Below are 121,896 nucleotides of genomic sequence, written 5' to 3'. Positions count from 1 at the left end.
TCTGCTTCTCCCTCTCACCTTCCCCTGCTCATGCTATCTCGCATGCTCTCTCTCAAATAAAAAAATTTTTTTTTAAAGATTTTATTTATGTATTTGACAGAAAGAGATCACAAGCAGGCAGAGAGGCAGGCAGAGTGAGAGGAGGAAGCAGGCTCCCCGCTGAGCAGAGAGCCTGACTCAGGGCTCGATCCCAGGACCCTGGGATCATGACCCAAGCTGAAGGCAGAGGCTTTAACCCACTGAGCCACCCAGGTGCCCCTGAAATAAAATCTTAAAAAAAAAAAATTATTGGCAATTGCACAGGGTTAGAAGTAGTTACATGTTCCTAACTGTCTATTCTTGGCAACAATACATGGAACACTAGGTAGAATCCTCAGCAAGGTAGAGATAAAGTCTTCTAAGATTAAAGATTGCTTTGCACCTAACAGACCTTTAATGTAAATCTTGAAAGGAGCCAATTGATTCCAAGTAAGGAATAGACAAAACAATCCCCAAAGGTTGAACAGGGCTTAGAAAAATTCCTGACCCCACCAGCCAGATCAGAAAATGAGCAGGAAATCAACATTCAACATTATTTAAAATAATTTTTTAAAAAATTTCAGCAACCCGAAACTATAATGTACAGTGTTTAGCACAAAATCAAAATCACCAGGCATATATAAAAATAGAAACACATCATCCATAAAGGAGAAAGTTTAATAAAATAATAAAAACTGACCCAATAGTGCTAACATCCAGATAAAAAATCTTCAAGATGGTAGAGGGAAATGTAAGCATAATGAAGAGAGATATGAAAGACATAAAAAAAAAAATTAAAGCTAGAATTTCTGAGATAAAAAATATATACTGCATGGGATTGAAAGAATAGACACTACAAAGAAAAGATTAGTGAATATAAAGACAAAGCAAAAGAAACTATCCAGAATGAAGCACAAAGATTAAACAGAAAAAAAAAAAATAGAGCAACAATGACCCGTGAGACAATATTAAATGGCCTGACATACATGTAACTGAAGTCCCCAGAAGAAGTGAATAAAAAAACAAGTTGTGGGGCACCTGGGTGGCTCAGTGGGTTAAAGCCTCTGCCTTCAGCTTGGGTCATGATCCCATGCTTCCTCCTATCTCTCTGCCTGCCCCTCCATCTACTTGTGATCTCTGTTTGTCAAATAAATAAAATAAAATCTTTTAAAAAAAAAGTTGAGAAATAATAGGCCCAAATTTTCCAACTTTGATAAAACTGTAAACCCACTGAATTAGGAATCTCAAAGAATCCTAAGTAGAATAATCTTTAAGAAAGTTGTGCAAAGGTGCGCCTGGGTGGTTCAGTGGGTTAAGCTGCTGCCTTCGGCTCAGGTCATGATCTCAGGGTCCTGCGATCGAGTCCCACATCGGGCTCTCTGCTCGGCAGGGAGCCTGCTTCCCTCTCTCTCTCTGCCTGCTTCTCCATCTACTTGTGATTTCTCTCTGTCAAATAAATAAATAAAATCTTTTAAAAAAAAAGAAAGTTGTGCAAAGGCATATCATAAATAAACTGTTGAAAACCAAGAATTAAGAGACTATATTTTTAAAATACAGAGGGGGAGAAAAAAACCCCTTTACATATAGAAGAATAAAGTTGAGAGCAACAGACTTTTTGACAGAAATAATCCAAGTTAGAAGACAGTGAAGAAACTTCTGTAAAGTACTACAGAAAACTGTCAATCAAGAATTCTTAACTGAGCTAAAACATATTTCAAAAAAGAAGTCAAAACTTTTAAATGCAGTGCTATCAGATCTGTGCACCTAGAAATAGTAAAAGGAGCTCTTAAGGAGAAGGGAAATGATACTAGATGGAAATTTGGTTTTAGCTAAAGAATATTACCAGGGACAAAGAGAGACATTTAATGACAATAAAATGGTCAATTTATCATGAGCACAACAATCCTAAATGGAAATGGACCTAATAAGGGCTTCATAATACATAAACAGCCTGAACTAAAAGGAAAAGTAAAAAAATCTACCAGTATAGTGAGGATTCTAACATTCCTCTCAGTAATTGATAGAAAGAATAGGCAGAAAAGCAATATGAATATATAAGATTAAGCAACACAATTGACCTGACCAAACTGACCCTTTTCCTGAAAACTCCAGCTAACAAAAGCCAAGATGCATAATATTTTCAAGTACTCGTGGAACATTCATCAAGGCAGAATATTCTGGGCAACAAAACAGAATTTTAATATAATTAATACACTTAAGAAGGCTAAAATTATAAAAAGAATGTTCTTTCACCAAAACAGAAATAAACTATAATTAATAAAAGAAAAATATCTGAGGGCACCTGGGTGCTTCAGTCAGTTAAGCCTCTGCCTTCAGCTCAGGGCATGATCCCAGGGTCCTGGGATTGAGCCCTGCATAGGGCTCTTTGCTCAGCAGGGAACCTGCTTCTCCCTCTCCCTCTGCCTGCTGCTCCCCCTGCTTATACTCTCTTGCTACTCCTGTCAAATAAATAAATAAAATCTTGAAAAGGAAAAAAAAGAAAAAAAGAAAAATATCTGGAAAATCCCCAAATACTTAACAATTAAACAACATATATATAAATACCACGTGGGTCAAAAAAGAACTTGGAAATTAGGAAATATTTTGAACTAAATTATGATAAAAACACAACATATCAAAATATATGGGAGGCAGTTAAAGCAGTATTTAAAGGAAAATGTACTGCATTAAATGCACAGCTCAGAAAAGATGAAAAATGTCCAATCAATGACCTAAGCTTCCATCTTAAAAAAACTAGAAAAAGAACAGGATCTACACCACTAAAATAATAAAGCAAATAAAACCCAAAAGGATGGATTAGTAAAGATCAGAAATCAATGAAGTAGAACACACTCATGTGCATTCATACAAAGTGGAACCAATCAATGAAATACAATGCTGCTTCTTTGAGAAAAATCACTAAAACTGATAAACCACAAGCTATACTAATGAGAAAAAAGGGGAAGACACAAATTACCAAAATCAGGAATAAAACTGGAGGGTATCCATACAGATCATATAAACATTAAAAGGATAATAAGGGGGACACCTGGGTGGCTCAGTGGGTTAAGCCGCTGCCTTCGGCTCAGGTCATGATCCCAGGGTCCTGGGATCGAGTCCCACATCAGCTCCTTGCTCAGCAGGGAGCCTGCCTCTCTCTCTGCCTCTGCCTGCTTGTGTGCTTTCTCTCTCTCTCTTCCTGACAAATAAATAATATCTTAAAAAAAAAAAAGGATAATAAGGGAAGATTATGAACAAACACCAAAGCTCATTCAAGAAAGAATCATCAACAAAATGAAAAGGGAACCTACGGAATGGAAGAAATTACTTGTAAGTCATATATCCAATAAGAGATTAATATCCAAAACATAAAGAAATCCTACAACTTTTTTTCCCCCAAATTTTATTTGAGAGAGAGAGACAGAGATAGCTAGAGAGCCTAAGTGGGGAGGAGAGGAAGAAGCAGGCTCCCTTCCGCCCCAGCAGGGAGCCCGATGTGGGACTCAATCCCAGGACCCTGAGATCATGACTTGAACTGAAGGCAGATGCTTAACCAACTGAACCACCCAGGCATCCCTTTTCAAAAGATTTTATTTATTTATTTGACACACAGAGAGAGAGAGAGAGCAAGGGAGGGAACACAAGCAAGGGGAGTGTGACAGGGAGAAGCAGGCTTCCCGAGCAGGGAGCCCAATGTGGGGCTCTATCCCAGGACCCTGGGATCATGATCCGAGCCTAAGGCAGACGCTTAGCAGCTGAGTCACCCAGGTGCCCCAAGAAATCTTACAACTTAGTAACAAAACAAAACAAAAAACCACAAATAATCTAATTAAAAAGGGTAGTTCTGAATAGTCATTTTTTCCCAAAGAAGATATATATAGACAGATAGCCAATAAGCACATGAAAAGATGCTCAACATCACTAATCATCAGAGAAATGGCAAATGGAAGCAGGAGACATCGCCTCACACCTGATAAAATAGCTACTAACAAGACAAGAAGTAACAAGTGATGGCAAGGATGTGGAGAAAAGGGAACCTTTATACACTGCTTGTGGGAATGTAAGTTGGTGCAGCCACTATGGAATTTTTTGGTGCCTCAAAATTTGAGGTGCCTCAAAAAACTAAAAACAGAACTACCATATGACCCAGCAATTACACTTCTGGGTATTTATCTGAAGAAAATAAAAGCATTAACACAAAAAAAGTATAAGCATTCCTATATTCATTGCAGCATTTAGAATAACCAAGATGTGGAAACAACCTGTGTCCATTGATGGATGAATGGATACATAAAATGTGTGTATATATACATTTTATGTTATTCTCTCAAAGGAATGAAAGACATTTTTCCAGTCAAGACAACATGGATGGGCCTTTGTAAGTGAAATAAGTCAGGCAAAGAGAAATACTATGTGATCTTACTTATAGGTGGAACCAAAAAAGCAAATAAATAAACCAAGTTCAGATACAGAGAACAGACAGGTGGTTGCCAGAGGTGGGGGATAGAAATGGGTGAGGAAAGTCGAAAAGATACAAACTTCCAGTTATAAAATAAGTCATCAGGATGTAATGTTCAGCTTGGCAACAAAAGTTAATACTACAATGCATATCTGAGAGTTGTTAAGAGAGATCTTCAAAGTTCTGATCAGAAGAAAAAAATACTCTGTAACTACATATGTTGACAGATGTTACTAGACTTACTGTGATTTTACAAAAACATACAAATACTAAATCATTATACTGTACATCTGAAACATGTTGTCTGTTAACTGTACCTCAATTAAAGAATAAGATCTTACAGTAATTTTACACTTGATGCTGTAAGTTGCTGTTACCAATAATGTTACTATTTTGTATAAACTGTCACTTTGATGCAATAATGTAAGTTTGTTATTTTCTACTGATAGTTATTGTTGGGCTGGCAGAAAGGGCTACTTAAGATGGCAAAAGTTCCCGCCACAAGACCTGAGCTCGGACAGGAGAACAAAGGCCCAAGCAGGAATCTGAGACCCTCTGGCCCAGGTTCCCATGGACCAATGGGACCCTGACAAGCAGGAATCTGAGACCCCCGCTCCAGGCTCCAGCGGACCAATGGGACCCTGACCAGCAGACGAAATATACAAATAAGGGAAACTTGCCAAAAGACCCCTGAGCTCCCCTCAAGACCCCTTAAAAGTCCCCTCCTCCCTGCCTTGGGCGCGACTTCCGCCACTCTGCTTTCCAGAGTCGCGGAAGCTCACCAGAGGGTGCCCACCTCCTCCTGGCGCAACTTTCCTGGCTCCCCTTCTCCTGAGCCCTGAAACTTCGACGGAGAGTGTTTTTAATAAATCTTGCCTTGCACCCACTTTGCCTGGTGTTGTGTTTATCTCGCCGGAAAAAAACTTTACAGTTATTAGTAGCATGAGGAATATCAGTCAGAGTCCCAGCTGGAAACAGCACAAATTAAGAAGAATCAAAGATATTTACAACAAAATGGCAGGCAGAATAAGGGAATCACAGGATTAATGCAGTAACAAAATTAGAAGCACCTTACCCCTAAACAGAAAAGATAAGGGATGAGAGCTATTATCACTCCCCCAAAAGAAAAAGAGGTATACTGAAAGGAACCTTTGGTTGAAGGATATAGGCAATCCAACCTCAAAAGGAGGAAATCGGGAAATACTTTGCCCTTGTCGGTTTCGTCCCATTTTCTGCTAGAGCTCCTCTCTGGCTTACCCCAACAGGACTCCAAAATGAAGGAATCCAGTCAGCAGAGTGGATGTGGAGGGGCCAACAGATGAAGCGATATATGAGCAGCTTACTTTAATAAATATTCCTTTCTGTATTGACAATTTAAATGTTAATTAAACAGGACTGTGGTTGCTGGTGACAGAAACACAACTTGATGCCATTTAAACAAACAAACAAAAAAAAAAAACAAAAAAAAAAGGAAAAGGAAAAACTGGAGGAAGGGCTGGAGAAGAGCTGATTTTAGGGAAATAAATGCTACTGGGGCACAATTTTCCTCATGTCTACAAGTTGGTTTCTTTTGTAACAAAGTGGGTCTCCCCACTCTCCAGCAGTGACTGGGGTGACATCTTTAGAGAATAATGAGACGAGATGAAACTCAGCTTTCAAATTCCATAGAGAAAAGTCTTAGAGAAGAACTTTACTAAGAGATGTAAATGAAGATTTGCATAAATGGGCTATGAAGATGGATTTTTTTTTTTAAAGATTTTATTTATTTATTTGACAGAGAGAGAGATCACAAGTAGGCAGAGAGGCAGTCAGAGAAAGAGAGGAGGAAGCAGGCTCCCTGCTGAGCAGAGAGCCCAATGCGGGGCTCGATCCCAGGACCCTGGGATCATGACCTGAGCCGAAGGCAGAGGCTTTAACCCACTGAGCCACCCAGGCGCCCCAAGGAAGATGGATTTTAAAGATATTAATTCTTTCCAAGTTATAAGCATAATGTAAACCTAAACATCACTTGAATTTTGGGGTAATACAAAAAATAAAGTCTCAACTTCATCAAGGATTTGCCTCAAAAAAGGAATACCAAAGACAACTTGTTCAATTATTAAAATGCATTATCAAGTGACTGGCAATTCAAAGTGTTATTTTGATGGAAGAATAGCAAGTTAATTGAACAAAGCTGGTATGTGTAGGTATGTGCATAATAAAAGTAAAGAACCCAAACTAATGGAATGGGAACGGTTTAACCAATAAATGGTGCTGGGAAAATTAACTATATGGGACAAAATTACACTAGACCCTTAAATCACATTTTATACCTAAATAACTTAAAAGATAAAGATAACTTAAAGAGAAATGTAAAAAAGGAAAGCATAAAATATAACAGAGAAGATGATTATTTAATCTTGGGATGTAAAAGGCTTTTTAAGTATAATAAAGGAGATTTTACAACATACAAATGTACAACTTAATTGAGAAATAATTACATGTAAAATTAAAAGGCAAACAGCAAACTAGAAAAGCATTCTTAAACTGAGGAACTATTACTACACTGTATAAAAATACTAAACAAATGTTTACTAAATGATGTTTTTGTTGGTTAAATGTACTGTTCTGAAATCATTAGGGAAAAATAAAGCTGATTATTTTAGATAATGGTAAAAGAAAATGATACGACCTTATTGGAAATAAATGCTTTAGATTGGCCATTCATAATTTAGTATAATTTTATTTTCATTACACCTATAATAGAAGAGTAAAATACACACAGAAGTAAGGCTCACATATTTTTAATTTTTAGAAAATTAAGTCCATTATGGTCAAAAGTGGTCATTTTATTTTATATCCTTCACACATATTCACTGTGAATAGCTTCACTCAAACTACCTAGGTTTTGCTATACAATACATTTAACTGTAGTTGCTGGTATAATTAAAAAAACCCAAAAGACAAAAAACTTATAAAATTGTCACTCACCTGACATGGGATTAAACACACAGAATGAGTTCAATAATGATCTGAATTTAATAAAGAATTGATTCAACTCTGCTCAAGAGTTATAACTGAACACTTTTTTCCTAATGGAAGAACAAATTCAGAATATGCTATAATACCGATTTTTTAAAAAACTGATGAGAAAATATGAATAGTGGCTGGAAAGATAAATGGGTGCATTCAATGAGAATTTTTATTTCAATTATCCACAAAACAATATTATAATACCTTATAAAAATATTACATTTTAGGCTACCATTATTCATTAAAAAAAGTGTTTGTGCTATAAAGGTTGTTTTTGTCAACTTCCTTTTCTGGTGAGGGTTGAATTCCACATTAAGACACTGAAGATGAAAAGCTGCTGGAAAAAAAAATCTTCAAATGTACAAAGTTCTTTATTTCTCTTGGCAATTTAAAAATACAGAACCATTTAAACTGAATACACATTAAGTTAGTGTTTTATTTCCTTACTATACAATTGATATAAGGAACTGCTCCATTTAGTTAAAACCTAATGAATACCATCAACTTTTCCTGACTTATTTTTCTGAACACAATTAGTACATAATTTTGTTATCCTTTTTTAAATGCTTAAAAAATTATAATACCATAGTTCCCATAAAGCCCTTTAAAAATTTGACATCCCAGGTTGTAGATGTTCTGGGTAAATGATGACAGGAGTCCTAGGAAGACTCTTGGAAGAGAGACTGAATACTAAACAGGTTACGTAAACATTAGAAACCTCCAACTTTTAGTACCAGAGCTATGACCAACCTAAATGAAGCTCATTTGTCACGTTTTAAAATTGTCTGAATTTCAATACAGTTACCATGGCACAGAATTTTAAACTTAATGATGAAATCATATAAGTGATGGTAGTTAAAAATCATAATTACAGGGACTGTTGGTTTTCAAGGTTACAGTGGAACTTGGGGTTAGGGGTTGTGAATAGAGCAAGTATACAACAAAGCTCACTGATCTTACTAGATTGATCAGAAAAATAAGAATTACAATTCTAAAATATGGGAACCTGATGTATTGCTTTAAAAGTGTGACTATAAAGGAGAATATTTTAAAACATAAATACTTTTATTTGTCAGATTCAGTTCCTTTGCTACACTTAAGCCAGTAATGATGCTATTTAAATTCCTATTTTGGAATTTCTTTTTGAGTCAGTCATAAAACTTTTGAGTTTCACTTCTACACTTTGGGCAAAAAACCTGTCCCTCCCTTTCCATTGCTTCTATTATTCTCAGTAAGTTTTCCTCCCCAAATCAACTAAATTCTAAAAAGGGAAAAAAATGATCACCATTAAGTATATTTTAAAAGTTAATATAGATTTAAACACAGATTTGAAAACTGGAGTTCTAAAAATGTTTCACATAAAAGCTCTATCACTGGAATTAGTGGGAAGCCTTAACTTAGCTATTTGAGGCTGAACGCTCATTTAGCGTTTACGTTAAGAAAGATTAGTTTCAGACATACCTTGGAACTCTTAAAATCTCAGAACAGGTGAGTGAAGAGCTGTGAGTGCCAGCAAAGCCATTTATCACTCCTTAACATGAACATTAAGCATAACATTCCATCCCTCTACCTATAAAATTTTCACATTTTCTTTTCTCATATTTCTTTTAAATATTTTCTTCTCTGTCAGTCTATATTCAGGAATAGCAAAAGTGCATTCATGTCCCTGATCTAGTGATATTTCATATTTGTGGCACTCATCACCGTAAGTTCATACTAGAAATATCTCACAGTACCAGTCTACTTTTTCAAAAGGACTGTTTAAATATCAGGTCTTATTTTTTCATGTTATCTAAATATTAAAAGATTTTCCCTTGGATTGGACAGTACAACTTCAATTATATAGTGCCTTAAAGAAAATCAATACAACCTTATAAAAGATTAACTCACTTTCTAGTTACCTTCATTATTCTAAACTGAGCTATTCAGAAAATGATTAATCAAAGTGAAAAACTTCTACTTTCCAGTTCCATGAGTATGAGTATTAACATAGTGCATTATACTTTCAAATGTCACTACTGTCGTCTAACATTTAATCAAGTTTTAGATGCTGTTTATATTCCTTTTTGCTTCTAAAAACCTGGTGCATTTCCATGCAAAAGAAGGTAGATATTAATAAGATTGTATACTAACTGTTCAACTTCGAAAAAGCTTGTGAGAACAATGAATGAAAGACATCTTTAAAAACTGGAATGGAATTGTTTGGTCCTATAAAGTTCCTTGACTTTAGATTTTATTATGGTATACCTGTTTTTATCTCCCAAGTTTTGTCTATAATGATACACACTTTCCTCTTAACGACTCTGAGTTTGGGGAATAAAAGAAAGGAAGTGATTTATAAAGAAGCAGCCTTGTTGTTCTTCATGGTCATGCTATCACTCACACGGTCATCAGTATCATTAACTGTACTTTCTTTGGACCCTGAAATAAGTTGGAAAATTCATCATTGGTATTTTAGAGTTTAACACTTGGGAAAAAAAAAGCAGTTTGTGCAACCGTATCTGGAATTCCAGTTTACCATTAAAAACATGCAGAGTGAAGAAAACTTTCTTCTTTTGATTCCTGTATGTAAAGTAAGGAAGTCTACACAAGTTCTTTACATTTTGGCAGATGTGTGCATATAAAAGGCTACTTGGATTATAAATTTTCTCCTGGCTGGTACTGTGGCTCTGTAGCAGTGAAGTAGTCTTCCAAGAAGGACTGAATATATTCAAATGTTGGTCTTTCATCAGGGTCCTTCTTCCAACAAAGGTTCATCAATTCATGTAGGGATTCTGGGCAGCCCTGAGGGCAAGGCATCCTGTATCCTCGTTCCACCTGCTCTAGCACTTCACGGTTTACCATACCTAACATACAAGATTCAAACATTAGAAAAAGTGATCCCTAACACCACTAGCAAGACAGAACAAATCCCCTAGCCACTAACTGACTCAAGGTATAGTAAGTTTATCAAGTGAAAGAATACTTTCAACAACAACAACAAATTCTAAATGTCAAGTATATCAAATGCTTAGAAAATGCTAATCTGTTTCAACATGTCTAATTGTTTTTCATTCCACCTAAAACCTTAATTTTAACCCTATGCCTTCAAAACCCAACCCCATTTGATTAATGAGAATTTAGAGTACTACTCTGAAGTACTGATCCTTTCTGATATTAACAGTTCACAAGGACCAAATTTGGGTTAATGAGTGACAGTGGCAAGATAATGTATGGAAGAACTTCCAAACAACTTCAGAAGAAAGTTCTGGTCCTGGTTTTGCCAAATATATTAACTATGAAACTATATCAACGCACTTCCCTGAAAGTTTCCTTATCTAGTATCACTGTTTGCCTTTCTTCAAGTAATTATATACAATTTCTTTCTTGTATTTCTTTGTAATCCTGTTTCCATTAGTAGCTCACCCTGTGTTATTATAGGTTAAGCAGACCCTCAATTATTGGGGAGGGAAGGAGGTTGCTGGGGAGATGACCCAGGATATTTAAGATATGCTTATTATCTGAGAGAATAGTAGAAATAAAAGGCCCATTTGGAAAATGTCTTGAGAAAGCTGAGGTGAATATGGGTCACACCTCGTGTGTTTGCCCTATCTCAAGAATCATGATTCTCAAAGGCTGCAGTCTATCCAATGCCAAAATAATGAGAGGAAGAAAGGGAGGGAAGGGAAAAAAGAGAACAAATAAAAGTTTTTCTTCCCCTTACAGCTTTTGCTCCTAATAAACTCTAGTGAAGGATCTTGGGATAACAAAGAGCTAAAATGAAATGTCAACTTACCTGGATATGGCACTCTGCCCTTTGTTACCAGCTCTGTCTGTAGAATACCAAATGACCATACATCAGACTTTATTGTAAATCGACCATATAGTGCAGCCTCGGGAGCTGTCCATTTGATTGGAAACTTTGCACCTAAAATAATGACAATCTTGCTTAAGTAAATTGTTCATTAAAATCTATTTTGGGGGCACGTGGGCAGTTCAGTCAGTTAAGTGTTTGTCTTTGGTTCAGGTCATGTCCCAGGGTCCTGGGACTGAATCCCACCTTGGGCTCCCTGCTCCTCCTTCTCTGTCCTCCTCCTCTTTCTGCCTCCCTCGGCTTGTGTTCCCTCTCTTTCCCTCTCTCAAATAAATAAATAAAATCTTTAAAAATATATATATTTTTATAAATACGGCATAAGCAGGATTAATCTTTAGTCAATATCTTTATTGTATGTGTCATCAATGTCAGAGTCTTCAAAAGTACAAGATACATGGGAAAAATTCTTTAAAATTTGAATTCATACTACAATAAATCACATTTCTTTTTCATAAACCAGTGACATAAGAAAAAGAAATGTTGGGGCACCTCGGTGGGTTAAAGCCTCTGCCTTCGGCTCAGGTCATGATCCCAAGGTCCTGGGATTGAGCCCCCGCATCGGGCTCTCTGCTCCGCAGGGAGCCTGCTTCCCTTCCTCTCTCTCTGCCTGCCTTTCTGCCTACTTGTGATCTCTGTCTGTCAAATAAATAAATAAAATATTAAAAAAAAAAAAAAAAAGGAAAGAAAGAAAGAAAGAAAAAGAAATGTTGGTGGGGACAGAAAATTGTTCAAGAAAATAGAGGTAGAGGGGGGCCTGGGTGACTTAGTCAATTAAGCACCTGACTCTTGATCTCAGCTCAGGTCTTGATCTCAGGGTCATCAGTTTAGGCCCCATACCAAGCTCCATGCTGGGCATGAGGTCTACTTAAAAGACAAAAACAAAACAAAAAACAAAAACCCCCACAAAGGCAGAAAGTCTGATAAGCAACTAAAAACATGATTATAGGATCTGTAACTTTAAGGAAGTCTAGCACCTATTGGCTATACTTCACTGTTCGTTGATGATGGCCCATTCTGTTGAATTCTAATTTTAAAAGCCTATATTTACTCAAATATTTAGTGTATGTTTCTTATGCACAAGGCATTTGCTAATCATTATGGGAGACATAAAAACACAGCCTTTGTGAAGCTTAGACATTTAGAGTGGAAATAAGATTACAGGTGTCTTATATACTTATGTATATACACAACAATATAAAATAGTTCTTTAAATAGGGGCGCCTGGGTGACTCAGTGGGTTAAGCCTCTACCTTTGGCTCGGGTCATGGTCTCAGGGTCCTGGGATCAAGCTCTCTGCTCAGCGGGGAGCCTGCTTCCTCCTGCCTCTCTGCCTGCCTCTCTGCCTACTTGTGATCTCTGTCTGTCAAATAAATAAATAAAATCTTAAAAAAAAAAAGTAATCTTACCTTGTCTTGCTGTATATTCATTGTCTTCAATTAACCTTGCTAAACCAAAATCTGCTATTTTGCAAACAAGATTTTCTCCTACAAGAATATTAGCAGCCCGAAGATCTCGGTGAATATAATTCATTCTTTCAATATACGCCATACCATCAGCAATCTTGAAAAGGAAAACAAACAAACACATATGATACAAAGGGAAGGAGGGAGGGGGGAATCAGAAAAGGGAGAACAGGAGAAGAAACAAGAGATGCATATGGCTCACAAAGCCTAAAATATTTATATGGCCCTTCACAAAATGGTTTGCTGAAACTCTACTGTCGTGTTTAAGAGGCTTGAACACAGGACCATGGACTAGGCTTGGCATATGCCAAATCCTCACATGGGCAGTTTCTTGGTATAAAGCTTCTCTAAACTGAGAGTCTGTGGACATCTGAATGCTCACCAAGAAAGCAGTCTTAGAACTGACATGTCGACTAAAGCCAATCAAAGGCTCCTCGAACATCTCCCACATTTCTGAACAGAAACTGTTAATAGTTTTTACTCACATTTAAAAACTAATACTCAGGGGACTAAAAGGCACAGCATAGAGAATACAGTCAATGATGCTGTAATAACATCATATGGTGACAGATGGTAGCAACATTTGCGAACACAGTATAAAGTATAGACTTGTTGGATCACTACACTATATACCTAAAACTAACATAACACTGTGTCAACTATACTTAAATAAAAAATTTTTTAATATATAAAATTGCTCGTACATGGTAATTTAAAATTCAAAAATAACACAAATTCAGAAGAATGAAAAAATCCCATTTTTCAGTGTATATTGCCATCTTCATTCTTGTTTTCAACTATATTAAATGAAAAGTTCAGCACATTCTTTAGATTTCCAAAATTTTCTTTGGAATAGCAATCATTCATTATCTTAAAATTTATCTGCTGAAATAGAAATACATATAGATTTCATATTTGTTAACTCAGGTTTCTAAGCTCACATGATGCATGACAGCACCATACTGGGAATTACATGCTTGGTTCTAATACTAGTACATTACATGAATCTGTTAGATACTGCAGGTCTTCAGACACTATGTTATCTATAACATAAGGAAATCAGACTGAATTATCTCTAATGTTCCTTCCACTCTAAAATTCCATGATTTCACTATATAAACATCAGCTCTATTATGATTACTTTACATGTTTATGTACACTATCAATGCAAATTGATGCATGTGCAGTGCACAAATACCTGAGCAGCCATATCAACCAGTTGTGGGAGCTTCAAATACTTTCCATCTCCCTCCTTCAGGAAATCCAATAAACTCCCTATAAGAGAGAGAAAAATGTTCACAGAAAATAAGCAAATTTTTTTTTAAAGATTTTATTTATTTATTTGACAGAGAAAGAGAGAGATCACAAGTAGGCAGAGAGGCAGGCAGAGAAAGGGGGAGAAACAGGTTCCACGCTGAGCAGAGCCCGACGCGGGGCTCGATCCGAGGACCCTAAGACCATGACCTAGGCCGAAGGCAGAGGCTTAACCCACTGAGCCACCGAGGCACCCCAGAAAATAAGCAAATTTTAAATTAGGATTGAAATGAACATTCCCCCACCTCCAAACAAATCACTGCATCACAATACAAAACTTAAAACTTGTTATTCTTGGGGCGCCTGGGTGGCTCAGTGGTTAAAGCCTCTGACTTCGGCTCAGGTCATGATCCCAGGGTCCTGGGATCGAGCCTCACATCGGGCTCTCTGCTCAGCAGGGAGTCTGCCTCTTCCTCCTCTCTCTTTCTGCCTGCCTCTCTGCCTACTTGTGGTCTGTCAAATAAATAAAAAAGAAACAAAAAAAAAAACTTGTTATTCTTTAATATTTATTGCAGCTTTGGAACTTCTGAATAATTATTCTAGAAGAGGTCTCTCAACTGAAATTTTAAAAACTTCTCTAATAACATAATGGAAAACTGAATAATCTCTCTAGATTGTAGACATTCCTTCTTTGCTTTGATCAAGATCAGCAATCCCAATTTTGATCCAAAAGGCAGTATCAGATACCTGTGTATTTTTAAGTCAATCCGAATCAAGGGTGCAGACAACTGGGAATATCTTGGGGTACTTAAAGTAGACCTAGGTGGCCGAGCTGACATGGGAGTGTTAGTTGAATTAACTCCTCTCAATTTTAGCAGAAGATACCATGAAACAGCAGACCACTATGAATAATAGCTAACAGAAAGGCTAGAAGTCTAGTTGCTATTCTTGTAATACTAGTTAAAAACTTCCCATGTACCTGAAGTTAATCAAGGAAAAAATAGCAGATAAACCAAAATTAAGGTACATTTTCAAAACAAACATAGTGTTCTTGTCAAAAGTAACAATGTCATCAAAGACAAGAAAAGCTAAGAGGGACAGCTCCAGATTAAAGGACACCAAAGAAAACTGACAACTAAAAGAACAGATTAAATCCTGGATGGGGGGAAAAGTGCGGTTAATTAAGGACATCACTGGGACAACCGATGAATGTCAAAAATGGACTGGTATCAGATCATGGAATTATATCCAATTTTGTCTTCAGGAGACAAACACTGAAGTATTTAGCAGTAAAGGGAATATGTTTGCAATGTGCTCCTCGGTTTCAGGGAAAAATCCTTATATTTTTATGTACTGAAAGATACATATATAGTTAGTTTAAAAGTATTTCAAAATAAAACAAAACAAGACGAGACAAAGAGAGCCCTTTCCATGACAGGACTGTGAAGCAAAGGAGAGCTATGATGTAGTCTCTTCCTTTATAGAGATTCAAAGTCAGAGAATATCTGTATTTCTTCTGGACCATCTACTGCAGATGGAACATGGTATTGTGTCTTTGCCTTTATCTGTCCATTTGAATATGTGCTGAGGATCTACTCCATGTAAGGCACTATAAAAGATACAAAATACAAAGATAAATATGTCATGGTCCCTGACCTTGAAAAGACCTTGATATAGTAAGAAAGTATAATACAAAGATCTAGAAAGTATATAAGTAATATACAAAAACAAATACTGTATAGTAGGTGTGATAAAATGTACTGTAAAACCTATAATTTTGCAGACACAATGGATATGGTTAATTCTATGAAGAAGTCAGAAAAGACTTTACGGAGGAAATTGGTTTCTAAGGAAGAATGGGGGCAGACAGGGAATTCTAGGAAGAAAGATTAACAAGTAAAAAGGCAGTACTGCATGTGACATCACAGTTCAGGGAAGTGAAAACAGTCCTTTGTGTGCAAGAACACAGGGGACAAAGATGGGAACTGATGAGGAAGAAGCTACAGAGGGAAAGGGAACACAGAAGGCAAGCATAAATGGACTTTACATGAAGTTTTATACTGAAAAGCAATACAATCAGATTTATGTTTAAAAAGCAATCATTCCAACAGTAATATGGAAAATGAAATTGGGCCAAAACTGCATAAAAAGATTAAGTTTAAAAGTTCCTAGAATAGTCTAGGAAAGACAGACTATTATGTTAAAATCTAGCAATGAAAGTGGGAAAGGAGAAAAGGCGGTATCTTCCAGAGAGATGTGATAAATGGGATCAATGGCATTGAATGGACCGTTATCACACAAGGTGGTGGGGAAGTGAAGACTGGTGGGCCCTCTCACCATGGTTTTCATCTGAGAGTTTCCAGGTGATGTTAATGTTGCTGCCATCCAGTGCACTAGTGCTGCCATTCACTGCAGCACTATCTGTTATAGTGACAAACTAGAGGCAACCTAAATGTTCAGACTGGGAAAGGAATGAGTAACAATGGTATATTCATACAGAATCTCATCCAACAGTTATAAATAGACAAATTATATCTTTATGCATATGAATAAATCTCAAGAACATAATGCTGAATGAAAATAAAGCTAGTAAGATTTACATAAGTTAAAAGCATACAAATACTGTTAAAAGACAAATATATATCAATACAAGTACATCAATACGGAAAACACAGATGGAAAAGGTAAGCATCAACTTCAAAATTAAGGTTACTTCTAGAAGGGAAATGGGCCCAAAGAACCTGAAGGGAAGGCTCTAATGAGAATGGGCTCAAGTAGGGGTTAAAACAAAGATGGAATTAGATCTGTAATGTTTTGCTTTCTTAGGAGAGAGAACTGAAGAAAATATGACAAAGTGTAAACATAAGTTAAATTTGGATGGTAAGGGCATGGTTGTTATTGTATTCTCTGTGTGTCTAAAATATTCCACAATTTAAAAAAAAATATGAAAAGTGTTGACATTAAATAAACTTAAGTAGTTTTCAAAAAGAGTAAATGGCTGGTTAGGAAGTGAAGACAGAGAGTATTCTTTAAAAAATCTTGGCTGTGAACGGAAGCAAAAAAGCAGAACAGTAGGTGAGAGAAGCAGATATTGGGATCTAAGAAAGGTTTTCTTTTTAGATGTAAGAAAGGATTAAAAACACAAGTAAAAAAACTGTCTTTAAACAGAGGAAGAGGCACTTCTTTTCTTTAATTCCTTTCCTGTAAGATAAATTGACATTACATAAATACTCAACACTGCAATGCAGAGTATATAGAAATAAACAGATGATACAGTTCTTTTGTTTTAGGATAAAGAATTTAAATAAGGTGGCATGATCGATACATTAAGTAAAAGAACATTTTTCAGTGTAACAGCTGATAATTGCTAACAGTACAGAACTGCAATGCACAGAAATCTAAGACTTGTCACTGTCATTGTGACAATTCCTTTTCTCTGATCTTTAACCAATGACAACAAATCCTACCCCCCCCCCCACCCATGCGCCTTATACTCTCTTTCCAGGAAACACGTATAAATAAGCAAAAATTTGACACATAATTTCAGGGAAGTTCATGGACCCTTTGAAGCTCATTCATGACCCTGACAGAGGATAGGTACTCAATAAGTAATAGTGAAATCAATTCAGAGGAGTCTTAAATTTCTCACATACCTCTCCAGTCTTATTTCCAACCAGCTGTCTTCTGTACTTTCTACTTCTCATGGTTTTGTTCCCCATTTCCTCATATCTTCTTACCTCTGCAGAAATACCCATGCCTTTCCCTTTATCTGTTCATAGCCTTTATAACCTTAAAGATCAGTTTAAGACTTGACTAATTTTTCTCAATTTATTCCAGCCTATGTGATCTCTTCCTCATCCCCTTTTTTAAAAAAAATATTTATTTATTTATTTATTTGACACAGAGAGAGATCACAAGTAGGCAGAGAAGCAGGCAGAGAGAGAGAGAAAGGGAAGCAGGCTCCCTGCTGAGCAGAGAGCCCGACGTGGGGCTCGATCCCAGGACCCTGAGATCATGACCTGAGCTGAAGGCAGAGGCTTTAACCCACTGAGCCACCCAGTCGCCCCCCTCATCCCTTTTCTTAATGAATGTGTTAAACACCTGGAAATTCATTATGCTTGGGCCTATAGCTTATTTTTTTATAGTGAGCTATTATTTACTTTGTTATTGAAAATTAACTCATCAGAAGGTTAGGTCTTTTCTCTGCAAATTCAATGTAAGTTTTTTCGGTGCTTTAGTTCTTTGATACCTTATAATAAGTAGGAGAGTGTCCTATAAATTAGAAGTATTCAATACATTTTGGTTGTTAATAATTTATAGAATAGTCTGTTTATAAACATTTCATAGGATATAATGATCATAACAGATATGGATATTAATGAACGGCTTTAAACACTTAAGTATAATATGAAGGAAATATGATTGATGGCCTGGTTAAGAGACAGGGAAATCAAATTCCAGATGAAGGAATCTGAACAGATTCATTGAAACCAGAAGAAGGAAGAAGACCTATATAGCAAGGAAGGTAGGTTTATCTGGGAGCACATGACACAGTGAGTTTGAATAGATTACTGAGGACCAACTGCTAAGTACCTGAAATAAAATGGGAAATTATGGAGTTTTAAAACCAGAAGGGTCATTTATGATCTTGCATTCTTAATCTCCCAACTAGAAATAACCCTAACCCAGCAATCTAACAACATAAGATATCTATTATGCTCCCAATTAAATAATTCTTGAAATCAATATACAAAGCTAAATGGACCATTAGCTATTACCTCCATTATATTCTTATGCTATCAATATCTTGATTTAAACTTCCTCCTTGTCCCTTTCTTCCCCTCCTTATATAGTTCAACCAGCATACTCGGGAAGGGATTATTTGGCAGTTGTTTGCAGTGAAGAGTCCTTCCAAAAAGTGCCATGTACCTTGGGGCTTTAGATATGTTTTGGCCACCAATTAACAGGCTACCTCAATTCTTTTTTTTTTTTTTTTTTTAAGATTTTATTCATTTATTTGACAGAGAGATAGAGAGCACAAGCAGGCAGAGTGGCAGGCAGAGGGAAACAGAGAGGCAGGTTCTCCACTGAGCAGGGGGTCCGATACGGGGTTTGATCCCAGGCCTCCGGAATCATGACCTGAGCTGAAGGCAGCCGCTTAATGACTGAGCCACCCAGGTGCCCAGGCTACCTCAATTCTTATTTTTTGGCCTTTCTATTCCTTTGGGAGGTTTCCTATAGCAAATATGTAGCTTGTAGTTGGTCCTGTCACCACTAGATGGAACTACATTGTTGGCCAAAATGGGACTACTGGAAAGGGATGACATAATCAGTAGCTTTAATTATGGAGTGACTCATTAAGAGTTGGGAGTAGGGGCGCCTGGGTAGCTCAGTTGTTGAGCATCCACCTTTGGCTCAGGTCATGATCCCAGGGTCCTGGGATCGAGCTCCACATAGGGCTCCTTGCTCAGCCTGCTTCTCCCTCTCCCTCTCTCACTCCCACTCCCACTGCTTGTGTTCCCTCTCTCAGTATGTCTCTCTCCGTCAAATAAATTAATAAAATCTTAAAAAAAAAAAAAAAAAACAAGAGTTGGCGGTAGAGGGATGCCTGGGTGGCTCAGTGTTAGGCGTCTACCTTTGGTTCTGGTCATGGTCCCTGCTCTGCGTGGGGCGACCTGCTCTGCAGGGCTCCCTGCTCGAGGGGAAGCCTGCTTCTCCCTCACCCACTCCCCCCGCTTGTGTTCCCTCTCTCACCGTGTCTCTCTCTCTCTGTCAAATAAATAAAATCTTAAGATAAGTAAATGAAAGTAAAAAGAATTGGGTGGGAGAGATAAAATTCAAGAGGGCAAAAGCAGGACTATCAACATACTTAGTGCTTACTGGTTCCTCTTCTATATCACCTGTCCTGGCCCTAACCAATTCTGTTACTAAAGATCTCATTTTAGGGTCTGGAGTTTGAAAGAATGGAGAAATTTTAGTGAAAGATAGTGGAAAAAAGTTTCTAGGAACTCTGACTACGAAGATTGTGTTAAAATAAAATAAGATTTCCTTAACTTGACCTGATTTCTTTGTTTTAGGAATAAAGATGTAAGCTTCTTTCTAATTGAGTTATTTTAATTTGTAGAAATACTTTTTCACTTTCCTAGGTATTTCATTTCCTTTTGTCAAATGGAATAAAAATCCACTTACTTTCAACATAAATTGAGCTGGCCTAATTTTCCTTTTAAACTTTGAACTATCCTCTGGAATAACTGGAACTAATCACTATCGCATTACACAAAATGTCAGATTTTCTCTTCTCAACATCTACATAAAAATCTTAAGTTAGGGAACACTACACAATAAAAAATTTGTATGCATAAAAATAGAAATGAAGACTTAAAAAATTATTAACATGAATACCCTAAAAGAAACTAATATACACATACCTTTTGACATGAACTCAGTGACAATGTAAATTGGCTCTTCAGAAACAACAGCATATAGTGGAACAAGTTTATCATGTCTTAATTTTTTCATTATCTGAGCCTCTTGAAGAAAAGCTTCTGGCATCATTGTACCTGGCTTTAGTGTTTTGATTGCTACTTTCGTGGTTCCATTCCATGTCCCTAGAAAAACAGAGTCCACTATTTTAATCTATAATGTTAAGAGATTTTTTAAGCCAAACCTTAATGAGCAGCAATTACCTTAAATATTTCAATATAAGTTATGGTGTTTTAATCTATGGCTAAAGAAATGACAAAAAAACAGTTCAGGGTTCTTACCCATCCATACTTCACCAAAACATCCTTGTCCTAATTTAACCTCTAGTCGCAAAGATTCTCGAGGAATTTCCCAAGCATCTTTTGCTAGACCTTGAGTCTGGGGTTTCACAGTAGGACACACGGTTGTTAACTTATGGCATAAACCATCAGCATGTTCTAGATAAATAAAAAACTATACTATAAAACAAATTAATTACAATATTAAGGTACATACAGTATATTAATGTTTTTAAAAGTCTAAATTGAAGAAAACAAAAACAAAAACATGATGTCTGTTTTACTCTAAAAGCACAAATACCAAAAAGGGAGCTGTATGCATGTAAGAAGCAAAACATCCAAGAGGTAAAACAATCTTTGTTAAACACATTTTTGAAGTTATAATTTACTGAACACTTATTATGTCTCAGCTATTGTGCTAATTCAGTCCTTTACAAATATCTCATGTAAGTAAGTCTTGAAAAACTTAAGTGACTTTCTTCATGTCACCCAATAAGTGACGGAGATGGGATGCAAACCATAGTTCTGGCTGCCCCCAAAGTTCTCTTTTTGATCACTGGGTTTTATTTCTTCCCAAAGAGAATGCTACCATTAACTGTTATTCCTAATAACCACTAATGTAAGAAGCATATCAAAAATTAAGGAGAAAACTTCTTCATTTAAGAGACTGGTTTTCGGGGCGCCTGGGTGGCTCAGTGGGTTAAAGCCTCTGCCTTCGGCCCAGGTCATGATCCCACGGTCCTGGGATGGAGCCCCACATCCGGCTCTCTGCTCAGTGCAGAGCCTGCTTCTCTCTCTCTCTCTCTCTTTGCCTGCCTCTCTGCCTACTTGTGTTCTCTGTCAAATAAATAAATAAAATCTTTAAAAAAAAAAATAAATAAGAGACTGGTTTTCAAATAAGGGAGACACAAAAACAGGAAATCCCAAATTCACAAAGGCTTGACTTGTGAATCCTGCTTACACTCTTTCTTATTATAAATAAGACATGTTCCCTCCCATGTTCAACAAGTAACCACACAAATCGAATTCTAAAAAGTGCAATTACAACTGATGCCACTGCTTGGTAACATGTCTGATCAAGGTCAAGACTGGTGGTTGACTTGACAGACTGTACCTGTCACTGAAGAAGAGACTGCCATGGCAATCCCCTCCCTTAGTATTAATAATTTAAAAGTTTTTGGGGTGCCTGCGTGGCTCTGGGGGTTAAAGCCTGTGCCTTCAGCTCAGGTCTTGATCCCAGGGTCCTGGGATCGAGCCCCACATTGGGATCTCTGCTAAGCAGGTAGCCTGCTTCCCCCTCTCTCTCTGCCTGCCTCTCTGCCTACTTGTGATCTCTGTCAAATAAATAAATAAAATCTTAAAAAAAAAACACCCCAAAACAAAAAAAAACCCAATGTTTAAAAATAATAATAATAATAATAATTTTAAAACTTTTGGATGCATTCATATATCAAATTGGCAATGCAAAATTTTGAGACAGAAGAATCTAATACTGAATACCTTTCAAAGGTCCTTGAAAAACTAGAAGAATGTCTACAGTTGCAATGGGTTAGTTTTTCAGGAAAAGAACAATGCACCTTTAGATTAAATGTCATTGGATTTATACTCTAGGAAGTTTTATGTGGTCCATTCTATGCAGAAGAAGGTAACCCAAAAGGACATCTGACAGAGCTTTTTACATTAAGTATTTAGTTTTCCCCACTTAATAAATGTCCCTAAAACATACATGCTTTTGCGCTTTTTTATTTATTGTCAAAATCTACCTTGATACTTAGCCACTATGAAACTCCAATGTAAACGCTATGTCAGTAAGATATAAGGAATCAAATAATGGTAGTCAGATTTTAGCATGTCTAAGAACCTAACTCAGGTAAAAAGTACTACCTGCTTCTCATTTTTTTTTAATGTTTTATAATTTTGGGGGGTATTTATTTATTTGACAGACAGAGAACACAAGCAGGCAGAGAGGCAGGCAGAGAGAGAAGAGGAAGCAGGCTCCCCGCTGAGCAGAGAGCCTGACCCAGGGCTCGATCCCAGGACCCCAAGACCATGACCCTAGCCGAAGACAGAGGCTTTAACCCACTGAGCCACCCAGGCGCCTCTACCTGCTCCTCATTTTAAACCTAGAATACAACAGATTCTATCAGGCACACTCTTGTGGGTAAAGTACCACACTAAACCTTAAAGAGACATGAAGACAGAGATTCTGTCCTCATAAAACATACCAAGAAATAATTTTCACCTGTGAAATATTCACATACCTGTGTAGTGTTTTACCAACTTCTGCAGAGTATCAAATTGTGCTCTGGTTGTGATATAGTATCCACCGTTGTCAAGTTTCCTAATTTTATAGTGTTTCACATTGTCACCTCTTACCTCATCCCAATCACGAATAGAGAGAGAATAAGCACCTAGTAGGGGAAATAAATATTTTTTGTATCTTTCTCAAAATACTGTTCAAGAAAATTTTTGTACTTCTATTACTATAATTACCTTTAGTAGTTTCACTCTCTCTTACTAAGAAAATACCTCGTTGATTCCCAGGATTCAAAAGTAATCTTTCGGCGTCTTTTCTGCCCATTTTGCCAAAATACCATCTGGAAAAAATAGTGCTCTGAGTTAGAAATGTGGAAGGTTCAGAAAGGTTATAAATAAGGATCAGTAAGAATGGAGTGGCAGGATGACAACAAAGAGCTACACAGCTTAAAAACACAGCAAAACACAATAAAGGGTCTTTATTAAATAGAATTACTACAAATATTACTGTCAGAATATACTGTGCTAATATTTCCATGTCTCTTCAATTCCACCTGCAAGTTACAGGATCAGTACATGGAGAAGGAAAGGCAGTGGTAACAGAGAAGCTCCCAGTCACTGACAGATGGAGATATTAAGACTGTAGCAGGAAGAACAGAAGTGGGTCTCTGGTAACAGTGTGATCATCTGTATTCGGTAAGGTGCAAGTGAACTATATTCATATTATTAGCAACTCTACATTAGCATGGCTTTGATTTAATACAGATTTGTGAATAAAAATGAGTATCTGCTATGGAGAAGCTCACAGTATAAAACAGGAAGTAGTAAGTGTCAAGCAGAACAGAGTTATGGAGACAAAGTACTTATCATAAAAGCAACAAACATTGATAGAGCATCTACTGTATGCAAGGCACTGTTGAGTGTTGTCATATGAAGACAAATATTTATGAATCCCAGATAGCCTTGGTTTGACCTAAAAAATATATCACTGAAGGTGCATTTTAATTTTTTAGAAGTTGTGAGAATAGCACATAGAACTCTTGCATATCCTCTACACAGATTTCTCAACTGTTAAAATTTTACATCGTTATATTCTTTTCCTATGTGCATATTTTTTTCTGAACTGATTGAAAGTAAGTTGCAAACATTCTGAAATATTACCCCTAAATACTTCAATGTGTTTCCTAAAGACAAGGATCCTCTCCTACATAACCAAAGAGCAAGCACCTAAATCAAGAAATCAACACTGATACAATACTATCAACTGAAGGTAAATTTTTGAAATGAGTCTGCAGAATATAAAAAAGGTTAATGTAATTTTTTAAAGTGAAAATATAAAGGATACAGACCAGGCAAAACAGTATTATTATTGCAGATTCATTTATGATCCTACTGTAAGCAAATACTATGGCATTAATTATTAATTTTCAAGTAACATCTCCTATTAATATGATATATTAGCTGTATTAAGACTGGTATGTAATTGTATGTGTGTAAAATTGTGGCTAAGTAGAATGTGCATTAAAACATTTTAAAAACCAACGTAATTAATAAAATATGAAGTAGTGCCATACTCTTCTGCCTGAATGGAATCTGCAGGGGCTACATAATTGCTAGGGATATAGCCATTCTTTCCTGTAGCAATAGATCTTGCTTCCCACCAGTCTCCTTCCCTGCAATACATAAAACAACAATTACCACAAAGTAGACAACTGCTCAAAACGCAATTTATGGCAGTGTTGCCTTGTATCTATGTAGAAAAGAGGCTTAACTTCCATTTTTTTAATGCATTCATTTGATCAAAAGTCAAACTCAAAAGAGTAATATTTAAAAATAGGTTAGTTGAATTAGGGGATAAGGCTAAGCAAAAGAACAAAAGCACACATATTTCTGCTCCAAACAAACAAACAAAAAGGTTTAGTTTTAGTTACAAGATTGCTCTTTTACATACTTCTCTTCTTCAACCTAAAACAATAAACTATACTAACTAGAACAATTTGGGAGGTAAATCTTTCAAATTACTCAGTTTCAACTGGATGTTTTCTTTTTTAAAAGTTTTACTGACATAATTTGCATATCATAAAATTCCCACTTTAAGATGTACAATTTAATGGGTTTTAATATATTCATACAGTTGTGCAGCCATTACCACAATCAATTTTAGAACATTTCATCATCCCCCAACCAAGAAACCCCGTACCCATTAACAGTCACTCTCCACTACTCCACCCACCTCCCCCTGATATTGCCCAACACTACATCAGCTTTCTGTTTCTATGGATAGGACTATTGTGGGCATTTCATATAAATGGAATCATACAGTAATCTGGTGTGGTCTTTTGGAATGGTTTCTTTCACTCAGCATAATTTTTCATAGTTCACCTATGTTGCAGTATGTTATCAATAGTTCATTTTTTTTTTTTAAAGATTTTATTTATTTATTTGACAGACAGAGATCACAAGTAGGCAGAGAGGCAGGCAGAGAGAGAGGAGGAAGCAGGCTCCCTGCTGAGCAGAGAGCCCGATGTGGGACTCAATCCCAGGACCCTGAGATCATGACCTGAGCCCAAGGCAGCGGCTTAATCCACTGAGTCACCCAGGCGCCCCAATAGTTCATTTTTTTTATTGTCAAATGCTTTTAACCATATTTAAAATGATAATGCTCCTTTTTAGCCATTTCAGGAAAAGTATCAGAATGCCCTAGAACTCCTGTAGCAAAATATTTTCAACAGACAAGAATAAAAAATTTAACTCCTAGAATAAAGTATATTTACAAAAATGTTATCCATAGATATTCAAATAAGACTAAAATCAATTCAGAACATGAACATTATGTATAATTTGCAATACATAAGTCTTGACTTTTCCAAAATTAATGTGAAAGAAGCAAATATCAGTCTCTAATGAGGAAGATAGATATGGGTTCTGCCACTAAAAATTAAATGCATATTTTGCTATGCCAGAGAAAAGTACTGAGTATCTTATCTAAATTGACATTTCAGGTGCACCTGGGTGGCTCAGTGGGTTAAGCCTCTGCCTTCGGCTCAGGTCATGATCTCAGGGTCCTGGGATCGAGCCCCACATCGGGCTCTCTGCTCAGCAGGGAGCCTGCTTCCCTCTCTCTCTCTCTCTCTGCCTACTTGTGATCTCTGTCAAATAAATAAATAAAATCTTTAAAAATAAATAAATAAATAAATTGACATTTCATAAATGATCAAGGGGGATTTGTTCTCTAGAAAATGAGATGAAAAATCTTTTGGCAATTCAAATATTTATACTCATACACTTGGTTTGTAGATTTCTGGTATACATTAAGCACTTTCAGATATACAAACTGAAAACTGCATTTGTGCTAACCATTCATGATTCATTCAAACATTTATTGACAACCCTTTAAGTAACAGACTTTATGAGACAGTGTGCTAGAAATAGAAACAGAGGTAAAAAGACAGTCTGTAACCTCAAGAAACTCAGCATAGAGCAGAATTTTTTAGCCTCACCCTTACTGAATCTTTGGGCTAGATGACTGTTGTTGGGGGCTGTCCTGTGCACTAGAAGAGGTTCAGCAATATCCCTGGCCTCCACCCACCAGAAAGCAGTGGAGGCACCCTGCCTCCAGACATTGCTAAATGTCTCCTGGGCATCTTTCCTTTGGTTGAGAACCACTGGTCTAAAGGAATAACAAGCACACAATAAATTATAATTAGAAGTAGTGATGGCAGCTATGATTGAGGTCTGCACGGGGTGCTACGTCAACATGTAAGACAGACACCTAATCCAGTGGGAGAAGGGGCGTGACTAGGAAGGAGAGGAAGAATGTCAAGAAAGGCCTCCTTGAGAAATAACATAGGAATATACATTTTGAAGGATGAACAGCGTTGGCCAGATTAAAGGGAAAAAAAAAAAAAGCTGAGATAGGAAGTCATGTTCCAGAAAAAAGACACTGTACGTGTCAAGGCATGGGAATTCATAAAATTACAAGCAACTCAGTACGGCTGGGCCGTTAAATGAGGAAGGGGAAGCAGCTGGATGACTGATGTCTACCATTGTTATCGCTTTTCTTTTATCTTGACAGCAACTGGTAGCTACTGAAAAAGGCTTTTAAAGCAGAGAGACATGATCATATTTTATATTCTGGAACAATAATGGATAGCAAATGGGAGCAAGAATGTTAGGAAATATGACTGGAAGTAAAGAGACCATAACATACGGGATCTATTTTCTCTAACAAGTACTGAATTTTCAATTCAAACACTGAATTTGTAGTGGGCCACTAAATGGCTTTTATTACTGAGTGGTCCACTAAAAGTCTAAGAGTCATCTCAAACTAAAAGTCTTAGACAAGGGACGCCTGGGAGGCTCAGTGGGTTGAAGCCTCTTCATGATCTCAGGATCCTGGGATTGAGCCCTGCATCGGGCTCTCTGCTCGCAGGGAGCCTGCTTCCCCCTCTCGATCCCTGCCTGCCTCTCTGCCCACTTCTGGTCTCTGCCTGTCAAATAAATAAATAAAATCTAAAAAAAAAAAAAAAAAAAGTCTTAGACATAGACAAAAACTCTAAGAGACAAAAACTCTAAGAGTCACCTAAGGAAAAAGCAACTTAGTGTGGTCAGGTAGGGACTGCAGGGGCTCCTTACTTGGCCTTTTCCATTTTTTGTTAGGAGAAAGAACGAAGATCCTTAAGTTATCTTATGTTCAAGGAACAAAAAATCTCTTTATAAAGATTTTTTTTAAAGTGATGTACTTACTTGCAAATATTCTCTCAATCTTCACTTTTAAATCTCTACCTTTTATGAAAGAACCACACACTACAGCACAATTTGCAGAAGTCATAACTCTGGCTACAAAAGGAGTTATTATGCCATGTATCTAAGGAAACCAAATGCATCATCCAACCCAGTGGACAGAGACCCATGCTTCACCACACTCATCTTTAATATCAACCAGCTAAATGATTTCAGCATGAAGACTAGGTTTCTTTCAGTATTTCTCCCTCAAAATATTCCCAACACTTACGTGTTGTTAATTATTTGAAACCGTTCACCTTTCTTGAATGAAAGGTCTTCTGTAGTTCTAGCTTCATAATCATATAAGGCCACAAATATAGTAACACCACCTATTGGAGAAAAAAAAAACACAAGGTAAATTATATATATAAACGGAAGAGAAAAAAAATGTAAAGAGCTTAAGCATAATTTTCTTTTTAAAAGATTTTATTTATTTATTTGACACAGAGAGAGATCACAAGTAGGCAGAGAGCAGTCAGAGAGAAAGGGAAGCAGGCTCCCTGCTGAGCAGAGAGCCCTATGCAGGGCTTGATCCCAGGACCCTGAGATCATGACCTGAGCTGAAGGCAGAAGTTTAACCCTCTGAGCCACCCAGGCACCCCTTAAGCATAATTTTCTTTCTAGTCTCCAAAATCTACTTCTGAATGGAGACTTGGGCAGCTGGAGTTTCAGCTAATAAGCAGCTCTCTGAAGACCTTCCATGAAACTGCTGCATGCTACAAATTCTAAGATTCTATATACCCTCAGAAACAAATTTAAGTTTGATTCATAGTAGCAGTATCTCTGACTTAGAATCACAGTTCAAGTTCAATTCAATTCTTTGGCAGAAAAAGTATTAACAAGTACTACAAACTGGCACTAATTATCTCACTTACTTATAAACAATGGGTGAACATTTCCATCCTTAAAACTGATCTGTAGCAGTAACTAGGGATTTAGCTAGATTAGTTATTATAAAAAATACTCAAAAATGGCTTATTTTTCTTAAAAATTAAATGATATGATTGATATGAAAAATAATTATCATACATAGAATTATACACAAATGCTTAACAGATCAGGACACCAAACAACTAAACTATTACCTGCAAACAAAGGAATAGAATGGATTATTTATTATTCTTCCCTGAGTTTCAGTCATGTATTAACTGTCTATTTAACATTGCTACTTGAATGTCTAAGCAAATGGCACTACTATCTACCTAGGTACTCAAGCCAAGTCCCTTTACTAGCACTGTTATTCTACCTCTAAAATACCTCTTTATCTACTTTCTTTTCCATTTCCACGGTTGCCACCCTAATCCAAATCCTTGTTACCCCTGACTGAATCTGCTGAGAAGTAGTCTCCTAACCCACTTCTGTACCTGCTTCCCTATAACCATTCTCCACACAGCTAGTTGCCAGAAAATTGCCAGGCTAGTTGCCAGGAAATTCAATTATGCAAATCCTTTATAAAAACCCTTCAATTGGGGCACCAGGGTGGGTCAGTTGTTAAGCGTCTGCCTTTGACTCAGGTCATGGTCCCAGGATTCTGGGATGGAGCCTCACATCAGGCTCCCTGCTCCACAAGAAACCCACTTCCCCCTCCCCCGCTCCCCATACTTGTGTTCCCTCTCTTGCTGTGTCTCTCTCTGTCAAATAAATAAATGTAATCTTTAAAATGAAAAAACAACAACAACAAAACACTCTTCAATTGCTTCTTCTTGTCTTTGAATAAAACCCAAACTTCTTACCAGAATATATGAAGTCCTGAGTAATCCTGACTCTTTAATCTCATATTATACAATTCTACCCTCTGGTGTCCTCACTAGTCCTCAAAACCGCCAGGTTCATCTGTACCTCCTAAACTCTGCTTTTGTTGTTCTCTCTCCCCAGAAAGATTTCTTCCCAGGTCTGCCCAGATTTAGGTCTGTCTCATCAATCAAACTTCAGCCTTAAATGATTTCTCTTCAAGACAGCTTTCCTTGATCTTCTAAAGGGTTTTCACCAATCACTCTGGTCAGTTCCTTCAGAGCAGTTAAGAACCATTAATCATCCTGTTTAATTGTTTATTCACTAATTATTGTCCAACTTTTGTTATGACGTAAATTCCATTAAGACAAAAACCTTGTTTCTCTTGCTTACAATTCTCTGTAAGCAGCACACAGAGACTCCATATGTATTAACAGACATATACCATGAAGGGACTTTCCACATAAATAAACTGTTTAGGTAAGTAAGTATGCCCTTAAGTATCAAAGTTTACTTGGATCATTTTGGATTACTGTCTTTCCCAAACATATAATCCTGAAAATAACTTAAACTTGGCTGATCACTGAGGACACTATCGTGGTCATCTATTACTGAGATAGTTAGAGTTAAGGGGTTAGAATTAAGACTGTAATCGGCCTTTGATGTCCACAACTCCTGAAATGAACAGTCTCATAGAATTCACTTATGGCATTCCTCTAGCACTATTACTGGTCTGGAGGTGAGCAGACTGAAAGGACAAATTTATAGCCCAAGCCTATAGAACAGATTCCTTTTTTGCCCCCTCTGGTTGATAGGAAGGACATGTGTTGCTCAGTTTGATGCTTGCAGCTGTTTTGCCAAGCCTAAGATTAAAGCTGATAATCTAAAGGCTACCAAAAAGAGATCAAGGACTGGAGTCCTTGATGACATCAAGAAACTACTGCTCTATCAAGGAATCCTAGAGCTCACCCTGCCTTTTTAAAGCCAATTATGCTTTGTTACTTAAGGAAAAAGTATCCTGATCTGGAAACCCCACAAAACAACTCTTTCTGAAGTTTCTAACTACTTTTTTAGAGCATTTCTGGCTCCATGAAAAGTTGTCAGCTGTCACTTCTTGTTCTCTGAAAGGTGATCATAATGTGATAAATGGAGTTCTGGCACAGGACATTAAACCTGGGCTCCCCTGCTTCTTATCTGTGACTCTGAAAAAAAAGCTTAACTCTGAGCTTCAGGACTTTCATTTTTTAAATCAGTGTCTGAGAGAAAAACTGTATTATCATCACAATATTGCCATTTAATTAATATTAAGTAACTACTATGATATTTTAATATTGGATAGTACTTTATAAACCCGAAAACATTGGTAAATTGTAACATTAACATTCTTGAGGGAGGGGTACATGTTTTTAATTTTTATATCCCCACTGCCTGCCACATAGTAACCACTCACTACTTGAAAAAAATCAATTAATGAAATAACCAATGGTATAACCAGTAGATAATCACCAGATTATGACCAAATTTTCAGAACAATATGATGTATAATTTAAGACTGTAATTTTTATGTCAGAAGCTTTAATTTTCACATAAACTTTTAAGTCCCCAAGTAAGTTATTTTTCTCACAGCAGGCAAAAACTGTATGCACTGCCTGCCTGAGGTCATGTTCTCAAGCTGACAACAGAACTGTCCATTTAGATCTCACCTGTTAAACCAGCAGGATATGAACTTGGCACCACTGAGAATGAAGAAGATGCTCCTCCAAAAGGTGTCACCCCTGAGGATCCTCCAAATGGTGTCATGGAAAGACTGCTAAAATTAACAGATGCTCCCTTTGTTGAAGATGATGGTGCCACTGCAGTGTGTTCTGCTCCATAATGGCTGACACTGCTACTGACAGGTTCTGGAGTGTTTTCGGTTCTATATTTAATGGTTGGACTTTTGTTCTCTTTACTTTTAATGCAGCCCATTATCAAATCTACAAGGAGATAGGCAAATATTTTGAGAAGTGGTTAATATAAAGTACATTTCAAAAAAACACAACTGGGTGGCTCAGTTGGTTGAGCAGCTGCCTTCGGCTCAGGTCATGATCCCAGCGTCTTGGGATCAAGTCGCGCACATAGGGCTCCTTGCTCGGCAGGGAGCCTGATTCTCCCTCTGCCTCTGCCTGCCATTCTGTCTGCCTGTGCTCGCTCTCTTCCTCTCTGTCTCTGACAAATAAATAAAATCTTTAAAAAAACAACACACACACAATTAAAAACTTCACTTTAAACAAGGAATTTTTCTCCTACAAAAAAGGAACATTAATAAAATAAAGCAAACAAAAAACTAGACAGCTAAAAATGAAGTTTCTTCTCCTCATTTATCTTTATTATAATTCTGCTGAAGTATCATTCCAATCGTGTCATTCTCCAGCTCAAACACCTTTAATGGTCCAATGACAACATGCCACAGTGTGCTGGGAAAGTCACTGGGTCTGACACCAGAGAGGCCTTCGTTTGAATCCTGGCTTCTTACTCAGTAGTGGAGTGATTTCGGATATTGTTGCTCGACCTCTCTGCACCCCAGTTACTTGAAAAAGAGGGAGAATAATAACACCTACTTCATAAGGTTTTCTATGAGGATTAACTTAAACTTATCACAAGTTCTAGACAATATGTGGTACGTAGTAAGTACCAGCAAATATCAGCTGTATTCTATACTAGCCCTCCGAATAGAAATATAATCTGAGTCACATATGTAATTCTCAGTGTTCTAGCAGATACATTAAAAAAATAAAAATAGATAAAATCGATTTTAATAATATATTTTATTTAACCTAGTACATCTAAAATGCAATTATTTCAACATGTCGCCAATAAAAAAAAATTTAATGAGTTTTCTTGTACTAAGCCTCAGAAATCTGTTGCATATTTTAAACTTACAGTACATCTCAATTTGGACCAGGTACATTTCAAGTGCTCAATATCCATACGTGGCTAGCAGCTACCATATAAAGGAGCGGGTAGCTCTGTAACTTTTCCTTATCTACAGTCACACTCCCACTGCTTATCAAATTTGATCCCAATCTATCTTTCCAACTGTATCTCCTATTATTTCCTCACGCTTATCTACATACACACACTTTCCTGTTTCCCCAATATATATGACCTGTGCTTTCCCAGGTTTGGGAGGATTTTACACCTAAAACTTTCTACCTGCTAAAGTTCTTTTTTTTTTTTTTTTTAATTTTATTTATTTATTTGACAGAGAGAGAGATCACAAGTAGGCGGAGAGTCAGGCAGAGAGAGAGAGAGAGAGAAGCAGGCTCCCGCTGAGCAAAGAGCCCGATGTGGGGCTCGATCCCAGGACACTGAGATCATGACCTGAGCCGAAGGCAGTGGCTTAATCCACTGAGCCACCCAGGCGCCCCTACCTGCTAAAGTTCTATCCAATCACTGAAGATCATTACAAATGCTACTTTTGCATTCAAGCTTTTCCCCATAATTGGCAAAATATTGCTTTCCTTAAAACCTCCAATGTACTTTCGGGGAGATTTTTTTTTTTAAAAGATTATTTATTTATTTATTTATTTGTCAGAGAGAGAGAGAGAGAGAGAGCGAGTGAGAGGGAGCACAGGCAGACAGAATGGCAGGCAGAGTCAGAGGGAGAAGCAGGCTCCCTGCGGAGCAAGGAGCCCGATGTGGGACTCGATCCCAGGACGCTGGGATCATGACCTGAGCCGAAGGCAGCTGCTTAACCAACTGAGCCACCCAGGCGTCCCTTTCGGGGAGATTTTTATATGGGACTCTCTCACCTTATTCTGTTTGGTTATCTTGTTTTTTGCTTACTGGCCTAATTCCTACGCTATCCCCAAATTACTGGCACTATAGTTCTTAAAAATCAGGAGTTACTCATCTCTTACACACTGTCCAACTTACCAGTGTGACACATATAATACCATTATTACAAAATACTCATTTAATACCACTATTACAAAATCTGCATTGTATTCACTTCCTGGGAGAGCATAAATTTTCATTAATTCACTTACTTTTAAAGATCATTCTCATTTTACAGCTTTTCTTTTTTTATGTGGCATTCAAAAGGAAGTAGAGGAGTAATAAGACAACTGCCTCATAAATTCTCAAAGACTGAACATTTACAACCTTGACTATGTAACATTTAAAATGTAGCTATACTGCAGTGATTAGACAAGAAATAAAAGGCATCCAAATTGGTAAGGAAGAAGTGAAACTGTCACTATTTGCAGATGACATGATACAATATATAGAAAGCTCTAAAGACTCCATCAAAAAACTATTAGAACTAATAAATGAATTCAATAAAGCTGCAGGATACAAATTTAATATACAGAAATCTGTTGCATTTCTACATACTAATAATGAAGTAGCATAAAGAAATTAAGAAAACAATCCCATTTACAATTACACTAGAAACAAAAATAACTAGGAATAAATTGGCCCAAAGAGGTAAAAGACCTGTACACTGTAAACTATAAAACACTGATTAAAGGAATTGAAGGCAATGCAAACAAATGGAAAGGTATACCATGTCCACGGATTAGAAGAATTAATATTGATAAAATGTCTATAATACCCAAAGCAATCTACAGATTCAATGCAATCCCTATCAAAATACCAATAGCATTTTTCTGATATTTGTTGGATGGAACCACGAAAGACCTGAATAGCCAAAGCAATCTTGAGAAAGAACAACAAAGCTGAGGTATCATAATTCCAGATTTCAAGATTGGTTACCAAAGAGTTATTACAGTACTCAAAATAATATGTACTGGCACAAAAACAGACACACAGGTCAATGGAGTAGAATAGAGAGCCCCAAAATAAACCCATGCTCATAAGGTCTATTGATCGATGACAAAAGAGGAAAGAATATACAATGGGGAAAGGACAGTCTTTTTAATAAATGGTTTGGGGAAAACTGGACAGCTCCATGTGAAAGAATAAAACTGGTCCACTTATACAAAACATAAAAATAAACTCAAAATGAAAAAAATCCCTCAAAATGGATTAAAAACCTAAATGCAAAACTGAAATCATAAAACTCTTAAAAGAAAAACAACAAAAGTGGCAATTTCTTTGACATTAGCTTTAGCAACATATTTTTGGATAGGTCTCCTGCAAGGGAAACAAAAGCAATATAAACTACTGGGACTACACCAAAATAAAAAGCTTTTTGCACAGCAAAGGAAACCATCAACAAAACAAAAAGGCAACCAAATGAATGAAAGAAGATATTTGCAAGTTATATATCTGGTAAGGGGTTATTAGCCAAAATATATAAGGAACATACATAATTCAACACCAAAGTAACAAATAATGGTGGTTGACAGATGGGCAGAATGGAATAGACATTTTCTCAAAGAAGATATACACATGAAAAGATGTTCAACATCGCTAGTCATCAGGGAAAGGCAAATCAAAACCACAATGAGATATAACCTCCCAGCAGTCAGAATGATTAGTATCAGAAAGAAATAAAAAGTGTTGGTGAAGATGTAGAGAAAAAAAACCTTTATGCACTGTTGGTAGTAATGAAAACTGGTGCAGCCACTGTAGAAAACAGTACGGAGGTCCCTCAAAAACTTAAAAATACAACTACAATGTGATCTACTTTTTCACCATAAGTTATGTATCCAAAGAAAACAAACACTAATTCAGAAAGCTTTATGCACCCTTATGTTTACTGCAACATTTTTTATAATAGCCAAGACATGGAAGCAACCTAAGTGTCCATTAATAGATAAATGAGGGCACCTGGGTGGCTCAGTGGGTTAAGCCTCTGTCTTCGGCTCAGGTCATGATCTCAGGGTCCTGGGATAGAGCCCCGCATTCGGCTCTTTGCTCAGTGGGGAGTCTGCCTTCCTTTCTCTGCCTGCCTCTCTGCCTATTTGTGATCTCTGTCTGTCAAACGAAGAAGTAAAATCTTAAAACAAAATAAAACAAAACAAAAAAGATAAATGGATAGAGGTGCCTGGGTGGCTCAGTTGGTTGAGCATCTAACTCTTGATCTCAGGTCTTGATCTCAAGACCCATGGTGGGCTTCATGCTGGGTGTGGAGCCTACTTAAAAAAAGTCTTTAAATAGATAAATGGATAAAGCTGTGACAAAATACACAATGGAATATTACTCAGACACAAAAAAAGAATGAGATTTTGACATCTGCAACAACATGGATGTACCCAGAAGGTATTACGCTAAGTGAAATAAATTACCAATTCAATATCTATAACATAAACGGCTACTCACATTCTCAATTTTTGTGACACTTTGTAACTTAGTTTTTGAGATTTGTCTAATTATCCAAATTGTTAAGTTTATATTAGCATAAAGTTACTCATAACATTTATTAATGTACTTTAGTACCACAGGCCTTAGGGATTTCTATTAAAAGTTCTCAACGGCCAACAAGGACTTTACCCTCTAGCTATAAAAAAATCAAATGCTTCCCCACCAGCTAAGACCTTAAAAGAGCTATTAGCTCATACTAACCTGATCAACTCTTTGCCTGGATGTATAGTTTCATTCTACACACACATTCCAGAATACAGAGAGAAATAAAAAGTCAGACAGACTCCTATTGAAGCTTTTAGACTTATTTTCCTACATAGTGTCCTTCTTTTGGAATTTTGCCTGCAACTTTCAGTTGCCTCAGCCTCCATGAATTATCTCTGTCTCCTCAACTTGTTGAGACCACTGTCCTTTGCCCAAGATCCCTCTCCCTGCTCTGTTATTCAGACTGTGCCTCTAGGCAGGAAGTTGGGGTGATTAGGTGACCATATGGCTCACTTGTTTGTTTCCTTTATTTCAGGAATCACAGTCCTGCACTGCTGTTATCCAATATCTGAAAACAGCTGTTTCATATATTTTGTTCAGATTTTCAGTTTTTAGGGTTTTTTGGGGGAGGGAGCTGGCAAATCCATCATGGCCACTTAAAATGTTCTTAAAAATTAATTCCTAGAAAAAACATTTCATTCCCTGGTTCTAATATCATTAAAGTGCAGAAAGTATTAATTTCCAAATAAATTTGTACTTCAGTTTATATAACAGATTTATTCTTTAATAATGATCACTTTAAACAAATGAACATTTTAAATATTTTACTATAATTGGTTAAAATGTTCTGTGGGATTTTCTTTTTAATTTTAAGAAAGAAAAATAATTTTTAAAGTATCATTTTCCTTATGTGCCCACATGGTATATCTAAAATTTATACTCAGCTTAGGGCTCAGTAGGCTGTTTTGAACTCAAGAAGGGGTTTTTTCTAAAGATAAAAATGGTAATGGGGAGAAGTTAAAAATCTCATTAAGTCAGAAACTACAGAAAAATCTGATCATACAGATTAATCCCAAAAGGCTGGTGTTGCACTCTGAATGCACATCTTGACAGCAGGTTATCATTACTTTATTGCTAGGAGTTTATTATTTCCCTATCATATGTGGATTCAGCATCGCTATTTCAGTATTCCTAATGCTTTAACCAACTATTTGCTCTGCTTGGGATAGCTATTCCCTACCTCGTATCTTCTACTTAGAATTTTTATTCAATTGTGGTCTATTCCACTTTCCCACAATTTCCCACAGCCACTGCTTGAGGTGCCTATTTCTGAGTGTGCAAAAGCCCTAACTTGAGGACCAGTTATGGTTTGGTCACCAGGTGCCCACCTCATGGTTCTCCTTAAGAGACTGTGAGTCTAGAAGCTACCATCCTGTCTGCTCAGCTTAGCATAAGTTCTTGCTTTTAGCTATACAGATGCCCATTTTAGTAAAATATACTTAAAGTGAAAACCTTTCAAATTGAAATAAATTTCTGTGTTAGAATCATGTTAATACAATTGACTCTTGAAAAAGACAGGTTTGGTTGTGCAAGTCTACTTATACACAGTTTTTTTTTTTTTACAGTTCTGTAACTATTTCTCTTCCTTATGATTTTCCTAACATTTTTTTTTACTGTAAGAATACAATGTTTAATACACATAACATCCAAAATATGTGTTAATTGATTGTTTATGCTATTTTAAAGCTCCTGGTCAACTGTAGACTATTAGTCATTAAGTTTTGGAGGAGTTAAATTTATACATGAATTTTTTACTGGGTTGGGGCTCAGCACCCCCACACCCTAAGTTGTTCAAGAGGCAAATGTATATGCAAAGTTTTACCCTGATTCCTCATCACGCCTCAACTACTTTCTCATCTTCCCTGGATAATTGGGCAAGAAAAAGTGTGAAACTAAAAATACTGAGTTTTTCTGATGAGGGAAATTCTCAGGAGCAGAGAAGTAAAATGGTCCCTTTACTGTTTCTCATATGGCTGTCCTGTCATCCCCCAAAAGAATGTAAATTATTGTATTTGAAAACCGGGGCCATTACATTGGTCTTTTGTCTCAAATTCCTGAAGGAAATAAAGGATTAAAGTAGTGACAACAACAAGAAATGCTACCAGATTTTTCACTCAGGCATTCTCTTTCTTCAAACCACTAGACTTTGATAATCCTATTTCAACTTTCCCACTTCTTTTCTTTCCATATACCCCCCCAAATTATTTTAGCAAAATTTATTCCAACTCCCCTATATTTTGCATACTTGCTTAAAATGTTGATTTCTGACTATGCTTGCTGTTTCCACTACATTAAAACTGTCCATTAAGGTCCCCAATTAACTCCACCTTGCTAATCCGATAGTCAATTTTCAGTCCTCATCTTACTTGAGGTGTCAGCCACACCGGACACAGGGATCATCTCTTTTCCTAAAAATGCTTTTTCTACCTGGTTTTCTAGGACACACACCCCTAGTGCTCCCCCTACTATGTACCCCAGTCACTTCTCTAACCTCATCTCCTTACTGTGGCAGTCCAGGGCTGCCACAGAGACTTCTTCCTATCCTTCAGATGGGCCATCTCAGATCACTGCACTTTCTTTTTCCTGCCTAGAAAGCTCTTCTACCAGATACTTACACAGCTTATCCCTCAGCTTCTTTAAGTCTTTGTGCTACTGTCACCTTCTCCATGACACCATCTCTGACCAACCTATATGAAGCAGCAATACAACACACTCCCCAGAACACTGCCTATTCTCCTTTAACCTGGTTTATTTTTCTTGATGTCATTTATCAACATATAAAACACAAAGGCTAAGCACACAGACTGTTTTATTTGTTTACTGGATGTACAGGACAGTAGTTAAGAGCACAGACTTTAGAGACAGAATATCTGGGTTCAAAGTCTGCCACTTAGCTGGGTAAACTTTGGCAAGTTACTCAACCTTACTATGCCTCAGTTTCCTCAGCTACAAAATGGAGATAATAAAAGTAAGCCTCCAAGAGTTGTTGAGGGTTAAATGAGTTATTTGTAATGCACCTAAAACAGTACCTGCCATATATTAATGTCTGCTATCATCGTGATGATTTTGATGATAATGATGGCTCCCCTCTCCAGAATATAAGAAAAAGAAAACTGAAAAAAAAATATTAAAGTATAACACATGCACAGAAAAATAAACATAACAAATGTACACTTCAATGAATTAGCAGAAACGGAATACCAATGTAACTCAACACTAAGATCAAGAAACGTACTGCCAACAACCAGTCTACTGGAAATACACCTTATAGTAGACTGCTGGGTCAGAGTACACACAGCTGAACACTGCTGAACAGAGTATACACTACTGTTTTCCAAGGTGGCTGTATCAGTTTATACTTCCAAGAGCAGAGTATGAGAGTGACCACTGCTTCACATCTTCACTAGTGCTTGGCATTTTCAATCTATCTGGTGGATGTGACAATTACCAATGAAGCAAGTGCCTTTAAATGTTTATTGGCCATTCTCCTTTGTCAGATGCCTGTTCAAGACATTTGTTCACTTTTCTATAGGGTTATCTTTTTCTTATGATATATAAGCATTTTCTATATTTTCTAAATATCAGAGGAGTAAAATTTTTATCCCCTTCACTCCTCTATCCCCCTAGTACAAAGCTAAGAACATATGAATGAATGCTTATTTCGCCTTCAGATCACCTCCATTTCTACAACTCTGCTTCATAATCTGCAATTTATGGTGATTCTCAACCTCTAATTCTACTGAAATTCTAACACGTTGACTATCTAATAATCTTTACAAAGTAAAGATTTATAAAGACTTTATAAAGATCTATTAAAGTATTTCAGGTTAACCTCCCCAATTTACTTTCCTAACCTGCTTTCCCCATCAATACTAAACTTCTAAAACACAGGCTTAAGGGCTGGGGAAGATAAAAAATAAAATAAAATAAAAATAAATTAAAAGTTAACTACAAAAATCAGATACTGTGTTTTAGGCAGAAATAGCAGGAAAAGCCCACAGACAAGGGAGAATAAAGTGGATTTTGAAACCGTAAGTAGCTCAGTGTTGAAATACAACATAGAAGAATGAGAGGAAAGAGGAGGCCAGAATAAACAGCAACAGGAACAGCCTATGTCCCAAGGATTTTTTTTTTTAAGATTTTATTTATTTGACAGAGAGAGAAATCACAAGTAGGCAGAGAGACAGGCAGAGAGAGGGGGGAAGCAGGCTCCCTGCTGAGCAGAGAGCCCAATGTGAGGCTCCATCCCAGGACTTAGAGATCATGACCTGAGCCAAAGGCAGAAGCTTAACCCACTGAGCCACCCAGACGCCCTACAAGGATCTTTTTTTTAAAGACTTTATTTACTGGGGCGCCTGGGTGGCTCAGTGGGTTAAAACCTCTGCCTTCAGCTCAGGTCATGATCCCAGGATCCTGAAATCGAGCCCCGCATGGGGCTCTCTGCTCAGCGGGGAGCCTGCTTCCTCCTCTCTCTCTCTCTGCCAGCCTCTCTGTTTACTCGTGATCTCTGTCTGTCGAATGAATAAATAGAATCTTAAAAAAAAAAAAAAAAAAAAAGACTTTATTTACTAAGAGAGCTCTAGTGCGCACATGAGTGGGGGGGAGGGGCAGAGGGAGAAAGATGAGGAGAACCTCAAGCAGACTTGTGCTGACATGAAGCCCGACACAGGGCTTGCTCTCACAACCCCAAGATCATAACCTGAGCTAAAATCAAGAGTCAGGCGCTTAAATAACTGAGCCACGCAGGCACCCCATCACAAAAATGTTGAAAATGGTTCTGAATAATTCTGTCCAAAAACCAAACAAATTGTTTTCCCTAAAAAGACCAAGCATAGAAACAGTTCTACAAATACTTGCAGGTTTTCCAACCATTTCCTAACTTATCAATTCCATAAGTCAGATAAAAATGTATTTCATCTTTATAATATATACGGATGGTCATATATCAGAATTACCCTATTGAACTTACTGTGTAACAGTGTGACTAACAGAGCTGGAACATATTTGATACATCTCTTAATGCATCTGGCTCAGTCATTAGCAGGTAGCACAATGCAGCACGTGTTAAGGTATTTCATTTTAATAATATTTTAAACTTTGACAATGCCTTGTTTCCAAAGTACTTTATCACTTAATTTGATCCCATAATAATCCTAATAAGAGTAAGGATAATCTCTACATCATATAAGGAACCTGAAGCCTGGGGAGGCTGACTTGCTCACAGAGATGAGTTCTAGGTTACCTTCTTTCCAATACCCACACAGGGCCTCTAGGGAAGCCTTGTGTATACCATTTTCTGTTCTTTGATAAGTTATTAAATATTAGCCCTTTAGAAAATGTTACAAACATGATGACACTACTGGCATTCAGCTTCACTGCCCCACCTATAATACAAGCTAAATGAAAACGGTACCCCACCCCTCTGCACCATGACCATGTTGTTTTATTAGTAATAGTGATTAATATTTCTCAATTTAACATACTTTTAAACTGTTAAAAAAATTAAATGTACATTTTATCTATACACTAATTCTAGAAAGCTAAGCAATTATTACATCATATGCTGTATCCAGTGATGGGGTGGGGGGAGGAGGATAATAGTTTGGCATTTTGCCCAGATGGCTCCAGTTTACAACTAAGTTTTAAATCTGTAAGAAATCCCAAAGAAATAAATTAGATAATAAGTAATTATAGAATTAATCATAAGATATGAAATGATCAGTTCTCCACAGGTCACAGTGCTCTACAGACCATAAACATGAGGGATGATTTTTCTTTAACTTTCACTTTTAAATCTCCTCCCTTTAGCATAAAGCACAAAAGGCAGGCAGGACTAGGAAAGAATAGAAAACATGGATGGAAAGGAGGAAACAGCAGACTACTAAAGGGCGTGCACTTTGTCTTGTAAAAGCAAACAAAGAACTTAATTTTCCAAGTCAAAGGGAGAACAGAAAATGTGAGCAATGGAAAACTGAGCTTTCAGTGCTCACTGATAGCAATTTTCTACCTTTTGTTTTGCTTTGTTTCATTTTAGATACACTAACAACTGACTTTAAAGAAAAAGTAAGTCTGCTCATTCTAAATTCTTAGTGGTTCCCTATAGTTATTTTAATGAAAAATGGCATAGATCAGCCATAACAAGGATCTGATGTAGAAAATATGTAAAAAATTGTGAAGAAGGGGCGCCTGGGTGGCTCAGTCAGTTAAGCATTTGTCTTTGGTTCAGGTTGATCTCAGGGTCCTGGCATCAAAACCTAAGTTGGGTTCCCTGCAAAGCAGGGAGCCTGCTTCTCCCTCTTACTCTGCCCACCACTCACCCTGCTTGTGAGTCTCTACCAAATAAATAAATAAAACCTTAAAAAAAAAATTGTAAAGAATACTTAAAATGTATTAGGAGCTATAGTAATAAAAATCACTTACAACTTAATGTAAAGTTCAAGATTTTTAAAAAATTACTATATTCAACATGAAACAGATCTGAATTATGAAGATCCCAGGTAAAAGTTAATTACCTTTGGCCACTTTAGGCAATTATTAAAAACCGTTTGTTTGCAGAAAGGCACATGAGCCATCATTCCCTCTATAAATTCAGTCAACTGGGGCGCCTGGGTGGCTCAGTGATTTGGGCTGCTGCCTTCGGCTCGGGTCATGATCTCAGGGTCCTGGGATCGAGCCCCGCATCTGGCTCTCTGCTCCGCAGGAAGCCTGTTTCCTCCTCTCTCTCTCTCTCTGCCTGCCTCTCTGCCTACTTGTGATCTCTGTCTGTCAAATAAATAAATAAAATCTTAAAAAAAAAATAAATTCAGTCAACTTTTGGGGGGAAAAAAAGCTGATTTTATACCTATCATAAAAAGATTTTTTTAAAAGATTTTATTTATTTGAGAGAGAGAGGGAGAGCACAGAGAAGCAGACTCCCTGCTGAGTAGAGACTCACCACCCCCCATCCCCCATGTGGAGCTCGATCCCAGGACTCAGATCATGACCTGAGCTGAGGCAAACGCTTAACCCACTGAGCCACCCAGGCACCCCCTCTCTTAAAAATTTTTATTCTTTTCAGGTTTTCACTTTATCTACTACTGTCGTTTAAATTATAGTAAATAATTTGATATTACTTAAGACTAAAGAGCAGGAGAAATTAGATACATATTTTTAGAAAATGTATAAAATTGACCTGAAAGTCTTTTAATTTTCCCCCACATTTAATTTCTTTCCACCACGCTTTTGCTGTAACAATACCCTGAGTTTCAATGTATGTTTTGGCCAATACATTTAAAACTTAGAAGCTTAATTGGTATATAAACAGCTGTACACGTGTGGGGCACCTGGGTGGCTCAGTGGGTTAAGCCTATGCCTTCAGCTCAGGTCGTGATCTCAGGGTCCTGGGATCAAGCCCCACATCGGGCTCTCTGCTCAGCAGGGAGCCTGCTTCCCCCCCCCCCCGCCTGCCTCTCTGCTACTTGTGATCTCTGTCAAATAAATAAAATCTTAAAAAAAAAAACTGTACACGTGAAATTAATACAGACAATTTGGGGAGAGGAAGCTTTCAGCATTAGAAGTTAACAAGCAAGGAATAATCAGATGTACTTCAAAAACCAAAAGAAGTCACATGAATCACATGAAGGGAAGCATAGCTAGAGATGAGCTGGGAAGTAAGGCAAGAAGTAATCAATTTAATCTGTTATAATTCTCAAAAGCTAGGAACCTTCCTGATCTTTGATACCTTTTGGTACAGGTCTTGTATTCTGTTCAACTACTAATCTTTTCTCAGGAATTAGCAGAAGCTATATATTTGCCTCTCATACTCAAGCTAATATTCCTAGTAATAGGAGTAACAAAGATTTTTTTTTAAAAAGTAAGTTTTGATACCCAACAATTTAATTTGTGCATATTATATATATATCTAAAACCACTTTTTTCCAGTTACAAAAAACTTTGTTTTGAATTTTAGATGTACAGAAGTTATAAACACATTTGTAATGTATGTGCTGCCAAAGAGAACACAAATTTTTTTTTTTTAATTTTATTCATTTGAGAGAGAGAGAAAGAAAGCACGAGCAGGGGTGGGGCAGAAGGAGAAGCAGACTCACCACTGGGCAAGGAGCCAGATGAGGGACTTGATCCCAAGGTCCTGGGATCACAATCTGAGCCAAAGAGAGGTGCTCAACTGAATGAGCCACCCAGGCACTCCAAAACATGTTCTTTTAAAACACTGTCCTTTTTAGCTTATTTTCCTACATAATATCCTTTCTCAAGCAAGAGGATATATTACTCATGTAGTTTATTTTGTTAGAATTTGATACAAATTAAATTTTTCAAAATTTTAATTACCAAATATTAAAAGATTTTTAATTTTTAACCTTCATTAAGAAAATTCTATCCTGGGGCACCTGGGGGCTCAGTGGGTTAAAGCCTCTGCCTTCGGCTCAGGTCATGATCCCAGGGTCCTGGGATTGAGCCCTGCATCGGGCTCTCCGCTCCACGGAGAGCCTGGTTCCTCCTCTCTCTCTGCCTGCCTCTCTGCCTACTTGTGATCTCTGTCAAATAAATAAATAAAATCTTTAAAAAAAAGAAAAAAGAAAATTCTATCCTATCCTCAACAAATAAAAAAGTATGGTTTTGTATATTGTTTAATTTTCTTAGCCTGTCTCTCAAAATCAATGCCAATACAATTGCCTGTAGTTCTACCAGGTAATGTATATATTAAATACCAATTCTGCTTTAAACAGCCCTCTTTTTTCTTCTGCAGTCTACAGAATAATGGTAATTATACAGTAGAATGGCAAAGACAAGCAATGACTTTCTAGCAATTTGTTGCAAGAGAACATGATTTTACTTTTTAAATTAGCAGAAAAAGTCTCCCAGATTTTCTAAAATAAACTTATTACATATGTACCTCATTTCTCTCCCAGAAATGAGGGGTGAAGATGAAAGATTAGTTCTAGTTTTGCCAAAACACCCACTACTCATTATAGGAGGCTCTTTAAGCTGGGCAACCATTGGAACACCTTCCAGGAATCTCAAATTTACCATCTCCAAAATGGGACCTGCCATCTTTCCCATCAAAACCCACCCTTCTTCTCTGTCACCCGTGTTTCAGTGAATGGTAAGTACATACTGCCTTAATCAGACTCCTCAGAGTCATTCTTAACTCATACCTCATATATCCAATGAGTCACCAGGACCTGACCATACGACTCTATAATCTCCAAAATTCTTCCACTTCTCCAACTAATTACTACTTCACTTGGCTACTAATCATTTACTGTCTGTACTATTGCAAAACTTCCTTAACTGACTTCCATACCCCTAGTGTTAATGTTTCTCTAGTCTTTTATGGTTGCAGTGTGAAGATGCATTTTCTACAAAGAAAATGTGATAAGGAGTGTGAAACTGAATGGAGTTGGGAGGCCAGAGGGGGAATTCTCTGCCCTAGGGCTTGAGATTGTGGGTCCCAAGAAGAGACATACCTCACATTCCCAATAGGCAGAAGCTTACTTTATTCCTTCAATAGGAGAAGGAAAGAATTTCTCCTTAGCACAGCAACAAACTCAGACAATAAAAATACCACAACTCAGCCTATGAGAAACCATCACCACTGACTTCTCAATTTCCTATAAAAGACTTTTGTTCAACTTCCAACTTTCTCCTTTTCTCTACAAGGTAAGGTTCTTCTCCTTTGATCTTGACTTGTCCCTGGTGTCCCAAATAGGAATGCTCTGCTATATCCGAATACACCCATTTTCCTGCTCAAAATAACTGACAGTTTTTAAAGATCAACAGGTTCCTTCAATGGCCCTAACCTCCTCTTGCTCCCAAAATAAAGAACAAATAACTAAATATGAAATAGAAGGCCCTGAATAATTTGATTTACCTCTCCAGGCTCATCTTTCCATTCATCTACCACATTCTATGCTCCCTACATACTGAATTTCTTTTAGATCTTCAAATGCACCATGTTCTTTTCACAAATGTTTGGCAAAATCTACCTTCCCTTATGCTTGACTTATGAATACCCAATCTTCAGGCCTTAAACATTCGAGGAATCTTCCCTGACCTCTCAAGTGCTCTTAAGGCACATTTTATTCCCTCCCCCACGTATTCACTACCCTGAGTTGTCACTGCCTGTTTGTCTCTATCTTCCTCTGAACTATAAACTCTGGGACAGCAAATTTTTTTTTATCTCTTTTGTAGGTTGGCCTACTGTCTAGCCCACAGCTGATATCCAGTATTCTTAGAGTGAATGAGTTAAGAACTAACTTTGGAGTTAGACCTACATTTCAATCCTGGTTCTTTCACTTTTGAGCTACTGTGATCCTCTATCAGATTACTTAAATTGCTCCTAAACCCTAAGTTCTTTTTCTTTTTCTTTTTAATGATTAATAATACCTGTCTTGCAAGGTTGTGACAATTAACTGACAAACAGAGAACAGCTAACACATACTCGAACAAAGGCAAGTGTTTGCACTGGTTAAGACTCTTCTGGCTACAAGGACAGAATCTGACTAAAGGTAGCTAAAGCAAAAAGGGGAACTTTTACAAGATATAGATCTGCATTTTAGAGATAGATGAGGGATTCTAAGTATGAACTCCACATTACTAAACTAAAGGATTCTAGCCCAGACTCCTCAAGCCAATGGGATCACCACTGAAACATGGCAGATGGAGAAAGTCTTAGAAAATGAGGGAGTCTAGGCAATCACAGCACTCAGGGCTTACTACTCCATCCATTAAGTAAATGCTATTAATGGTTCACAAGAATTATTTTACTTCAGTGAATTAGCTATGATAGGAATATATTAGTAGTTAGTCACGTTTTAAGTTATACTTCTCTGATTTAAGTTCTATATGAACGGGAAACGTGATATTAACATGAAACATGTAAAAAGGATTATTCTCTTTATTTCTAACTCCCTGAACTTCTGATCTAAACAGCTAATGATATAAGACAGACTAAAGGGACACCAGGTGGCTCAGTCTGTTAAGTGTTTACCTCTTTGTTTCTGCTCAGGTCATGATCTCAGGGTCATGAGATTGAGCCCCACACTGGGCTCCATGCTCACCAGGGGTCTGCTTGAAGATTCTCTCCCTGTGCCCCTTCCCCCACTTGCTCTAGTGCTCTCTCTGAAATAAATAAATCTTAAAAAAAAAATACAGACAGACTATAAAGGCACGTATATTATATATATATACATATATATGTATACATATATACTGTATGTATATATGTAAGAACATATATACATACATATGTATACATACATACATATAGTATACATACTATATGTATACTATGTGTATGTGTGTATATATATACATACATATGTGTGTGTGTATATATATATATGGAAAAATCTAAGGATATTCTAATAAAGTTTCAAATTATATAGTATACTTCTAGCTAGAGATTCAATGAGAGTTGGGAATAGATTTCAAAAAACACCCTTTAAAATGTGAATTAGCACACTCTAAATGCCTTTCTCCTATCTTGTTCCAAATTGAACAGAAAACCTTATATAAAGCACTTTATAAATGGATTTTATAAAAACATTTGGGAAAAATAATCACATAACCTTTTCTAGTTCTCTAGCAATAAGTATAGATCCAAGGTTATAACAAAAGTAAATCTGAGAGCTCAACTTATTCAATTGGGAAAATCAGCATAAAACAGAGTGAGTTAACATATCTACTTCCCTCACTAAACCGATTTTTCTAAGCTTCTTTATGTAGTATCATTTACTGGTTATTTTTTCACCTGATATTAATACTTGTAATATACAGGGACGCCTGGGTGACCCAGTTGGTTAAGCAGCTGCCTTTGGCTCAGGTCATGATCCCAGCGTCCTGGGATTGAGTCCCACATCGGTCTCCTTGCTCAGTGAGGAGCCTGCTTCTCCCTCTACCTCTGCCTGCCATTCTGTCTGCCTGTGCTCGCTCACTCTCTCTCTCTCTCTCTGACAAATAAAATCTTAAAAAAATATACTTGTAATATACAATTAACAAAGTTTTTTAGCTCTTTCTTTTAATAATAAACAAAATAAACAGAAGCTATTTACACTAAAGAAAACAGGAATACTAAATTAACTGAGTCTTCCTAAATTTCTTATTGGCAAAAATGCCTATGTTGAGACACATTTTGTCACAAATACGGCACAAAAACAAAAACTTTTCTTGCAATTTTAAGTGTCTATAGGACATTTATTAAGCACAGTTTCTAATTTCTTCTTGGATTAAGAGCAAGTTTTTAAATTTTGACTCTTCTGCCTTTCTCTTCCACTCTTAAAACCTCTTATTACTAAACTGTACCCACCTGGATATATCCAGGCTGCTCTTCCTACTTTAAAATCAGAAATGAGCCACCTTAATTCCATCTACAACTGTAATTCCCCTCAGCTATGTAACTTAATACATTCACAGGTCCTGGGAGTTAGGATATGGATTTTTCAGGGGAAGCCATAATTCTGCCTATCACAGTGCCTATAATCTATAATAAACAGAATTAGTATTCACTAATTCAGTATAATAAACATGCTACCAAAATCATACTGATTTGTTATGGTTTAGATAGTGAGCATGTTTTGGCTCAAAATGTATATATGTTAATTAGGTATTAAGGAATGTAACTTTTCTAAATTAGGAGCATGGTTTAATTTATTTAGCTCTCAAAGTAAAACAAAGTCAATTGAGTGAACTTCCTCATCTAACCAGGTCTTAGAGGGAGTAAGTCAGTCAGAGATACCATCTCCCTCTTCCCGTATCAAACCTCTGAAGCACTAGCCTTGGAGGGAGAAAGAGAAACAAGTAAAGTTGGCCTTGTTCTAAGTGGCTGAAGGACAGAAGCACTGTAAAAAGCCTGAATCCTGGTAACAGGCCTGTGGTTGGCATAAACCTGTTTGGATGACACTTGACCAACGTTCTTCAAGTGAATCCTAATGAGAATTCAACAGGAAACTGGTCTCAGCAATGACCAAAACTACTAGGGATTTAAAGACAGGAGACTTTAAGTACAAGGATGACTTCCTTCTTTGTTACACTGAACATGGAAGGATTTTCCTTTTTTCCCCTCCCTGGAGAGGAAGGGGTGATTGATATACGAGAACTTAACTTGAGGGAGTTATTTGTGAATTAGCCTACTTTAGTAAGATTTATCTGTAAACCCCTAACTCAATGTTCCTGGTGTTTTTATGGTCATTTGCAGATATGTGCAGAGCTGTGAAAATTTAAGTTGCCAGAACCACATGTCCCCAGCTCAGGTCAAACAAGGCTTTCATACTGTAAACAAGTGTCCCTTCAGCAGTCTATTTAGTGTCACTTTGGGGTGTGTGTGTGTGTGTGTGTGTTATGCTGGTGATGTCACTGTTTAAGCACTGAAGTGCTGTCTAGGGTTCTGAAACCAAAAAGGCTGAGGTGTGCCTGACAGAGAATACGTAATACAAGCTTCACTTGGACATCAGTTACAGTGCTATTTGTGAGTTCAATGTTAATGAATCAACAGGACACATTAAATAAGCTATCACCCATGGAACAGAAGCACACATGGAACAAGATTATGAATTGATCAGTTGACAGAAATGTGGAACTTAACCTTGTAATTCCTCTAGGAGCAATGAGTCAGTATTCACTAATTTGGTGTTCACAGTGACTTTCTAAAACATACTGCAAATAATGAAATTGACTATACATGAATATTTTGATAGAAAAGATATCTAAGAGTCAAGTTATGCTTTTCTAAAGTTGTGATACATACTGCCGAATTTCCTTCTAAAAAATATCCCTCTAATAACAAAAATTAAAACTTTTTAAATCTAAAATACCATACTTTTAAAATGCTTTTAAAAATATAGCTTCTTGGGGCACCTGGGTGGTTCAGTGGGTTGAGCCGCTGCCTTCGGCTCGGGTCATGATCCCAGAGTGCTGGGATCAAGTCCCGCATCGGGCTCTCTGCTCAGCAGGGAGCCTGCTTCCTCCTCTCCTCTTTCTGCCTGCCTCTCTGCCTACTTGTGATCTCTCTCTGTCAAATAAATAAAAAAAAAATCTTTAAAAAAAATAAATAAAAATAAAAAATATCCCTCTAATAACAAAAATTAAAACTTTTTAAATCTAAAATACCATACTTTTAAAATGCTTTTAAAAATATAGCTTCTTGGGGCACCTGGGTGGTTCAGTGGGTTAAAGCCTCTGCCTTCAGCTCAGGTCCTGATCCCAGAGTGCTGGGATCGAGCCCTGCCTGGTGGGGAGCCTGCTTCCACTTCCTCCTCTCTCTCTCTCTCTGCCTGCCTCTCTGCCTACTTGTGATCTCTGTCAAATAAATAAATAAAATATCTAAATAAATAAATAAATAAATAGCTTCTTGGGGTGCCTGGGTGGCTCAGTCAGTGGAGCATCTGCCTTCAGTTCAGGTCATGATTGGCAGGGTCCTAGGATAGAGTCCTGCATTGGGCTCCTTGCTCAGTGGGAAGCCTGCTTCTCCCTTTGCCTACTGCTACCCCTGTCTGAGCATGCTCTGACAAATAAATAAATAAAATCTTTAAAAATAAATAAATAAAGTAAAATAAAAGGCATAGCATCTTGTTTGTTCTATTTTTATTTTTTAAGATTTTGTTTATTTATTTGAGAGAGAGACAGTGAGAGAGAGAGAATGAGAGGGGAGAAGATTAGAGGGAGAAGCAGACTCCCTGTGGAGTTGGAGCCCAATGCAGGACTCGATCCTGGGACTGCAGGACCACGACCTGAGCTGAAGGCAATTGCTTAACCAACTGAGCCACCCAGGCGCCCCATGTTCTACTTTTAAATTACATCTTTAAATGAATTAAAACCTCTAACAATATCCATACTATCTTTGCATTATTAAATAAATTAAAATTCATTCAAATGAGCTGCTACATTATATTGTTTTGCCTCAAATAGAAAAAGTATTGAATTTGCTAAGCATATAACTTATCGCCAATTACTAAAACAAATCAGGGGCATCTGGGTGGCTCAGCTGGTTGAGTGCCCAACTCTTGATTTCGGTTCAGATCATGATCTCAGGGTCCTGAGATGGAGCCCCACATTGCGCTCCAAGCTCGGTGTAGAGTCTGCTTGTCCCTTTCCCTCTGCTCCTCCCCTAACTCACATGCTCTCTCTTCCTCAAATAAATAAAACAAAAATCAATGTGAACAATTAAGAACAAGTAGTTATGACATTCATATTTTATATGTATATTTAATAATGTGGATATTATATTCACTACATTTCAATGGGTTTTGATGAATGAGTAAAGGAAGAAACCAAACACAAGGTAATGCAGCAAGTAGTATGATGAAGCATGTAGGGTAGAATAACTAATGAACTGAATATAATCTATAAAAAATACATTTCTCTTAATTAGATGACAATGATAGCTACAAAACAACAGATGACACTTAGTGAGCAGTTACTGCATTATAGCCCGCTTAGTACTTAAAATGGTTTATCTCATTTAGCCACAAAACATCCTAAAAAACAATTACTGTTACTTTTCTTATTTACAGATACAAAACCTAATATGCAGAGGGTTAAGTAACTTGTCCAAGGTCATACACCAAGTGAGGCAATAAGACTCCAGAGTCCCAGTGGTTTACCAGTGTCAAAATGAACATATTTAAAGCTTCAAGTTGTACAAACGTCCCCACAATAGCTTCAGGTATTTATTAAAAATGAAGATTCTTGGTTCTCAGTCCAGGTTTACTAAATTACAATTTCTAGAGGTAGAATTTAGGAGCCTGCATAACCCAAGTGATGAAAAGCAACAGTGAAGTCTGAAACCCATCACTTTTAGTATATGACTGACTCCTATTCCTATGCTAGAAGCACATATATTTCTGGTGCTAGACGCACCCTATAACCAGAAAGCATCTTGCCTTTGCCATCTCTGTGTCTTTGTTCATGTTATTTGCTCCCTCTGCAATGTCCATTTTATTTATCCGTCAAAACATACTCAAATCCCACCCCACCATGCCTTCCCTGAATGTGTTTCTCTTCTTTTGATTTGCCATTGAACTTTAAACCTCAAATACAAAATTTCTTGGAGGTCTAAGTAGTAGTATACTTAATAAACAGGGAACTAATAAACAGAGTTTCCTTTTTATCTCCTAAAAAGCTTAATTAATTAACATGATGACTTGCCTGAAACAGACATAATTTTTTTTTTCTTTTAAAGTTTGTTAGGACACCTGAGTGGCTCAGTTGGTTAAGCTGCCTTCAGTTCAGGTCATGATCCCGGAGTCCTCGGATCAAGTCCCGCATTGGGCTCCCAGCTCAGCAGGGAGTCTGCTTTTCCCTCTGACTTCTCCTCTCTCGTTCTCTCTCTCTCAAATAAATAAATAAATAAGATATTAAAGTTTGTTGAAATGAGGGTGGGGGGGGCGTAGGTAGTTCAGTCGGTTAGGCATCTGCACTCAGCTAAGGTCCTGGCATGGAGCCCCACCTTGGGCTCCTTGCTCAGTTGGGGAGCCTGATCTCCCTTTCCCTCCGCTTGCAGCTCCCCCGGCTTGTGCTCTCTCTGCTAAATAAAAAAACAAAATCTTTAAAGTAAATAAATAAATAAAGTAAGTTTGTTGAAATAAATCCTTTCCCAATCAATGTTTATGACTGGACTCAAAACGTAAATATTAGCCAACAAACTAATGTTTGAATCTGGCCTCTTTAACTGAAGGGAGTGTAGATTTAAAAAAACAGAGCATGTAGGATAAAAAAATAAATTCAACCTACAATAAATTAACATATATCAGATTAATTCACTAGTTATCTATATCCCATGTAAGCTGTAAAGACTTGATAATGACTTCAAAAACTGCTCTAGCCTCAAAATATCAGTATAAAGTGGGTGATCCGAAAATAAGTTATATTAGAAAGGCAAAATGCATGGTGACCATTTCCAGAAACCTCTGACATCATCTTATCAACAATTCAGGGTGACAACAGTAATTGATAATATTAGTTTTCTGCACTGCTTGTTATATAGCAACAGCTACTATTTCCATGTAGAAATACTATAGATACTTGAATAAATTGAATCTTATGGGGAAAAAAGTATTTGGACATACCAAAATTTTATATAATTGAGTTCCATGGACCGTATCTGTATCATAAAATCAAACAGATCTGCAGGACATATGTTAAGAACTTCATTCCATCTACAATTTGAATCTCCAAAGAATATGAAGTTGCCTGCTTTTACTTTTTGAAGTAAAAAATTAATGTGGAAATAGTGTGAATGGTTTTGTTCCAGTCTGATGAAGTTGTTGCATTAAAAGGAGATCAAGTTTCTAATTAAAAAACAGTTGATAGGGACGCCTGGGTGGCTCAGTTGGTTAAGCAGCTGCTTTCGGCTCAGGTCATGATCCCAGCGTCCTGGGATCGAGTCCCACATCGGGCTCCTTGCTCGGCAGGGAGCCTACTTCTCCCTCTGCCTCTGCCTGCCATTCTGTCTGCCTGTGCTTGCTCTCTCCCCCCACCTCTCTCTGATAAATAAATAAAAATCTAAAAAAAAAAAAAAAACAAAAAAAAAAACAGTTGATATTTTCTTTCCTTCTACCTTCATTTTGTATGATGAGCCTTTTCCCCTGAGCTAAGAATGATCACTTATTCTCAGTCTCGAGATCCTTAGCATGACTTAAGAATTAAAGCCAGAACACTGGTATAATATTTCTAAACTATTCCTTATCTTTGTGCCCTACTATTTCAATCCTGAAATCATTTTTTAAAAACATGTATACGGTAACTATGTGTAAAACATTCTCTAAAATCTTCTTTAAAAAAAAAAAAAAAAACCATGATTTCTAAGGTTTCTCATATACAGGAGTGGAAGTTTCCAACTATGGAAAACTGTTAGAATTCAACAAGAATTTCTTTACTCCCCAATACTATCTTGTGCTATGACCAAAATCTTAACAGAAATATTAGCAGTATTTGCTTGCTCGCGTCAAGTGTGTAAAAAAGTTTGCTGAACTGAATTACATCAACATTTGTCATGTTATTATGGTCTACATTTTATATTTCTGGTTTGGGGAACAGATATTTAAAATTCCATATACATGAATACCTTATATCTGACTGGAATCAATTTTCTGATTTTTTTTTATCATTTATTGAGTACTGACAACAGAATATATGCCATAAGATCTGAGGTAACAGCAACAAAAGAATGTTGTTTGGAGCCCCTGACTGGCTCTGCCCATAGAGTACATGACTCCATCTCTCAGTGTCATGAGTTCCAGCCCTACATCAGGTGTAAAGTTTACTTAAAAAAATTTTTTTTCATGTTTTCCTAAATAAGATAAATACATAAAGTTTTTCCATGATCTAATACTCTTGTGTCAAAGAAGAAACAGACTATATTAAAAATAAAAAGAGTAACAACTTTCTACATCAGTGAGCTGCAGCGAAGGCTGTATTCAGAGCAAAATTCATAGCCTTACACAATTATTACCAAAAAGGAAATAAACAAGGAAAAAATAAAAACAAAAAAACCCCCAAAGAGGATTTTTATTTGTAAATCATACTGAGATTTCTTTTTCTGTTGTTTCTAACTCATTAGCTTTTCTCTTAATTTTGTTCTTTCACTATTTATTAAAAAAAAAAAATCCAATATGGTTTACAAATACAAATCAGTGAAACAAGTTGCTAGATTTAATCTTAATCAAAAAATAAAACAAAAAACAGTATTAGGTACAGAAGAGTGCTAGAGCCACTGAGGGTTTGAAAAGACTATAAAAAAACTCTACATAACACCCTGCTCAAAAAATTTTAACTAGATGAGATACACCTAGGTGGCTCAGTCATTTAAGCATCTGCTTTCCGCTCAGGTCATGATCCCAGGGTCCCACATCAGACTCCCTGCTTAGTAGGGAGCCTGCTTCTCCCTCTGCCTAGCACTCCCCTCTACCTGTGCACATGCATGCTCTCTCTCTTTCTCTGACAAATAAATAAAATCTCTTAAAAAATTAAAAAAAAAGTTTTTTAACTAGATGAAAAGGATGACTATCCAGGCAAACAGAAAGTAATAAAATCAGTTCAGTGAAAGATAGGAGACCTAAGAAATCAATAAGCATGAAAATACTTTAAATCTTTTTCAAAAATACATCCAAAAAAGCACATATTTCATGGGTAAATTAAATTTTCTGATACTTACATGAATAAATTAGTCTTATGCTCTTTAATCTCTTCCAAAGCATTCAGTAAAAAGCTTCCTTCTTATTTTTTTGCTAATAGCCCAATCCTGACAGAGACAGAAAGTTGGGGGAACAAGGGCAAGAGCTAGTGAAGAGGCTCTTCACACCCTCACAAATTTTCTCTTGAATTGCTAGCAAATATAAGCATTACTTAGTCACTAGCTAATCAGTTGTCCTGGAGAAGTAACTGTATTGAAAATCCCTAATATTCTATAACCACCTTTCCTGCCATATTTGATCACTGAATATAATCCTTTTTTTTTTCAGATCTAGAGTCTAGAACAGTCCTGAAAATGCAGTGCAAATATATGTTTTTCTATTTTCTAATCTTAAACATATCTAATTTATCCTTCAATTTTTCTAACCTTTTGATATAAAGATTTAGCCTCAGAGAGAAGTCCAGGCCATTTGTCCTTTAGTGATTGCCAATTTTCATGGTTATAGTATTGCTTCAACAGACATTCTGGGTTATCAAAATACCTGCTTTCCAAACATTCATAACGGAGTAAAAGATGCCAGAAAAATGCCAGAGCCAAGGAGCTCTGGCACAGAATTAAAACCCCTTGGAATTTCCTAAGTGGTAAGAGCAATAAAGGTGAAAGGAACACCTTTTGTTATTCATAATAAGTCTCTTTCAACTACATCTGAGTTTATATTAATGTGGTGATTTTTAGAAAGCCCTAAGAGTAGATGGCTGGTCACCAGGGGACCGACTTATGTTATTAGCTGGTTGGGACTTTCAGCCCCACCACACACTCCCATCTCAGGAAAGGGAAAAGAAGCTGGAGGTTAAACCAAGAACCAACAGTCAATGACTTAAACAGTTATTTCTATGTAAAGGAGCCTCCATAAAAATCCTGAGAAGGTTCAGAGACCTTCCAGGTTGGTGAACACAAGGAGGTGCTAGGAGGGTGGCTTATCTGGAAGTTTATGCCCTTTCCCCCATATTTTGTATTATGCATCTTTTCCACCTGGTAGTTCCTGAGTTGTACTCTTTTATAGTAAACCATCAATCTAGTAAGTGAACTGTTTTCCTGAGTTCTGTTAGCCATTCTAGCAGATTATCAAACTTAAGGGCAGAACTGCAGAAACTCCCAATTTATAACCTTGTTGGACAGAAGCTGTGTGTAACCTGAGAATCCACTATTTGCAACTGGCACCTGAGGTTGGGGGTGAGAGAGCAGTCTTTGAAAAACTGAGCCCTTAATCTGTGAGATCTAAGGCTAACTCCAGGTAAACAGTGTCAGAACTGAACTGAAGAACACTCAGCTGGTGTTGGAAAATTAGCTGGTATGGGAAAACCCTACATGTCTGTTCACCAGAGTATTCTGTGGGTACTGTTCAGAGGAAACAGTTTTCCTTTAGCTTTATTTTTTTTCCCTTTCACTACTATGCTTGACAGTGCTCGTAATCACTGTTGTATGCTTCTCTACTAAAAAAAAAAAATTTGTAGCTTATTCTTAGATCTAAGTATAGTTTTATATTAGGATGTCTACTCATAATATTAATTCAACCTACTAAAAATAAAAATTCAACCTATTTAAAAAAAAAAAAACTCAAGAAAAAAACTAAGTCAGCATCCACCCTTACTTGACAGGATAAAACCCTCCACAACACAGAAATAGAAATCCTTCTATTATGTATCTAGAGCTAAAGCTCAAATGAACTCTGGTATCATGACTTAATGGCAAACCCTAGAAAACAGTCTTACTAAATTTATAATAACATTTTGGTCTGTTCTGAAAGTACTAACCAATGCAATTAGACAAGAGAACCAAATAAGATGCATAAATATTAGAAATGAGTTATGGGGTGCCTGGGTGTCTCAGTGGGTTAAAGCCTCTGCCTTCGGCTCAGGTCATTATCTCAGAGTCCTGGGATCGAGTTCTGCATCAGGCTCTCTACTCAGTGGAGAGCCTGCTTCCTCCTTTCTCTCTCTCTGCCTGTCTCTCAGCCTATTGTGATCTCTGTCTGTCAAATAAATTTTTAAAAATCTTTTAAAAAAAATTAGTTAGGGTTAGAATAATTATTTATGCATAATGATTATTTATACAGAAAACCTAAGAGAAATGAAAAACCATCAGAAACAAGAGATGTGCTGGCGAGGAGGCGGAGAAAGGGGAACCCTCCTACACTGTTGGTGGGAATGCAAACTGGTGCAACCACTCTGGAAAACAGCATGGAGGTTCCTCAAAATGTTGAAAATAGAACTGCCCTATGACCCAGCAATTGCACTACTGGGTATTTACCCTAAAGATACAAACGTAGTGATCCGAAGGGGCACGTGCACCCGGATGTTTATAGCAGCTATGTCCACAATAGCCAAACTATGGAAAGAACCTAGATGTCCATCAACAGATGAATGGATCAAGAAGATGTGGTATATATACACAGTGGAATACTATGCAGCCATCAAAAGAAATGAAATCTTGCCATTTGCAACAACATGGATGAAACTAGAGTGTATTATGCTTAGCGAAATAAGTCAAGCGGAGAAAGACAACTATCATATGATCTCCCTGATATGAGGAAGTGGTGATGTAACATGGGGGCTTAAGTGGGTAGGAGAAGAATCAATGAAACAAGATGGGATTGGGAGGGAGACAAACCATAAGTGACCCTTAATCTCACAAAACAAACTGAGGGTTGCTGGGGGGAGGGGGGTTGGGAGAAGGGGGGTGGGGTTATGGACATTGGGGAGGGTATGTGCTTTGGTGAGTGCTGTGAAGTGTGTAAACCTGGTGATTCACAGACCTGTACCCCTGGGATAAAAATATATGTTTATAAAAAATTAAAAATTAAAAAAAAAAAGAAAGAAAGAAAAGAAACAAGAGATGTGTATAGAGCAATTACAAAATATATACAGAAATAGGTTTCTTTTGTATACAAAAAATAGTCAATTATAAAAATACACTTTAAAAACAAACCATTCAAAACCACACATACCTGCTAAAAGGAATCAATGCTTTTTGATAAGTGGCTAGAGCAAGGTAGCCTGGTACATCTCATACCCCCCCAAAAAAAAGAAAGAAAGAAAGTAGTACTCAGAAAATGATGGGAATATATCAAAAGTACACAGGAGGGTGCTTGGGTGGCTTAGTTGGTTAAGCAACTGCCTTCAGCTCAGGTTATGATCCTGGAGTCCTGGGATCAAGTCCCGTATCGGGCTCCCAGCTCTACGGGGAGTCTGCTTCTCCCTCTGACCTTCTCCCCTCTCATGCTCTGTTTCTCTCAAATAAATAAATAAAATCTAAAAAAAAAAAAAAAAAGTACACAGGAGCCATCTTGAAGATCTTGCTGGCCAACAACAGAACAAATTTGAGCATCAAAATGAATAAGGACGGGGCACCTGAGTGGCTCAGTTGGTTAAGGGTCTGATTTTGGCTCAGGTCATCACCTCAGGGTGATGGGATGAAGCCCTACATCAAGCGCCCCTGATCAGAAGAGTGTCTGCTTCTCCCTCTCCCCTGACTCATGCACGCTCTCTCTCAAATAAACAAGCTATTTAAAAATAATAATAATAAAGATATTAATGGATTATAACCTGTTGGCTAAAAAATGGTCTATGAATCATTCTGATAATAAACGAGGAATATGGAAAGGTTTTCTCTTACAGAATCTCAACTCAAAAATGTAGAAGGAATTATAGAATTAGAAAAGTATCATTTTGTGGGCACCTGGGTCGCTCAGTGGGTTAAGCCACTGCCTTCGGCTCAGGTCATGATCTCAGGGTCCTGGGATCGAGTCCCGCATCGGGCTCTCTGCTCAGCGGGAAGCCTGCTTCCCTCTCTCTGCCTACTTGTGATCTCTCTCTGTCAAATAAATAAATAAAATCTTTAAAAAAAGAAAAGTATCATTTTGCAACCAACGGTACAATAATCAATTCAGCCAATCACTGATAAATGAGCTAAAAGTACTTCCTCACCTACTACTTATTAAAAGAGAAAAATACCAACTTCACAGTGAAGGAAGTCTGACAGGTTTCACCTTACCTGAGTTAATACTGCCAAATGCAACAGACTAACAAGAAGTGCCTTTTCATGGCCTATACTAGGAATGACATGATACCTCTTATATAGCATTGCTGCCCTAAATTCATAATCTGAATCCAATCACAAGAAACACCTAACAAATCCTAGGGAACACTGTACAAAACATGTAGTCTGACTTTTCAAAAACCAGCATCTGATAGAGCTGAACAACTGTTCAAACTAAAGGAAACTAAAAAGATGGGATAACTAAATGCAATGGATTAGATCCTGGATTATTGTTATAAGGAATTATGAGGACAACTGGGAAAATATTGGTTATGGACTACTGCATTAATTCTTAGGGCTGCTGTTAAAATAAAAAAAAAGGCTTAGAACAGAAATTTATGTTTTCAGACTAGAATTTCAAATTCAAAGGTGTTAGCAGGGCCACCTTCCCTTTGAAACTCTGGAAAGAATCGTTTCTTGCCTCCTCTTAGTTTCTGATTGTTGCTGGCAATCCTTGAGGCTCCTTGGCTTGGGCTGGATCACTCCAATCTCTGCCTTTGTTGTCACATGGCACTTTCCTCTTCTTAGAAGGACACTGGTCACATTGGATTAGGGCCCACCAGAATCTAGTTTGAATTCATCTTAACTTGATTGTATCTACAACTAACCTATTTCTAAATAAGGTCACAGTCACAGGTACTACGGGTTAGGATTAAAACGATCTTTTGGGAAAACACATTTCAATCTACAACTATATATCGGATAACTCTATAACAGAGTTGTTAAGATTTCTAAATTTAATAATCGTACTGTGGTTGTATAAGAAAATGTTTCTTTTTTTTTTTTTTAAGATTTTATTTATTTGACAGAGAGAGAAAGATCACAAGTAGGCAGGGAGAGAAGGGGAAGCAGGCTCCCTGCTGAGCAGAGAGCCCAACGTAGGGCTCGATCCCAGGACCCTGAGATCATGACCCGAGCCGAAGGCAGAGGCTTTAACCCACTGAGCCTCCTAGGCACCCCGAAAATGTTTCTTTTTTTAAGGAAATACAGGCTGAAGTACTTAAGGGTATTAAGACGTGATATTTGCAAAGAATCTTCAAATGGTTGGGGGTGGAGGTGGAAAGAGTGGGAATACCCATACACATATAAATAATGCAGGAATAATAAAATCAAATGTAGCAAAATGTTAACAATTGGTAAATCTGGGTAAGGGAGATCCAGAAGTTCTTTGTACTGTTCTTGCAACTCTTCTGTAACTTTGAAATTATTTCTAAGTAACAAGGTTTTTTCAAACCACACATGAAATAATACCTACAAATAAATTTGAGGAAAAATGTTTAGAGTCTGTATTACAAAAATAAAATCATGTGATATAAAGAAGCTCAATAAATGGAAACCTGTAACTTTTTAGATGGTAAGAGCCATTATTAAAAGATGTCCATTCTTCCTAAATAAACCTTAATAAAAACATTATCTAAACCAAAATCATAACAAACCTCTTACGGATAAGTAAATAAATGCATAATAATAGCTGGGAAATTTTTGAAAAAGAAAAATGAGATTTGTCCTACTAGTAATCACAACCTCATAGTTCAGAGAATGGGCTCCGAAGTTAGCAAGTTGGTTGCAGTCCTAGCTCATACATGAATAAATGTAACTTCTTGGGGTGCCTGGGTGGCTCAGTTGGTTAAGTGATTGCCTCTTGATCTCAGCTCAGTCTTGAGCTCAGGGTCATGAGTTCAAGCCCCATACCGGGCTTCATGCTTTTGTGGAACCTACTTAAAAAGAATACTGACTCAGTGCTCACTCTGGCAGCATATATACTAAAACTGTAAAGATAACAAAGATTAGCACAGCCTGTGGACAAGGATGAAACACAAATTTGTGCAGCATTCCATATTTTTTTAAAAGAAAATCCTTTCATGAAATAAAATGGCTAAATTTCAGAATATTTAAGCCAAATTTTCTAAAGAAAAATACTTAACTCACAGAGTTTTGTTAGAAATGAATTAGTTGAAATATTTTAAAGTATTTTTCACCATGATTGGCACATAAGCAGTACTCAATATTAACTGCTCTTCTTGCTATTGTTATCATGGTCCTAATCATTAGGCTATGTGGTATTGGCACAGGAATAAAGAATATCTGGAAAAGAACGAAAGCCCAAAAATAGGCCTGAGAGTAAACAAACCTCATTTAAAATATCATTTTATTAAAATTTTTTTTTTAAACGTCTACCTGTCTCCATTGATTTCTCTATTACCGAGGCCCTGGGAATATGAGAAATGTCTTTCAGAACATTCAAACAGAATTCTTCTGGACCTAGAAGCTTGAAATCAACTGAAGCTAGATGCCCTCTTAACTATCTATTATCTACTTTCTTACTCTCTTTTCTATCTTTTCTAACTTAAAGAACATGTTATAGAAGCCAGGAGATGAAAAGAAGACATGATAGGCATTTCCCACTATCTATTATGTCACCTTCCCTAAGTTGTATATCTGTGGCTTCCTTCTTACTTCCAGCTTCGAATTTATCTCTAGGAATCATCCACATTGTCATTAGTTTTTTTCTTCCAGGGATCCCATTCTAAAAACCCTATTCATCTTCTGACAATATACTAAGAGGTTCTTGACCCTCTCTTCTACCTGGACTTTATTATGAGTTCTTCCTTCTGACTTAAGTTCTATTAATTAAAAAATTAAAATTAAAAATAAAAACAAGAACTAAGCCCCAGAAGGAGTGCCTTAATGGGTGAGAAGTAATGAGGTGAGGAGGAGGGAGTAGGGTAGGGTTTGAACCCCATCATGATTCCCACTTGCTACTATCCCCACCAGTTCTTTGATATGGCTAATTACTATCTTTTCTCAATCACTAAAAGGACTACATAAATGCAGAGATAATCCACAATTCTTCCCTGACCCCCTCCCATATCAGAGTGCTTTCTAAGCTCTTCATACAATAAGTCTGGGGCATTTTTAGACTTTTCATTCCTTTAGGTGGTATTCTGCCCATCAGAATCTGAAATCACAGACCCTTACTGGTTTTCAAATATGTTTCCTAAAGTCTAGAGCATACATCTTCTTAAAGTCCAAAATTACTTTTCCTGTTACTTTTAATATAAACCCAGGAAAACATGGTCCCTATCTCCAAAAGTTCTTTCTCTACTTTGCATATCAGTTTTTTCTACTGACCTTAATTAAGTTCAAAACAGCAAATACCTTTACAGCTTCCTTTACCACCTAAACATGAAGTAATATTTTTCCAGATGCTCTGCTTCTTAAAAAGCAAACTTCCAGAAGGTGCTGGGATGTTTGACGTTTTCCGTCATAATTAGTTTGCCTCTGTACTAATACGTTGTCTTAAATCAAGAAAATACCATCTTGGGGCACCTAGCTGGCTGGTTCAGTCAGTAGAGCATGCAACTCTTGATCTCGGGGTCATGAGGGCATTCAGCATAGGGTTTACTTTAAAAAAAAAAAAAAAAAAAAAAGATATCATCTTTGTCCACAATTTTCAAATACTCTAACTATGTTTCTATAATCAAACAGCATATTTCTATATAGATGTCTTTTTTTTTTTTTAAGATGTCTAACATTTTTAATATAGGTTACTTTCTCTCACCTTCTGGAGCAAAGACAACTCCTCTTTACACCAAAAATTCATTCTCCCGTTCTAAGGTTGTCACTGTAAGGTAGCCTTACCACAGACTATTTTTCTTAATCTGCCTACAACCAGATATATGCATATAATTCATTTATATCAACATAATGTAAGGGGAACTGGTGTGTGCCAGAGTTTTTAAGAAGCACAGCTGCTAGAGATATAAAGAATAACATATAAAGAAAAGAAATTCCCTATTGCACATACTTTTTATTTTACTGGTCTTTAACACAAGTCACTGCAAAGTGAAACCTCAGTTTCTTCATCAGGCTCAAGTACAAAGTTTATTTGAATTCACCCTGAGCACTGATGCCACTAGTTTAGCCCTAGGCCTGATACTCCAAGGAGCCTGGATTGAAAAGCATCTGTGGTTACAGCATAAGCTTCTAATGAGGAGCTAGTTATTTGTTGACATTTCTTTCTCCCATGCCCAGGAGAAGCAAATACTGCCAGTGGACTGTTACACTGTCATTGACTTTACAGCATTTATTAAGTGTCCACATTGTGCTACTGCTCCAGATACTTGAGTTAACTTCTGTAACCAAAACAAAGATTGCCCCCAACCTTCATGGAACTTACATTCTAGCAGCAGCCACTCTCATCATTTAGACTTGGCGTAACAGTTTAAAACCTATCTGCCAACACTTATGTAGACTTAATAAACATGGGCAATGATGGAACTGCTGGAGTGATTTATGAAGGAATTACATTCTATGTGGCATAATAATGCTACCAAATCAACCCAGCATTCCCATTAGAAAACAATGCTCCAGCTTATTAAACAGGACAAAGGGTACATTCTTAGATACAACTGAAGAAATAAAAGGAAGCCAAAGAAGAAAAGGCTTCTAAGGTGGCTAAGAAAATCTTTGTCAACAGAATTTGACAGTGGTAAACGAGCAGCAAACAAAATTTCCGTTTGGAGCTTTAGATGAGACTTTTCATCCAGAGAGTAAGGAATGCATGTAACAGTAGACTCATAGGAACAAGGCAGGATGGAAGAAACCTACTGTTTTCCTCCAGAAGGAAGGAAAGCTTTGAATGGCTGATGAGTCAAGCCAATTCCTACATCATTCCAAGGTGTAGGAAACTGTCATCTTATTGACAAGGCAAAAAGTATGCTCTCTTTCTGCAGCATATCCAAAATGTGATGTAGGACCATTCAGACATGCAGACCTTCCAACTATTTCTATCAACTCATCGAGGGCAAAATGATTTAATTAGTGGAAATAAAGGCAATGTTGCAAAACAGAAGTTTGAGCCAGCTTTTCACTCAGAAGGTTCATATTTGAGCATAAACTCAATTCAGGGGAGGAGGAATGACAGGGAAAGAGCGAGAAGGTGACTATATACACATAGACTCCAAATACACTTTACAAACCCAAACTTACAAATGGACACCACTTGCTACAGTTTAGTTAGTGTAATACCCATCTTTTGTCTGCTTTGTTCTTCTGTTGAATTAAATTTAGATTAAAAAAAGAAGGAGAAACTTGATTGGGAAAACATTCAAACATTGTATCCTTGTAAATCTGGGCTGAACATCTTGTTATTAAAAGATAAAGAATGCTCTGGAATTAGTGTATCAATTTTCCATTACAAAGCCAAACCTACAAAAGGAAAGCATTTGCTAGAGTTTAGTGTAATAACCCATCTTTTAAAGTTCATATATCTGACCTTGATTCCCATTATGAAATACGTACTGCAAAGCTACTTCAATTAAAAAGCAAAGTGTAAGTCGTTGGGAATTCTCAGCCCCAATAAAAATGTACAGTTTAGGGATGCCTGGGTGGCTCAGTTGGTTGGGCCGCTGCCTTCGGCTCAGGTCATGATCCCAGGGTCCTGGGATTGAGTTCCGCATCGGGCTCCTTGCTTGGCAGGGAGCCTGCTTCTCTCACTGCCTCTGCCTGCCTCTCTGCCTGCTTGTATGTACTCTCTCTCTCTCTCTCTGGCAAATAAATAAAATCTTTAAAAAAAAAAGTACAGTTTAAGGGAGAAGGAAAAGAAAAGAAACCCTCCCTTCCATCACTGCTCTCTATCCCTAAGGAAGTTATCTTCTAGGGAACAGGCTTCCTGTCAGAGATAAATTCAGTTCTTCTGGTCATCACTAGACATATGACCTTAGAAAATTACATATACTTTCTGATACTCAGTTTCTTCACATGTAATACCATCATCCACATTTTTTTTATTTTGAAAAGATATTTCAAATATTTAAATGCAATAATGCATATGAACTACACATGTAGCAAGCATACCACCTGCCATAAAATGGGTTTTCTTCCTTCATGCCCAATGCTTATGACAGTAAATGCGTGGGAAACAGGAAAAAAAAAAGGCACGAAGAAGGAAATTATAAACTTCCACATTACCTTCATTCCTCATTTTCCTAAGCCCTTTTCTACTTTACTCATTTTTCTTTCTCATTTCCAATCTTTTGAAGCTTTCCCATTCCTCATACTGTCCTATAGGGATAAAGTAGGAAGTAGGGTTAAGTGTCTGGAACAAGCAGGTAGAGAAGCTAGGGACCCTCCTGTACTTAAATTCAGCTTAACAGCAAGGTGTCACCGGGAGGGTCCTGGCATCCTAATATGAAACTCATAACACAGTGATTTTTAAATGGTGAAGAGTTGGGAAGGTGAGGAGATAGAGTAACTGGCAAGGGAATGAGGTCATTCCCTGTATAATCAGAGCATTTAGCTGATAAAATATTTCATATGTTCTAAGAGCTCAGATTAAAAAAAAAACAAACTTGAAAATCAATCAGAACACATTTACCAATGAAACACTACTATAACTTTGTTAAATTTTTATAAACTAACGATCTGCCTAGAAATCTAACCAAAATGACTAACCTTCCAAAAAAGACTTCTTTTAGGAAAAGATTTTGATTTTCAAAGGCCCAACTGACAAACTTTGGGAACACAAACTGCCTATAATTTTCGTGGCTTTTTCATTTTCTTCTTTTTTTACAAAATCTTGTTTGCAAACCTTAAAAAGCTAACCATTTTCTAATGTCTATGCTTATTTCATTCTAACTAGTATCTAAACGTGTTAAAGAAAAAAATCTGGAATAATTACTCTGTGTTTTTATCAATTAAAAAAAATTAAATGTCTTAATGTTAGTGGTTATTTTCCTGATATAATGTGGCAAAGCTATCATCCAAATAGTCATGAATATCTGTTAACTGACATCACATCTATTTGCTTCAATGAATAAAGCCCTTATATTTTTAATTTTACTGCTAAATAAATCTGACATGTTTTTAAAGGCCTTCTTTTCTTTTCTTTTCTTTTTTAAGATTTTATTTATTTATTTGACAGAGAAAGATCACAAGTAGGCAGAGAGAGAGAGAGAGAGAGGGAAGCAGGCTCCCCGCTGAGTGGAGAGCCCAATGCGGGACTCGATCCCAGGACCCTGAGATCATGACCTGAGCCGAAGGCAGCGGCTTAACCCACTGAGCCACCCAGGTGCCCCTAAAGGCCTTATTTTCAAAAGTGTTTCTTACAGTAAAACTAGGTAAGTGTTATGGAATGTGCATATGTATCACATGTATCTGTAACAAACTGTCTAGAAAATCAAATCAAGCCTTCCTGCCTAGAGAACTGAATCAGTTTGCTTGAGGCTACAAGTATCTAATGCAAAGGGACTCATTAAAGTTTCAGAGGTATCACACACTAATACGATAAAAAACCAGAGAAGTGTTGTACTAGATTATCACACTAAAAAGATCTACCAATCTACAAAGTTTACAACAGTCTCCTAATCCTAGCCAGTGCCACCCAACTGTGAATTCCTAAAAGGCAAACATTTTTTTTTTAAAGATTTTATTTATTTATTTGACAGAGATCACAAGTAGGCAGAGAGGCAGGCAGAGAGAGAGGAGGAAGCAGGCTCCCTGCTGAGCAGAGAGCCCGATGTGGGGCTCGATCCCAGGACCCTGGGATCATGACCCGAGCCGAAAGCAGAGGCTTCAACCCACTGAGCCACCCAGGCGCCCCCAAAATTTTTATAACATCAAAACTAGCACAGTATTTGTTACACAACAGGTTTAATAAATAACCACTTAATGAAATAAGTGGATACTATGTTTGCTGGAGAAAAGCCCAGTGCCAAGTCTATGGGTCAGTTTTTTACTACAACCTTTACTTACCTGTTACTTATTTTATTTCAAATTCTAGATTCTGAAAAGTTTCCTTAAAATGTTATCAATATAAAAACTTCAACTGTAACAGAACCACACATTTATATAAGGCTGAAAGGATATCAACTATGTCCTGTTTCAAATGGTGAAACTGAGGCATAGGGCATTTACTGAACTGACCAATGCTACATAGCTCTTCACTGTCCAAAGTGGCATTAAAATCCAGATGGCCTTCTACCTTTTAGTCCTTTCCTTATTACACCATGTTACCTTCTCTGCTCCTTTTCAAATGCCTGACAGCTATTATTCTAAAAGTGCTCTTATCTGTAAAATGCTAATTGCAAGAGAACGAATGTAAGAAATAAACTTGCTAAAGAACAATTATAAGTATTAAATTATGCAGCAAAAGTCACTAACTTTCTCTACTCCACTCCCATTTCTGTGTAATACTAACAAACTGTAAGTTACGTTTAAAAACTAGAGAAGTAACTAACCTCCACAATTAGTTTAAGAAAATCTAGAGTTTACATACTGCTAGGAACATAGGCTGAAACCAGACAATCTTTACATTTCAGTGGTTAGTCCATTCCTCCCAGTACTTCCTGTCTTCACCCACAACCCCAGTAAGAGCAGACATAGCCTATAAAATCACATTCTTTTACACAAATTACATCAAGAAAATCAGGACTTTCTTTTTGTCCTTGGAAGATATGAATGTAAGCCATGATTGTCACTAGTAACATGATAGGATGACAAATGTATTTTAGAAAACTCCAGGTTTTCTTTTTTTTTTCTTTTCCTGTGGATAGCTTGGGCTTTCTATATTCATTAAAACAGTAAAAAATATTTCTTTAAAATAAATCACATTAAAGACTAGTTTAATTTCTCTACAAAGAGTTTCCAGTTTATTAGAAATACCAAAATGACCTTTCAATTCACATTTGCAAGTGTTTACAAACTGTTTTATAAAATCATTTTCTAAAGCAAAACTTTGAGGTTAAAAATCTAAAGAATTTAACATCAGCTTATGAAAAATCACTAAGTTTTACAGATTTTTTTTTTTTAAGATTGATTTGTTTATTTGACAGAGAGAGACAGAGAGGGAATACAAGCAAGGAGAGTGTGAGAGGGAAAAGCAGGCTTTCTACTGAGCCCCCCTGACGGGGGCTCAATCCCAGGACGCTGGGATCATGACCTGAGCTGAAGGCAGACACTTAACTGCTGAGCCACCCAGCCACCCTGAAAAAGCACTAAATTTTATAGAATTTTAGTAGACATAGAACTTTAAAACATATGTAGCACGAGTCTGTATATTATAGTCATAAAATACACAACCACATCTTTGTATATAATTCAAAATGTATTAAGCATTTAATCTATGAGAGACTGTTCTTAAAGATTCATACAAAACAGTTCCTTGCCACATGTATTACTGTAATGGAAAGAAATAATTATGATTTAAGGAAAATGTGCTTTCTTACCAGAGGAGTTTTGTGGGAGCACAAAGATGGGGGCCAATATACCAGTGTTTTGCGAAGTATGTACCACGACTACAATGTGTACTCGTTAACATTCAGGAGTACAGTCTTCCATACCTCCTCCTTCCTTCCGGTTATACAAGCTGGAGCGCTGATTCTCCCAATGCTCCCCATTACCCATCCCAAATTAGCCAACCCCAAACAAAGTTTCAAAGCCAGAATTAACAAAAGGAATTGTCTCTGTAGATTTTTCTGACAGTCATAGTAAAAGACAGGATGAGATGCTGCTGCTCTTTGCTTAGCAAGTTTATAAAATGAGAAACATTTCAGAAGCCCCAAATTTGCCTGTGGCATCCTCCAGTCTGGGGCTTCTTGCCATATACAGCTGATAATGTGTCTGTGTTTGTTGATGTCCATCTTCTCATACCCCAGAACAACAGAAGAGAATCTAGGGTTCCTACCTGCAAAATTCAGGCAGACATGGGATATACCATATGCAAGTAGCTCTAGAAATTATCCCTCTTGAGGGTCCTCCACTTCCTGGGAAAAAGCAGTATGTCCAAAGAACCTGCATATAAGCTCTCCTGCCACTGCACAAACAGTAATAGGAGCAGCACTTCTAAGTGACCCAGCTTATAGCAGCATGGAGTATATGGTATAAACTTCAGGGAGCCTGCAGTCACATATATACCCTCAAGCAGGAAAAACTGAAGGGCACTGCTATGGTGAGCACTGAGGCTTGTAACTCGGTCCATCAGTATTATCCTGCACTTTGAAATTACATGATTCTCTCTCTTTCCTGGAGTGAGCTTCAAAATTTTAAAGAGTAACATCAGGTAAACTCAATCCAGACCAGGATATGTTGCCATCAAGTCTGCTAGTTCCAAGACAACAGTAGTGCTGCTGCAGCCAACAATTCCTTGGCAGAGAGATATGTTATAATGATATTGGCAGCAGCACTGGCTCTTCTCTTTCACCCTCTGCTGTTACTATAGCTCCTTTTGCTAAATCTGCCTCTGAGTTTAGACAGGAGCTGGATGGTTCATAATCACCCAGCAGCTGCAGCTGAGCAATACTCAGCCTAATTGTGGCACTGGAGCAGCTGAGAGGAAGAAAAGCAATAATACATACCCTACCATAGCCACACACAAACTGCTGTACACTCTACCAATAAGATACCAAGATACTTTAATAGGAACAGATTATTACCTTTAAGGAAAAGCAGTTGTACTTCTCTGAAAGAACTCTGGATTTGTGTTAGACATGTTTAAAATGTGAACTGAAGGTGACCTAAGCCATGTAGAGCACTGAACAATGGAAGATCTTAACTAAAACTTCCTGTAAATATTCACGTAACAAAGCCAGTGCCACAAACATCACCTTTATAACATGACTGAAAGTTCCTGTGATATAAGAGTCTGGCACAGATGTGATCTCTTCTTTAACTCTATACTGCAACAATGCAAAGCAACAAAATCAACAATTCAAACAGCAAGCCATTACATAAAGCAAGTGGCATAATACAATGATTCTCAGCATTTTTGAAACTCCAACACATACTGTCATTTGCTTTCTTGAAACAAAACATACTCTTGTGTTAGGTGCCATATGGCACATCTTCATAAAGCTTAAGTAAATGAAAACTTCTTATGCTGTGAATTTCATGACATCCTTAAGAATATGAAAACTAAGGCCAAAATTACTGATCCAAGGAATTACTGTTACAGAACACAGAGACTGGGGGCACCTGGGTAGCTCAGTCAATTAAGCATCTGCCTTTGGCTCGAGTCATGATCTCAGGGTCCTAGCATCCAAGCCCTGCCTCAAACTCCCTGCTCAGTGGGGAGTCTGCTTCTCCCTCTCCCTCTGCCCTCCTGTGTGTGTGTGTGTGGGGGGGGTGTACACACACATACACTCCTTCGCAAATAAAATCTTCGAAACAGATAAACAAAATGGTTAAGACTTATTACCTTGATGTGACAGTTTTGTCATTTACATAATTTTATGAAAAATAAACTGCATTTTATATTTGATGACAGAATAGCATCCATAAGTTTAATAAACATTTTGACTATCTACTATTTACCATTTACAATATATAAGCTAAGAGGATTTAAAGGTAGTAAAATCTGGTGTTCTCCCTCAAAATATTAACATAATTAACATGTTACTTATATGTCAAATTCGTGACAAACACTAGCTAGAATATGATAACAATGATTTAATAAGTCTAATCCTGTTTGCAAAGGACAGCCCAGGCAGTGTTCTTAAAGGTAGTCACTAAATGTTAAGTTCTTTATCCAAGCACCTTATATAATATATTACACACAGGCTTCTTAAAAAACAAACAAAACAAAACAAAACAAAATATTTTATGTGAGTCATGATCTCAGGGTCACTGTAAGCCTACCTTATATATTACATACAGGCTTCTTAAGAAACAAACAAAACATTTTATGTGAACTAAAACAGATACAGAAAAGCACACAGAACATATGTGTGGCCTGGTGAATATACTAAGGAACACCCTTGCAACCACCACCAGGTTAAAACTCCTGTCACCCCTGCAGAAGCTGGGTCCCAGTCAAAACTTTCTCCTATCTCCCAAATCTTTACTTTTATAGAAATCACTTCCTTGCTGGTTTTTTAAAAATACAGTTTTATTTCCCAAGTTTGCATTCCCAGACACCAGAGCTTAGTATTGCTTTTAAATTTTTTGATATTAGGCACTTCTTTTAATTGAAGTATAAATGACATACAATACCCTGCCTGTTTCTATTATATATCATAGGGACTTGATATTTTTATACATCATGAAACACATCCCCCCATAAGACTAGTTACCATTTATCACCATACAAAGGTATTACAATATTATTAACCATATTCCCTATGTTGTACCTTACATTCCCACGACTTTTTTAATAACTGGGTTTGTACCTTTTTAAAATATAATCCTAATAGGAACTAACAAATGACGTCTATATTAAACACTAGATTGAGAGTTACACATGTTAAGAAAAATTACTCATGTTAACAAATTATTCACTGCCTTAAAAGATGGAAATTTGGACTTCGGACTAATAAATCTTATACCATGTGCTGGTAACACTGGCTTATTGCTATTAGCTTAGAACATTTATTCTTTTAATATCATATATCAGGAAGGAGATTTATTTGCATGCACACAGATTTTTCAACTTGAGATTTTCCTGAATTAAAATAAAAAACAACTTAATCCATGTATTAATATTATACTTCAGCCATTAGACAAATTCCACCTATCCTAGGAAGACTGGTCAAAGCCGTAATTTCACTTTCGGTTGAATAGAAAGGAGTCAATTTTGTGGTTTATGAAGTCAGCAAAAACATACTGCAAAATTAAAAGCTATTATAACATTATGGTGGTTACACCAGAGTATATATTCTAAGAGCCTTTTTATCTTTTATTCTGGAAACATGGATATGAACTATCTTGTATTTAGATTCAGATCAAAGGCAATTGTTTCATTTTGTTTTTTCAAATTTAGGACCCTATGAATTGTCAACCAGCTTTCAAAATCTCCACTGAGATTTAGGTATGTCCCCAAATTTAAAATAATTAAACTTCCTTTTCTGAAATGTCAACAATGACAGGAGTCTCACATATTAGTAAAACATTATGTATGGCTTAGTGAGATACAGCTTTCTTACAGAATATATGATAATCATGTTTGATGCACACAAGATCCTCTTTCTCCTAAAGACACTCCTTCATAACCTGTCCATTCCAAATGTTTTCTGTCCACTGTATGCCACTGCCCTCATTATTAAATTTTCCAGGTACTATGCCTTAAATGCATAGTTACATGTACACATTTAGTAATATTTTCCTTAATGCGTAACTTAACTTTAGAGATTTAACAAGATGGTTTAAATATACTCGGAATTATGGAGATACTTTTGGCACTGTAAGCCTACAGTTACATGGACACAAATGTACTACAATCAAATGCATATGTGTAATCATGTATGTGAAAACACACCATGAAACACATATACGTAATGGCATGAACATAAAGCTGCGGTTTCATTAGATGTCTCACTTCTTTAATAATTTATAAATTGTTAGAACATGTATTATTCCATGCCTGTTTCAATAATTACGCAGAAAACAATTCAACCCAATGAGAACTATGTTGTGTCCCACTCGCTACAAAACAAAAATTAAAGCGATCCCTGCATTGGATTTATTTTCCACTCACCAAACAAAAATTAAAGCAATCCCTACATCGGAGTAGGTTTTCGAAGAGCTCCTTAAAACGACGCTGTCCCATGCCCAATAAAGCAAATACTGGAAGCAATTATCAAGAAGAAAAACACACTTTAAAACAAAATTTTCTGTAATATGTGGACAGAGAACAGAACCAAATGGGGGGCTGAGTGGCATAATACTGTAAAAGTGGATGCGGACTGGCATACTTCCCAACCCCCAACCCAAAACAAAGGAAAACTTTAACATGTTGCGGTTTTCAATCAAACCAAGTAAAGCGAGAGGCTCACCCACTCGCCCCCCCACACACACCCACGTCCGCTCTCCCAGCACAGTTGCCACCCGGCGTCAGTTAACACGGAGACCCTCAAGCTCCGGGACAGAAAAGGGCCGCCGGTCTCGGCCCTCAGTCCCGCCGACCCAGCCAAAATTAACCTCGCCCCCAGGCACCGATGGGAGCTAGCGTACCGCTCCAAGGACCTGAAGTCCGACTGGGGCGGGACCGGGAAGGACTGGACGGGGCGGAGACGAGGCAGGGGGCAGGCAGGTAGCGCCGGGAAGGAGACACGCCCGCCAGGCGAGCCGGGACGGGGGAGGGGAGAAGTTTCTCCCCAACTTCCCGACTCGGAGCCTGCGGGGGCGGGGAGCGCCGGCGCCTTTCCGCGCGGGCGGGCGCCGGGGCCTAGCACTGCCCGGACCGGGGTCGGCCGCCTCCGTCCGCGGGGCCCTGCCGGGTACTTACCTGCCCTCCAGCCGCGCTCTCATGAGTCGCCGCTACCGCGGCTCGGGCCGGCGAGGAGGGGGCGGCGGGCGGAGGCGAGGCCCGCGGGGCCCTCTCCCTCCTCCACCTCCTCGTCCCGAGCGCCCGGCTGCAGCGACGACGGCACAGCCGCCCCGCACTCGTTACTTCAGGAGGAGGGAATTCCCGGGCTCCCCCACCCCTCGGCCTCACTCTCCACCTCCACTGCGCGCGGCGCCCGCCCTCACTCCCGGCTCCGCCCCTCCTCGGCGGGGGCGGGGCGGGGGCGAGGGCGGGGGCTGCGGCTACCTGCGCGCGCGGCCGGCCTGCTCACCGGAACTCGCGCCGCGCCCGCCCGGGCTCGAGCGCCCCCCGCCTTCCGGCGCCGGCGCGCTCCGCGAGCTGCGGGCGGTCCCCGTCGGCTACTGGTCCGAATCACTTATCCGGACCCAACATGGCGGCAGGGTCCGGGGCGGATTCCCGAGGCGGCGCAGGCTGAGGGGGCGTGAGGAGGTGGCGCTTCTGGCACGCGGAGAGCGGACCCACAGCGCCCCCTCCCCTTCCGCGGACCTTGAGGCCGCGGACTTGCCTGCCCCTGGAGATGGAGTGAGGGGCGCCCCTTCCTTCCCCTCTGCCTTTCTCCATTCCCTTTGCCCTGTTCTCTAGTGCCGAGGGCTTTGGGGCTTTGTTTGTTTTTGTGGAGGAGGACAGGGTTGAGTTATTTTGGTTGACTGTTTGCTTTTTAGTACTATGCTTCCGCACCCTTGGTCGCTGATAGTAAAATCTCAGCCCAGCCGCGTGAGCCAGGGGGGCGTTCCTAACGCTCCCATCACCTGCCTGATCGCCGTCTAAAAACGCTCGCGTCTGGCCTCCTTCCGAGCCGGTGATCCTGTCCCAACCCCTGGAGCTTCCTGTTGACTGTTGGTTCAACTAGCCTTGCGGAGGGAGAGACCCGAAGCTGAGTTCCCTTGGCGACTCTCCCAGTAATGGTGGCCTTGGCTTCTCTGGAGACAATGTATTCTTGTAGGGTCCCGGCAAGTTCCCAGGGAGGGACAGGTATTAATAATCCTGTTTGACAGCTGTGGAAACTGAGGCTGTGACCCTGAAAGTGCAGCAGCCACAACTAGAATTCTGCTAATCCCAATCCAAGCACCTTTCCTGCCTACCCCGTAGCCAGTTCCTGAAGGAGAAGGGAGAGGAATCCAGAAGAACAGGGATGAAGATGAGGAGTCGTCAGTGTCGGAACAGGCTGAATATTGAGGCTCTTCTGCTAAAATCACTTCTGCCCTATCAGACTTGTAGATTAACTTCCTCTCTGTATTTCCTCCTTGGTGGGGTTATCAGAACTATTAATGTGGGTCTGTCGGTTTCCTTTGTGGTTTTCAGTGAAATTCAGAATCGTCTCTGACAAATAAGAAATAGTACAATCATATGTCAGTAGGCTGGCATTCTAGGAACTTAGAAAAATGCATATAAGGGTTTGAATAATTTTTTTTTTCAGCTCACTAAATGAACCAGAAGTAGGTATAGCCATTCACCTTAACAAAAAGGTACAATATGGGATGGGGCTTTAATTTGACTTAGCTACTAAAATTTCATTTGCCCTTAGCCGTACAGGGGATTAAACATTTTCACACAGATTTATGTTCAGCTTTTTTTTTTTTTTTTCCAAACTGGAAAATAAAGCTTTAGCTGTTACTTTCCTAAACTGGATAAAATAGAGATATTTTTGTTGTTCTAAACCCGCAGCCTCAAAAAATGAATTCTAAACTCCTAGTATAGGGGTAGTTGGCTGGTTAGATGGATTCAGTCTCTGCCTTTGGCTCAGGTCATGGTCTCAGGGTCCTTGGATGGAGCCCCACATCCGGCTCTCTGCTCAACAGGGAGCCTACTTCTCCCTCTCTCTGCCTGCCTCTCTGTCAAATAAATAAATAAATAAATAAATAAATAAATATCTTTTTAAAAAATAAAATAAAATCCTAGTTTACCCCAGTTTAAGGAATGAGGTGGCTTTGAAAATGTTCTATATGGAGTTTTAAAGGTGGGAAGTGGTGTTGAAATCTACATGTCCTATTAACTTACTGAGTTTTCTACTATTTACCCTCATTTTGATTCTTTTTGTTACCTCATTCCCTGTTTTGTCTTTTGGAATATTCATCTACAGTGTCAAGTTTTACTCTGTAAATAACCTGGAGACTTCAATTTTAGACTCAATGGCTCACTTATTTCCAAGGATATTTAAAACAACAACAAACCAAAACCAACAAAAAATCACCAACCAAAAGCCAACACTAACACCATCAAAAGCAAAAAAAGTGAGATAGAGAATCTCTAAAGTCTTGCTGAGTTTGATATAATACAAATTGCTTTTATTTTTTATTTTTTTTTAAAGATTTTATTTATTTATGTGACAGGCAGAGATCACAAGTAGGCAGAGAAGCAGGCAGAGAGAGAGGAGGAAGCAGGCTGCCTGCTGAGCAGAGAGCCCTATGCAGGGCTCAATCCCAGAACCCTGGGATCATGACCCGAGCCTGAAGCCAAAGGCAGAGGCTTTAACCCACTGAGCCACCCAGATACCTCACAAATTGCTTTTAAATGAATGATCTGTGGGCGCTGGGGTACCTCAGTAGGTTAAGCCTTTGCCTTTGGCTCAGGTCATGATCTCAGGGTCCTGGGATGGAGCCTCACATCTGGCTTTCTGGCCGGCGGGGAGCCTGCTTTCCCCTCTCTCCCTGCCTCTCTGCCTACTTGTGATCTCTCTCTCTCTCTCTCTTTGTGTCAAATAAAATCTTAATAAATAAATAAATAAAAGATCTGTTCCTTCAGAAAGACAAATGAAACGCAACCCTGTATCCCTCCCACACAGCACAGAGGTCTGGTATGTATGTGTTAAGTAATGGTAAGTCTTGGAATCCCTGGGAGAGTCTGCTGGGTGAGGAAGCTAGGGGAATGCGTGAAACAAAACTAATGAAATATAATAAGTCCCCACAGAAGTGAAATGTATCATTTATTCAAGTTTATTAATGCTTGCTGAATGCTTTGACTGAAAGTTTAAAAGATTCAGAGTTTAGCTAGGGCACATTTGATCTCACCCTAGAACATGTGATTTTGCCAGGAAATGTTCGTGTTTCAGATAAAACTACCTGCTGCTGCTGCTTCCATCACTGAGGCTTTGGTGATGATTTTCTTTTCCCGATAACTAGAAAGTCCTACACGGGATGCATGCACTGGTCTCTGCTCTCTAATTATCATCCCATTACAACCATCCTCAAGATGCCTTCCACTAGACTTGTTCTAACTACTCAAAGCCTGGATCTCCTTATGTCCACTCTATGTCAGAAGTTACCGATAGCACATTAACCTTGCCTCCTCTACCTGGCCAAAACTGCTCCCAGGCCCAATTAGGAAGAATATGAAGACCCCTCTAAACAGCTAGCAAATCAGGCAAATGGGAAGTATTCATCCTTGAACGTTAGGCTAATTTTGCCAAGCTTAGGGAGAGGTGCAATAACCCATCAATTTTTGAATGCTCCTGATTCCTTCATTGCCTCAAGGACTGGTGCTAGTGTATTATATTTTACTTCCCCTCAACTGGGCAAGGCCTAAGGGAACCAATTCATTGGTTCCAATTATACATCCTACAATGAATAATGCAATAAATCCCAGTCTTAGATAAGCTTCAGCAAATCCAGCCCATGTTTTTGCTCTGTTTTATTGTTCTCTCCAGCTTCTAAACTTGGTTACCTGGTCTAAAATAGAATTGCACAGTGTGCCCCATGTGCCTCCCCAGTTCTAGGACTACTTTTTGGAAGTCTGGTCTTTGGGTTGAAATCTACTTTGGGTTCATCTCTTAGTTCATTTCTCTAACTCATGTTCTTTCTAGTTCTCCCACAATTTGGTCCCAGGATTATTATATCTAGCAAAATCCCTAGTTTCTGCTCTAGCTTCTCCTGGTACCCACTCTGCCTATTCCTAGGTAGCCTTACGTGTGACTTTAAATTTTCACACTCTCAACTTAGTTCTGTGTCAGCAATTTCTAAGCTGTGATCTGAATACCACTATTCCCAGGCTTCGGCTTGGAATTTTGAATTTTGAAGGAGTGACGTAAAGGTGACTCAGTGATTATTCATGGTGACTGTGGTATTGAGAATCCAGTGGCAGAAGATGAAGTCTAGGGGTAAGGGAGCCCAGTCACTGTAGGCAAGAGTGCAGTGCTGAAGGTGCCTACATCCTAAGCAGACAATCCCTATGGCAGAACCTGAACTCTGTGCTGCTTCCTTGGCTCCTGCCTGAGTGTCCTCAACCAGTCATCCTGTTCCTTCTCTGATCTTCCAAAATAAAATTCTCTTTCTGCTTAAATTAAATATGGACCTCTGTTCTTTGCAAATAAAAAGCACTACTTAGTCTCTGCTACTTGTTTGTACTACTGACAGGAAACTCAAATGCTGTAAGGAAAGCATCTCCTGTCTCATGCACATAGAGAGGGAGGGCCTGAGATGGGGGAACTGGTTTTCAGAGAAGATGACGTAGCTGTACAGTGTAAAACAGGCATAATGTATTGTAGGACCCCAAGGCTAACTCTAATTGCCTTGAGCCATCTGGAACATCCCAAACCTAGAACACAGCTGGCAGATCCTACCTGCCCAGGGCAGTCATTGACATTAGATCACAACATAGTACAAACCTTTTCTCCCAGAGCACGAACTCCCATCCTCAAAATCCTCAACACAATTCAGGCAGCTAACACCTGAAATTGGTGTTAGATGTTGAAACTCATTTGCTATCTCTGTCCTACAGGCTTGTAATTTCCTCCCAAGGTCTATATTTGTAATTCCTATAGCCATTACCAAGCATTTGGCCCTTACTTTTCTGGTACATTAAGCTGGTGTGTGGTCATAATATGTCAGTGTCTCTGACATTGAGTTTAAGCACAACTAAAATTGCTACCAGATTGCTACTTCCTGGAAATCTTTACAAATGGGTTACGAAAAGTAGAACATAACTTTGCTTGAAGGCAAGAAGTTAAAGTTTGAATGTTTACCTACATCAAAGGTTTGGAAAAGAAACTATAAATCAGGTATGCTCTTATCTCTTAAGTTAACTGACATCAGATTATGAAACATACATACAGGGCTAGTAATAGGGATCCTATGGTTAGATATTTTACAAGCTAACACTGTGGTTGGCTTTTTAAAAAAACATGTTGAAAATAAATCTATGCTTTTTGAAAAACTTTAATATCCTTTTTAAACTAAGTCTTCTTTCTGCATATTTGGTGGTATAGATAATTATTTTTCACATTTGTGAATAGTAAATTAAATCTGAGCAAATTAAAATCTGACCAGATTTATAATGTTATGTAAACCATAATGTATTCAATCCTTTAGTAAAGTGTATTTACACTCCTTTTGATTTGTATATAAATAGGGCTTTTGAGTACTTAAAATAGCTACTTAATTTTTCTTCTTTCTAAGGGAATAACATAGGCAACAAATAAGATCTATGCTTTGGTGAAATGTTTTAGGTCATGTGAATGAATCAGTGAGACTGGCAATACAGACACCAGGACTGATAACAAGGACAACAATGGCTATCTTTTATTAAGCCCTCACTGTATGTATGACAAGTGCTTTACCTACATCATTCACTAAATCCTCATAATCACCCTGGAGGTTGATAGTATTATTCCTGATTACAGATTGGATTCCTCCAGCTTGGAGAGGTTAAGCAGCACACTGCTAATAAGAGGAAAGTTTCCAAACCTATTCCACTAAAAGTCTTTGTGATTACAAAAAAGAAAATTATTTTCAAATGTTTTTTCAATGACCGTGAAAACAGCATTTATTTCTCCAAATTCTGGAATACTTAAAATTGGTAAATTGTTTGTATAAATTGGAGTCTATAAATAAGAAATGTGGAATTCTATAGATTTGTAGGAAATCATTTTATCATCTTGTATCTCTAAGAAAAGTTTGGGGGCCAACTGAAAAAGATGTATGAGACTCACCTAAAAAGAATGAGTTCAATTCAGAAAAACAACATGTGTTAAGTATAACTTTCTGGAGATTAGCATTTGGCATCTGTTGTCAATCTTCCAATGACACCTCTCCCAAACCATGGTCTTTGGACAAAGAACCAAATGTCTGAGAAATGACTACATGTACAACATAATCACTTTGCCAATACAAAACATCTAGGCTACGTCAATGTTAAGGTTTACATTTTAATCGGCCACGGCTTGGTAATTGTAGTTAAGCCTTCTCTAGTAAAGATAACTCAGTGATTAGAGTCAGTAAACAATTAATAACCCAACACTAGGAAAGGTTGTTTAATATTTTAAAATCAACTTATTCATTCATTCATAAAGCATCTATACAGTATTTCCTGATGAATTCTGTATATTTTAGTTTATATTGTATTTAAAAGGTCTTAGGACTTGGAGAACTTGAAATTAATGGTAGGATATTTCCTTTGTGTTGAAATTCAAGGGATATAAATATTAATAGATTTTCAAAACTTTTAGTATTTTTTTTTTCAGAAAAGGGAATTAATATCCTACCAAATTTGACATAAAATACATAGTTTTCTTTTGAAAGTTTTCATTAGAGACTAAAGATCAGTTTTTATAGTTTATACCTAATTTGATTAATTTTTAAATTTTGTTTAAAAGAACTAGCTGCTATATTTTTTAAATTATTTTTTGGCTTTATTGTCATTATCATTATTTTCATTTCTTTCTAGTGCACTAATCTACAACCATTTCAAATTTTTTGAACCCTGAGTTCTTTTTTTTTTTTTTTTTGAGCCCTCAGTTCTGAATCATTAATTTGCATGGGTGTATGTCCTTATGAATACTTGAAACTGTATTTACTAAAGAATCATCAACCCTGCACTGAAGAACCAAAAAATATACAATGACTCACACTTTAGAGAATACTATTTAAATAATCCAAATGTGACAGAGGTTTTTCTTTTAGAGATCTGGTAATTTTGGCATAAAATAGAAAATAGGCACTCATGTTCATTTTATGTGAAATTCCAACAAGATAAAATAGAAGCAAAGCCAGAGACCAAGGGATGGATATTTTAAAAACCAGAGTGAATATTTTGGTTAATATTGCCATGAGGCACTTTTAAATTTTATTTGAACTCCTGTTCAAGAAAATATGTAGGTTCTCCTTAGAAAGCTAAAGAGCCTATTGTCTGGTTGTGAGTTTTATTTGAAAACCTTGAAATAGAAAAAAAAAATTCTCCTTTTGTGAAAAGCTCTAAGTCTCACATATTCTCTAGAAGTTGCTAGTCTCATTTCCTTTGAGATGATGAGCTATACATCCAAAAAACAAAACATTTCCTGAGTCTGTTTAGAATACATAGGATCTGTTCCCAAGTGTTTGTCATGTACTGTTAAGGATATGGTAGATATTTTTTAAAAAAGGATATATAAATTTATATAAAATCTTAAGATAGATAATGGCACAGACTCATGTAAAGTCCAAGCATATATTTGATAATTTTGGTCATTTAGACATATTAACCCTTATTAAATTTACTTACCTTAAGATAATTAATTTGTAAATTCATATAAAGCTTTGACAGTGGAAAGATCTTTGGTCTGGGAGTGAATACTAATTTTGGTTCCACTGCTAATGGGTATGGGGTTTCTTTTGGGGTTATGAAAATATTCTGGAATTGGATAGAGGTAACAATTAGACAACTATGTGACTATACCAAAAACCACTGAATTATACATTTTAAAGGGTGAATTTTATGATACGTAAATTATATTTCAAAAGAAATTCTGGTCCCAGAATTTTATGCCTTTATATACTTATGTAATCTTCATCCTCAGCTTTACTGAGATATAATTGACATATAACGCATATAAGTTTAAGGTATAAAACATGATGATCTGATACACATATCTATTATGAAATGATTACCACAATAAGGCCAGGTAGCATATTCATCACCATTTATACTACATAGAATTGATCAAAAGTATAAAGTACATAAATATAAGGAAATAAAACACTACTAATGTAATTTCCAAGAATAGGACACTGGGACATCTGACTGTCCGTCTGAAGAAAGAAAAATTTGCCTAGAGAATTTGTGGACATTTATTGGCCATTCATATTTCTAATTTTACGAATTGTCCTTTACCAACTTTGCAGTTACATGTGACGGTTCTTTCTTTATGGATTTGTAAATATTCTTTGTATTTTGAATGTTTGAATTCCTTATTTTTCATAAACAATGGCAAAATTTCCCCCATGTTTTCATGTACCATTTAAATGTATTTGCAGATTTTCTTTTCAATACAAAAAAAATTGAAAAATATTTTAATCTTTTTATTGATCTCTTTGGTTTCTTTTAAATTGACAGTCTTAAAATTTCCTTTCTAATACTAAATTTATTTATATATTTTTCTAGTATTTTTGTGATTTCCTTTTACATTAAAATATTCAGTGCATTTGAATATGTTTGCTATTGACACAGAATAGGAAGTAGTGACCTAATTTTCCCCTTTTTCCAAATAGACGGCCAGTTGTCCCTGTATCCTATTCTTTCCAGTGGAAATTACACTTATTTATTTTTCTTGCCTAATTGCTCTGACTAGGACTTCCAGTATTATGTTGAATAGGAGTTGTGAGAATGGGCACTTTGTCTCATTCCTGAATTTAGAGAAAAAGCTTTCTGCTCTTCATCATTGAGTGTGATGTTCGCTGTGGGCTTGTCACATAGAGCCTTTATGTTCCTTCTATTCTTGATTTGTTCAAAGCTTTTATCATGAAATGGTGTGCAGTTTTGTCAAATGCTTTTTCTGCATCTATTGAGAGGATTATAAATTTTTATCCTTTATTCCATTAATGTGGTAAAACGTGTTTTCTAGCTATGTAATCTTAAATGACTTTCACAAGTTCTTAAGACTCCAGTTTTCTACACTGTAAAGTGAAGGCATTTTATTAGATTAACTTTTTCACACAGTGTATAATAATTCCTTAGAAAGTAGCAAAACAATTTAGTAGATAGCAACCAACATCTTTTAGAAAATGAAACAAAGAACTATGAGCATGAATCATATATAAAAAGTATTATTTTACCAAACTCTTGTTTCCCTTATAGATGTTTACATTCTGAGTCATGATGTAAAATATTTTTTTCACCATGTGTTACAATTAAGTCTGCAATCCACATTAGCTGATTTTTAATGTCTCTCCTTCTATAAAATTCTGTCAATTTACACTATTTGATTTGGTATTAGCAAAATCTCTACCTGATCTCGTAAAACTTACAGGTAACATTCTTTGAACACTTACAGTATATCAGAAGTTCCAGTCCTATAGGCAAAGAAAATGAAAGAAAAAGAAGGTCTTAACTAAGACAAAAATATATAGCTGGAAGTGGTAGAGCTGGTAATTAAATCCAAATAGTTTAATTTTTGAATCAACAGTTTTAACTGCTATGTCATTCTATTAAAAATTCTGGCAAAAGACTTCAAAGTTTTAAATTGATCTACAATCTTATAGTCATTCTCCACTTCATATTATAAAATTACATGTTTTGGGTGGTGAATATTGACTTAAAGAAAGAAAAAAGTTTCCTTGATATTAACAAAACCACATTTGAGAAAGCATTAAAAGAGGTGGGATTAGGGCGCCTGGGTGGCACAGTGGGTTAAACCTCTGCCTTTAGCTCAGGTTGTGATCTCAGCGTCCTGGGATCAAGCCTTGCATTGGGCTGGGCTCTCTGCTCAATGGGGAGCCTGCTTACCCCTCTCTCTCTCTGCCTACCTCTGCCTACTTGTGATCTCTCTCTGTCAAATAAATAAAATCTTAAAAAAAAAAAGGGGGGGGTGGAGTTTAGTCAACATATTATTTCAGACCATCAACTCTCTTCCCAGAAACTTCAATAAATCTTAAGGTTTTGGCCAAGTTGCAGAAAATTTTCACTTAAAAAGAGACAGAGAGAAAGAGAGAGAGAGAGAGATTTCCTTGCAATAAATAGTCTTCCCTTAAGAAAAAACACACTTGGGTGCCTTGGTGGCTCAGTTCGTTAAGTGACTGCCTTTAGCTCAGGTCATGATCCCAGGGTCCTGGGATCAAGTCCAGAATTGGGTTCCCTGCTCAGTGGGGAGCTGGCCTCTCCCTCTCCCTCTGCCCCTCCCCCTGCTTGTACTCTCCCTCTCTCTCTGTCAAATAAATAAATAAAATCTTAAAAAAAAAAGCCACTTTAATTTCTTTGTTTCATTCTACTAATATAAAGATTTTTTTCAACTTTAGTTCGGTTGAATTTGGTCACAAATCTTTCCAAATCTCAGAATTGTTCTAATTATCTTCTAAAAAGGGCAAATGATAATAAGATGCATGAGAAATGAGAAACAGAATTTAAATGAATGGCTGAAGTCAATGCAATTAAAACAACAGCAACAAGTTCTAGATTCTCTCTCTCCCTATTTTTTTTCCTTTTGAGGATAGCTATATTCTGTGGCACACATACATACTCACTCTTCTACTAATTCAATAAACATAATAACTGTTTTGACATGGTCTCTGCTTCTCAAGGAGCTTCCAGTCTCTTGGCAATAAAAATTGGAAACTATTTGGGGTGCCTGGGTGGCTCAGTGGGTTAAGCCTCTGCCTTCGGCTCAGGTCATGATCTCAGGGTCCTGGGATCGAGCCCCTCAGCAGGGAACCTGCTTCCCCTTCTCTCTCTGCCTGCCTCTTTGCCTACTTGTGATCTCTGTCTGTCAAATAAATAAATAAAATCTTTAAAAAAAAACAGCAAAAAAAATTTTAATATTAAAAGATCCATCTTGAGTTAAGCCCCAGATTCTCTGAGCCACGCCTGGTAGTTTTTCCCACTAACAGCCCTGAAGTGTTATTCTTCCCCCCTCCAGTATACATGTATTTAGTATGTTTTCTGTTGTTGCAATTATTTGAAATAAATATAATACTCTCATTCTTTGGCTTCCATCTGCTATGGAATCTATTTTACTATTCCAGTCTATTTAGCAGTTTTAGTTTAACTACAGGGAACATTATTATATTTTTTAACCTTTGGTTCAGCCCAAATCATTTCCTTTATATTTACAATCATATGTACATTTTCCACATTTCTTTTTTAATGCTTCACTGTGAATTATTAAATTTAAATCCTGCTGCTAATGCCTAATGGACCAGGAACAATGCAGCTATTTAGATGGAATTTTGCAAATTCATCACAGAACTTAAAGAGGAAGGGAGACCCCTGGTTGGGTTTCTTTTAATCAAAACCTCTATAACCATACACTTGGTGCAATGCTTGAGATAATGATCCTCACAAAGAACATTAAATAATGTAAAGTAAAAGCATTTAAATAAAGCATAACAGAGAGATAAACTTCTAACCTATAAAGCCTATTTTGGAAAAACCAGATTACCAACTTCTTTAAGGAAGAGGAAGACCACATTTAACAAAGTACCTGGGTGGCTCAGTTGGTCAAGTATCTGCCTTCGGCTCAGGTCATGATCCTGGGGTCCCAGGATCAAGCCCTGCATGGCATCGGTGGGGAGTCTGCTTCTCCCTCTTCCTGTATTCCTTCCCATGGTCATGCTCTATCTCTCTCTCAAAAATAAAAAGATCTTAAAAAATAAGTAAATAAAAAAGGGGTGCCTGGGTGGCTCAGCGGGTTAAAGCCTCTGCCTTCAGCTCAGGTCATGATCTCAGGGTCCTGGGATCAAGTCCCGCATCGTGCTCTCTGATCAGCAGGGAGCCTGCCTGCCCACCCCCCTGCCTGCCTCTGCCCACTTGTGATTTCTGTCTGTCAAATAAATAAATAAAATCTTAAAAATAATAATAATTTTTAAAAACCCCACACATTTAACAGAAATTTTAGCCACATGGAAATAATGCAGAACTAGTATGAAGAACTTAGTGTGATGAGCCACATATAAGCTTCTGGCCATTTATTTTCTTTTTTTATTTTTTAAGATTTTATTTATTTATTTGACAGACAGAGATCACAAGTAGGCAGAGAGAGAGGAAGAAGCAGGCTCCTTGCTGAGCAGAGAGCCGGATGTGGGGCTTGATCCCAGGATCCTGGGATCATGTCCCTAGCCGAAGGCAGAGGCTTTAACACACTGAGCCACCCAGGCGCGCCTGGCCATTTATTTTCTAAGTCACATTTAAAAAAATTCAACTGGGTAAATTTAAAGATTTATTTATTCAGCAATTCCTGAATCAATCAGCATCCCATCTAGCAAATAGAGAGACACTCTGAGGAGCTGAACAAAATAAGAAACTTTCCTTTATTTTTATTTTTTAAGATCTTTAAAAAAGGTTTTATTTTTAAGTAGTATCTAACTCCAATGTGGGGCTCAAACTCACAACCCTGAGATCAAGAGTCACGTGCTTTATCAACTGAGCCAGCCAGGCACCCCATGGGGGTTGTCAGACAGATTACCTCATTACTGCTGACCAGGAAATTTCAGATTCCCTAGTTCAAGATTACATTCCTAGGAGAGGTTGAAATTGCAATTAGGTTGGGTATCAAGTCTCGGTGTGCTGAGGTAAGTGTAGCACAAGTTACTCCATTTTGGATTGTTGTCTCTTCTTAATAGCAGGTACCATTTATTTCACAATCACTAAGTACCGGGCAAATTACCAGTACTTCAATCATCATAGCTCATTTAATCCCTCATAACAGCCCTCCAAATTTGGGTATTGATGAGGTTCAAATGTCCTGGGAATCAGAAATATTGTTCTGTGATGAATATCCTTTTCTTATCCCAAATAAAAAGAGAATAAAATTCTAATTTATAAATTTTCACTGTAAGATTTTATAAGACTAGTATGTCCAAGTTTGTACTCTAACTGGTAGCATCACTATTATAATCTGAGTCTGATTCATAATCACTTTTCTCCACTTCCTTCAAATTAAAAGGAGCTCCCAGCTCTACCTGTTTTCTTAGGGAGCTCAGTTCCTTAACCACATATCAATAAATTTGAACTGCTAATTGTATCTAGCTTAAGCATTTTTCAAAAATTAGAATTTAACTATTGAATATAGATTAGAATCCTTACATAAAGGAATACTTTTGGATATTTGTCAGGATAGAAAATATCTAATCTCAGTAATAGAGTTGATTAATTTCCTTATTGTCATAATGACATTATGAACAGATTATTCTATTTGTAACCTACTTAATCTTTTTCTCTTTTGGTAACAAAAAATACTTTACATAAAATTCCCATTATCAAGTATTTTCTTCATTGTATAAATTATGAAAAATCAGGACATTGAAAAGAGGTGATTCTCCAGTTTCTCTTCACTAGTCAATAGTAGAAATCATTAGTGTTATTCAAGAAATGCTCATTGTACTGAATGAAAGAAATACAAGGATATATTCTGCTTTTAGAAACGTAACACCTAGAATATTATACACAAAGAAGGATAATAGCTCATATCTAATATATATTAATGAAGATCATAGAAAATAAAAACTTTGGGAAATTAAAGTAGAGGGAGATCTTACTAGCAGTTGAAAAGAACTTTGAAAAGGCAGTGGGACATAATGGAGAAATCCATTCCATAAAGACATTTCTCAAAGGGGAGGATACGACTTAGGCAGAGTTTCAGAGCCTAAAATGTGTGTCAAGATAGAGTGCAAACAATGCCAGAAGGACAGAGTTTGTGTGGGGAATAGATAGGAAATAAAGGAGTCTGATGATTCAATATTTATGATTCTTGACCTTGGGCATGAATTTTTCTATCAAATGCCTCCAGCTCTCTTTCTACTGAATTTTTTAAGAGTGGAATTTATCTTATCTACCCCAATATCTTTAGGGCTTAACAGAGTACACTTGGTGCCTTCTGAAAGTGTTTGGTGATTGAATGAATGAATGAATAAATGAGTCTCAGATTAAGTGAATTACTCAAGGTCAAACAACTAGAAAGTGATAGAATTCTGACTGGAACAGACCATTTGTTTTTATCCTATTCAGACACGATCTGTAAAATGTTATATAATCATTATTTTTCCATTCTCCTTGGCTTTTTGAACATTTTCTTGAGTGGTCCTTAAGTTCGTATTAGTCAAAGTTCTCCAGAGAAACTGAGAAACAGAACCAATAGAAAATGTATGTGTGTATATGTATTGAGACAGAATAAAAGAGAGAGATTATGAGGAACTGGCTCATGCAATTACAGAGGCTGACAAGTTCCCAAATCTGCTGCAGTTTAGGTCAGCAAGCTGGAGACTTGAATGAGCCAATGCTATAGTTTCAGTATGATTCTCAAGGCCTGAGAACCGTGACAAACTGATATTTTAGTTGTAGTTTGAAGGGAAAAGTCCCAGTTTAAAGTCATCCAGGCAGGAGCAATTCTCCTTACTTAGGGGACAGCCAGCCGTTTTGTTCCAGACAGGCCTTCAACTGCTTAGATGAGACCCACCCACACCAGGGAGGACAATCTGTTTTACTCACTCTACCAATTTAAATGTTAATCTCATTTAGGAGCACCCACACAGACATGCCCAGAATAATATCTGACCAAATATCTTGGGATCACATGACCCAGGCAAGGTGACACATGAAATTAACCATCAAACCAAGCTTTCCTACTCACAAATAATGTGATCAGTTGAATATTCCAAATCTATTCCATTAAAATGTCATGGTTAGGGCAGGGAGTCCTGGGGGAAGGGAGGGAAAAATGAAACAAGATGAGACTGGGGAGGGAGATAAACCATAAGAGACTCTTAATCTCAGGAAATAAACGGAGGGTTGCTGAGGGTGGTGGGGTAGGGATAGAGTGACTGGGTGACGGATATTGGGGAGGGTATGTGTTATGGTGAGTGCTGTGACTTGTGTAAGACTGACGATTCATAGACCTGTACCCCTGAAACAAATAATACATTATATGTTAATAAAACAAATAAATAAATAATAAATAAATAAATGTACGTATGTTGTGGTCTATAAATTTAACTCTAATTGTAGATTTTACAGCAGTTCCTTTTGTTGAAGTAGTACAGAATGGTGGTGAAGAACACCTCTGCTTGGGGTCAAATTCCAGTTATTAGATGTGGGACCTTCATAAGTTACTTCTGTTGTGTCAGTTTCTTTATCTATAAATTGGGAATAGTAATTTTTCATCAATCACATAGCTGTTTTGAGAATGAAATAAAATAAGTGTATAAAGCACTTAGCACAGTGCATGGCTCATAGTAGTCACTGAATAAGTGACAGTTACTATTAAAAGATATTGATAAAAACTTTAATGAGGCATACCACTACTACTCCTTTGAGTCTATCACAGAAATATTATTTTAAAATGTCAAATTATATTTTTAATTTTAAACATTCAAGTGGAATAATAATACTCTCCCTGGCAGATAATATTCATCTATATTTCTATTTTTAATTCCTAGTATCATGCCTGATACATAGTAAGTACATGACAAAAACTAGGAATAGTTAATACTGTTATGTAGGAAAAATGTGATTTGGGGCATTTGAATTCTGTAACTCTAAAAATATACAGTTTGAGAGTAACTAGTATTTTCTTATTAACAAATGCTAATGTGATTTTAAATGCAATTTATTGGAGAATTTGGAGAAGTTGTAATGGCAGAAGGCAGGTACTTTCGTTTATTTCCTCTGTTAATTATGTCGCCTTAGAAACTTGTATGTCTAAAACAGTTTCCATTAAGCAACAACATGAACTTTAAGTTGACTCGAACAGTAAAGTATATAATTTGTATCACAACATCTTTAAATCTCAGTGGCATAAATGTAATAGTAATACTTTACACTTAATAACCGTTTATAGGTTTCAAATTAATTGATATATGAACATTGACTCTTAGAATGATCTTGAAGAGTAGATAAGTAGATGTCAGTCACCTTCCCTGTTTCACAGGAAAGGAAGCTGAGAAATGACAGATCCAAACATTAGTATGCAAGCCATCACCCATCAAATTAATGACTGAGCTTGAACCCACTAACTTAGTGTGCTTTCTAATAACCAAACTTCATTAGACTAAATTCCAAATTCCTAAGTATAAAATATCAGTACAATCTTTAATTAGGAAGTGATTTTCCTCTAATACATGTGATTATTAGGCAGTATTTAACCCATGTTAAAAATCTCAAAATTGTATATTAATAGGAATGCAATATAAATCTTTTATATATCACACCAATAACAGGAGGTAATTTTCTACTTTTGAGTATTAGTTAAGGTAGTTTGGTTTACTAAATAAAATAATGTACTCTAGCTTTTCTCATTAAGAGAGTCTTGGGCTATGCACAGCTGCCTTTTTTTCTACATTACTGTAATATATTTTTCCTGTTGATATGCTACTGTTTACTGTGGTCTTTTTTTGTTTTTTTAAAAAATTTATTTATTTATTTGACAGACAGAAATCACAAGTAGGCAGAGAGGCAGGCAGAGAGAGAGGAGGAAAAAGGCTCCCTGCTGAGGAGAGAGCCCGACACGGGGCTCGATCCCAGGACCCTGGGATCATGACCCAAGCTGAAGGCAGAGGCTTTAACCCACCAAGCCACCCAGGTGCCCCTGTTTACTGTGGTCTTAAACTCAATTAAAATTTTTTTAAATAGGAGTTGGTTTGCAGTGGAAAGAATAGTTTTTGTGATTTTTCATATTCTTTTTTTTTTTTTTTAAAGATTTATTTATTTATTTGTTAGAAAGAGAGATAGGGAGAGAGAGAGCACAAGCAGGCAGAGTGGCAGGCAGAGGCAGAGACAGAAGCAGGCTCCCCAGGGAGCCTGATGCAGGGCTCCATCCCAGGGAGCCTGATGCAGGGCTCCATCCCAGGGAGCCTGATGCAGGGCTCCATCCCAGGGCTCTGGGATCATGACCTGAGCTGAAGGCAGTGTCTTAACTGACTGAGCCACCTAGGCATCCCGGGATTCATATTCTTAACACCAATTTAAGACTCAAATTTGTAAGTGAAGATATAGTCCTTTCTATTTATTTATTTATTTTTTAAGTAAACTCTATGTACAACATGGGGCTTGAACTCGCACCCCACAGATCAAGAGTCACATGCTGTACTGACTGAGCCAGCCAAGAGCCCCTGAACTTATAGTTTGACAAGATGATACAATAATTAGAATTACCCCAAATCTGCCACTCTGGTGGTATACTGGTATCCTTACATAATTTCCTCCTGCAATTCTGTCCCCTTAGTGTCTAAAGGAGAGTGAATTCCAGTTGGATTCACAAAGACCCAACTTGAATGGCTCCCTGGTAGTTCTACTATGTTTATACCCCTTCTTACAGTGCCCAGAACAATGCTTGGCAGGCAGAAGGTGTACAATATGTTCTTGAGCAATGAATATATCAATGGAATTGGTTTAGAAGAGAAATGGGACATCTGGGATGGAAGAATGGGAAGACTCTCTTTGTTAGAAGTAAAGATGGATAGACACCTCAACACTGGGACATCAAAAATGACAATCCTGTGTAGCAACTGATGAAGAGAAGCCAAAAATAAGGGGGGAAATGAAGTACAGGCAGGCATAGAGGCAGTCCAAGGAAATAAAGGCAAGCTTTGACCATGAGACGAAAGACAAGGGGGTGTTGGGGAAGGGAATGATGTCATCAGAACAACAATAGAGGAAGACAGTTTTGGCAGCAGCTTTTGAATAGACTTTGAAGAAAAAAAATTAGAGAGAGGGGAAAAAGGAAACGGGAAAAGGAAGTCTGCTCAGAACTCAGCATGACATTTGGAGTGGGTGGGGAGCTTCCTGTCACAGCTTGATGTTTGGAACATCTGGTCACCTCTTATAATAACTGGGCCTTCGAAACTTCAGCTTTCTCAAGTGACCAGGTTAGAAAATGTATGGATTCCATGGCCTAACGGTCATCACTGGTAGACAGGCATATCTGAAGAAAAAAAGAAATACAGATGGGAGACGAACTCCTCTCTTGCCCTGAGAACACTCCCACTAGTTTTTCAAGGTCAGTATTCACATTTGTAATTGTACCTGCTGTGTGTGTTTGGGGGATTTATTGGTTTGGTATTAAAATTAAAGTATTGCAAATTCACTTTTAATTAAATGATCTCAAATGGTGAAATGTAGCTAACAGGTTTACAAAGAAGACAACTGTTTCAAAAGCTAATGATTTTCACCACTCATTTTTCTGTTGCATTGTTTCATTTCTACAAGATTGCATGCCTTGCTTCGTTTACCACAGTGACCAAAAATTTCTAAAACTCAATTGTGCCCTCTAGTGTTTCATAGTATTTAATGCAGGGCTACTTTGGAATTTTTAAAAATTGGTCACAGGAATGTGTAAGACTGACAATTCACAGACCTGTACCCCTGCAGCAAATAATACATTACATGTTAATAAAAATAATTAATTAAAAAAGTGGTCACAGGTAAAACCAACCCTGGCAATGAGAAGGGATGCTAATAATGATTCCGGCTTTATCAACTGTAGTCGTCCTGCTATAATAGCCCGTATCAGGGGGCTATGCTATGGTAACAAACCCCCAAATCTCAGTGGCTCAAAAAACGAAGAAAAATTTTTTCTCACCAAAGGTCCAGTGCAGGCTGGCCAGGACTGTCAGTGTGTTGGACTTCGGGGATGCAGAATTCCTTCTTCCTGTGATTCTGTCACTTTCTTACCTGCTAAAGTCACCAGGACAGGAGAAGGTGAGTTACACTGACTTTGATGTGCTCCAGCCTGGAAGTGACATGTCACCCTACTTTCTACTGACCAGAACGTAACCTGCCCCAGCCCGAACCCAGGTGGGGCTCAAACTCACAGTCCCAAGATTGAGAGTTGCATGCTCCTCCAGCTGAGCCAGCCAGGTGCCCCAAATCTCCACTTTTCAAAGGAGGTTTTCTACACTGTAACTAATGGTGCTCTGGGAATAGTTAACCACATACATGGCCTCCAGTATAAACACGTTACGCCATTAAACTTCTAAACTTTTTTCTATCTCGATCCTTAAGAGACTGATTTTGTTGAAGTTATCTTATATAAAGATGCTATAGAGTGACAGGCATTTAACCACCAGCTTCACCATGTTTTCTAAAGTCTTTGTCACAATTCTATTCCTAATTATATTATGAATGTTCATATAATAATAGCTACTGAGTACAGTACTATTTGAAATGCACAGTACATACTGACGCTAGTTTGTTTGTTTTTAAAAGATTTTATCTATTTATTTGAGGGAGAGAGAGCATGAGAGAGCACAAGCAGGGTGAGGGGCGGAGGGAAAAACAGAATCACTGCTGAGCAGGGAGCCTGATGTAGGGCTCGATGCCAGGACCCGGGATCACAATCTGAGCTGAAGGCAGATGCTTAACCGACTGAGCCACTCAGGCATCCCTGATGCTAGTTTTTGAAATAGAAAACACAGGAGGAAAAGCAGGGTGGAAAGGAGGAAAATGAGAACTTGAGTTTTGGACAAGGTGCCTGAGGAAAGAAGTATTATTGTGGAAGACAGCCCATGGAAAACATGAATTTGCGTCAAAATTCAGGAGCACTGCCAGGGCTGGAGGTAGATTTGGGGATGAATAATATGTAGGCAAGAGCTGCAGCTGCAGAACAAATGACGTTTCCAAGGGAGAGAAGACTGCGTTGTTTCCACTTAGCCCAACGCAAGCCCGGAGCTGAGCCCACGGCATGAGTAGGAATTAGTCAAGTAGGAAAGCAGGTAGGGGCATTTCAGGTGGAACAAACAGTTCCCGGTAACCCCTGTTCTTCTTTTCGTCTCCATGAATGTGACACCTGGGTACTTTTTATAAGTGGAACCATTGCATATTTACCTGTTGTGTCTGGCTTATTGGGAACAGTGGTTCACCTGAGATGCTTTGAGAAATGACAAATGCCTGAACTTCTGAGCCAGGAGTTGTGAGTTGTGTGGTCTGAGGAGGAGTTCAGCATCTGCACTGAAACAAACAAACAAACAATAACAACAATAACAACAACAAAACAAGTGAGAACATCTGCTGTAGAAGTAGAAGGTCAGGGGAGGGCAGTGTCACTTAAACTAAAGGGGGCAAGGCTCCAGGTCAGGGGACTGGCTGACAGAGAAAAAGGGCTTCCCGGGGGGCTGAGCAGGGAGAGGACTCTGGAGCAGCCATGGGTTTGGCAAATAAGGTTTTACCAGAAGCTTCCATGGAATACTTTCGGTAGAGGGATACAGGAAAAATAACTGGCAGAATCTTCCGGGACACCGAGGGAAATTGGGATCAAAATTATGGGTAGGAAGGGAAGGATTCAAGGACAGGTGGAAATACAGGTTAGTGAAGAGGTGGGCTGGGAGGTGGGGGGAGGGCATGGAGGGACCCACCCCTGAGAGTTTCTGTTTTCTAAGTGGAGACCACACGAGGGGAGATGAGAACACACACTCAAATTCTGCCTCCGCCATTTCCCCGGCCTGTGATCTCCGTGCCTCAGATTTCTCATCTGTAAAATGGGGATTTCAAGTACTATTTCCTGCCGGGTAGAACTGTGGTGAAGGGTCTTCGGACAGGGCGTGGCGCACAGTGAGGACACAGATTCATTCACAGATGTGGAGGTGAAGGTTGGGCTTGACGACCACCCGCCTCTCAGGCGAATGGAAAAGAAACCAACCTCAGCTGAAAAGGGAAGTTGTGGGGTCAGTGATGGTGGCGTACCCCCAGCTGGAAACCATTGACCTGTGGCAGAATAGTTGAGTATTCGTTTGACTTTCTTGGCCGAATTCAGCATCAGGAAGCATCGAAGGCGGGGCATTAGCAAAGGAGGGGCAGGAGGCGGGGCCAAGAACCACAGGCACCGCCCAGACTGTGGTTGGGGGTTCACCCCCAAACCAGGAGGGGCTGTGGGATCCGGGATCTGGAAGGACTTCCGGTGCCTGCACCCTGCAGAGGTTCCAGAGGAAGCTGCTTGTGCCTGCGAAGCCGGTGGAGATGCGGCAGGGGAGGAACTTCGGGTTTGAGAGAGAAATTCCATAAGGAAAGCACGTTTTAGGACTTCTAAGTTTATTCCACCCCATCAATCATTTTCAAACTCTTCTTAAGATAAGGAAACTGAAGGGACCCCATGGAGGACTGCTTGTTTTGCTCATTTTCCTGCTAGGACCTGCAACCATGCTTTACACACGCCTCATACACAAATAATGTGTGTCCTCCTTGTAAGGGATAAGGACTTAAAGATGTCTTTGGAGTGTTCCAGCATAATAGATAACGTCTAAGAAGCCACTGGGGGGGTTGTTATGTACGTTCATCCAAGACCACTGACTGCAGACACCTTGACGGCAGGACCCCTGGCTCCAGGACACAAGTGAGTTGTGGAGGACACCTGAGCACTTGTCCTTGTTTTTACCAGTTCCTGGATGCCTGAGAGGACATGCACACTGGACCACAATCCTCAGTAAAAACCCCAGACCCCAAGCAAAGAGGAGACTCTCTCTCCTTTTCCTTTGAGTTTTCCAGGTGCTCTGGCTTTATCTGTTCTCTCTCTACATCTTCAATAAAGTCTACTCTCATTTCCTCTCTGCATGTGTTTGGTTTCCATCTTGCACAAAGCCAAGAATACCCTCTTTGCTGGTCCCCAGGTCCTCGGAGCCCCACCAGCCTACATCACTCTGAGGAGGAGGTCAGAGCGACTCTACTGCCATTTGTCTAGACAAGTAAGAGGGAAGGGTGTGGAAGGCTAGAAGAAATAAATTTTTTTTTGGTAAAATTTTCTTAGAAAAAAATGTGTTTTTGTTGTTTGCTTGTTTGTTTTGGTTTGAAAACCTTGGCCCTTTGGTGGAATGAATTTGGGATTGACAGTGTGGAGACATGGACCTTGATCATGCCCTTGTGAAAATAGTCGTGTGGTTTGGGCTGGGTCATTTACCTTCCTTGGGTCTCAGTTTTGTCATTTGCAAAATGACAGGCTGCACTCAGTGACCCTTTCTGCTCTAACATCCCCTCGTTCTGGCTGGTGAAGGCCGGGATTCAGTCACTCCGGCTCATAGCGCCTGCGGAGGTTGCGGACGCCACCTTGTGGTAGAAATGGATAGTGCTGTCCGCATGCTCTGGCCAGACTTCAGACCCAGGGACCCACACCACTTTCTCCATGGACTTTTATTTACGTACAGAAAAATCTCTCCAGGGACAGGGAGCCCTATCCGGGTAGGAGTGCTCTCTTGTTAGGATAAATTGAGGATGAGCTGGTCATGGCACAGTGGCCAGAATCTCATCACAGCGACCAGAATAACTCATCAACACACGTGAATAATTTATGGCTTGCTCAGCCTGTTGGAGAAAGAAGACCAATAACATGAGCCAAACCTTACTCAGAGTCTGCTTACTTCGATTAAATTTTTCTTGATTGAAACAGTGACCTTGAAAATAACTCCATCATTGTATTCAGGCCCATCTCCCAAGTTTCCCAGTAGAGTTGCAAAACTGCTCTGTGTTTGTTGTTTATGTCACCGTACCTGTTGAGCTGAAATGAAGTCAGGGTCACTCTGCAATGAGCCACAACAGCCTCGCTGGTCTCTGAAGGATTTTTAAAATGACTGATGAGTCATAATGGAGAGCCAGCTATTGATTCAGAAGGGTTGTTGGGACAATAGTTTCTGGGGATGGACTTGGATTATGAATTTCCTACCCATGGGCAGAAAGCGTGTCTGACATGAAGGTTGTCAGGAAACAGATACAATAAACTGATAAGAGAGTAGAAATGGGAGGGAATATGTCTGTCATTGTGCACGTCCTTGAACTCTCAAGTAATGAGATCCATGCCTCTGGTTTCGGATTGCACATACTTTAACCTCACTTTTTTTTTTTTTTCTTTTTTAACAGCAAAGCTTAAGTTTTTCCCTCCAAAGAGCTGGCTTCAAAACTGTATTGGAGGCGGATCTGGGTGGCTCAGTTCAGTATCTGCCTCTGGCTCAGGTCATGATCCCAGGGCCCTGGAATTGAGCTCCACATTGCAGAGAGCCTATTTCTCCCTCTCCCTCTGCCTTTTTCCCCTGCTTGTGCTCTCTCTCTCTCTGTGTGTCAAATAAATAAATAAATCTTTAAAGAAAATGTGTTCCTTTATATTTTGGGTTATTTCATTTCCTCTATGAAGAAATTTGTAGATTTAAAATTATAGTATCCAAAATGTATTATAGGCAAGTACCAAACCAGTCACCTACTTTAATAATTCTGTAAGTCAATCCTGTACTCCTGCCCTTCAACTCCTTGCCCTTGGTCTCAAATCTAACTTCCAGCACACTGTGAGAAATCTAAACTCTCGACTTCCAACCCCCAAAGTCTACATCACTTATACTCATTCATTTCACAGCAGAAGTAAGTGCTCTCACTCATGTCCTGGATCCTAGGACCGCTGACCTCCTCCGTGTACATCCACTATCATCATCTTCTGTATGTCCAGCTTCTCCTCCAGAGTATATCACTATGCATACGTAGATGACCAACATCTTCAGACAAAGAATCAAACTTGACCTTATTCTCTGCTTTGGTTACTGTCTTCAGCCTCCTCTTCTGGTCTGAGCCAACCCTCTTAACAGAGCAGGGTTGATTTATCTCCAGTCCCACATCTTATAATAATTCCTCAGATGATAGTAATGAGGTTTCCAACTCAACCGTGCTACTGAAACTGCTCTGTGGGAGTGACCACAGCCAGATTCAGTGGATTGTCTTCTGGTCCCTCTTGCCCTCTCTGTGGCATTTAGTACCTCTGACTGCCTTCATTTCTTAGCTCTCTCCTCAACCGGCTTTGGTGACACCACTCTCCCAGATGCTCCTTCCTCTTGAGAAACTCCTTCTTAGTTTCCTATTCAGGCTTATGCTGTGTGTGTGTGTGTGTGTGTGAGACAGAGAGAGAGAGAGAGATGCATGCCATTCATTGAGGCCCTCCTCAGTGCCAGGCCCTATAACAGTTTGCATATATTATCTCCTTGAATATTCAGAACAACCTTATATAAGGTAGGTGTTTTTAATTCCCATTTTATATGAGGATCTCAAGACTCAGAGAGTTAATTAACTCCCTGAATAACATGCATAAACCCAGTGTCATCTGCCTTCTGAGGCTAAGCTCTTACCCTCTGATGTTACAGTGCTGCTTCTTCATCGGGCCTCTTTTATTTTGAAGATTTTACTTTTTATTAGAGAGAGTGAGCATGAGTGGGGGAAGGGGCAGAGGGGGAGGGGCAGAGTGAGAGGGAGAAGCAGATTCCCCACTGAGCAGGGAACCCAATGTGGGTTCTTGATCCCAGGACCAGGAGATCATGATGTGAGCCAAAGACAGACTCTTCACCAACTGAACGACCCAGTCACCCCTTCATTCAAGCCTCTTAAAGTCCCCTGTGCTTGAAGTCTCTGTCCACATTTTCCTCGCCTTCCTCAGGATGTATCATTTCCACCCTGGGGTTTGATGACTGCTTCTGTGCTGATCCATGTGAAGTCACCGTGTGCACTGTCACTCCCCGTAACTAAAATCCCACAGGTCTCTCAGCCTTAACTTTTCAGTCTTTGTTAATTACGGAAAGAACCTTTAATATGAGATTTAGCCCCTTACTAAAATGTTGGATGTATACTATGTTATTGCTGATTGTGGTCATATCTTATCAAGCCCAGAGACCTACAGGCAGGAACCTCACCACCTCCAGCCTCACTGCTTCCTGCTCTCCTCCTCGAGTGTGGCGCTCCAGACACACCCACCTACTTGCTGTTCTTCCCATCTGGGTATGTCCTACTTGGTGCTGCCTCAAGGCCACTGTCCATGCTGTCCTCTTTTGCTGCAACTTTTTTTTTTTTTAAAGATTTTATTTATTTGACAGACAGACATTACAAGTAGGCAGAGAGGCAGGCAGAGAGAGAGAGAGAGGGAAGCAGGCTCCCTGCTGAGCAGAGAGCCCGATGCGGGATATGATCCCAGGACCCTGAGATCATGACCTGAGCCAAAGGCAGCGGCTTAACCCACTGAGCCACCCAGGCGCCCAGATAAAAATTCTTTATGTGGCCCATTGGGTTAGGCATGCCCTGCCTCTAGCCTCTGTCTGCAGCCTCATTATACACACCTTCCCCATGAATTGTTATGACCAATGGCTGTCATTCTGATCTGCTTCACGACAGACAAACCGCCAGAAATCTTTTGCTAATCAAACTCTAATTACAAGTCCAGAGCCCACAAAACACAGGGAAAGCTGTTTCTTGCTAAGTTTCAGCTTGTATGAAGGGGTAGTTTGTATTCCAGGACTCAGCTGAAGATGTCTTCAACCCTTGCATTTTCTCCCCATCATAGGAACCCATTTTGTTGGGACACTTCACCAAAAACTGCCTAGTAACATCAGTTCCCTCAGGTCATGGGAGCCTGAACAAATTTACCCACGAATGTTTCCTTATTAATTTTTACTTGAACATCCATGGAAGTGGGAATTCTGTACCAATTCTGGAAGTTCTTTGACACTCTCTTTAGTAGCTATCTGTAGCCACTTGGTTTCTTAAAGTAATTTCTCCTTCGATTTCTGCTGTTCTATTAGAGTCTCATCTTCACCAAATTCTGCTATACCCATTATATAATGACTGCTTCTGGCTGTCTCATTGTGTCATTTCTCCTCTCCATTTTCACAAGTGTTGCCCACCAGTCCAGGGGACACCTCTGATTCTGGCGGTAATAGTAGTGAAGCAACTGTAGAATCGTTCCTGTCAAGCTCTCCAGGCGAATGATGAATTGTGTGTGTGTGTGTGTGTGTTTCCCTAGTCTGGAAGATGACTGGAAATTCATATCCTAATGACTAACTTCCTTTTTTGAGGTCACGTGACAGAAAGGGAAGCAAGGCAAAGACCCCAACCTCTAAACTCCCTCCTAGGCTTTCATAAAATATGTTGTTTACACAGGAACAATTTTAGAATACCAAACCAAACCAAACAAAATCCCATGGCCAATGTTTCAGATTATTCCGTATTCACTCATGTAGGAAAGTAAGTGGTGGTGGTGGGGGGGGGGGAATGGCTCGGATGACCTTAGTTAACACCAAGAACATGTGATTGTTCTTAGTCCAAATTTCTGCGTAGTCCTGCTTTAATATGCGGTGTACTTGAAACTCTTGGATCTCTGGAACAAATGTGACAGCCTCCTAAGCCCTCATTAGAAGCTTAATAATTTTAGGAAACTGTAGCACTGGAGTGCTCCAAGCTCCAACCGCAAGAAGCCTGGTGTGGAGAGACTGCTTTTCCAGGGGTCATTTCTCTGGGATTCCAAATGGAAACCATGTGGCCAAGGGAATTTATTGTCATGAGCTAATAATACTGTATATTTTCATTTTGATTTAAAGGGCTTGGCTTTGGAAAAAAAATGGCACTTTAATAGTCAGTTGTTCTTATTTCAGTTTGGTGTAGATATTTGAAAAATAAATCTTTAAAAAAGATTTTATTTATTTATTTTAGATAAAGAGAGAGAATGGGAGCATGAGCTGCCGGGGGAGGGAGGCGGGGAGCAGAGGGAGGAGAAGTAGACTCCCCACTGAGCAGGGGCTCGATCCCAGGACCCTGAGACAATGACCTGAGCCAACATTTAACTGACCGAACCACCCAAACTCTCTGAAAATTAAAATTTAAGTTGAATTAGAGATGAGCACCTGGCTGGCTCAGTCCATAGAGTGTGTGACTCTTGATCTGTAGGTTATGGGTTCAAGCCTCATGTTGGGTGTAGAGATTAGTTCAAAATAAAACCTTTTTTAAAAAAAATATTTTATTTATTTATTTGACACAGAGAGAGAGAGACAGAGACAGAGAGAGAGAACACAAGCAGTGGGAGTGGGAGAGGAAGAAGCAGGTTTCCTACTGAGGAGAGAGCCCAATGTGGGACTCAATCCCAGGACCCTGAGATCATGACCTGAGCTGAAGGCAGTTGCTTAATGACTGAGCCACCCAGGTGTCCCAAAATAAAACCTTTTAAAAATAAATTTAGTTAGTGATAAAACTAAAAGTGATCATTTTTCTTTGAAAATATATTCTGGCCCCCATTGCTTTTCAAGAATGCATCAGACCATCCTTAACTCAAATGTCATCCTTAACATGACAAAGTGTTAAGAAAAAGTAGGCATCTTTCCAATCCCATGAGAAACTTTCCATCGCAAGGGTTTTTGACAGAGGATTCCCTTGTATACAGTACACATTTTAGATAGTCTGGAAGCAGACTAGATGATTGTGGTAATAATGGTAATAAGGGCTATCAATTATTAAGCATAAAATACATGCCCTACTAAATATATATGTTAAGTATTTTATATGGAGAGTATAGTTACCAATTTTATTTTATAGATAAAGTAAGTAAAGCTCAGAGGAACGAAGAAACTTGCTCCAGGCATGACAGGTGGTAGGCAGCGAAGTGGGAATTCAGCTAAGGTCTGTCTGATGCCAAACACACATTCGACAGGATATGTCCAGACAGTATAGATAACGGCTCATATTTTCTTGACTTAAAACTGTCACGGTGTTAAAGTAAATCCTAAACTTGTGAAATCATTCCTCAAGTGGAACTGAAGGTTAAAAACCAATTTGTTAAGTTCTAGTCCTTTTAAAAACAACTTCTTCTGGGGCGCCTGGGTGGCTCAGTGGGTTAAGCCTTTGCCTTCGGCTCAGGTCTTGGTCTCTGGGTCCTGAGATCAAGCCCTACATCAGGCTCTCTGCTTGGTAGGGAGCCTGCTTCCTCCTCTCTCTCTCTCTCTCTCTCCCTGCCTCTCTGACTACTTGTAATCTGTCACATCAGTAAATAAAATCTTAAAAACAAAACAAAACACACACAACTTCTTCTGGAAAAGTGGGCTCATAGTGAGAGGATTAGGGCTTATTCATCAGGGCCAATTCTACCCACATATTGAGATGACAGTTACTCGTGCTAGGCCTAGCCAGGAGGAATCGTAGAAATCCGAGTCTTTCTGTTCACTCTGCCATCCTTCTATTTCTTTGGCTTCCTCTCTGTTTTTGGTAGATTCCAGGGTTCCTTTTTGCTAGAATTCAGCACCCACCAACTAAAACATACCAATCAATTCAAATAAAATTTAAAAAAAAAATCCACCATCAGAACTCTTTTATAGCCAGAATTGTTTCAGCGATGCCTTCTATTCATCTGGATTCTTTTAGTGACAGTGGCAGATACCCAACTCATATCAGCTTAGGGAAAAAGCAATGATTTCAAAGCTCATGCAGCTGTAAAGGAGTCTGGGCTGGTTTCTGGGATGGAAGGCGGAGCTGCAGGGACCAGGGCTTAGGCCCTGGGCCTGGGATGCAGCCCCATGAGGTCTCTCCTCATGGATGTGTGTCTTCCATCCCTCTCGCCCCGCCCAGCTTCCGTCCACAGACAGGCTCTCTCCACAGGCTGAGAAAGGGGATCCCTAGAAGTCTCAGCTGCACTCCCATCTTGGCCACCCCAGGGGAAGAGCCTGACCCACCTCATGTGATGCCTTGCCTTCACTGTGTGCAGGTATGAAGGCTGGCCAGGCTGGTGAACATGCCCTCCCCGGGGTGAAGGGCTGGGGTCAGGCACAGGTACTTGACAAAGGGGAATGGGGAAAACACATGCTGGGCAGACAAGAGCAAGCATCACCACAGCACTCTGCTTGCCCTGCATAGTATACCCCGTTCCTCACCAGACTAACCTCTTTAGTTAATGAGACATAATTCCTTCAGAATGGAATGTAAGTACTATCTACCTTTGTACTAGTCAGATTAGATGACACAGTTTTCTGAAATAAACAGCTCCAAGATCACAGTGGCTCACAAAATCAAAGATTTATTTCCCCCTCCTGGTATATGTTGGTGAGGTACAGTAACTTGTCTCCTTCTCTTCTGGTTTGTCTCCAACTGGGTGCACTGCCATATGTGTCTGACGTGCACCAGTGGGAGACTGGGTCATACCTTAGAAGTTAAGGACTCGGTTCTCCACAAGACTGTCCTTATTTGAGACACTGGACCCACTTCAGGGTTTCCAAGGCCACCCATACGACTGACGGACTGGCTATAAATTCAGGGGTTTCCACAACTCTCTCAGATTTGATAATTTGCTAGAACGACTCACAGAGCTCAAGAAAGGGCTATACTTACTTGATTTATTTTGTTTATTTCTTTTAGTCATCTCTTCACCCAACATGGGGCTCAAACTCACAACCAAGAGTTGCATGCTCTTCCGACTGAACCAGCCAGGTGCCCCCAACGTGCTATACTTAGGATTACAGTTATGTAATAAGGGTCCTCAGAGGGTGAGGTCTGGGAGGGAAGGCAGAGCTGCCATGCCCTCTCCTTGGGGAACCAGCGGGCAGCTTACTCCAAGCAGTTTATCCTGTTCACCAACCAGGAAGCTCCATTGGACTCCGGTGTCAAGCTGAGCCAGAGTTCCAACCCCCTCATCACATGGTAGATCTTTCTGGTATCCTGAAAGCTATCTAGGTGCCTGCTGCAGATAACACAGACACTCCTGTCAGTCAGGAAATTCCAAGCATTTTAGAAGCTCTGTGCCAGGAACCCTGGAAAACAGCCACACAAATTCTATATTATACCACATCTTCGCTCTAGGATTGAGGCTGAAGGAGCAGCTCCTTTCTGGGACAGTGAGAGAAGGAAAGAACAACGTTGGAACCTCATGTTGGCTCTTGAAGCTTCGGCATACAAGTGGAGTGATTTATTTCCATTCTTGTCACCTTGGCTTGCTTAAGTCACGTGGCTGGCTCTGACATCCCTGAGATAAGAAGATACAATCTTCCCCCAGTGAGGGGCAGCAAATACTTGGACAGACAATGCCAAATACCACAACTTCCTTTCCAGAAAGCTAAAGCATTCTGAAATGAAATTTTGTTAGTTTGATAAATCTTTTCTTTTTCGTAGTTAATTTTTCTTAGTTTTCTTCCTGGGTAGGAAAGCAGAATTTATACTAAGTGCCTACAAAATGTCAATCACTTTCTATATGCTGTATTATATAATTAACATATTGATTATATAAGGTGTGTATTGTTATTTTATTATATGATTTTATTATTATATTATTATTAGGTATGCATACCCATTTTACAGGTATGGAAACTAAGTGTCAAAGATAACTTATCACAGAATTATTAAGTCAGATTCAAATCCAGGTCTGTCCAGTTGTAAAGGTTCTTTGGGGGGGGTTGTTAGATGCTGAGTCTCAGGGCCCATTTCCCCACCCTCACCAGCTGAAGGAGAATCAGCATTTTATCAAGATTTCAGGTGATTAGTATGCATATTAATGTCTGGGATTAGAGAACACGGAGATTTTAGAAGCTGAGGCTCCTTTTCACGGAGATTTTAGAAGCTGAGGCTCCTTTTACTGCCTCCCCTGTTTTCCGCCCCTCATGCGTTAAAATAACCTAGGAAAAACATCTGTTTAGCTGCTGTCACTCACCAAGGCTTCACAGACACAGTCTCGTGTAAGCCTCATAAAAACCCCGTACTGTCAATACCACCACCCCCTCTTTAGAGGTAAAGAAATTGAATTTTGGGGAGACTGGAACACTTAATGTAGGAACTGGAAAAGAATAATAATTCCTCTCTGGTGAAATTTAAGTTCAAAATAGTATAAAGTATTGCTGCTTTGGACTTTTCTTTTTTCAAATATCTAATAATCAAATAAAGCTGATAATGGTACTAACAAAAAAATCATAGCTATTTCTTGAGTGCTCACAATTTACCAGGCACTGTACTAAGTGCTTTGCTTTAAATATGTAAAATCATTACGTTGATGGAGTTTATTCTCTGACCATAATAAGTAAAAAGACAAATATCATGAAATCATTTGGCTTGTTTAACAGGTTCTAATGGCTTAAAAGAAGGAATGAGAACTGTTGATTAACTATTGTCCCAAGACCATCTGATCATCAGCCAGTGATTTCGGTCAGGTGTGGGGCACCTTCCAAGGGACATTTGGAACTATGTAGCAGCCCCTTTTGTTGTCACACTGAGTGGGAGGTACAACTGATATTTAATGTGATGGGACAAGGGATGCTAAATGTTCTGTGAAGTATGGGATCTCAGCATAACCAAATATTGTCTGTCCCCAAATGGCACTGGCACTCTCCTTGAGGAATGAAGAACTTTGTCACAATTTTTGTATTTATAAAACAAATTCCATCTCTGAGGAAAACAGTACTAATCATTCCCACCTCAAAGAGTTAACACATTCAGCTATAACTCACTGTGATAAACCTTCTAGGACACAGCCGTACTGAAAACCCAGGGGCTTTGAGGCAAGGAGAGATCCTTAAAGGTCAGAAGGACAGGGCCCTTCTCCCATATCTAGGATTCCACGGCAGCTCACTGGTAGGGAACATTCTTCCTCCCCGCCAGTGTTCTTTGGGAAGATGAGTGGCTAGTTCGGTTGTGAGGCAGGTTTTACTAGTGCACGGGTTACCACACTTAAACTCACTCTTCTTCTTCACTTCCTGCTGAAGGAGTTCCTACCCTAACCACAGGCAAAAAGGTCAGGAATCCCGAGGCAGCGGATCTAGGTCAGCTGAAAGTCACAGACTCTTGCCCACTGTTTGGTTATGTGCTGGGCCCTGGGAATGCGCTTTGGTATGGCCATTCACGGTGTGGCAGTAGTTCCACCTGCCCTTGCACTTGCAGATGAAACAAGTGAGAAAGGAAGGGAAGCAGTCAGAAGCTCCGTTCTACCCTCAGGCCTGAGCCTTTATCCAGTCCCGAGCAGAATTCCTGTGAAACTCAGCTATTACCAAAGAATCATCGTCTTTAGTTCGTGTTCGTTCCCCTGGTGCTGGCTTCTTCAGCCTGCAGGAAGGAGCTGGAGGGAGGCTGCCGGGAGGGGGCCCAAGGAGGTCTGGAGAGAGGAAGGTCTGGAGAGTGGGGCAGCTGTGGGAGGCTAGACAGGGGAGTCTGGAGGGCGGGGATTGGAGGGTGGGGCCCTGGAGGGAGGAGGGGCCAAAGCGAGGGAGGCTGGAGGGAGGGGGGTTGGAGGGAGGCTGGGCAGAAGAGCCTGGAGAAGGGATCGGAGGGTGGGGCTCCAGAGGGAGGCGGGGCTGGAGGGAGGGAGTTGAACCTTGAGCTTGCAGCAGTAGTAGCTGCCAGCTATGAAATCTTTAGAGTGCCGAGCACTTTATTTACAGTATTTTCTTTAGTCAAAACACTGAGGAGCGCCTGCGTGGATCAGTCTGTTAAGCCTCTGCTTTCGGCTCAGGTCATGTTCCCAGGGTCCTGGAATTGAGCCCCGCATTGGGCTCCTTGCTCCGCGACGAGCCTGCTTCTCCTCTCCCTCTGCCTGCTGCTCCCTCTGCTTATGCTCTCTCTGTCAAATAAATAAATAAAATCATTTAAAACAAACAAAACAAAACTCTGAGAAATAGGTATTATCCCTAAAATAGAAGCAGAGACTTGGAAGCTGTAGTTACTTGCGCAGGGATACTTAATTAGCAAGTACTAGAGTTGTAATTAAAATATCATCTGGACTCTGGAGACCATACTTAAAGCATTTTAAAAGACAAAGCAATTTCTTCCTTGTTTTATGATATAGATTTATCAACAATACACTTTTTTTTTGAATTTGTAAATAGATCTGAAGCTTTTTTTTTTTTTTTTTAAATTGAGAAAAAATATTGTGGTCCTGGAAGCTTCTCTGAGAAAGTAGGATGCTCTGTCTCTGGCAAGAATATAAATTAGGTTCCTACATTTCTCCAACACTTTACACCATGCCATCTGCATGTCTAGGATCTGAAACATATGTATTTTCCTCCACTCAACAACACACAAGACTGGCATTCTAGTCATTTGTCACTATGAATTTATTGCAAATATAGCACTTGCCAGAAGTTTGCTTGTGACATCTGATGAGATAGAGACAAAGAAAGAGAGAGAGAAAGAGAGAGAGAGATGGAGAAAGGAACCATGTGAAAAAAGATTTGTGGAAGTTGTTTATCTGCTTTTCCAGGGTCTCTAAGTTGTTTGATGGTATTATAGGAGATGATCAGAAAATAACATTCTTAGCAGTGTGTGTGTGTGTGTGTGTGTGTGTGTGTAATCATAGTTCCCCTAGAAATATCTTTATAAGAGTAATCAAACAAAACTGTTAGGCAAATCTGTCTTTTTACTAATTTCTAAGGGTGCTTTAATTGATCTGGCAGGAATTACAGATGTTCCTTTTCTCACTGTTTAGAGTGTGTCTATAAAAGTTGATGTTTGATGGAGGAAGACTTTCCTTTCAGGTCCGGAAGGCTGGTTCTTCAAAGTATACAAATGTGCAGGCTATCATACTTATTAGAATAATTATCCACTACATTATTCAATGTGTTTATATAAGCATCCCTGTGAGAAATTCTTGCTGGAGTCCAGTTCATCTTTATGAAAGAATTTATGTGCCTTATTCTATTTGAAAGTGAGACCTCACACTAAATAACTTTGCTTTATTGTTTTGGTTACCAGAAAACTCATGACCAAATACAGACTCAACTACATTGCTTAATTCTTTCCAGATGCTAAGTATACATATTATCCCTTATAATATTACATTTTTAATTTTAATCATCACTCTGTATTATAATATTTTGTAAATTCCCTAAAACACTCACTCCCACTTAATGTGTGTGTGTGTGTGTGTGCAATAGGCATAGAATTACCTCACATATTACTTGCTAAGTATCAAGGGCAAAAATCCTTAAAAAATGATGATTTCTGGCCTTTACCACTCCAACACAGTGATCAATTTTATAATTACTAATAGCAGCACAATCAGGCATTATGTGCCTCCTGATATAACCAATATGATGTACATATTAACACTTGCCAAAAATGTTAGCCTGAATGTAATCAAGTCTTTAGGTCTTCCAGTTCCTAGAAATAGAATAGAGAAATAAGTTACACTAAACAAATCGTAAAGAAACAAAGTCAAATGTAGAATGTGGGAGATAATACAATACAGTTAAATGTGCATTCACTATGTGATCCAGCAATTCCTCACCTAGGTATCTACCCAAGAGAAAATATATATTCACACAGGGACTTGTATATGAATGTTCATTGTAGCATTATTTGTTAAGTCCCCAAACTGAAAATTATCCAGATGTCCATCAGCTGGTGCGTGGATAAACAAAATGATCCATGCATACAATGGAATACTACTCGGCCATAAAAAGGGGAAAAAAAAACAACTATCGTCCCATGTCATAACATGGATGAATATCAAAAATATTATGATAGATAAAAAGAAGCCAGATGAAAAAGACTGAGTATTGTATGATTCCAATGATATGACATGTCCAGAAAAGGCAATTCTATAGAGACAGTTAAGTAGACTAGTGGTTGTCAGGGGCTGAGGGAAGAAACAGAGATTTACTACAATGGTCACAAGGGATCCTTTGGGTGTAAAACAAAGTGTTCTAAAACTATATTGTGGTGGGGGCGCCTGGGTGGTGCAGTCGGTGAAGGTTCCCACTCTTGGTTTCCACTCAGGTTGTGATGTCAGGGTCCTGGGATAGAGCCGTGCCTCTGGCTCCGCTCTCAGTGCCCAGCCTGCTGGAGAGTCTTTCTCCCTCTCCCTCGTCTCCACTCTCTGCTCTCCCCCATTAAAATAAATGAATAAATCTTAAAAAAAAAACCCCAAAAAACTAGACTGTGGTGATGAATGCACAACTCTGTACATTTACTAAAAATCACTGAATCGTACACTTAAAATGAGTAAATTTCTCGTATAGAAATTATATCTCACTAAAAGTGATATATATACATACTTATATAGATATATAAACAGGATCATATATAAAATATATATATATCATATATATATACATATATATACATACACACATATATATACACACATGTGTGTGTGTATATATACATACACACACACAGGAGCACTTGGGTGGCTCATTTAGTTGGTCATTGGACTCTTGCTTTTGGCTCAGGTCATGATCTTGAGGTTGTGAGATCAAGACTGGTGTTGGATTCTGCACTCAGCAGGGAGTCTGCTTCTCTCCTTCTCCTTCTCTCTTTATCCCTCCCCTGCTGGTGCAAGCTCACTCTCTTTCCCTAAAAAAAAAAAAAAAAAAAAAAAACCTTAAAAAAAAATAATATGGCAGAAGTGATGGTATGTGATCCTAGACCTTCAGAGACCTTACAGATTTCACTTTGCCCTACTGAAACCTTCCAGAGACTGTCATGGAAGAGAACTGAGGTGCTTATCCAATGGCCAGCATCAACCACTGTACCTAGGAATGAGGCCATCTTGAATCTTCCAGCCCAGCTGGCTTCAATGTAAGGAGGACCAGCTGAGGAAGCACTAGCCAATCCATGAATCGTGAGACATAATAAATTGTTTTATGCTAATAATATGTAGAGATATAATTAAAAGTATATGGGTAAAGCGATATGGCAAAATGTTAACAATTGTATTCAAATGGTGCCTGTATAATGATTTATTGCACTATTTTTATTTTCTGTGTGTTTGAAAAATTTTAAATGAGAAGTTAAGGTAGGCACATAGGAGGAAGCATGCCTGGAAAAGAAAATAGGCATTTGGGGTGGTTATAAGTCTCTCCATCAGTTCATGTCTACACTTCCACCCATGTAATTCTTGGAATTTGAGACAGGTCCTGAGTGAGAAGCCACTGGGAGGGAGCAGAAGAGATTCTAATCAGAGGAAAGAACAGATGTAGGTAGAAACAGGACAGGGCAAGATTCATTTGGAGCTTATTCACTTATTTATTTAACAAAAAATATTTAGTACTTGGTACTGAAAAACGTATTGGGGAGTCATTCGGTAGTGAAGAAATCAGCTAAAATTCCTGCCTAATTGGAGCTTACATTCTAGTGAAGGAAGACAAATAATAATAAACAAGAGAATGGTATATACGGAATATCAAATAATCGGGAGTGGACCCAGGTTTTGTGAGGTTATACACACATTTGGAAAAATCGTTACAAAAATAAAAACGAAACAATCTTTTGTGGCAAATTTTGCAAAAATGTATGATTGGGTGACTATGCTTCTGGGGCCCTTTCAGAGGGGGGGTTCTGATCCTGATGCTTCGTCAGCTTTGTGGTAAATTTGCTCAAGTGCTGTTTGGATTTCCCCACAAGAAGACCAGGGATGAGGGTGTGAGTGCATGGGAAATAATTCCAGGCAGTACTGGTAATGGATGGGAATGAGAGAGAGAGAAGAACTGTAAGTCAAGGATGTGCTTGCTCCCACCCAGGGAACTAGGACATAGCTTCGAATATGAAGCTCAGGCTTCCTCCCTTGAAGAGCAAGGAGACTGGGGTGTGTTTGCGTACACTATCTCTAGTCAGTCAGTGGTTGAATCTTTTTCCCCTGAGGCATCAATGCTGGGGCACCTCTGGCCTGCCGGGGGCAGCGTGGGTGCCAGCAGTGGGAAATGGGATAGAGTGCACTGGAGTATTGAGAGGGAGCTGTGGGTCCTGCCTTGGGGGCAAGTCCATACTTGCACCACTCTGATCCATTCATCCCGCAGCACCCCCCCTCCCCCCACATCCATTAGGTTCATGGCAATCTGTCACCAATTCTTCTGCATTGGCCAGTCAAATTTTCTAAAAAATACACTTGTAACAGGATGATTAAAAGCTCACGCTATAGATTTCTCTGCTGTAGTTGGTCCCCAGACTGCAGCTAATCACCACCTCCTTCATCTGCTACCATTCTAGACTCTCCCATCCTTAGCTCATCTTTCTGCTGGTCTATGTTGCTTGATCAGTGGGAAACCCAAACCCTTTTCTGGAGGGGTCTGGAGATGACAAGTGGTGACCTGGTGAATCCCTAAGTTGCTGACATATCCTTCCCCGCCTTGATGATGCACCAGCAATCTTATTTCCTCACCATATCTGGGTCACCTACTTCCACCAGCACAACAGCTCCACTTTGCTTTCTGATCTACTAGCGTAAGAAGCTCCCGATGGGGGTCAGATCTTTCCCTCCAGAAGAATGATTGCATAATCCGTCAGAAGTGTGTCTGCAGTCAAGGGGAGCCTAAAATTGCAAGGACAGGAACTGCTTCTACTTTTTGTTTCCAAGACTTGTGTACTCTACCTCACAGAGACCTAGCACCACATCTTAGTCACTTCTAAGAGATTTTAGCCTTTCAACATGGGCAGAAAGGAAATAATGCAAAGGCTCAGGCAGAGGAAAACAGATGTTTTAAAAGAAACAAATCATGGGCCTAGACTTCTATGGATACTGGAAGAAAACAGATTGATACTAACACTGCCTGTAGAGAAAAGTGTATAGTTGGAGAAAATTATGTCTGACCAGATTTTTTTGTATGTTTGTTTGTTTGGGAAAATTAAAGGAAGGTATTATCATGTGTGCAAAAGTCCTGGTAAAATACTTATATGGAAAAATAATTGCTTGGACATATGACCAAGTTCATTAAGAGTTAAACCAACATTTAAAATTCAAGAATTGAAACATCATGGCAAAAAGACTGGTAATAGACATTAAAACCATTTAAACTTAAGGTTAGACTACAAAACCAAAAGCAAATTTTATTGGAAATCTTGAGGAAGACCTAAATTAATGGAGAGATAAATGACTTTGAGAGAGGGAAGCTATGTATTTATCCCACTTACTGACTCTTCTGTTGACAGACACTGAATTTGTTTTCCTATTACAAATAAGGCTGAAGTGAATATTCTCATATTCTCCATATGCACAAAGGCCAGGGTTCCTCTATTACATGGATTTTAAAGTGGAATTCCTGATTTGAAAGACGTTCCTGTATTCGATTTAATGTTCCTAGATCATTTTCCAAAGGGGTTGTATACATTTTCCCACCAATAGGACATGAAATTTCTCGTTACTTCACATTCTTGCTAATATTTAGGACTTTATTGTTATTGAAATTCACCTAAGTAGTAGTGAGATTAAGCACCCATTCATATGTTCTGGCTATTTGACTTTCCCTGTCTGACAACTGTCTGTTTATATCTTCTGTTCATTTTTCTGTTGGGTTATTTGTTGTTTTTGTTGTTATTGTCTTTGATTAACAGGGTTTCTCAATACTTCTAGATATTAATTATTGGTAATTTATATGGATTACAGACTTCTGCCAGTTTATGGTGTGTCATTTGATTTTATTTATGATATCCTTTTGGGAGTTTGTTTTGTATGGTTTGAGCCTCAGTTGTCTGAGTAGTAAAGATCTGGGGATTTTTAGCAGGATGATGAATGATGTGCATGAGTGTGGGGAGGCTCTTATGCCAGACTTTGGCGTTTAAGTCCTTTGAGCAAGTTATTTGTCTTTCTGCCTCATTTTTCTTATTTGTAAAGTGGGGATATTAATAGTACATGTCTCATAGGGTTGTAAGGATTGAATGAGCGTATTTTTTTTCTATTGCTGCATAACAAATTACCACAAATTCAGCTGCTTAAAACACCATGAACTTATTATCTTACAGTTTCTGTGGGTCAGGAGTTGAATCTGTTTTCCTTTCACATGACCACCACATTCATAGCACATCTGAGACCAGATATGTGGGTTTTCCCCCCACTGAGCAATTCTCTGTGATGCTAGCTTGCTGTCCTAGAGTTTAACTCAGATCAGACACCATGTACCTGGAGACGATATGAAACCCCATAGGTTAAGGGCTCAGTCCTACAGGATTGACCTCCATTCTCACTTCAGATGCCAATTGCGAGTCTAGGTTGTCACCTGTGCCTCTCACCAATAGGCTATAAATCCAGGGTTTCCATGACTCCCTTTTTGGTTTCGAGTAATTTACTAGAGTGACACACACAAGTCAGGAAAACAGTTTTCTTAGCATTTACAAGTTTATTAGGAAAAGGATCTGATGAAAGATATAGATGAACATCCAGATGGAACAGGTGCATAGAGCAAGGTGTGTGTATAGGGCACAGAGCTTCCATCTTTCTGAGGGCATCACTCTCCCCCATCCTCCACATGTTCACCAACCTGGAAGCTCTCAGAGACCTGTACTTTGGGATTTTTATAGAGGCTTCATCACATAGACATAAATCATTAACGCCATTTCTATCCCTTCTCCGCTTTCTAGAAAATGGGGTTGGGGCTGAAAATTCCAAGTTGCTTCTCTAGGATTTGTTCTTCTGGTGACCAGCCCCCTTCCAGGAACTCCTAGTCACCTCATTAGAACAAAAGACATTTCTATCACCTTGAAATTCCCAGAGATTGAGGAACTCTGTTCCTGGAATCAAAGCCCAAATATCAGAACAAAAGATGTTTCTAGTGTTGTTATCATTTAGAAAGTCACAAAACTTTTAGGAGCTCTGTGCCAGAAACTGGGGACAGAGGTCAATACATATATTTTCTATTATCTCATGGGATTCCAAGCATGTTTTGACTCAATCCTATGCTTTCACAAAGCTGAGATCAGGGTTTTGGCCAGGGTTTCAATCTCCCTTGTAGTTTGGGGTCTTTTTTCTTAGCTCATTGGTTGTTAGCAGAAGGCAGTTCCTTATGGTTGTAGGACACTTTCTTGCTGTTGGTCAACTGGGCATCCTTCTAATTTTCTAGAGGCTTCCCTCTTTCCCTGCTATGGGGTCCTCTCCCCAGCACAGCAGTTTGTCCCAATGAGGTCAGCAGGACAATCTCTCTCACCTTCCAAATTTCTACCTTCAGAAAGGGCTCAATGACTTTTAAGAGCTCATATGATTCGATCAGGCCCACTCAGGATGATTTCCATTTTGATTAACTCAAAGTAAACTGATGAGGGACCTTTATTATATCTGTAAAATCTCTTCTGTCATGTGACGTAATATAATCATGGGAGTTCCTATTCCACCAGGTTACAAGTCACACTCACACTCCATAGGGAAGTGTTTGAACAGAGTGTGTACAACAGGGGGCAGGAATCTTGGGGTCATCTTAGAATTCTACCTACTGTAACTTTGTACTCACTGGGTTAACCTGCAACAGATTTTGGCCAATTCTAAAAACACATTTGTATTTAGAATTTGAGGAATTTCCCATTTCATATTTCATATTTCATTTTTCAAGCCATGAATTCAATTCATATTTCATATCATTTTTTAAAAGTAAGTTCTACACCCAATGTGGGGCTTGAACTCACAATCTTGAGATTAAGAGTTGCGTGCTCTGTGAACTGAGCCAGCCAGGAGTCTCTCATACTGGTATTTCTTATCTTTTGCCCTCTGAGCCCTTTGGGAAAGGGCAGTCTTGAACAGAATGGAGGGCAGGAGTAAAAGTGTTTGGGAAGCCACCGCCTAACCTCCCGCCAGAAGTCACGGAGGATCGGGACAAAACCAAGAGGCTCTATACCCTTTTTTTAGGTGAGAACCAATAGCTGGAGCTAAGGACATGCTTGTTCTGAATTTGGTTGCTCTATTAAATACACAGATGAATAACTTTTCATGAGGCTTCCTCATTCAAAGTTGAATATGCCTTCATTCTCTTTAGGGTCCATAGCAAATTAGATTTCTGATTTATTTTATAGGAATTTAATTCAATTATTTTTAATGATAACTTGAAGAAAGAAGAGAAATCACCATTCATAGAATTTTTAATGGGAAAAGTAATTTCAGTATTTTTTAAGGGAAGCATTTTTGGGCAAAATTTACCCATATAGTCCCATGATGATTATTTCAAATATGAAACTGAGTTGAAAAGTAGAAAGATTTGCTGAATTTTGTGTTTGAGAGGCAGGTACATGAGGCACAGCGAGTGTTCCATTTATTTGTTATACTATAAATTATGATTTGATTAACATTTTGGTGATTCATTTTCTCACTTATGAATTTAATGAATACAATTTTTCAAAGCAAGTTTTACTATTGTGAATAATACGGTGGTAGTAAGGATGAGGCAGACCCATCCTCGTGGGTTAAGTGAAAATACCTCCATTTTCATAATTTACAGTGTTATCCCTTATATAGAGAGAATGAATCAGATGCCATGCTTCCTGCATTTGCCTGTATTAGGATGCTTTGTTAAGGAGGAAACATTTTGTATTTGGCTAAAAGTAGCAATTTAGGAAAAAAAAACTCAGGAAACTTTTAGGGACTGAATTATTTTCAGTGGTTCTAAGAACTTACAAATGAACTGTGACAATGAAAAAAATAATTCCCACTATGAAAAAATATGAATTAGTGTCATCAAGAACTTAGAAACCAGTTTTAAAAATTTTTTATTATTTATTTTTAAAGATTTTACTTATTTATTTGACAGAGAGATAGAGAGCACAAGTAGGCAGAGCATCAGGCAGGGGGAGAGGAAGAATCAGGCTCTCTGCTGAGCTTCGAGCCTGATGTGGGGCTCCATCTCAGGACCTTGGGATCATGACCTGTGCTGAAGGCAGCCACTTAACCAACTGAGCCACCCAGGGAATCCAGCCAGTTTTTTTTTTTTTTTTTTAAGATTCTATTTATTTATTTGACAGAGAGAGAGCACAAGCAGGGGAGCAGCAGGCAGAGGGAGAGGGGAAGCAGGCTGCCCCCTCAGCAAGGAGTCTGATGCAGGACTTGATCTCAGGACCCTGGGATCATGAACTGAGCCCAAGGCAGACAGACACTTAACTGACTGAGCCACCCAGGCGTCCTTAGAAACCAGTTTTGATGATATATATGGCAAGTATGAAATAATAAAACTACGTGTTTCTTTCATTTTAATATCCATAGATATAAAGCCAACAAAGTATAAGTCTGGAACATACCTAGCTCATAGTGAAGCTGTCTGTGATCACTGGCATTTATGCAAAATAAAATTCACTGATAAGCTTTAAAAGAAAGAGAACATGGATATAGTCATATAATAATATTACTCTATGTACCTCTTGGAAATGTAGTTTTTTACTGAAATTCCATCTTAAAAATAAATTATACAGAATGTATTTCTGGGGGGATTCAACATAATTTGAGTAGGTTTCCCCTCAGTGGATTAATCATTTATGGATACCTCCAGGCGAAATGAGTTTGTTGAAAATTTTGGAAAATTAATTGGTTTCTTCTAGTTCTTGGTATTCATAGTTCTGTCAGGTTGCTATTCATTGCCACCAGAACTTCTCATTTTAAAAAATGATTCGAGTGGACCTGGAGTGGCTAAGTCTTAAGCATCTGCCTTCAGCTTGGGTCATGATCCCACGGTCCTTGGATCAAGTCCCGCATTAGGCTCCCTGCTCAGTGGGAAGCCTGCTTCTCCCTCTTCCACACCCGTTGCTTGTGTTCCCTCTATTGTGGTGTCTCTCTCTGTCAAATAAACAAATAAAATATTTTAAAAAATAAAAATAAAAAGTGATTTGATATATGTATATGTTGAGAAATGATTACTGCAATAACCATAGTTAATATCAATCACTTCACATAGTAAAAAATATTTTCTTGTAATGAAAACTTTTAATATTTACTCTTAGCAACTTACAAATATGCAATACAGTTTTGTTAACTATACTCACCATGCTGTATGTTACTTCTGGAGAACTTATTCATCTTTTTAAAAAAAAAGATTTTATTTATTTATTTGACAGAGAGAGGGATCACAAGTAGACAGAGAGGTAGGCGGAGTGGGGGAGGGAAGCAGGCTCCCTGCTGAGCAGAGAGCCTGATGTAGGGCTTGATCCTAGGACCCTGAGATCATGACCTGAGCGGAAGGCAGAAGCTTAACCCACTCCCACAGAGCCACCCAGGTGCCCCAGAACTTATTTATCTTCTAACTAGAAATTTGTACCTTTTGACTACCTTCATCGATTTTGCCCATCCCTTACCCCCTGCCTTTGGCAACCACCAATCTCTTCTCTGTATCTTTTCTTTTTTCTCCTTTCCTTTTCTTTTCCTTACTTTTTAAAGACTCCACATATAAGTGAGATCATATGGTATTTGTCTTTCTATGTATGACTTATTTCACTTAGGACAGTGCCTTCAAGATCCATCCATGTTGTTGCAAATAGCATGATTTCCTTCTTCTTCTTCTTTTTTTTTTTTTTTTTGGAAAAGATTTTATTTATTTATTTATTTGACAGATGGAGATCACAAGTAGGCAGAGAAGCAGGCAGAGAGAGACAGAGAAGCAGGCTCCCTGCTGAGCAGAGAGCTCGATGTGGGGCTCAATCCCAGGACCCTGGGATCATGACCTGAGCCGAAGGCAGAGGCTTTAACACACCGAGCCACCCAGGCACTTGATTTCCTTCTTTTTATAGCTGACTAATATTCCATTTTTTTTATCTGTTCATCTATGATGGACACTAAGGTTTCTTCCATTTCTTGACTACCGTAAATCTACAATGAATATGGGGGTGCAGATGTCTGCTCAAGATAATGATTTTGTTCCTTTGGGTGTATATCCAGAAGTGGAATTGCTGGATCATATAATAGTTCTATTTTTAATTTTCTGAGGAACCTCCATTTTGTTTCCCACAGTGGCTACACCAACTTACATTCCCACCAACAGTGCACAAGTGTTCCATTTTCTCCACATCCTTGCTAACACTTGTTTCTCATGTTTTTGATAATAGCTATTCAATAGGTGTGAGGTGATATCTCATTCTGTTTTTCTTTTAAAAGAGTTTATTTATTTATTTGTCAGAGAGAGAAAAAGAGACAGCACACAAGTAGGCAGAGGCCAAAGAGAATCAGGCTCCCCCCTGAGCAAGGAGCCCAATGTGGGACTCGATCCCAGGACCCTGGGATCATGACCTGAGCTGAAGGCAGTCGCTTAACTGACTGAGCCACGAGGTGTCCCTCTCATTCTGGTTTTGATTTGCATTTCCCTGATGATTAGTGACATTGAGCACCTTTTCATGTACCTGTTGCATATCTTCTCATTTTTAACCACCTTTTTTTTTTTTTTTAAATAGAGAGATTGAGAGTGAGCAGGGAGAGAGAGAATCTTAAGCAGGCTCCATGCTCAGCGTGGAGACCTACGCAGGGCTCAGTCCTGCTCTGAGATCATGATGATCAGAGCTAAAACCAAGAGTTAAACACTTCACTGACTGAGCCACTCAGATACCCCAGATCTTCTCATTTTTAAAAGAAGCAGGAGTCTGAACTTTGTTTTGTATGAGATCTTCTAATTTTTAAAAGTTGGCTCAATTTTTGTGAAGGTGCCTTTTGGCCCAAAGGAAACCTGTGTATGGACCATTAGGAGAGAGATCTGTGTGGGGAATTGCTACTCATGTGAAACAAAGAAGATAGGTTCAGGACCACTCTGTTCTCCCTTTCCTGGCCTCTTAGGGAAACCTGCCCATCTTCTGAACCTTGGCTCCCATTTATTCAAGAAGGGTTTGGAACTTCCTGGTTGTGGGATGGGCACATGGTTGGGGGGGAGGATCAATGTGGTCCAAAAGTACAAGTTTCCACTTGTAAGATAAATAGGTACTAGGGGTATAGTATACAATGTGATGAGTGTACTTAACACTACTGTGTGGCACATTTGAAAGTTGTTAAGAGAATAGATCTAAAGAATTCATCACAAGGAACAAAAGTCTTTTTCTTGTTCGTATTTTGTATCTATATGACATGACGAATGTTAACTGAATTTATTGTGACAATCATTTCTTTTTTTTTTTTAAACCTTCATTTATTTATTTGAAAGAGAGAGAAAAAAGAGAGAGCATGCATGTGCGTGAGTGGGGAGAAGGGCAGAGGGAGAGGAAGAGGACCTGAAGCAGACTCCCCATTGAGTGTGGAGCCTCCCCTGACTTGGGGCTCCATCCTGCAACCCTGAGATTATGGGGCACCTGGGTGGCTCAGTGGGTTAAATCCTCTGCCTTCAGCTCAGGTCATGATCCCAGAGTTCTGGGATCAACCCCTGTATCGGGCTCTCTGCTCCGCCGGGGGCCTGCTTCTCTCTCTCTGCCTGCCTCTCTGCCTACTTGTGATCTCTGTCTGTCAAATAAATAAATAAATAAACAAAACCCATAAAACCAAAACCAACCAAACAAACAAAAACCCCCCTGAGATTATGACCTGAGCTGAAACCAAGAGTGGGATGCTTAACCAACTGAGCCACCTACGTGCCGCAGCCATCATTTTACGGTATATGCAAGTCATTATGCTGTATACCTTAAACTTATATAGTGCTATATCCCAGTTAAATATCTCAATAAAACTAGGAAAGAAAGGGGATCAGATAATATGTTCTCTATAGCTCCCTCCTCTGAAACTCTTGACTTGCTTTTTCTATTTCGTACCAGCTAAAGGCTGTGTTTTTTGAAGAGTCTTCTATTTAATACACGAAATTCATGCATTACTTGATTTCTCATTTGTTTTTCAGATGCTCGTTATGTTTCACACAGATGTTCTCAGAGCGGTAGCATACTCTGGGGCAGTTGTAATTCATTATTCTTTTGTTTTGCCATTGTAGACTTTTTCAGGGATTAATTTCTTAATTTATAGTCCAAGAAATAAAGTCCATCTTCTATATTTAAAGGCAATTAGCTTCATAATTATTTTCTCTCTCCTTCCTTCTTTTCACTTTGTGTGGAATTATCTCTTAGACTATGGATAGGTAGCAGAAAATGAAACTAAAGTGAGCAGATATTTAGTGAATTTCAGCTTTTCATACCGTCAGCCTGGTTAATCCAGTTCCAGTTTTTACTTCCCTTTGAACAGTGTAGAAATTCCTAAAATTCTAGCCCTAGATGTAGTAATTCCTGTTTGGCAGGTTAGGCTGCAGAATTTTTTTTTTTTTTAAATCAAGATGGGTTTCTTAGATTCCCGGAATTATTTCTTTAAGCAATCTGGGCTTATTATGCCATCTAAAAGTGTCATACCAGCTTTGCGCAGTGGCAGTATCGTAGCCAATGAGGTTTATCCGAGGCGCGATTATTGCTAATTAAAAGTGTCATACCATTTTTTAAAAAAATAACACTCAAGTGTAAGAAAAACAATAAGAAACAGGCAGCCTCATTGTAGAATTCTATTCAGCATCCCTAGTCATTTGTCAAGGTCTCTCTACGTATTTGTTGTGAAAAGGTATCCTTAGCAACCAAGATCATTGGCTTTTTATATAAAAGAGACCCCAGCCCATTCTTCTAACATCTAAAGGTTCCACTGCTTGACACTGGTTTGCTTCTCTTTCCCCACGATAACAAGCACACAGATGGCTAGACACGACAGCAAAGCACGGGGGCCACCGCACTTGAACAAAAAGTGGGAGGTGCTGTCCGCCAAGCACATAAATTTTCCTTCTCAGCCCTCATTTTCTTTTCTTTCTTTTCTTTTTGTTTTATTTTTCAGCAAGATTCTCCTAGCAAGGCTGGCTCACAAAAAGAAATCTTGCATTTCATTATGGCACTAGGGAAAACCAAGGGATAAGAAAAATCCTTCTGGAACATTTAAAAAATGTAGAATGAAAGAGGGGTATATGGAGATCTACCTGGAAGCCAAATGTATATTCTTACAAATTGTCCTTATTGAGAAAAGAATGGTAATTGGAGAAGAATGATTAGCCCCTCGGATGGTCATACGAAGGTATATTTGAGAAATAATAACATGGACACTGTTTTCTCATTTTTATCCCAAACTGGTGATTTCTTTAATCAAAGGGAGTTATTCTGCTTCTAAAGAGGCTCCTTTTTTCATAAACCAGGTTGGGGAAATTTTCAGAAAGAAGCTTTCATTTTCCATTTTTTTTTTTTTGGAGATACTAAGTACCCTTTTCCCTTTCTTCCGTAGGAAATTCCAGCAAATGTCTCAATTTGCGACCATAAGAGAAGCACTGGCTTCCTGTGTACAGACAGTGTTCACACAAGTTAATTCCAACCAGTTATCTGCTAAAGTAGGAGGCGGGGAGAGCAATGATAAAAACCAAACCCTTCTTCTTCTTCTTTTTTTTTTCTCTCATTATTCGGGTAGTGAATTCCTGTCTCTAACTTGGTTCTGTTAAACTGCACTGTTTCCTGGAATTGGTGTTTCACACGTAGAAGCCTCTGCACTCGACAACTTACAGATTTCTTTTCACTTCTCTGTGGCTGACTACTAAGTGACATTTATGACTCAGGCAATGCTGTGTGTTTCTGACCTGCCACTTTCTGTGTGGAACAAGGATGAGCAGCCTGGGGACTCTCACTCCAAACCAGGCTCCCTGAGCTCACAGCGAACACTGTGTTCCCTCATGAGATGTAGGAAAAAAGAATTAGCTCTGGAGGTACAAGCGACCTTCTCAGACCTTTTCCTCTTGTGGAATTCAGATCTGGTTTCATAGTCTTCCAGTTTCTGAAAACCCAAAGTGACCTTGGACTTGAGGCATCTGGGCATAATCACATAATTGCAGGCAGTTGTGTGAAGGAGTCACACACACCGGGAAAGTGGGAGACCCTCCCATTGCTGTAGTGTTGTTTTAACCCATGGTTTCTTGTGTGTGTGTGTTTTAAGATTTATTTTATTTTATTTTTAAAATTTGTGTTAACATATAATGTATTATTTGTTTCAGGGGTACAGGTCTCTGATTCATCAGTCTTACACAATTCACAGCGGTCACCATAGCACACACAGGACTTGCTGGGTTTCTTTCTTATTAATGAGCTCCCCTTAAGGTACTGACTCAAGAAGTTCTATTATTTTTTAGTTGGAAATGACCAAATTCAGTCCTTATATTAATCAAGCAAAAGGTTGTTCCAGGTTACCTTATGATCTTTCTCAGGGGGAAATCACCCCCCCCCCGAGAATGAAGAGAATGACAAACTTCTTTTATGTGGAATGAAACATGTGCACTACCCAGCAGATAGAACGTGTAAAGCAAAGAAATTTGGCTGTGGATGTGGGATCTACCATCCAACAAAGATTCTTTCAGGCTTGATTTGTCAACCATCAGTTCTTAAGGGAGAGGACATTTGCTTTTTAAAATGTTATTTTGCCTTACATCAAAAGGCCATGAGCCCAAGTAAATACACAGAACTAGAACAAGTGCTCTCAAGTCCAAGGTCAGCTTGCTGTTCACAGCCAAGTAAACCTAGGAAAAAAATGTTGATTTTTTTCCCCTCCTTCCTGACTATATCTAGAAATAATCGAGCGCTTCTTGGGCTTAAGATACTAACTTTGGTAAATACATAGATGGAGTATGTTTCCATTTCGTTTTTGTGTTCTCTTCTCTGTGGCATTGAGGGTTTCTGCAAAACGGTGCACTTCAAATTCCTTCTGTCAATTTCCGTTTTGCTTCCTTTCGGTTAGGCAGCAGCTGGAGAAAAAAAACTGCAATTTAAGTAATTGAGTTATTTAGGGACGCCTGGGTGGCTCAGTTGGTTAAGCAGCTGCCTTGGGCTCAGGTCATGATCCCAGCGTCCTGGGATCGAGTCCCACATCGGGCTCCTTGCTCAGCAGGGAGCCTGCTTCTCTCTCTGCCTCTGCTGCCGTTCTGTCTGCCTGTGCTCGCTCTCTCCCCCTCTCTGATAAATAAATAAAATCTTTAAAAAAGAAAAAGTAATTGAGTTATTTAAAGTGAAAGATATTGAAGGCTGAAATTCTTGCTCACTCGTATAAACTGTTTCTGGTCTCAGCTGGCTTGATGATAGATGGCTCCTGCTTGCTGGGTGGACTGTACTCTGTGAACCAGAGGGGTTCCCATAACAAGGTAGAAGTAGTTTCAGG

At 38.5% G+C, this 121,896-nt stretch overlaps 1 protein-coding gene, 1 non-coding gene and 1 pseudogene across 4 annotated transcripts; 2 read left to right on the top strand and 1 right to left on the bottom strand.

Annotated features, from left to right (window-relative positions):
- Positions 1-7,179: 7,179 nt before the first annotated feature.
- YES1 (YES proto-oncogene 1, Src family tyrosine kinase) lies at positions 7,180-73,711 on the bottom strand. Of its 3 annotated transcripts, XM_045065418.1 has the most exons (13): positions 73,395-73,711; positions 72,645-72,733; positions 31,296-31,568; positions 28,091-28,190; positions 24,651-24,749; positions 23,314-23,417; positions 23,082-23,231; positions 20,824-20,979; positions 20,488-20,667; positions 14,004-14,080; positions 12,749-12,902; positions 11,265-11,396; positions 7,180-10,335 (listed from the first exon to the last, which is right to left on the bottom strand). In XM_045065418.1, the coding sequence occupies exons 3-13, from the start codon at positions 31,558-31,560 to the stop codon at positions 10,127-10,129; spliced, it is 1,626 nt and encodes a 541-aa protein (XP_044921353.1). In that variant the 5' UTR covers positions 31,561-31,568; positions 72,645-72,733; positions 73,395-73,711; the 3' UTR covers positions 7,180-10,126. The 3 variants fall into 3 exon arrangements, with proteins under 3 accessions (XP_044921353.1, XP_044921352.1, XP_012906894.1); XM_045065417.1 differs by lacking the exon at positions 72,645-72,733 and having other exon boundaries at positions 73,395-73,710; XM_013051440.2 differs by lacking the exons at positions 24,651-24,749; positions 72,645-72,733; positions 73,395-73,711.
- Positions 60,916-61,020, top strand: LOC123387682. Its single transcript, XR_006602193.1, has one exon. It is a non-coding gene; the product is annotated as a U6 spliceosomal RNA (small nuclear RNA).
- A 45,371-nt stretch (positions 73,712-119,082) lies between the features above and the next one.
- Positions 119,083-119,187, top strand: LOC123387716 (annotated as a pseudogene).
- The last annotated feature ends 2,709 nt before the right edge of the window (positions 119,188-121,896 follow it).

The sequence above is a fragment of the Mustela putorius genome, unplaced genomic scaffold (assembly GCF_011764305.1).
Source record: "Mustela putorius furo isolate JIRA1106 unplaced genomic scaffold, ASM1176430v1.1 tig00003858_pilon_pilon_pilon, whole genome shotgun sequence".
In the NCBI taxonomy this organism is placed as follows: Eukaryota; Metazoa; Chordata; class Mammalia; order Carnivora; family Mustelidae; genus Mustela; species Mustela putorius.
This window is presented reverse-complemented; position numbering and strand designations above follow the sequence as displayed.

What these genes read in the sequence shown, in the direction of transcription:
- YES1 (XM_045065418.1), bottom strand. Translation starts at nt 31,560, where the DNA reads ATGGGCTGCATTAAAAGTAAAGAGAACAAAAGTCCAACCATTAAATAT. An exon ending in AGAGAGTGAAACTACTAAAG is followed by an intron (nt 23,232 to 23,313) that starts GTAATTATAGTA and finishes TTCCCCTACTAG; the next exon opens with GTGCTTATTCTCTCTCTATT. An exon ending in TGGTTGATATGGCTGCTCAG is followed by an intron (nt 12,903 to 14,003) that starts GTATTTGTGCAC and finishes TTCCTTTTCAAG; the next exon opens with ATTGCTGATGGTATGGCGTA.